Source organism: Malaya genurostris, chromosome 2 (genome assembly GCF_030247185.1).
Source record: "Malaya genurostris strain Urasoe2022 chromosome 2, Malgen_1.1, whole genome shotgun sequence".
NCBI classification, from domain to species: domain Eukaryota; kingdom Metazoa; phylum Arthropoda; class Insecta; order Diptera; family Culicidae; genus Malaya; species Malaya genurostris.
The window spans coordinates 351396486-351540664 of NC_080571.1; the positions used below are offsets into that span (position 1 = coordinate 351396486).

The window sequence follows — 144179 nt, forward strand, 5'->3', positions numbered from 1 at the left end:
GTTGTGTCGATTTAAAAAGCCTATTTTTTGTAAATTTTACACAGAATTGTTTCATTGTTTGTAGGTTTTGTCAGTTACTGACCAAACAAACCGACATCGACTGTACTGGTATCGGAATTTCCTGCGCCGGAAGTACCGAAATTGTAGTAAAAACTACAAAAGTCGCTCCAATTCAACAGATATGGATCTTCAAGTCTCATATCTTTATATTGAATATCCGATCCGATTTCCGGTTCCGGAATCACATAGTGCAATGTGCTAAAATTTTTAAACCATTAGTAAGAGAGACTGAAACGTAAAAGTTCTTTTAAATTTGGTTCAATCACGCAGTATTGTCAGAGAGATTACACCAATTGGAGGATTATTACAGGTTGATAAACTTTAATTTTATCCGAATGCGTAAAATTTAGCTGATTTAAAAATTCCGACAAAAATCGTGGTCCCAAGAATAGTGTTGTTTGCGGTCATCGCGTGTTTAATTAACAGGTTGATTTAATCATAATTATTGTTCGATATTTTCCCAGTAGAAAATCGGTCACTTACTTCAAGTTTGTGTCTATTTCGAGCGACGCTGTGATTACTTGGAAACAATGATTATAATGGGAACCTCACAGGCGGTGACACTTATCGCCTGATAACTCCGGAACATGATCTTCAATCATTCAATATGTAAACCATCAATTAACAATTAAGATCATTGTCCTCTGACCAAATACGTTTGAATGAAATTGCTCACGATGAAGAGTATACGGTCGCTTCCGCTATAAATAGAATTTCCAATAAAACCTTACATCAACAGTATAGAAAAAATTCCGCTGGATGTAAGAAAAAAAAAAGAAAAAAAAGCAACAGAATGTTGAATAGAGGTGAGCCTGAAGGACTGGTCCAGTTTTTATCCGATCATGAAGACCTCGAGCGAGCTTCATCTTTTGACGTCGATTTGAGCAATTACATCGCAACCGGAGTGTTTAATGGTAGCCAGGCAGGCCAGGGCACACTTGTTCTTACATCGGTAATTCCCTTCCTAAACGATTTTGGCATTGGAATCAATTGAAACCGTTGAACCGCGCACTCTGCTTTTGGGGAAGACCAGACGGGAAACTTTCCGACATTCACAGCCAGTGTAAAAAGCTGTAAGCAGTTTTGTTGATCTGAAATTTTCCCTCAATTAGAAAAAAAAAACAACAAAATGATTGGACCAAATGAAGAATCGCGTAACCGCGGAGTGGTAAAAACCACATTTCGAAATTGCACCATTTAGGACCGCACGGCATCGCATCGCTCCGCACTCCGTGTTCTGTTTCTGTCGATCACCGTGAACTGGACGACGCTAATCGACCCGAGCCGTTTTGGGCTGGGAATTTGAATCGGTGTTTTTTTTTGGCTTCGCCGCATGGGATCTTTCCTGAAATTCGGCTTGATTGACCACAATTTTGTTTGCCCCCGCTTCTTGCTGTGGATTCCTCCGATATTGGCACGTGTAACGTCCGAAGCAGAGCCAACAGGTTTTCCTCTATATGACGTATTTCTAACAGTCTGAGATTGTCTGATCTCACCGTGCTAATCGTCACTCAATATGAATTAGCTAGATTTTTTTTCTGTCTCAGCACAAAAAGTCTATTCAGCCTTTTTCTTCTCATTTTAACAGGTACAATAAACTCGGCGATTTGACCTTCATCATAAGCTGAACGGAATATGAGTTAATAGGAAAAGCATGAAATGTTCATGCGCTTCGAGGATCGTGCTTGAAGTTTGTTGTGGTAAGGATCTTTAAAATACATAATCGTATAAGATGAAAATAATTTTATCTCAAGCGATAAAAACGACTCATTATTATCAGATCTTTTCGATCAGATTTGGATGATTGGATGCCGGTGTGATTAATGAAAGTCTTGTGGAAACTTGTTGGCAGTGTAAACCTCATCAAATTTATACTGTTTCCAATAAGCAAACCCTGTTCTTTTTGCGGTAATGGCGGTTCAATTGTAATTGCTTATACACTGATGAGTCGAAGACAAAACGGAAAGAAAGTGAAAATTAAAATGGGCTTTTTGCATAAACCGTTCACTTTGTAATAAAAACCCCCTAAAATGATTTTAGGGTGGATCTAAAGGTTCTAAAGGTTTCTCAATTAACAAAAGTTCTGATGAAATTGACAAAAGTACTAATGGAAATAAGAGCGAATGACAGTAATAAACTCTGGAATTTACCAGGAGCTTTTTGATGTGGAACACATCTTTATTTTCTACTAGCTGACCCGTCGAACTTCGTCTCGCTTAAAATTATTTTTTGTAATTTATAATTTCGGACGGCAGAGTGGTCAAACGTCTAATGTCATTGACGTTTCTCTCCATTATGTGGCTGACTACTTGGTCTACAATGAACGGTTGTAACGAATTCAGAGACGACATATTATTTTCCACACAAATTGTCATTGATTTTTTTTTAATTTTTTTGTCCAAAAATGCTTTTTTGCTAATCTGATCATTCTACATAATCATGTTTGAAGAATGTTCATAGCATGCCATTACAGGATCAATCTTTGAATCCAAAATTTAGCAATAAATTCTTCATTCAATAGTAAAAACGATAATTTTATTCATGTAGTGTCCTTTAACTTGTACATGAACACTTAAGCCGTCAAATAATCATAGTCATTTAATTAGTTAAGTCACTACATCGTTTTGCTGAGTACTCCGTCTAAAATTAGGGAATAAGTTAACACCTGATAATCAATATCATACAAAATTGAAGGAAAAATGTGCAATACTTCTGTTGTAGCGAAGCGAATATGTGAAATAAATATACCAGTTGTCGTCCTTTTTTTAGCTAATATGTATTTGTTCAAGTAACCCAAAGTTCGGAAAGAGGGAATGATTTGTCTTAAGCTACTTTCAAAGTAAATGAATAGTATCTTAAGCCACCCGTTTTCAAGTCATAGCTCGGTGCAGCTGAAAAAAATAGCTCGCTGCAGCTGAAAAAAATAGCTCAAAACTTGTTCTGTACCTTCAAGTTGCCAGAAACTCCTCGTCTATTTTGAAGCAACAAAAAAGTGATTATTTTCATATATTGTGAAACTTTTGATTGCTTGGGTAAACTCCGCTATAATTTCAATTTGATCTTTATTTTACCAATTTGAAAAGACTTCACAAAAATAAGCAACTTAGAATCAAATATTTACGCTAATCATCATCTACCGATTGGCATTTAATTGCCATTTATTATGTGCCCCTATCTACATAATTTGTAAGATAAATGCCAGGAACCTCTCTTTGTTTGTCCTCATTGTTTCAACAGCGAAATCGTATCATTAATTTTTTTTAGTAATTTCATTTGTTTAGCTTACGCCCACGATGACCAATATTATTCATCTAACTGGTTACATGGCACACATTGCATCAAGAACTTTTGCTCCTGCTTACGGTATGGCTTGAATAGTATATCGACATAGCTAGAACAGTAATATGCATTCCACCAAGTCATTTTGCAAACAATTATTTTGATACCCAATTAAGCACGTGGCTCGAAATAATAAATCATATACATCAAGTAAGCCTGTGAATTCTCCACACGAAACATCTCGTTGCGCGCCAAACAATTTTTTCAACGATCTAGTATTCCTTTCTTCGACGGCCAAACACTCATGCAACCCGTTATGCGCCAAACACCTATCGATGATCTAGCAATCATTGACGACTTTTTCGGTGGAAAATTCCATTGTCCATACAAAACAACTTTATGGATTTTTCCCCTTTTTCCGGCAAGTTTTCCTAATATTTTTGATGTACGATCCCGGTGGGGAAAAGAATCATGTAAATCCGTCCATCCGTTCTTACGTGATGCGATTACAAAGAATGATCTCTGCATTTTTATATATATAGATATAGGGGTGCAAATCAGAAACTTAAGAAAAACTACAAGTAGAGATGTGGTCAGGTTTTAAACACTTACAGCTCAGACTATTTTGTATCAATTATTAATATTATTTCATCATTTGATAGGAAATATTTCTACGTTTCGATTTGAATGTATCAAGCCACGTATTTTCAATTATATATGATTGGAATTTTGATTAGTAGCGAGCAGTGTCCTATTTGGCTGCTAAAAATCTTTGGCATACCGGATTTCCCTGCCATAGACGACGGTTTTGAAGGAGTAAGCGATGTATCAAAGAGAGAGCATCGCTCTGATTGGTCAATCGATGCAAAAGCGAAGCTGTTGGAATCACGCGAATCTATAAATAGAAGCGAAATTAAAGCTAACGTTTCAGTCCTACTCGTAGCATGTTAGCGGTAGGTTGTTGCTAGACAGCAAGACAAAAACGTGCCATAAAACGAATTGAAGCTTTAAGGGCTGAGACCAGTAGGTCGTTGCCATTGGCTCGCTCTGCGTATTACATTTCTCTCCATGCTCTCTCGTAAATGTGTAAAAAGACTCTCGATGTAGTCGGGTGGCCATGAAAGTTTTGATATTTTCGGTTACAAGTTTGACTACATCACATAAAATCCAATAAAGATACCGCTTGTTTGGCAGCCTTGCTGGGCCGATTTCATTTCTCTCTCATGTTTCGTTACGTTACCAGGATACAAGAGCAGAAAAAAGGTGCCGCCATAGAAATGGACTTACCATTGCAAAAATAACATTCACTTAATTTTTATCGTGACAACATATATGTTTTTATGCACTAATCGCATCTAAACTAAATTATCTCGACATTGTCAGGATAGATTTTTGATCCATGCTTTTGAATGCGAGATATTCAATGAACAAGTTGGAAGCTGCCGTTTTCAGCTATGCAATTCTTCCTTCAGAAAAAAGACTTTCCCGACCGCTAAAGTCAAACAATCATTCTGAAATTTTCACAGAATAATCTAAACTAATTTTCTAAGAGATTGTCAGTTGGTTTTTTTTTATATTCGTCACGGTTTCTGAGAAAATCAGATTTGAAGCGTGAAAATAGCACTTTAAAACGCCCTAAAACACACTGGCCTCAGCCCTTAATTGGTATACTCTGATCTTGTGTCATGCAAGCTCGGAATTCCATGTTATGTCGTTTCCCCATGAGAAATTGACAACTACCCCTGGATAAATTTTGAATGCTTAAGATTAATTTCTAATTTATTCTAACTCGATTGGTAATGAGAAATAGTTTATCACTTTAACCGAAATTGCAGAATGGTAGAGAAACTTAACGCTAAAAAAACTGCTTGCATAAAAAACTTGAACACAAGCTTGGCGATGAAAAACTTAAATATCGAAACCGGTATCGCAAGTATGTACGAAGATATAATTGCATACATTTGAGATATTGGTGTAATTTCGTCGGTTATAAAACAAACAATTTTCGGTGTAGGTTCCTAATCAAGAAGGCTCTCGTGCAATTGCAAGTTCAAAAGTGTAACGATTGATTGAACCTTTTGATTGTAGATCATTAGAAATTTTGGTTGCCTTGTTTCACATCAATGGCTCGAACTTGTTTCACATCAATGGCTGATCCTTGTAGTTTTTTTACTGTTTGATAGTAACAGTCACTTGCTAATTTATCGGCAAACAAACAAAAACTTTGCTGAGTGGCATGGTAGTTTAACATAAACTGCTGTTTACTGATGAGTCAAAGACGAAATGTAGAAAATAACAGAATGAAATGAAAACAATCACCAGTTACAACCCTAGATGACTTTTATCTGAAATCGACCAGAATGTCGTAAATTTATTAACGTTTGGGATTTTATCAGTAAAGACACTGTACTTCGGTACAACATAAGGTTAGGTTCCTCCAAACAATTTTCATTCGATAAACTCTTTTTCCGTAAATTGCTAGAAAATATTCTTAGAAAATGATATAGATAGTCGACCGAGAAGGTGTCATAGTCACGTCATGTCTTGAATAATCACAAATAAAAACTTTGTTCACTCGTATTCCAAAACTATTGCATGTATCAACATAAACCAAACGGCATTTAACTCAAAGCGAAGCCTTGGTATTACATTCCTGTAGTGGAATTTGACCTTCTGTTTCAACAGACTTCGCAGCCGATTCAGAGTGTACAGAGCCAGTTCCGACCATAGACAAGGGGCATAACAGATCAACATACTGTTTAATACAATTTGTTCTTATTTACTGAGATGTTGAAAGGTTGGCCGCATCCTCTTAGATGACCTGCTGTCCGACCTCGCTGCCGCTCGTTCGGACTTTACCTAAACGCCCGCAACTAGATAGAGGTGATTTCCACGGAGACGCTGTCCCTCGAGATTCAGCCGTCTCGACCTGAGTCATCTCTGGCGAACATAAAAGCACTGAGTAAGTTGCTTACATAAAATGATAGTATGCTATTTACTATACAATTTCAAAAACCTATTTCACTTGGCTTCAGTATGGCAAACCATAAGTTTTGAACCGATGGAAAGATCAATCCGACTCACGTTTGTTTTTTAAAAAGGGCGTATGTATTTTTGCATATCACGAAAATTGCCTTTTTCAAATCGTTGTAACTCGGAAACGGTTAATTGTACAAAAATGGCGTTCAGGAAGAAGTTGTAGGGAATTGATTGGGCACTCTAAATTAAATTTTTAAAAGGCACGGTTGGGATAGTCATCAATCTGTAGGTTTTAATAAGAGCTTTAAAATACGCCCTTTTTAAAAATCAGTCGTTAGTCGGTTTGACCTCTTCATCGGTTCAAAACTTATGTTTTGCCATACTGAAGCCATGTGCAAAGTTTCATCCAAATCGGAGAAGGTCGTTTTTGATTTTGTCATTTTTCCGTCTACTAATTCCTGGAATTGCTCAGGTACAAGTTGTTCAAAGAGGGTCGAGAACGCGTTGACTATGAACCACTTCCAGGATGGCCATCAACATCAACTGATGATGAACACGTCAGTAAAATCAAAGAATTGGTGCCTACTGGGGTCGTTGGAATATCGGAAGGATTAGTAAAAACCATTTTGAAAGATCGTTTGGATCTAAGAAAAGTGAAAGCACGATTGGTTCCAAAATTACTTTGCATTGATTCTTCGTGAATTTTCGTTTCGCAACCACCGTATTCGCCTGATTTCACTCCGCGTGACTTCTGGATTTTCAGCAATTTCAAACGACCGCTCCGGGGAAACCGTTTTGAGTCAATTGAAGACATCAAACGTGAATCGTTACGCGCATATAAGGCTCTTCCGAAAATTGACTTTAACAACTGTTTCGAGGATTGAATAAAACGTAGGTACAAATGTACTGTGGCAGGAGAGGATTACATTGAGGAGGCGAAATAAAATGAATAAAGAATTTTGGAATTGAGCACGAAGTCTTACTATTTTTTTGCCCACATTAGTACACACTGCAGATTTAGATACAATCTGAAATGTCGCATATTTTTTAGGCTGGCCACCTTGGATCTTTCTTGTTGATGTATAATAATAATGTCAATTTTTTTTAAATAACTCCAACAATGAAATGAATGAATATATGATATGTGAGCCAAAGTCCCTCAATTCCTGCTGGATAGGAATTGAAACACCTCACTCCAGATAAAAGGTTTACAACAAGCACCAGCAGAAGATTGTTTTCCCTGATTTTCATTCAAATCAAGCAAATCAAGAGTCATATGAAATGAATGTACAAATTTTGAAAACGACAATTTTAAATTTGCTGTTCAAATTTTTATAAAGCTCACCGCTCACCGCTTTCGGCTCACCGAAAAGAGTAAACATACGTCGTATTTTATTCACCAAAAACCAAGGCGAATAGATACCGAAACTAAACTAATCACTAACCAAGTTACGTTCGCAGTCGCAGTGTTTGTTTCTATTATTACACTAGTCGATAAACTTAATTATCAGTTATTCGTAATGATAACGATCCTTGAAAACGTTGACCTCATTTTTATCAAAGCTTCTGCAGCACCACTTGTGACACTTAAAGGCAGTATTGCATCACCAAAAAACATTTACACGGATTCTCAGTAAACCGTGAGCCATGAATAGCACGCGCCTACTCAGTTTGTCAGATAAACAATGCGATGTTTTTTGCAACAAATGACAACGGACCTGGAAAATCCATCTTTTATCTGTACAGGATCGATGGCAAAGGTAAAACGCATTTTGACGCTGATGAAAAGAAAAATAAAAACCATGATAAATCGCATCCGCTGTGCTAGATGAAGTCATAACGGTATATCTATAAAAAGACCCGATTGTTGTCTGTCGTATCATTAGATTGTTATTATTTAATAACATCACAGACGGCAGCCTGTTGAAATTGATTACCATGAATCGGGTTCAACTAATGAAAAAGTAATGTTTCAGCCCTACAGGGAAATCCCCAGATAGGAGCAATTTACTGTTGGCTGTTGTACTTAGGTCCCCAGTTCTTGGAACTACTTAAGTGCCAACACAGTTTTAATAGGACCCAACCAGATTTGCAGTTTGTCATCGGGTAAATCCATGACAAAACGACAATCGAGCTGACGTTAATGAACTAACATGACGGGAAATTTGGGTGGGTCTTTTTAGTCTGACCCTCATTAGAATATCTAATGTCGCAATAGGAAAAAAAAGTTGACTAAACCACGGATGTTTAGATGGTGATCGAATATGTATTCGAATAGACATTCGAATGCAGATGGAGTTGTCTTGTCTATTAGTAAATATAGTACCAAAAATTCAAGCAATGCATTCCGATCAGAAAGTCTTGCATATTTGAAAAGATCTCACAGTTAACTTATTTTAATGTTATCTTGCCCAATTCCAACCCCAACTACTTTCAAATCCACACATTTGACAGCAGTTGGGGTCGAAAGTGGACTGAGTTTTGCTTACAGTAAAGACGTCATGACAATATTACGGGATTGAGTTCCATTCTATACATTCATCAACGGCAGCTTCAGACTTCCTCGTTGATTTGATTTATGAAGTTGACGAATAAACTTACAAAACTCGTTTTAATCAACCTAGTGGTGTAATGATGCCTTTTCTCGTATCGCTTTATTCTCACATATAATAATTATTCATTATTTTTACGTTTCGTCTTTGACTCATCAGTGCAGAGCAGTTCAAATTGAACTGCTTAGTGCTAAACTCGGCAGTTCAATTTGAACCGCTAAGCAGACGTAAAGTTTCTGCTATTTACAGAACACTTTTTGTTTTGCAACGAAGTGCAATGTCTTTTCTGACGTGCCGAATAATTATTATTTTGAGACTGGTTTAAACAATTTTTACGTTTTTTGCTTCTTTGTTTTGAGTGACGGTATAAAATTTTAATATTCTTCGCTAAGGGGTCTAATCGATCCAATAAACAGAATACAATGGCCAAATCCTACACTAGAAAACTGCACCACGAATGGTTGATGCAGCCGAAATGCATCCTGTTGGACGACGAGACGTACATTAAAGCGACCGCCAAGCAGATCGCCGGGCTGAAGTTTTTCGTCGGCAAGTCCCATCTGTCAGTTTCGGTAAGGTCGAATATTTGCCAAAAACACTTGGTTTGCCAGGCAATCTGTGGGTGCTGTAAATTTGACAAGCTGTACATAACGACTGGCACCATCTACGGCCACATATATAAAGAAGAATGCCTGTTATCTTTCTTCCGGTCTCCCGAAGATGACACTCCGTTTTGGCTGGATCTAGCATATTGCCGTTACGCGAAACCGCTGGTGAAGTGGTACGAAGCCGACGTTGTTGGCAAATCTATCAAACTCACCCGAAAAATTCTGGATGAGTTCTTCAAAAATGACCAGGATTTGGAAAAAAGTGAATGAAAGTATGTAAGAAAGATGGCGCAAATGTTGCACACCTTAGGAAAGGAGGTTGAATAAAACAACTTTGAAAAAAAAAACACAGAGTTACACAGAGAATAATTTTGGTCTGCTCCATTTTTTCCGAGTACAACGCTTACAAAGGGTGATTTTTAAGAGGTAAAGAATTTATTTTCAAAAAAAAACAAAAATGATTCAGAAAATTGATGAGATCTTTATTTTTTTTTTTTCATAAATACGTTTATTTCTTAAGGCAGTTTACATAAGTTTTTCTTCGCCGTAGCATCACTTTTACATAATATTCTTATCCTAATTTAATTCTAACATAGTCACAACGTTTCGAATTTATTAAAACATATTCTCTTATAGCTTAAATATCATCTTAGGTAACTCGTCATTAATTATGAAATCTACTCGGAAATATTATTTGAACCAAACGATTAACTTCTATAAATTATAAAATAAGCTGTTATTTTCAGACATTTTGTTGATAATTTCATAAACTGTTTCGAGTTTGTTTGTATCATTACATAACTTTTATTCTAATTTAGCTATTGGTTGAACTCATGGACGCAGCTGGGATCAGAACTAAGTCTTAAAAGGGGCCTTTATTAAATTGAAACTCTAATTTTCTTTATGAAATGGTAAATAAGTTTCATGTATGAAAGGTCACGACAAGCAAGAATGTCTCGAACTGGGATATTGGATAGTCTACCTTGGGTACGCAAAGAATTTATTAGTTGAGATCTGACATCACGATACTCCACGCATGTCCAAACGACATGATCAATATCTCGATAACCTTCGCCACAAGCACAATGATTAGTCTCGGAGAGCCCAATTCGAAGGAGATGTGCATCTAACGTGTAGTGATTGGACATGAGTCTGGACATCACACGAATGAAATCTCTACTCACATCCAGTCCCCTGAACCATGCCTTTGTCGATATTTTCGGAATAATTGAGTGCATCCACCGACCCAGATCATCTTTATCCCAAGAAGCTTGCCAGCTGGCAAGTGTTCTTTGGCGAGACGAGCTATAGAATTCGTTGAAAGCAATTGGTCTCTCATAAATTTCACCCTCAATAGCACCACGTTTGGCTAAAATATCGGCTCTTTCATTGCCAGGAATGGAGCAATGAGCCGGGACCCAGACTATAGTGATTAGATAATTATTGTTTAATATGTCGTTCAGGCACTGTTTTATTTTGCCCAGGAAAAACGGTTCAGTCTTGCCAGTCATGTTTGAGCGAATGGCTTCAATTGCACTCAGACTATCTGTGAAGAGGAAATAATGGTTTGGAGATAATGTGACGATTACACTCAAACTATAATGAACTGCTGCTAGCTCTGCTATATAAACAGATGCAGGTTCTTGAAGCCTAAATGAGGCCGAAACATTATTGTTGAACATACCAAACCCTGTCGCTTCTTCAATTCGCGATCCGTCCGTGTAAAACATTTTCTCAGAGTCAATATGCCTGAACTTACTTGAAAATATTTTTGGGATTTCCGTCGAGCGTAGATGATCCGGGATTCCACGCACTTCGCGCTGCATGGATGTGTCGAAAAATAAAGTTGAGTCAGGGACATTTAGGAGGCTGACACGGATAGGAATATATCTTGAAGGGTTGATTTCCTGTGACATATGGTTAAAATATACTGTCATGAATTTTGTTTGAGATCGAAGCTCGACTAGTCGTTCGAAATTATTAATTACCATGGGATTCAGCACCTCACATCTTATTAGCAGGCGTGATGAAAGCTCCCAAAATCGATCTTTTAATGGAAGAACTCCCGCCAGAACTTCAAGACTCATTGTATGTGTTGAATGCATGCAGCCTAAGGCAATTCGCAAACAACGGTACTGAATTCGCTCAAGTTTGATAATATGAGAGTTTGCAGCGGAACGAAAACAAACGCATCCATATTCCATCACTGAAAGTATCGTTGTTTGATACAATTTTATTAGATCTTGCGGATGAGCACCCCACCAAGATCCTGTTATTGTTCGAAGAAAATTTACTCTTTGTTGGCATTTCGTTATCAGATACCTAATGTGTCCTCCCCACGTGCATTTGGAATCGAACCACACCCCGAGGTATTTAAAAGTTAAGACCTGTTGGATCATTCTTCCCATCATATGGAGCTGAAGCTGCGCGGGATCATGCTTTCTTGAAAAGACGACTAACTCTGTTTTCTCCGCAGAGAATTCGATACCAAGATGAACAGCCCAAACGGACAAGTTATCTAAGGTATCTTGCAATGGTTTATGCAGATCAATAGCTTTGGGCCCAGTAACTGAAACCACGCCATCATCTGCCAATTGCCTTAGTGTACATGGGGTTACTAGACAGCTGTCAATGTCATTCACGTAAAAATTATAAAGGAGCGGACTGAGGCATGAGCCTTGCGGTAGACCCATGTAGCTAATTCTGAATGTTGTCAAATCGGCATGTGAAAAATACATGCACTTCTCTGACAAAAGGTTGTGCAAATAATTATTTATAACCGGTGGAAGTCCATGTTGGTGGAGCTTGTCTGAAAGAACATCAATGGAAACTGAATCAAATGCTCCTTTAATGTCTAAAAATACAGATGCCATTTGTTGCTTTTGAGCGAAGGCAATTTGGATGTCAGACGAAAGTAATGCAAGGCAATCATTCGTCCCTTTATTTCTACGGAAGCCAAACTGAGTACCTGACAACAAACCGTTCGTCTCGACCCAAGTGTCGAGACGTCGTAGAATAAATTTTTCGAACAATTTTCTGATGCAGGACAACATCGCAATGGGTCTATATGAGTTGTGATTGGAAGCTGGTTTCCCCGGCTTTTGAATGGCGATAACTTTCACTTGTCTCCAGTCAGGTGGAACAATATTTTGCTCAAGAAACTTGTTGAACAATTCCAACAAACGTCTTTTTGCGAGGTCGGGCAGATTCTTCACCAAGTTGAATTTAATTCTGTCCAACCCAGGAGCGTTATTATTACAAGACAAGAGTGCTATAGAAAATTCCATCATTGAAAATGGGTTATTAATAAAACCATTATTTGGAGGAGATTCCCTTATAATGCTCTGCGTAGGAACAGAATCTGGGCAAACTTTCCTAGCAAAGTCAAATATCCATCGGTTCGAGTATTCATCACTCTCATTGCCCACGTTACGATTCCTCATTCGTCTGGCCGTGTTCCAAAGAGTGCTCATTGAGGTTTCTCTTGACAAACCTTCGACAAAATGTCTCCAATAGCTACATTTTTTGGCTCGAAGTATGCTCTTGTACTTGGTTTCTAAAGCCATAAGTTTTTCAAAATTCTGAGGAGTTCCTCCTCCCCGTTTTAGAAACGTCTTGCAAGCATTTTGTTTTGCGAGTTTAGCCTCTGAGCACTCTTTGTCCCACCAGGGGTTGGGAGGCCTTCTGTTAGTCGTTGGCCCAGGAAAGCGTTTAGTTTGGGATTGTTCTGCTGCCTCCAGAATCGAACAAATGAGGAAGTCATATTCTTCAAGTGGAGGGAGCTCTTCCATTGAATTCAAAATACTAGAGATACTACTTTGGTATTTAATCCAGTCGATATTTTTTGTCAAATCATATGGAATACTAGCTGAATTAGCAATACATTTGTTACAGCTAATTGAGATGATGATTGGTAAATGATCGCTACCGTGTAAATCAGGCAATATTTTCCAGGTGCAATCTAGTCGAATTGATGTTGAGCAAAGAGATAGATCTAATGCACTTGGGCGTGCAGGAGGTCTTGGGATCCGTGTCATGCTACCCATATTTAATACCGTCAAGAGATCTTTATTGAAATCGATTTAATGATTTAATAAACGAAAATTAAATCATGCAAATGTTGGCCGCGGCTCCGCTTTACATGGCCCATGCGCAAGGTCCAATTTAGGCACACTCTCTCCAACATATCGACCGGTATTTTACGAATAATGCCACCGGTCCATAATCCACACAAAACAGTGACTTTTTTGGGATGCATTGGTATTATTGGAATGCTTTATATTATAGAATTGTAGATCAAACGACGGTTCATGACTAAATTATAAGTTAACTAATTGGTCAATAACTGAATGTTTTCGTGTTTTGGATTTGAGAATAAAAATTATTTTAGTGCTTTTCCATCTAACAGGGAAGTAATCTAATGCAAAAACACTTGTTGAAAATTTTACCAAAATTCTCAAGGCAACATGATTTTAAATTTCCTAATGATAGACTTAATTTCATCAGAATTCGTCTAAGTAATGTCATCTAGAGACAATACTTGTGTTAAAAATTTTTCAGAAAAACTTACCAGGTTCAAATTGAAATTGACATTCTCAAACTAGAGACCTCCTTTGCCTTTTATAAGAGGTACATGATTTACTTCTTTAAGAGGTGGAATTAATTTCTGAGGTTACTTGAGAATCTCAGAAAGTTTCCTGAATATTGTCCGTACCTTATCTTAACATTCTTGCCCTTCCTTGTGTACTATGTCTCTACAATTTTCATATTCTTATTTCTCTTATGATCTCTAGTTAGTTTGACATCACTAAACCCGAAAAACAGATTTTGTTTTAGTTCAAGCTGTTAGCTTCAATCCCACGCACTATTTCGGTTCAACACAATAAAACTCTATTTAGCATGATTTTTTTTTGTTTCCATTATAGAGGTTTTAACATTGTGGTCATTCACCTCTTCGGACCAGAAAAGTTTTCTGACCCTATGTGCGGGGTTGGGAATCGAACCCAGGTAGGCTGCGTGAAAAGGCATTGACTTATCCATCACGCTATACCCGTTCCCCGGCAGCATGAATTTCATTTATAGAAGTAACAGAAGCGCAGAGCACTCAGCAGGCGCAGTGTTTGAATGGCGCGTTCGAATTGACGCAGCGAAATCCTGTGCTTATGTTACTTCTAAGTATAACATTAAAATTTAATAGGGTAATATTTTCGAATCATTGGTTTGAAACAAGCTTTGTGATTAGATTTTCATTATTTCTATTGTTGTCATTAGAATCGCTGCATGTATGAACATATATATATGCTGATTTATAGACAATATTACTGCTCCACCGCTAATCTCACTGATTGACATCATGTTCAGTGAAAATCGCTGCATGGCTGACAATCGCAAGAATTATTTTCTAATGATTATTACTTCATTAGCATGTGATTTTTTTATATCGTTTGTTTATATCCGGCTTCAACTTAAGGAGTGTATCGAAAATAAGCTATCCACAAAATTTTCTTTCAAATTATGATAAAAAACGATATTTTATTCAAACTAAAAATTGATCCTTTATTGTACGAGGTTAAACTTGAGCATAATGAAAACCGGAGGAAATTTAAGTTATTCCTTCACGAATTTTCGAACTTTTGATCGAACGCTCTTCATCAAGTTTCGGACAAGTGTTGCATCGCATTTTTTGGACGCTTGAGCCCAAATTTTTTTGAACTCCTGCATGTTCCCAGCTGCCTTACCAGTCTTCTTGAAGACCCTCTTCACGATTGCCCAGTAACATTCGATGGGTCGAAGCTGAGGGCAATTTGGTGGATTGATATTTTTCTCAACGAAATTTATACCCTTTCCCGCAAGCCAATTGAGAGTGGTTTTTGGCATAGTGAGACAACGCTAAATCCGGCCAAAACAGTGGAGGTGTACTATACTTCTTATATAAAGGCATTAATCTTTTCTGGAGACACTCAGATCGGTATATTTCTGCATTTATTCTTCCGGTAGTGTAAAAAATGGTTGACTTCAAACCACAGGAATATATTGCTTGCCATACCAGTACCTTTTGACCGAATTTCTTCACTTGAATCGATCTGTCCCCATTGCTCTTATCCTCCCCAACGACGACAGTAAAGTATTGTGGACCTGGAAGGGTTTTTGAGTCCTCCTTTACATAAGTCTCATCGTTCATCAAAACGTATGCATCCGGACACTGCAAAAGACGCGAATACAATTTCCGGGCCCTTGTTGCTGCTCCCTTCTTTTGTTCTACACTTTGTTTCGAGATTCTCTGCTTCTTGTAGGTCTTCAGATGATTTCGCCTCTTGATACGCTGGATCATTCCGACACTCGTTCCTGCTTTTTTGGCCAAATCCCGTATTGACATTGATTATTCTTCATGATTAGAGATACCACTTTCTGGTCCATTTTCGGGTTGGAAGAACCGGGTTTGCTACCGCTTCCTGGTAGCTCAGCCAAAGAATAGTGTTCCCCAAACTTATTAATGATAGTTTTAACACTGGCATGATGAATTCCAAACCGCTTCGCCAATTTTCGCAAAATAATTCCCTTATCTCATAGCCATATTCCCAGATCCTTAATTTTCACTTCCTTTTCAATACGCGACATTTTGAAAACAATGAATTTCAACCGCACAAACAAATACACCAACGAAAACTGGCAGCCAAACGCACAGCATTCTGTGATCTAATCATAAAAAACCATCACAAATACAGGCGTGCAACACAAATGTATGTGGATAGTTTATTTTCAATACACTCCTTAGTTACGGTCGTTCGCCGAGATCCTGGGTGAGTTTATGATGAAAATCGGACGTGATTTTTTTCGGTCCTCGAATGGTGAGATAACTATGTCCTCATTATTCCATTATTATTATTATTATTATTATTATTATTATTATTATTATTATTATTATTATTATTATTATTATTATTATTATTATTATTATTATTGTTATTATTATTATTATTATTATTATTATTATTATTATTATTATTATTATTATTAGTAAAAAGTCATACATTTCCTGCAGTACTGCGACGAAAGAAGAGCATAACTTACACTGCGACATCAACTGTTTAGCAATTTTGATTTTAAAAAGGGCGTATGTATTTTTGCATTTCACAAAAATTGGCTTTTTCAAATCGTTGTAACTCGGAAGCCGTTAATTGTACAAAAATGGCGTTCAGTAAGAAGTTGTAGGGAATCGATTGGGCACTCTTAACAAAATATACACTGGAAAAATATTTGATTTTTTTCTCAATAATAACAAAATAATCCGAAAAAGTTGAATAAAAAAAATCAGGGTTTTAATTTTTTTTGATAATTTTTATTTTAAAGCTCTTATTAAAACCTACAGATTGATGGCTATCCCATCCGTGCCTTTTGAAAAATGAAGAAGTTACAGCTAAAACAGTTTACGGGTGCATGCAAATGATCAAGTTCTTCTCGTTGTAATTCGGAAACCGTTAATCGTACAAAAATGACGTCCAGGAAGAACTTGTAGGGAATCAATAGGGCACTCTAAAAAATATACACTGAAAAAAAAATTGATCCGTTTGAAATTTATTATAAAGAATCAGAAGTGCTTAAACACGATACCATCGCGGTTCAAGTGTTTATTTCACACTTAATGTCATTTTTGAAAGACAAAATTCAAATTAACAAAGCAATATTTATGTCTGACGGAGTTGCCTCGCAGTACAAAAACAGTCTCTGTAAATTTAAATCAATGTGTAACATTTTATTTTTTGTAACTTCTCATGGTAAAGGACCATGTGATGCACTCGGGGTTAATTTAAAGCGAATGGCACGACGAGAAAGCTTGGCTAAACTACATGAACACCCGATCACAACTGCAAAACAATTGTATGAATGGGCAGAGCAGGTTTTGTCGTGAATACGACTTACTTTACTATGGGGTGCCTTTTCAAAATTTACCCTCTGAGAGAGTGATAAGTTTTTGATCGTGAATATCTCTTGTTGTATCTAACGAATCAACATACTTTTTGCTACATGCCATCGGAAATATGATCATAATTTTATGATAAAATTTTCAGTTGTGTGTCACAATCTCAAATAATTCAAAATTAAACTTTTCTGAAATGTTTGGTATAAACGAGTATCAAAGAGGATAATTCATAAGGCGCGTTTGCCTTTCTCGTATTTTGAAAGCTCATAGCTCAATAGAATCGAAATTTTTCAACTTAAACGTGTATAGCAACAGCATTGAAGTATTTCAATAGTACACTATTGAAAAACCTGTCTCATTTAACCCATGTCAACACCAGCCAATCAAAACGTGTTCTGAGGAAGAGAACAAAATATCTGCTGCTGTACAACAAATCGTTTGAGAAAAATGTTCCGAAAAGTGTTGAATATCGTAGTGAGTTCCACAATTTGGTCCTTCTAAATTGGATTCTATCGCCAATGCGAGCAGATGTATTTTGTGTCGTTTGCAAAGCTAGTTTCGCTTCCGATAAGAGCGATTACGTCACAGCTTGGATGCATGGATGAAAAAGCAAATCGAAGGAAAATATCATCAGTTTAGTGCAAATCTAGAACTGTTTGATTAGATTTTTGCACTTTTCGCTGTGTGAAATTCACAATAATCTAGATCAAGTGAAGCCTTCTTTGTTTTTGCGAAAAATGTGGAAAAGGGGAATGCTTGCATAATTCATACAATTGATCAACTAATTGATATTCGGAAGTGTTAAGAAACATGTCAGTTGTTTTCGTATTCACGACATCCAGTTATGTCTCTGACATTACCCACCCGCCTTTTTTTTTTGTTCATTTTGAAATTATTGAGAAAAATATCAATTTTTTTCAGTGTATATATTTTTTAGAGTGCACTATTGATTCCCTACAACCTCTTCCTGAACGCCATTTTTGTACAATTAACAGTTTACGAGTTACAACTATTTGAAAAAAGCAATTTTTGTGAAATGCAAAAATACATACGCCCTTTTTTAAAAAACAATCGTGAGTCGGATGGACGTCTCCATCGGTTCAAAACTTATGGTTTGCCATACTGAAGCCATGTGCAAAGTTTCATCCAAATCGGAGAAGGTCGAGTCTGATGATCTGCTAATCATTTCTGGAATTGCTCTACGGCTCAACGTACCCGTTTCTTTGTGAGACCCTGTAATTCACGGAGCAATGAAAATTACGCCAAAATGTATGCTTCTCGATTAACCGTTGTTTACCGTTCGGTAGTGTAAATATGCTACACTGATAATTATTACCTAGCTTTGTCGATTAGTTACACAGTTTAATGTTAGGCAATGTAAATTGGAAAAAATGTTAGGCAATGTAAATTGGAAAAAATTGGGCTTTCGACCTTAATAAATTAAATACTTGTTTCAGGTTTTTTGTTTTATTTTTTTTTGTTTTCTTTTTCAAATCATACTATAAACAATAAGATGCTCCAAAATTGTAACAAAATTTGATTTAATTATTAATATTATGTATTTGTTTTACCACATGCTGCGAACGAGAGGGTCAAACAAAGGCTTTTGTAAAACTCTTAGCTTTGCATTCGAGCTCGCGCGCCCATAGCATGTTCCTGCCTGTTCGTTTACGCATTCGATACATTTAACAGTAAATGAAAGCTAGTTCATGGCACCCTTTTTTTAAGAAAAAAAATGTCGATCCTTGCTGTCGTAACATTTTCCTTTGATTTGCGTTTAAATTACATCTAACGATACACGATTATAACTGGTTTAACATGTGTATTAATTTTAAAATTTCATTTAACTAACTCGCATGCTGCTGATCTTGCGTATTAGACGATAACGGATGCAGTCGAAAGAGCAACTGCCGGGCATTCTAAAGCTTAGTAGGACGTCGAGATTTTAACCTTCTTCTATATCCGGGACTGCACATCGAATAGCGATAGTATTGAAAAAGTCGAAATATTTTATTCAACATATTAAAGGTTAACTAATAGCCTTCCCCTTCGTTTTGTTTGTTTGATGTTGATGTTTTTTTGTTTGTTTGAATGCTGTTCCTGTGTTTGAGTAGAGTAACATTGCGATCGGTGGCAGTGTCTATCTTGCTGCACGATTTCCCGAGATAAAATAGGTGGGAGGAGGTTTACTTGGGTGTGTCAGCCGGGTTGGGCAGCTTTTCCCACGATGGCTCAACACCCCAGATTTCACGTGCGTATTCTGCGATCGTACGATCACTGGAGAACTTTCCACTGGAGGCGATGTTATTGATAGCCATTTCGAGCCATTTCGGTTGGTTCTGATGAAAGAAAGAAAGGGGTTTTAGGATAGTGCGTTAAAGATTTGATTGGTTGCAACTTACCTGATAAGTAGCAGACACATTATCCTGTGTCTTGATGTAGGATTCGTAGTCAGCGAACAAGAAGTAACGATCGTACTTCATCAGCACGTTCGCAATATCTTGGAATTCGTGTGGGTTGCCGGGACTGAAGAATCCTCCCTGGATTTGATCGACACACTGCTTGATGTCCGGATTGGTGTTGTAGTAATCCATAGCGTTATATCCACGCCGTTTCAGATCTTCAACCTCATCGACGGTCATACCGAAAATGAAGATATTATCGTTGCCCATCTCTTCGGCCATCTCGACATTGGCACCGTCCAGTGTACCAACGGTTAAGGCACCATTCAACATAAACTTCATGTTACCAGTTCCGGAAGCCTCTGTGCCGGCAGTGGAAATTTGCTCTGATAGATCGGCGGCCGGCATGATCTTCTCTGCCAACGTAACACGATAGTTCTCCAAGAAGATGACCTTCAATTTATCTCCGACAATCGGATCGTTGTTGACCACGTTTCCAACAGCACAGATCAGTTTAATGATTTGCTTAGCAATGTAATATCCGGGAGCAGCCTTACCACCGATCATGATGGTACGTGCTGTGAAGTTAGCCGTTGGATCCCGTTTGATGCGATTGTACAATGTGATGATGTGCAAACAATTCAGCAGTTGACGTTTGTACTCATGGATTCGTTTGACTTGAATGTCGAACATTGAGGCCGGATTAATCTTGACTCCGTAGTCTTTTTCCAGCAACTGTGCGAGTTTCAGTTTGTTCTCCTGTTTAACTTTGGCCACCGCCCGTTGGAATGCCGGATCCTTGGAGAAGGCCTTGAGCTGAGCGAGCTGTTCCAAATGTACGGGCCATTCATCGCCAATTTTATCAGCAATCAGATCGGAGAGAGCAGGGTTGCACAGCAGAAGCCAACGTCGTGGAGTAATACCGTTGGTTTTGTTCTGGAATTTCTCCGGAGACAACGCGTAGAAATCGCTGAAAATATCCTTCTTGATAATTTCCGAATGAATGGCGGCCACACCGTTGACGGCGTGCGAACCAACGATCGACAGATTCGCCATGTTGATGCGCTTATCTCCGTCCTCCTCAACCAGTGAGAGAGCACGCATACGATCGAAATCTCCTGGGAAGCGCTTTTCAACTTCTTGTAAATGCAAAAAGTTTATATGATAGATAATCTCTAAATGACGTGGGAGGATCGACTGTAGCATTGATACCGGCCAGCGTTCCAATGCTTCCGGTAGCACAGTGTGATTGGTGTAGGCACACGAGCGCACAACAAGATCCCAGGCCTTATCCCACGGTAGTTTCTCGTCATCGACAAAGATTCTCATGAGCTCCGGGATAGCCAACGACGGATGTGTGTCGTTCAACTGAATGGCAACCTTGTTCGGGAAATCATCAAACGTCTTACGAATAGCATCACGGCTTCCGAATTTGGACGATTTGTACCGACGGACAATATCCTGGAGAGTGGCGGCACACATAAAGTACTCCTGCTTCAGACGTAGTTCTTTGCCCTCGAAGAAGTTGTCGTTGGGATACAGGACACGGGAAATGTTCTCTGCCAGATTACGATCCAGCACAGCTTGGATGTAGTCGCCGTCGTTGACTAAAATGGAAGTTATTATCATCAAAGAATTTCTAGTTTTTTTTCTTCAAACTTACAGAACTTAAGGTTGAAATCAATTGGTGACTTGGCAGACCACAAACGCAGACTGTTGACTACATTGTTTCCGTAACCGGGAATCGGATTGTCGTAGGGCATGGCATAAACGGTTTGGGTGTCCACCCACTTCTTGCCCTCGGGGGTATCGATCACGCGACCGTAGAAATGAATCGGAATCATGTATTCGGGACGGGCCTTCTCCCATGGGTTTCCATACCGCAGCCAATCATCGGGTTCTTCAACCTGCTCACCATTCTTGATCTTTTGTGCGAAAATACCGTACTCATAGCGAATGCCTATGAATTGAAAGAAAAAAAAGTACATTAGTTAAATTCCGTTCCAAGCGAGTTCCATCGGGACTAGCTACCATAACCGTAGGCCGGCATTCCGAGTGTGGCCATCGAGTCGAGGAAGCATGCGGCCAAACGTCCGAGACCACCGTTACCGAGACCAGCATCCTCCTCCAGTTCTTCCAGCTCTTCGATGTCCAAACCCATCTGATACATCGCCTCGTCGCAAGAGGTCTGAATGCCCAAATTGATCATGGTGTTTTGCAGCGAACGACCCATGTAGTACTCGAGCGAGAGGTAATACACGCGCTGAAAATTGGAAACAATATGTTGATTATTTTTAGGTGGCTTTTGGTATCAGTATAAGAAATCAAAATTTCTAAAGGACTCACATAAATTTTGTTCTTGGAATAAATTTCAAACTCTGAAAATGGAGGTACATCCAAAGATCAATCTTAGAGAATAACCCACAGATACGTATTTCGGTACTGAACATAAGAGCATCATCAATGTCAGAGATCATATTTTGAAAGAAACGGACGCTGCAATGTTTCACTTTTATGTAGTAATAGTAGGTAGGAATGTTTCTCCCTGGGCTTTGGATGATGAGCTACTCTTGAAATAGACAATTGGTCGTCGAGTAATTTCAAGCTCGAGCTGACTTGATACGTTTAAATCTGAAATCAACACATTTGTTCTAAATTGATGAAGTTGTTTCGAAAAGGAGACTCATAATTATCAGGCATAAGGGTAAATTAATATCCATCGTACATGTTCAAACTATTCCAATCCGGTTCAGTTCTGACGCGAGTGGTATTATTTTTTCACACATTGTGATGACTGTGTTCACACTTGTCCGTCATAGTTTCGTGTCGGTAGGAAGATTTGTTTTGCTGTTTAATTTTGTTTTATTCCGATTGAATTTACGTGTGATTCAAACGACATGAAAATAATAATGTCATCAGTGTTGGTGATTGCCGAAAATTTGACAGAAGCTGCTCAATATTTCTCTACATTGTATACAACTTCAATCCGGTAGAAGATTCTAAAGGGTGATTTTTTAAGAGCTTGAGAACTTTTTTAAACAATAAAACGCATAAAATTTGCAAAATCTCATCGGTTCTTTATTTTAAACGTTAGATTGGTACATGACATTTACTTTTTGAAGATAATTTCATTTAAATGTTGACCGCGGCTGCGTCTTAGGTGGTCCATTCGGAAAATCCGCTTTTTTATCGACAAATTTTGTTCAGCGATGAGGCTCATTTCTGGTTGAATGGCTACGTAAATAAGCAAAATTGCCGCATTTGGAGTGAAGAGCAACCAGAAGCCGTTCAAGAACTGCCCATGCATCCCGAAAAATGCACTGTTTGGTGTGGTTTGTACGCTGGTGGAATCATTGGACCGTATTTTTTCAAAGATGCTGTTGGACGCAACGTTACAGTGAATGGCGATCGCTATCGTTCGATGCTAACAAACTTTTTGTTGCCAAAAATGGAAGAACTGAACTTGGTAGACATGTGGTTTCAACAAGATGGCGCTACATGCCACACAGCTCGCGATTCTATGGCCATTTTGAGGGAAAACTTCGGAGAACAATTCATCTCAAGAAATGGACCGGTAAGTTGGCCACCAAGATCATGCGATTTGACGCCTTTAGACTATTTTTTGTGGGGCTACGTCAAGTCTAAAGTCTACAGAAATAAGCCAGTAACTATTCCAGCTTTGGAAGACAACATTTCCGAAGAAATTCGGGCTATTCCGGCCGAAATGCTCGAAAAAGTTGCCCAAAATTGGACTTTCCGAATGGACCACCTAAGACGCAGCCGCGGTCAACATTTAAATGAAATTATCTTCAAAAAGTAAATGTCATGTACCAATCTAACGTTTAAAATAAAGAACCGATGAGATTTTGCAAATTTTATGCGTTTTATTGTTTAAAAAAGTTCTCAAGCTCTTAAAAAATCACCCTTTACAAGAAATCGTGTCTTTCAATGCATGAACGGTGAGAGAATTTTTATACATTTCTTCGCTCCACTTCATACTCTGAGTCTCTCTGAATTACAGTCTGATAATGATCGTTTCTGTGTGGAATTTCCCAAGAGAGAATCGCAAGTTGACAATTATCGCAGAAAATCGAATCCATGATTCGACTTGATGATTCTCATACTAGATTGGAATATTTCAAAACCCCTTGCGTGCCGAATTCACATACATTTTCATAGACACAACTTATACAAAGGTTATATGTACATAGTTAGATTAAGCGGCAATAGTAAAATGATTCTATCACAATTATCAACTGCCTATAAAGAATGGCATCGCGAAACGAGAATAAGTGACCATTTGTTGATTCGGAGAGAAACCCCACAGCAGTGTGCTAACCCGTGATGCTCAGAAATATCATCGCTCTCGCACTGGTGTTCATTCTATGTTAATGAGCCATCCTGGCTTTTGTTGCTGCAATGATATCCGTCTCTCCTTGATGGCACTAATTGAATCGTCTGAAGAGTTACTAGTGAGCGTTTTTTGATACGATAAAAGCCATCCTTGGTTGTCATATTGTTTTGTTGTCAGTCTCCAACGTATAGCAAATTTGAAATTTACACAGGGTTTGGAAATGTTTTTCTGACACGTGTATCTGTTGCCTTTCTCTAACATTGTCAACATGTCATGTAAGATCTCCGGAAAGTTACATTTCATTTGAACCACATCATTCCGTTCAGTGTAGAGTGCTTTGTATTTTTTCGGCAATTATTTCACCAACCGCCTTTTTTATATCGACTTCAACGGGTGCTCTCAGAACTACAAATCAAGTCGACCACATCATCCAAAAACCGCACACCTAGTACTTTGAATACATGATATATGTGGCTCTGTCTTGTATTGCGTTTTAAAATGCTTAGTACTTTTTCGGACATTCGCTACACTCATGCATTAATTATCATTCATACTGTGAAGCACATTGCTTTTTTTTATTCATTCCAAACCGCGTTATACTCTGTGAACTTTGTTTTTGAGAAGATACTACATAGTTTTTAGTCACAAGAATATCGTATGCGAATCATAAGCCTTATGAAGTCGCGAAAATTGGAGTCCCAATAAAAAGCCTTATGAAATTCATATGAAATTCCGCACGGTAATAGCTATTCAACAAGCCATAGATTGGTAAAATCCGTTCATTTTTAACGGAGATATCAAAATTTTTGTGTAAGCGACTTTTTCCCCCATTCCAGCAGTAGAAGTTTTGAGCGCTGTCTGGCAAAGAAATGCTTGGGAGCAACATAAAACACGATTTTTCATACTGTTACATACAATTGTTTCTAAGTACCAAAAAGACTGTGTACAGCATGATATTTTGCCTCGGACCGATTTTAGCACGGTTCATTTTTGGCAACATAATCGCTCGAATATGCCATATGTAAACCAGATGATATTTACATTTTCGAGTTGAAGGTAATTCCATAATTATATTGTTTTAAACTACTTGTTGAAAGAACATAACACGAATATACCATTCGAAACAGTTCGTCGAGATCAGCAAATGCGTGTGTGACCAAAAATTTCACTCATTTTTTTTCGGAGATGACTCAACCGTTTTCTACAAACTCAGATTTATATGAAAAGTCGTATGCTCCCAAACAAGGTTCCTGAAATATGCTTGGTTCCGACCTCTGGTTCCGGAACTACAGGATGATATGTGAAACGAAATTAGAACTGTGTAACTCATATATCTCGTAGATGGCTGAACCGATCTAAGATTCAAATGAAATCTAAGAATCATCTAAAATTCAAATGAAAAGTTTTAAGATTCTATAAAACATCCTGTTTTTCAGTCAGATCCAACTTTCGGTTTCGGAGATACAGGGTGATTAGTATAAAAATGTCTATTTCACACAAATTAATTAGGTTTATCCGGTTAGCAGATTTGGATAGTCGATAACCAAATAAACTTATTTCATTTTTGGTTGTATTTAGTTTTCGTTTCGGAAGGCACCCAAAAATTCAATACGATTCCTCAAAGAGGACGTGAATTAGGAATCGGCAATAAGCAATCCCAGCTCATATTTTATTTCGATTACAAAAAAAAATATCTTACTTATTTCGACTAATTGGAACAATGAACATAAATATATTGTTCCAATTAGTCGTCCACGAACAGCATACTGACTAAGCAAGTTTTTAGTTCTTGTGTAGACTTAAAATTTAGGATCATTCGATTAAAATTTATTTTTTTTAACAAACATTAAGCAATTCATTTGCTTCAGATAGAATGGGTTAAACATAGATAATTCATGGAAATCTGATTGTTTGGAAAATAGGGTTTTCAAACTAGTTTTCTAAGTTTTTCAAAGATTAATGCACAATAGCTGTACTATAGGAGCTAGTGTGCTAAAAGATGATCTACCTCAGAACCAGAAATCTTCAAAGCTTTTTTCTGAGGAAAGTTGTTCGGGATGTCAAGGTCAACATTATGAAGAATGTGTTAGGAATTCATTCATCCAGCGCTTCTACAGCGCTCGAAAGTTTAGGATAGAAGACATATTACGATATTGTTCAGAAACATGATGATTTAGAACGTCGGTGATTGGAGGTAATAAAATTCTTTCATTAGGTGGCGCTGGAATGCAATTAAATATTCAAACTTTCTGTGACCCACAATCATACAGCTTAAGTAAAACGATTTCTTTGGAAAAGTTTTTGAAAGTTCTAATACCTATTATATCTATTATTCATATAACTTGTCGAAAATCGGTACGTTTTGAAGACCATAGAAACATTTTGCATACCTTAGATATGACTCTACGAGGGTAGAGTCATATCTAATGTATGGTGTTTCTAACGGTATAACTCCGAAGCTACTGAACGGATTGCTATCAAACTTGGCACAGATACTTCTTGCTCTTCAGAGATGGTCATAACTGTATTTTTATGGGGAAGGGGTCCTAGCAAGGGTCTTCAACAGGAGATCATGAAAAAGATTATCTGATTGAACGAGTATCGATACCTTTTGAAGACCATACTTAGTTTTGGTAAAACTCAAACATGCAAAGGATAAATTGTATATATGATCTAACATAACTCCAAAACAACTCAATAGATTATTAACTTTCTTGGCACAAGTAATTCTTGCTGTTCATAGGTTCTTATAAGAGATATTTTAAAGAGGAAGGGGGGGGGGGGGAGAGATGGATGTTGCAGTAAGTGTTTGCTAACAGGGGGAATTTGAGGCAAAATGTTTCGAGTTTTACGAAATCGAAAGGCACAGATATTTATTACAACTAAGAGATGATCGTAAGGATATTTCTTCGCGTGAAAAGATATTGGCAGAGGTACTTTTTGCAATTCAGAGGTGGTAATAAAGCTATTTTTTTCTTGTCTAGATCAGATATTCATTGCACAGGTGAACAAAAGGTTGGAGTTTGTAGCAAGTGCCTCTAAATAGAGGTTTATTGTTAAATTTATCTTATTTGTCGACAAACGAGGGAAGCCGGAGGATATAGACTAGGAGAAAAGAGTTTGGGAAATAAATTTCCACCCCCCCTCTCTTTTTTGACGAGCACAGATACTTTTTACACTATTCAGAGGGCAGAGAGCTGTTGAAAGTTCACTAACAAAAGGGGAGCTCAATGTAAAATTAATTTGACGAGAAACGATACTTCTTGATTAATACATAAATACAATACATTAATAATACATTAATACTACCTTCACATCAAAATAGATTAAAGGGTTATTTCAAGGAAGGAGTGTAGCAAGTGCCCCAAACATAAGTATAAAATATAAAGTGAATTGATCGGATTTCACGAAAAAATGGTACTTCTTGATTAGTACTGCATATTTCTAGCAACTAAGTGAGGGTCACAAAAATTCACAAGAGGCAGGAGGAATAAATATTCTTTACCAAGGGAGGTAAAATTGATATGAATTGACCAAGAAATCATAAAATGAATGTGCATTTTTTTAATAAAAATTTAGAAAACTGTCGAACCGAGCTGATGAAAATAAGTTTACGATAACAATTAAAGTAACTGACTCGTTGTTCTATAGAACGAAAGCATTATCAGCCTTTCGTTATCAAAAAATCATTATCACAATCTTGAGCGACTGTGTGGAAATAAGTTGTGTTTCACTATGCTCTGAGTATTCCAATGGTCAGGATAATTTCTAAAAAAAAATTTGCGGCCTTGTCTTCGTGAAACATTTCCGAGCAACGCCGGGTAATTCAGATAGTATGATATGAAGAGCCTATTAGTCAAAGGACTTGTTAGTTGATGCACGAAAAAACAATCACTTTGCAATACCGATCGTCGATTTCTGAACCACAGACAATAACGGTCAAAACTGTTATGTACAGTGTAGTTTAGTACAATCGAAAACTTGTTAAAGAACACTTTAAAATTAGCGTATAAACGATCGATGAATCAAATAAACAAACTGGCAACTGGGCTGAGCTCGATCGTGGAGTTCTTTTGAGTAACCTATAAACTTCAGTCATGTGTCTTTTTACTCTACCGAAATCAAGCTATAATCTGTACTTCACGCTTGATTAGGAGCACGAGACTTTTAATAAAGATTCTCTGGATAATTTCCTTCTGCCGTTTTACACTTTTACATATCAAGAATTTGATAAAAACAACAACCGAAAATGATAGTCGGAACATTTAACATCTTTTTTTAACTAAACGCGAAAACTGTTAGAGAATCTGATATTTAACGTACCCAACCAGAAGGAAATCGTTGACGTCAAATTTATTGTTCATATCAAGTTCCTGACGAAGGTCAGCGAGATGAGAATGCCCAAGCCGCTATTAGTCTTCGAAAGAGAATGAGGGATTTTGGCCGGATCTGGTGAAGGTTCAGTATCCCAGGAGATCGCTAAAGGAGATGAACTAGCTTTTTGTGTCGGCTAATGGAATTAGTCCTATTTAGATGCAGTTGCTTTTAAATAATCATTTTTGGAGTTTCCCAAAATTTTTGCATCGCAAGTTTTTTTTCCAAAAGTAACAGCAGAAGGATAACATAATGTGATATCAATTGAAAAATTGATGAGCTGAGATCAAATTAAGATTTCAATGGGATGTTGCTATCATAATAAGATTTCGATTTGCTCTTGTTTTGATGTTTGACTTTGCTCGGGAAGCAAATCAAGTCGGTCGGTCGCGCAAGCAGCTAATGAAGTTTGATTACAGGATAGGATGATCTATCCTACATGAAGACTTTTTATTTTTAAAGAACTTCCTGAATATAAATATTCAACTGAAGGAGAGATATTTTAAAAACCTCGAGCTAAAGAAATATTACGTGTGGCGAGCAAACTGTTTCAATCACTTGATGGGCGAAATTTAAATCACGACCGGAATTATCAACCAAAAAATTTTTGTTCCGGAGTGCCTCCTGAAACTTTTGTTTCCTTTCCTCAAGTAGTACAATTGCTTTGTTCTGGTTTGGGCGGATTTAGTATCTCGGCATCATGGAACGGTATACCACGGACAACTTCCTATTCAAGGAAATTATCCCTAATCGTAAGACGCCAGAGCTACGAAAAATATTAGAAAAATATTAGAACAAGTACAAACGGAGGCAGTACAAAACTCGCTGGATAGAGTCAAACTGCAAGCAAGCTGAATGTTGAAAAAACATTCGGAATGCAATAAATATTGTTTTATTTACTTTGTAATTAAAAAAAAATCGGAACACAAAAATAGAATTCAAACGAATATTAAAAATTCTATGGTGCGATTTTTACCAACCGTCGCACTCTCGCACTAACTGCTGGATCAAAGCAGTCCCATGTGTGTGCCGCTGCACCGAACAATGTCAACCACCTTTTTGGCTGACAGTCGCTAAAATGCACAGCAACACAGCGATGCCAGACAGCTGGGGTAGCGTTCACGGTGTTTCAGCGTGTGCTTCGTCAGCCTCCACTCAGTGCCTGCTACGATGCGTAACTTGACTAGACTAGACCGGACCCATTCCATATCCGCCAGTCTGTCGCAATTCGATATCGTTCAAGTGTGGTAGATGCGTCAACTTTACCACTATGGGGCATAGGTCACTTGACACGCGATTACCGTCATGTGTTCGACGCGTGTCACGTGATAATTGTTCCTAAGGTTTGTTATTGTTTGTGTCTTGGCAAAAAACCGGTTTTAAAATGTGTAGCACCTATCGTTTTTAGCCATCAGCATTACCTTCGCCACTTTTGAAAGCAATCGAAATGTAGCTGCTGTACGACATAGACTACTGACTCGTTCGTCCCACGCATACTCACGAACATTTGCAAACTTAAAAATAGGCCACCGACTTTTGTCCGGTTGCAAAAGTCTTTCAAAAGACCTCTAGTCCAACCAAATTTTTTCTGCAGTAACAACATTTAGATTCAGATAATCAAACGACCACCCAATCATCCAAGCGAACGTGGATACCGCGGTCACTCTTTACAGGCGTGAAGGTCAAACTACAGGCACAGTTGATAACCCTCCGGGTCTCTCCGATCGATGATGGGGTTCTAATGCGTGTGTTTGTGTAATATGTGCTTGGCGACAATAATGCCACTGTGATCGCACAAACAGGAAGAATCAATCGAAGATGACATACGAGTGATCTACGCGTGTTCGATTGCTGCCAACGACGATCGGCCCTCGGCGGGGTGAGAATTTTCCGTATTATGAAACGATCGATGAACGATGTTTGCAAATCGGAACAACGAAATGAGCTGATTGAATTGTGATCCCCGCGGCAATTAATATAAATAAAATGATTGTTTGCTGAGGATTGTACTGATCGCGGATGATAAGGCACAGCAACGACAATTTCTGTTCATTATCATCCGATTTTATGTTTTCGTAGCACATATAAAAGTATATTCTCATGTTCTAACCCTGAATCCGGCAATTTCAAGTATTTTCTAGTGCCTGTACAGTTCCAACTCCGGCACTAGCACGTGACATCAAACACATCTCACAGTTCAAAAGTTAGATTTGTAAAGAATTCGTATTATTCGTAAAATGATTATTTGTTTTTTTTTTCAACTGATTCAGCACAATGACGTCCCCGATGAACTAATCCAGTAGAAAGTGACTGTGACCTGAATTCGTTATCTATTGAAATGAGACAGCTTATGAAACCGTTGTTTGTTTGATTTAACTGGGAAGGCAAACGTGAGTCGTTTATTAAGAAAGAGTAAAATTAAAAAAAATATTTGTTTGTCATTTTTTTCATTAACGTTCTTGATTGATACCTACACACAAGTTTATTGAAAAATATATGAGCTTTTTGATTTACCCAATTTACTGGAGCATGAAAATCTTGCATTAGTGCATTTTAAATTTGATTTTTGAAGCATTGTCTAAACCCTCAAATTCGTAGAATAGGTATGAGTTTCGTCTTTCTACAAACAGAGTTCTAATTTCTATTTTCTTTTCAAACATTATTTTTAGTGTTTAGTGTTTAGTCATCAAACACTCTAACCTTCTGCATCCGTAGCTCATAATAACATTTAGCTCGTCGTTTTGTTTTTTTTCGGGCCACTGACCTATTTAAAACAGTAAATCAACCGAAAACCTATAGGTTTTTCGTTATCACTAAACTACTACAACAGTGAATTGATCCTTCGATATCACCGAAAATGGTTAGAGCGACAGTTCCGATAATCGTTTCGTACTCGACTCGGCAATTGTGCAAATTCGTTATCTTATCAGATTACAAGCACCATGCAAAATCGTGAATAATCAATGTTCACATTGTTCACTTTGAACAGAGAGAAACCGATTCATTTAGCTGGCGCTAGGACTTGAAAATATTCTGTACAAATATGAAACATTTTTTCGTAACTACTTGAAACTCCTCAGAATTCAAACACAAAATTTTATTAATCAAATATATAAACAAATACAATTGGCGACAAATCAAGTTTCGGTACAGTTCAAATAAAATTATATATTGACTGGAAAACTGTACATATTATTTGTTTGGCTTTTTTTTTGGTATAAACCTCAAAACGAGTCACAATTTTAATATAATTTCTGTTTTCTGATCGGGATCGGAGACATTTCGTCGAGGGCTTGTTTAAGAAATCCTCAATGAGCACTCTTTGGCACACGGTCAGACGTATGATGAGTCGTAACGTGGGAGATGAGAGTGAGGAATACTCGAACCGAATATTCAATAGCACTCTTGTCTTGTAGCAATGATACTCGTGGGTTGGACAGAGCTTAATTAATCCTAGTGAAGAATCTCACTGACCTCGCAAAAAGACGCTTGTTGAAACTTCATTATTTTTTTTTTGATTTGCACAATCTTCTGCCAAAAAAGCTCATGTAGTTTTCGCATTGCGATTTGGCTACATTTAGTTACATGGGTCTTGGGTAAGGCAGTGACAGTTATATTCTAACGTGGAGTGATTTCAGACCATTGCAAGATATCTTAGATTACTTGTCCGTTTGGTCTGTTCAGCTCTGCAGAGATATCCCTGGTTTTGACTTTCAAATATCTCGGGATGTGGTTCGATTCCAGATGTACGCGGGTAGCACCCATTGGTTTTCTGACATCGAAAGGCCAACAAAGAATAAATTTTCTTCGAACAATAACAGTATCTTGGTGGGGTGCTTACCCGGAATACTGTACTTGACAGCTGTCTGGTTATTAGTTTGTGAGATATTGCATTTTGAGTTATGAAAAAAATGGAAAAAAAAGTTATTATGAAAAAAATGGAAAAAAAGGAATTTCGTGTGTTGATGAAACACTACTTTTTGATGAAAAAAATTGCCGCCGATACCAAAAAATGGCTTGATGAGTGTTATCCAGACTCTGCACCGGGCGAAGCAACAATTCGTAAGTGGTTTGCAAAATTTCGTACTGGTCATATGAGCACCGAAGACGATGAACGCAGTGGACGTCCAAAAGAGGCTGTTACCGATGAAAACGTGAAAAAAATCCACAAAAAGATTTTCAATGACCGTAAAGTGAAGTTGATCGAGATAGCTGACACCCTAAAGATATCAAAGGAACGTGTTGGACATATTATTCACGAATATTTGGATATGAGAAAGCTTTGTGCAAAATGGGTGCCGCGTGAGCTCACAATCGATCAAAAACAACAACGAATTGATGATTCTGAGCAGTGTTTGGAGCTGTTATATCGAAATAAAACCGATTTGTTTCGCCGATATATAACAATGAACGAAACATGGCTCCATCACTTCACTCCGGAGTCCAATCGACAGTCAGCTGAGTGGACTGCACGCGATGAACCGAACCCAAAACGTGAAAAGATCAACAATCGGCCGGTAAGGTTATGGCGTCTGTATTTTGGGATTCGCATGGTATAATTTTCATCGACTACCTTGAAAAGGGAAAAACCATCAACAGTGACTATTATATAGCGTTATTATAGCGTTTGAAGGACAAAATTTCAAAAAAACGGCCTCATTTGAAGAAGAAAAAAGTTTTGTTTCATCAAGACAATGCACCGTGTCACAAGTCGATGAAAGCCATGCTGAAATTGAACGAATTGGGCTTCGAATTGCTCCCTCATCCACCGCATTCTCCAGATTTGGCCCCCAGTGACTTTTTCCTGTTCTCAGACCTCAAGAGAATGCTCGCTGGTAAAAAATTTAGAAGCAATGAAGAGGTAATCGCTGAAACTGAGGCCTATTTTGAGGCAAAGGACAAATCGTGCTACAAAAATGGTATCGAAAAGTTGGAAGATCGCTATAATCGCTGTATCGCCTCTGATGGCAATTATGTTGAATAATAAAAACGAATTTTGGCAAAAAAATGTGTGTTTCTATTAAACGATACGAACTTTTCAGCCGAACTGTTAGATTGCACGTCAACATACAATAAGTGTTGAAGTTCTAGAGTGAGTTCTTCCATTAAAAGATCGCTTTTTGGAGTTAGATTACGCTGGTGCTAACTTTATTGTTTCTATGCAATGAACAGTAGTTTTTTCGAAGTATACAGTAATATTTATGGTAGTATGAGTAATATGAGAATGGCAAAATTACACCACAAGGTGGATTAACACAGGGTTTTTTGAGTATATTTGAGTGCGATCAGGGTCATTTCGCCGAAAGGATCATTTCGCCAAATTTTTCAATAGTCTTCATATCGCGATTGAAATTGATTTGAAATAAAAACAAATAAAAAATGATAATGTTTACTTCCATTCTGTTGAACTACAATCGTACTTCTGAAATAATCCAGAAAGATTTGAATGATTTTTTAATTTTTTTTAATCATCTTTAGAACGAAATATCCAAGTAAACTTATTGACCGGAAAAAAATATCGAATGCAGCTCCACGACATCGTTTTGCTCGTGTGCTTTCCGACCTCGTTACGGCTCGTTCGGACCTAACTGAAGTAAAGAAACCTAGCTTTTGAATAGACCGGGCTAACGAGGCGGGTACAGGTTTGTATGCAAGAGGCCGCCGCTTCCGACGATCTTGGCTTCGGTTATGTGGCTGCGCCACATTCAATTATCCAGGAGACATAAAAACAAATAGCTTATTTTGATGAATAACCAGAATTTGAAGTTTTCCAATTCATTATGTGAAACGAAATAACCCTTTCGGCGAAATGACCCATTCGGTTAAATGACATTCAGCGAAATAACCCTTTCGGCGAAACGACCCTGATCCCATTTGAGTGATATGAAAATTTGGCTTTGTTGGTGGTTGTAGTTGAACACAGTTACAGTCTTTCTAATTACACAAATGTGTCGGCCATCACTTGAATTCGAAGATAATGCTGAATTTCCAATATAAGGATTCACGTCACGTCACAGTCGAACAAGTATATTGCCAAAAAGGAACCGTGCTAAAATCCCTAGGTTTTAGATGATAAGCTACAGGGCGCGTACCCCTGCTTGGCGGATGCGGTGGTAGTCAATTTAAACTTCTTACAAGGTAAAGAAGTTCGATACAGTCAGACCGTAGCGAGATCTATCGTGCTTGAAATAGACAATAGGTCATTATGTGGTTTCTAGCATTCTTATGCCTGGAATTGGTCACCAATTTGGATTAACTTGATATCACATTGGTCCTGAGCTGGTGAATTTAATTCGAACTATTATTTCACGAATACGAGTAAATTTATATCTTATGAACCGTGAAGGAACTGTCAAACCTTTCCGATCCGGTTCGGTGCCGGCACTGATGGTCTGATACATTGCAATGACAACGGAACTGATTCGGACAGGTGTAAATCCACTCTCAGATCCAGGAAGGTTTGAATTTCTTCAACTTTGACACAGATGTCACCTTCTAACTGAAAGTGTGAGATTGTTTCGGGAATAGTACGGTTCTAACTTCATCAAAATAATAAAATACTCAATTTATTTCTCGAAGAACTAGAAAAGTGCTCATAGTTCTCAGTAGATTGCAATGATTATGACAGAACCGATACTGATCTATGGAAGACATTAAATATGCTTAATGACCTCTGGGAGCCGCAAACAATGTGGACAACATCGTCCAAAGTCTGCACACCTAGTAGTTTGATTGCATGTTAAATGTAGCTCTCCCTTAGATTGCGTTGTACTTTCTATAACATTCGTTATTTTCACTCAGTTCCTTACTAATGCTACAATCACTCATCAATCATTATTTATATCCCACTATTGGGATGCAAAAAAATACAAAAAAAAAATCGACAAAGATACAAACAATCAGAGCAGATTAGGAAAGTTAGTGTTAGTATACCGTATTTCGATATCATTTCTAGATAATGAAAGTAATAATCGTATTACCGCTTCTACGACGTTGACAAAATACAGATACAACTCAATGATTGACTGGTTATCGGATGAAGCAAATTTCCTGCCCAAAGGACACATTATTTGGTGAACTTGCAATAGAAAATACTCGTATCTTTCTTTGCAATTTGGTAATCGTAAAGGAATCTGTCGCTTGGATTGCGAAAATTTCCTCCTTCGTTACTGGTGTTCATTTGGGCACCATAGCCTAGTTAGTCTGGTATGGAAAGCGTGGAGCCTTGTAACCCCCACTCTCGGCCAGAGTAGCCCATAAAAGGATAAATAAATAAAAGGCACTGTGCTTAGTGATAAATTTTTTTTACTCGATTAATCAAAATATTCGATTAAAAGGCTAAAGTAATCGAGTATTTGTAATCGATTAACGACAGTGCCACTAATCGAACTAATCGATTAATAACAATCAATTAATCGAGATTTATATCAGTTAGGCTGTGAACCATTTCGCGGGTAATTTTAACTTTTGGTTGAAATCTGACACTTGAGTGGTTATTTTGATGTTGTCAAAAATAACTCTGTTCGAGAGCATGGTTATTTTTGACGGATCGATGGTTATTTTCCGACACTGAAAAATATCAACCAAAAGTTAAAGTTAAAAGCGAAATGGTTCACAGCCTTAGTAGATAACGTTTAGCCTTAGGCTGCAGACATAGTAGGCGCGAGAAGCGAAGCCAAGCTAGTGACTAACATTGGCAAATCGAAAGCGAGAATGATACTAGTAGTTAATCAAAAGGACTCTTTTAGAGTACAAGTGAGAAATCGGCTCAACTTTCACTCTGACAGGGTCCCTCTGTTTTGCTGTAAGTACGTTTCTAGCTTTGGTCAGCACCATGCTCGGCTCAGCTTCTCGTGCTCACTCTGTCTGCAGCCTAAGTCTAAACGATGCTATGATGAGAGTTGCAGTTTCATCTGTCATAATTCAAGGAAATACAAATTTCAATTTAAATAATGATTTTTGATCCATTCTGCCTGCGGTTACAATGTTCATACATTTTTCCATCCGTTTGATCATACATATCAAAGAATTTTCTAGACATTTCAACCACAATTTCTCATATTTTTCTTACTGTATGATACACTAATGGTAAAGATTTGATATTCAACCAGAGTTGCCAGATAATACCAAGTATTACTCTCTATAAAAAATCTGTATTCACTAACAAAATAAAATTTCAACTATAAAATGATGTTAAAAGATGTTATTCCAACACATTATGGCTGTAGAATGGTAGATTCAATGAGACCAAGACTTTGCTTCTCGTCACGAAAAAGTTTTTATTTTGCTTCTTGGGAAATTCGTATTAAATTTAGGGAAATCTGTATCAAATTTGTATTCTGTATGCGTATGTGAAAATCTGTATAATACAGATAAGTCTGTATAAATGGCATCTCTGTATTCAACTCAGATTTTCATTTGGCAGCTCTGATTCTGTTTAAAATAATTTGATCGAATAATTGCACTAATCGATTAATGATTAATAGTAATTTATTACACTAATCGACTCCTCTATTATTAATCGAATACCCAATAATCGAATAATACGAAAAATCAGACATCACTAACTGTTCTATAAACAAATCGAGCCAAAATACAGAGCTGAAGAGTACTGCATTCAATCTATCAATCTCTCAAAAAATTTATTGAAAATTGTGTCTGATTTTGAATAGTGAATAGTTGATGGATTCTTACAATCTACAACTAGTTTGGTTGGTATTCCGATAAGGTATCCAAATTTAAAACATTTTTTAATTTTCAACGTTAATTGTGACAGATATTGTCAGAAAACTTCAAATTTTAAAATAAAAGTTTTTAATATAAAAACAATAGCGGAAGACCTTTTCTTGGCAACAAGTTTGGTCAAAATCGGTCCAGCCATCTCTGACAAACCCGCCTCTTAATTTTGCGCACTCATACATACACCAATAGACATTTACTCAGTTCGTCGAGCTGAATCGATAGGTATATAATACTCGGCCCTCGGAGAAGTTTTCCAAAGTTTGAGTGAATATTTATCGTATTTATAAAAAAAATGGTAAAAATGAAAACATCCAGCGCCATCTACCACAAAACGTGAAAACTGTTGAAAACTTATACAATTTGCGTTTTCAAACACCAAACTCCAATTCTATCTATCTACGCATTTTTCCTAAAAATCATTGACATTTCTAGACAAGATATCCAAAAATTGAAAAAATTGCTTTAGTAGTTACGAAGTTATGAATTTGTAAGAAAGGCCAGTTTTCCAAAATATCAGAAAAAGTCGATTTTTTATCCACCCTTACATGGTTACCCTAATGCGAAAATGAGAAAATACGGGTATAATATTTTTCGATGGAGAACGATTGTACCAAATATTACGAATTTCTGAGAGGTCTTTTTCTCATAGAATTGTTGTTATCCGCTCAAACCATCGGCTGCCGATGGAGATGGCGAACGATCAGAACGATTTTAATAGAGAGATATTATTTTCATTTTTCCAAGACACTTTTATCATGTAATTAACGTAATATCTATCAAAAACTCGCGTCAAAAAACAACACACGTACGAATTGCTGTGAAAGTTATTCATCGAATCCTCTAACAATCGAACTGCAATATGAAATCAACATAAATTGCGACAATTTCAATTATCCAATTGACTTCAGCCGCGCTCATTCGTTACATTTAACTTTGAAAAACAAAGTTGAAGGTCATGATGGAATACATCGAAAATATTAACCGAAAAAATGCTCTCGAAGCCAGATGGTAGATCTGTGTTTTTTAATGACAAGTACGAAAGTTGCCGGTTTCGCAGAGCGATGAAATGCGAAAAAAAAAACATCTCAAGAAAAAGGGTACTGTGTCCATTTTACAATTTGATCATATCGATTTGATTTGTATAGTGGCTGCTAAGGTCATTTGAGGTTGCTAAACTAAAAACACTTTGTTTTTTTAACCTGACTTTTGCTATTATACGTAAAATCATCAAAAAAAACAAATTGTACATGATTCATCCGAATAGACAATGAGACCATAATCCACTCAAACAGTTCTATCGTTTTGGGTGTTTTTAGTGTCACCATTTTCACTCGCCGATCAACGAATTTCAAGATCGACCGGCGGCGCGGTCTCACAGAAGATGGCTATCCCTCTCGGAAATATTCTATTGAATCAAATAATAGCGCTCCAAACACAGTAGGCGTCGGTCGTTGCTGAGAGCTCTCTTGCGCTCGCAGCGCAACGACCACGTTTCGAATTGAGCGTGTATTGCACGTATAAAAAGGGAAAAAGAGTGCTGGCCGAAAATTAGGTAATGTCACAAGAATTTCACTTTTACTTTCTATTTGGATTCTGTTCAGAACATTTTTTTTAATCGAGCCGGTTATTCTTATCAACGCAGTCGTGTACTCTTTTGAAGTCATCCCATCTGAGAGATAACTTTATACTGGATGGTTGTGAGAAACTAGGTCATAGCATTATCAGCATGTGTTGAAATATTACCACTCACCCGGAGCGGCAAGACGTCTTTAATGGACCACTTGGCGTTCCCAAATCGAAGAAAAATCTTAAACTTCTAGCATCATTACCTTAGGGTCCTTCTCGTAGTAGTGCTGCTGCGTTCGGATCCATCGGGATACCAGATGATCCTTGACGGTATGGGCCAGGGCGAAGTAGTAATCGCGCACCGTTGCCACATTACGATCCTTCACCAGGGTGTAGTGAAGATGCCGATTGAAGCCTTTCTTGATTTCGGTGACATCCTCCAGGACCGAGATGCCACGGACACTGATTTGCTTGCGCTTCTGCTCATCCGTTTGGGGTCTCGACATTTTGTCCACACTCACAAAAAATCACTTAACACAATTAGACAATCAAAATGGACAGTTCAATGTACGAATACTTCCTATAGCAGATTTAGCGCAGAACACTTTAGTGCGATCCGTTCGGAACCACAGTTGCACTACAAGTGAAGCAACGAATCTTCTACTCGGATGCGGTCACCTTGTGGAAGGTCAAACATGCGCGGTTTGTGTTGTTATTAGTATAGCGATCGCTCTCTCTTGCCTTCCCTTAGCGGTGTCACATAAGGGTCTTTGTAGCAAGTGCCCACCAACCGCAGCTTGGAGCTGTCATTATTTTCGACCAGCTTGACTTTGTTGTTGCTTTTCGCCGTCGCTATCAATCGCACAAATGTCAGAGAAGTGAGTGCGTTGTATGTGTTTGTATCGGGCGCTCCTCGCAGTAGGCCGGCGAGCGAAACCAATGAACATCGAATCGCGCACGGCCGTTGAAATGTTGCTGCTATGGGTTGGGCGAAAATAATGTTAAATATTAGGGTCGGACTGAGGGGAAGTTTTAGCATATGGAAATTCATGTACTTATTATTCTAATTATTCAAATTTTATACCATCAGTCATATAAATATATGAAAAGTTCACTCAACAAGATTGTTGAATGTTTTGTTGCACACAACACAAGATTGAAAGTTTGTAAATTTTACCAAATTTTAATCAATCAAATTCAAAAGACCAACTAACATCTTAGTTAAATTGTGAATGAGAGATTTTCCGTGTGAATCACCGCTGTGCAGTAAATTTGAAAATTGTGTGCAGGAAATATGTTTCCAGTTTGTCTCAAAATTACATACAAGCTAAAATAATGTGCCCTATTGATTTTTCAAATTTCAACTTCATCAACGGAATAGAAAATTTGGAAATAATCACAAAAACCGGTAAACAGTTACATGTTTTTTTATTCATTCCTTTTTTTTTAATTGCTCAAGAACCTAGAAGTCAATGAGTGACGTTTTCATTATCATTCAGCGAAAGGGTCGAGCGTCACATACCGTTCGGCTCAGTTCGTCGAGTTAAGCAATGTCTGTGTGTGTGCGTGTCAAATAATCTCTCAAGCTTTTTTATACAATGGCTTGACCGATTTTCACAAACTTTGGTTCATATGAAACGGTCACATATGGAACTCCTGAATTTCGTCCTGATCCGAATTCCGGCTTCAGAATTGCAGGGTGACGCGTGTTTAAAATTTCAATCTATTGTTAAGAGCGAGGACGCAAAATAGAGAAAAATTCTTCTTAACCAATTTGTATACCATTCTAGTTGCTTGTCATACGAACCGACTTTAGCTATATCGGTGCTCATTTCTTGTTTCCGCAAGTACAGGAAATAGTGACCAAAATTACGAAAAAAAAGATCTCACTTCGTTTTCTCAGAGATAGCAGAACCGATTTTCACAAACTTAGGCCCAAATGAAACATATCTTTGTCACATAGCCAAAAGAAGAATCAGTAAATTCATCTAGTTTCCACGATTCGTTAGTTGATGACCAATCAATTTCGGCTATTTCTGTCCTGTTTTGATTCTTGATTCCGGTTCTTGAACTATCAAAAGTAGTGATCAAACGAACAAACTGGGTCGCTAAATAACCATATACCTAAAATTTAGCAAAACCATTCGGTTGCCACGCGTGCCAATTTTTTCTAATGTATCTGTTATAGTCAATAAACAATAGGTACATCCGTCCCATTCTTGAAATGCAGTATGTTTACGATTTCAATGCATTGATGAGCAAATAAATCAAATGGTAGCTGTAGAAACGCTGATCTATTTTCTTAATAGGATTCTAAATGCTCGTTCGTGGAGTAATCATGATGCACTCTCCACTGGTTTTAAGCCAGTTTTATTTCCAATAGCCAAACTAATTTTTCTTCTAAGAGAAACCCTTCTACAATTGATCTAAATCTACCAGATCAATGTAACCTTTATAGTGAACTGACTTTGATTGACAACAGGATTTCAAATTGAGAAATGATTAATTCATTTAGTTATATACTCCACCACCTTAGAACTAATTAGCTAGGATACAGATCTCATATCGAAAGCAATGTGAACCATGAAATAGTTTTAGGAAATATCGATATAGCCATACATAAATTAACTCATTACATTATTGAAGTTAAGAGACTATCAGTTCCAAAATTTCAAACTAAATTCAATTCTTCTTCATCTACATCAATATCAACGTTCTTGTGATCCTACTATGGGACATTTGAGGACCTTTAAAAGGAAATTAAACATAGATTCACTGCACAAACCAAACCATATACTAAATCTTTCTAAGATTCTATACTGGTCCTCAGAAACCTGTTTCAGATCTCAAAGAAGGAACTCAAAAACTCCCTATAAATGGTGGTAATCATTAGCAAACTTAAAAATATGAAGACGTAAGAATTTTCAACAATTTATATAAAAATTTTCCTATGTTACCTTGACACTTTGCCGTCAATTTTGCAAGTGTGTTGAACACTTATTCTAAAACTTACTAAAATCCAACAGAAGCATCCAAATTATCCTTATTTTTCAAGATGAGCTTTCATTGTGCTGCTCTTGATGACAACTAAGAAAGTTCTGATACTTCCTGATTGATTTAAAACTGCTGTTAAACCCTTAAACATCGTTGGACGAGACGGTATTGACCCAATTTCTAATAGATTGTTCAACATAGAACCTGTATGGGATAGGGCTACGAAATGGTGACTACATCTGGGAAGGGGCGTCCAGCATAGCTCTGGTCCTCACAAGTTCCAATTCTCACACGACCTACGAGGCCTGCCAAGGATGTGGTGGGGTTTGGCGGTGGGCTCTGTTAAACCGCTATTAAAAGCTGCATGTGTCCGCAAGCAGGCCTCAAGAATGCGAGCGTGTGCCGCTCGAAGCGCATTAGCCCAGTCCTGATGTGGTGTGGGATTCTAAATAAATCTGACGCCACTGACCGATCGTCTGTTCATCAAGGAGGTGCGGCTCAAACAGCGTCTGTCCTGGCATCCAGCGGCTGAATAAGAAATGCTTTTCCCCGGAAGCTATACCTAAGATGGCAGCCCCGTCTCGGAGGATAGGAAACCTTGGGCCAACAACCTACTGTTCCCGACACTTAAACTTTGTTCGAGAAACCGATAATGAAAGATTACGGACTGATTTAACGGCAACGACATTTAGCATGGAACAACGGACACGAATAGGAACATAGAACGTTTTAACCCTAGCCCAGCAGGGTAAACTGGCACAACTTGCCAACGAGGCGCGTCGAATGAAACTTGAGATCCTAGGACTCAGTGAAGTCCGTTGGCCGAACTTTGGAGAACACAGAATACCATCGGGACAAATTCTGCTATACTCTGGCCTACGAGGTGAACACGTTCCCCGGCACCGTGGAGTTGGCTTCCTACTGCGCTTATGAAGTGGGAGCCTATGAGTGAAAGGATAATCGTTGCCAGGTTCAGAACAAGGGTTCGAAACCTCACTATAATCCAAACTTACGCGCCAACCGATGCTGCCGACCTGCAAGACAAAGAGAACTTCTACAGTCAACTCAATGCCACCGTAGATATTCTACCGTAGAATTCCAAAGGGCGACATCATGATCTGTATGGGCGACTTCAACGCGAAGATCGGATCCGATAACTCGAACTATGAGCGCATTATGGGGCGCCATGGTCTCGGAAAAATGAGCGAAAACGGAGAGCTGTTTGCAGATTTCTGTGGCAATAACGACATGGTGATCGGGAGATCGCTCTTCCCCCATCGACCAGTTCACAAGGTCATGTGGGTTTCCCGTGACGGCTTTACCGAAAATCAAATTGACCACATCTGCATCAGCCGAAAGTGGAAACGGAGCCTTCTTGATGTGCGGAATAAACGTAGTGCCCAGAGAAAGCTGGATCACTAATCACTGATAAGACCTGGACGAAAATAGAGGAGCGAAGAGGAGCCAAAGCCGCAATACAGCGATTCAAAACCCGAGGAGCCATATATTCGGCCCGTCAACGATACTCGGCTCTGGAGAAGGAAGTAAAACGCCCATGTAAACGGGACAAGCGAGCGTGGACGGACTCCCTCGCCGACGAAGGAGAGAAGGCCGCTGCAACCGGGGACATTCGTCTCCTCTACGATATCTCACGACGCCTAAGTGGGGCGAAGATGAATGCGACAATGTCTGTGAAAGACGGGATTGGTCAACTGCTAACCGACCCAACTGATCAACTTAAACACTGGTTCGACCACTTCCAACAACTTTTCCAAGCGCCGCAGCTGGCGTGAGGCAAGGATGTATTCTGTGACAGCGGAGTTCAGGCACCCCTCGCGGATGATTGCGAGAACGCAGATGTCGAGTCCCTCGGGGTGTTACATCGAGAGCAGACAACGTATCCCTCGGTGGGTGAAAAAGAATAATGTCATTATTATTACACGTGTTCGTTGAGATAGAATATAGATTGGAATCCGGAAATAAATCTAATAAATATCCTGAGGTACTACAAAATTGGCGACGAGTGGGATAGTCCAGCGTTAGGTATTTTAAACTTTTAGTGCGCATAGTATATGGATTCTCATTGTTTTTTTTTTAACACAGCTCTGCTGCTGTGGTGGTCCAAGAGACCGGAAAACTGAACATAGTTTCTCTACGGTGCTGGTCCCGGAGACCGAAGTATATTCGAACATAGTGAGCTGCAAGAGTCTAAGAGACAAGAAACGATATCATAATCCACGAAATTTCTCGCTACTCTTGAAGAGGTAGGTAACAAACATTTTGCGTAATATGCATTATGTTTGAGGTTATGTTCCAGGTTTCAAGAATGGACAAGAGGAACATTGGGCGCAAATACGAGAGGAATGGTTGAAATACAAGAGAAATTTTCAGTATATCGCACTAGCGAACGAAGAGGAAGACCAAACAAACGGTTCTGATGTCATACCATATAAGCAGTGCACAACCCGTAAATTTTGTCACCAGACGCCACTGGTTATTAGAAGGAATCGGGTTTGCGGGAGGAGTGTTGTTCTTTAGTTCATTCATTTTTAATTTTTAACTTTATACTTTTCCCAGACTTAAAAAGTATTGGAATACACTAGAGATGGTCAGTCCGCGAACGGTCCAAAAGAACTAGTTCTTCTCGAAGATTGAGTGAACTGGAGTTCTTTATTGAAGAAGCTCTTTATTCTTCTCAATGGAAATAAAAGTTATCGAGTTCTTTGAGTATGTATACAAATAAGTTGCGTTTTTCGAAACGTTTGCTGGTTTGAAGAATGATTGTTGAACACATGCAAAAAGCACTCACTATTATTGAATCTGTTTACTACAAAATATAATTTGTTGCTCTCATATTATTTTCGTAGAAACATACAAAGTTTCAGACTGATCACTTTCATCGCCGTTGGCCAGATATGTTTATTGTTTTAATCCTATTGTTACATCGAAGTTACTGGCGAAATCAAAGACAAAATAAAGATTAAGAGGAATACATTGGGCTGGATGGTACTGTTAGTTCAGAAAATTTGGACAAACTGTGGATGAGATGTTTAATCGTAGTTCCAAGGAGATACCCGAAAAATACTTATTTCTCAACTCTCGACGTTTTCGCCTTTCTCATATAGAAAGGTTTTGCAATCACTGTGAAAACCGACTTTTGAACCGGGGCCCGGAGGGCCGAGTGTCATATACCATTTGACTCAGTTCGTCGAGTACGCAAAATGTCTGTGTGTGTGTGCGTATGTGTGTCTGTAACGTTTTTCGCACTAACTTTTCTCGGAGATGGCTGAACAAATTTTCACAAACTTAGATTCAAATGAAAGGTCCTGCGGTCCCATACGGAATTCCTGAATATCATCCGGGGGGGGTAAAATATGGGGCAAAATGTGTTAAAAATTTTATACCATCACTGAAAAGGGCGAAAAACTGTAAAAAATTCTACGATTGATAGTTTTTATTAGTAGACGGTCAAACAAACCGATTTCAGTTATTCTTTCAAGAATCGAAGAAAATTATTTTGAAGAATGCCACAGTACTATATATGATAGATTGATATGAGAAAGGCATCATTACACCACTAGGTGGATTAAAACAGGTTTTTGGACATTGGATTTCAACTTAAAGCTTGAACGAGAGAAAAATTTTTAAAAACCTGAACATAGGCTATTTAACCGGGAATTTTTAGTCCCGCGCACCGGTAAAACCGGGAAATTGAAATCGCTAATTCACTAGCCACCCTGACATAATACCCCAGCAAAATCACTATAGATGTCACCACAGAGTATAATAGCCTGATCATAACAGTCACTAGACCTGCTCACCCCTTCGACCAACCAGCCCCAGTCTCCTCTACATAATTTTGAATACTCTTCATCTTGGAATTCCGAAATCAAATCCATTCAAAATGCTGGATCCAGTCGGATCCCATTCTTCGAGAATAACTTTGTGAATTAGTCTATCCGTCTCATTTTTACTCGTTTACTCGAAACACCTATTTTGTTGAGGTTGATGGACTTTATTTCGCACGATACGATAAGTCGCACAAAGCAGCAACGTTCGAAACATTAGAAAAGATAGCACCATTATGTTGTTGCTCAAGTATTGTTGAGTGATTCAACTTTTACTCTTAAGTTGCTCAAACAGTTCAATTCGAACTGTTAGACTTTGCATAAGAAAAAAAGCTACGAGGGAAGTTGTTTCAAATTCTTCACACATGAAAATAAGTAAACGATGTGGAGCTACGTCGTTTTATAGTGGTTCTTCATTTTATTATTTATTTTTCAGTTTTTCTTGCATTGATGACAATTTTTCACTTACTTTCTTACTATCGCATCTTTTAATAAGTCATAATAATAATAATAAAGATTTTTTTTTGTTTATTTGTAAGCAATCCTTGTTTTGTTTCGTGTATGTGCTTGCTTATTATGAAGTAGTCATGAACAATGCTACACGTCCTTTTTTTGTGTTTATTTCATTTATTTGATTTTCTTCCTCCAATTTACTTCTAGAAAAAGGTGAATCGAAAAAATGGTCGCTTGCTTAAAAGGTAGGCTAAAAACAAACTCTTACGCAATAACGAGTAACGAAAAAGATTCGATATTTTCCTCTCTTTTGGTTAAATAATGCTCAACTTCAACATAATTAAAGGCTAAAAACGATTTGACGAGAAGTGGTAGGTTTTTTTTTTTGTATATTTTTAATTCATGTCTTAGCGTCACTTCAAACAAGCCTTACCTATAGACGAATATAATATGAATATAGCATTTTTTTTGTTTGTTTGTTTGTTTTCACGTGCTTTACACATATTTAAAGCGATTTTTGCTTTCCTCATTTTGCATTAAGGTTTTCTCGGACGACGACGACGACGAAACCGGAAATTATAAGTTAAATTCGAACGTCACTTCGTCGCAAAGTTTCGGATTACCTCCGCTCACTCCTCCCGGGATCTACTTTCCCTTTCTGCTACGGAAGATAGGCTAGACAATCACAAGAAAAAAAAACAAAAGTCGCAAACACAGGGCGTGGCGAAAAAACAGCAGAGACAATTAAAAAAAAACGACACAGCAGCTAGAGGAAAAAATAAACTGCGGGACACTTTCCGTTTTTCTCTCATTAATACTTTTTCGATGTAACCAAACATACAAAATAGAAAATTTTATGGTGTTACTTTTTGCTTGTCGATTCGAGTGAATGATTTCAAATGAGTTCGAATGAAACTCCAAACAATCTGTGTGTGTGATCTTTTTTTCGTATTATTGCAGTTACAACGTTGATTTCGGTTCGATCACTGCTTCTCATTACTGACTCCGCCGAGTGTCCATTTCATTAATTTGTTACTAACTGCTAATCTCAGGTTTTCCATCCGTTTTACTGTTTGAAATAGTTCTATTGTTATGACTATATGCTTTTATTTCCTCTGAAAATGTATGTGTGTGTGTAGGTGTGAGTGAAAGAGAGACAGTATGCGTGTATGTTCGTGGATCTCATCCAACAATCACAGCAATCAAATCTATTCGAACGGAAAGAGAAATCGATTTGTTCTTCATTTATTTATTATTTTTAGAGTCGGTCAACATGGTTCTCCTAGCAAACAGTAGGTAGTAGTTCCTTTATCTAGAATCCATGGGTCAATAGTACTGGATTTTAAAACGGATATATTTCCATCGAATCAGTATGAAAAAAAAACAAATATTCGATATATCATTCGTCATTGTTGCACATCTTATTTTGTGGTTGGTTGCATTAGCTTTTTTCCCTTGTTTTAAGAGTAATCAAGTTAAATAAATAAAAAAATAAAAAGGTTCTTTTACAATTACATGCTATCAACTTATTTTTCCTTGTCGGATTCGACTTTCTTGCCCAGAGGAACGGCCGCTTTTACTCTGAAAAGTAAAAAATGATAAATCAATAAATAGTAGGAATCTAGACTATTTGGAGTTTTTATTGTTACTCACTTCTCGGTAATTTCCAGAATTTTGCTTCTGACCAGTTCCAAATACGCATCAATCGACTGTTTGTTATTTTCGTAGACCTTTGGTAAGGTGAATAGTGCAACGAATGCTGTGAGCGGGAAAACAGAGATGGATTATGGTTTCCGGGGTTTTAAGATTTTAGATTCCAATTCTTACCAATTATGACGCACGTCATTCCGTTGAAGATGGCACCGACATAAGTTAAGCAGTAAAGGACAACGCCGAACTTAATGGAGTCGACCAAATCTTCCACCAGGAATAGACGACGTAACTCCGACAGCAGTGCATTGGCATGTGCTACAGCGACCGTGGTCAACTGTTGAACCTTTTCCTGCGATAGGGTCAAGTCAATGTCGAGGTATTCCCTAAAAAAATAAAAGCGATGAGAAACGATAAATTAACGGTTCGGGGAGGAAAAAACAAACAGTCTTACTTGAACGGATGTCCTTCGGAAGTCTTCTGTACTGCTTGCAGTACGTTCTTATAGATCCGGAACGAAACGGTTCCGAACAAGACCAGCAGCGAGACGTACGAGAACACACTGATCAGCGAGAACAGTGACATGGCGAGCAGGATGGTTAGGCCACTGCCGGCCACGATTGCAGATTTCTTCACATCGCGCCAATAGATCAGGGATTCCACTGAAATGAGAGGAAGGAAGTTTGATGTAAGTCTTAAATTTTAAATCTAAATCCATATCCAGAAGAATCTTTCAGTCGGTTGTCTTCACTAAACATAAGGGAAAACCTAACTTTTTCAACTAGCAACGGAACGAGGCGCCTCTCGGGAGGCTGGTCTTCAACTTTTGGCTGACAACGTGCGACTGATATACTCATTTGAAAACCCTGCGCTGTACGATGAATGGCTCTGCATAATAGTTTCTTGTGCCAAGGAACTTTTGGGAGGAGAAAGTTTGTTTTTTTGCTTCAGTCGAAGGAAGTGGGTGTATTGCACAACAGCAAATGAGGCTTTTGATAGAAGAGAAAAAATTGATTTCATTAAAACTGATTCCTTAGTGTGAAAAAAAAAATCAGGAAAATCAATTTGAGAAAATTTTTTTTGTTGTCCACCTACAGACCTATTACTTTTTAGCCAGCATCAGACACTGAAGAAGCGAAAACTCATCGACTAAATCATCACAACATCAAAATAATAGCAAAAGTGACATCGTAACCTAGAAAAACAGCAATGACAAAAAATGGAGAAAGATACGACCAGTTAATCAATCGACCCGTGACCATCACTGGATGATCTTCTGAACACTTAAACCAACAAATCAAATATCAACACACATTCCAAGAACGAGCTGAAATAGTGTCGCTTTAATCCCAGCAAATACTTCAACAACGCGTGAAATACTTCGCAGACTGATGAACGTATGTCTGTTCATTTTGTTAAATCAAGTTTTAGTGATACTAATAGCTTTCAGATCGAAGATGATGTCGAAAAAAGAGCAAGCGCGAAAAGCAATTGCATGCGGTCGCAATGAAAATCCGTCTGAATCTGTCAGTAGGAAAACTAGCAAAACAGTCTAATTTTCCTGCAAGCACTCTCAATAACGTTCCTAAATCTTTCGATACACGTTTTACAACAGCCATAATGGGTTGGGAATGGAATCAAAATGAATGAACGGAAGGCGCAAAGGTGATGCAAATATTGCAAATAAACGCACATCTTTACGTAACGGCGTAGATATTTGGTTTGACAGGCAATATGCAGCTGTGGTCGAGCAAGTCAAAAGCTGAGTCACTGCCGAAATGGTAATGAAGACCGTAAAAATGCCTAAACATCGACTTTTACTTTTCCTACGCAGCCATGACGCTCCTTCGCTATTCAGGCATGAATTGGCATCTTGTCACTACGCCGAAGATATTTTGGAATTGTATAAAGCGAATGGAGCCCATGTTGTATCGAAAGAAAAAGCGAATTTGCAACCTATCAAGCGATATTAGTCTCTCGAGAGAGAATTCTCTCAATATAAACAAGCTACAACTAAATTTTTTGTATTTCCAATTCAATCTGCCCAGGTTTTGTCACGAACCTGCCTTACATGCAATATATTCAATTCACGCTTAATTAGTTCAAATTTATGGTAAATAGATGAATTAGTGGATGAAACCAAGTGGATGATTTCGACAAATACCGGAACCGCCATCTTGAATTTTGAAAGGACTAACAGATCGGCTGAAAAGTTCGTATCGTTTCTATGAGAGGGCGCCACTAGAATTAAATCCATACCATTTTCAGTTAGTACCAACCTTCAAAAGATACGTGTATAAATTTGACAGCAGTCTGATTATTAGTTTGTGAGATATTGCATTTTGAGTGAAGCTACTTTTGTTATTGTGAAAAAAATGGAAAAAAAGGAATTTCGTGAGTTGATGAAACACTACTTTTTGATGAAAAAAAGTGCCGCCGATACCAAAAAATGGCTTGATGAGTGTTATCCAGACTCTGCACCGGGCGAAGCAACAATTCGTGAGTGGTTTGCAAAATTTTGTACTGGTCATATGAGCACCGAAGACGATGAACGCAGTGGGCGTCCAAAAGAGGCTGTTACCGATGAAAACGTGAAAAAAATCCACAAAATGATTTTCAATGACCGTAAAGTGAAGTTGATCGAGATAGCTGACACCCTAAAGATATCAAAGGAACGTGTTGGACATATTATTCACGAATATTTGGATATGAGAAAGCTTTGTGCAAAATGGGTGCCGCGTGAGCTCACAATCGACCAAAAACAACAACGAATTGATGATTCTGAGCAGTGTTTGGAGTGTTTGTTATATCGAAATAAAACCGATTTTTTTCGTCGATATATAACAATGGACGAAATATGGCTCCATCACTTCACTTCGGAGTCCAATCGACAGTCAGCTGAGTGGACTGCACGCGATGAACCAAACCCAAAGCGTGGAAAGACTCAACAATCAGCCGGTAAAGTTATGGCGTCTGTATTTTGGGATTCGCATGGTATAATTTTCATCGACTACCTTGAAACTACCTTCGGCCTCATTTGAAGAAGAAAAAAGTTTTGTTTCATCAAGACAATGCACCGTGTCACAAGTCGATGAAAACCATGCTGAAATTGAACGAATTGGGCTTCGAATTGCTCCCTCATCCACCGTATTCTCCAGATTTGGCCCTTCAGTGACTTTTTCCTGTTCTCAGACCTCAAGAGAATGCTCGCTGGTAAAAAATTTAGAAGCAATGAACAGGTAATCGCGCAAACTGAGGCTTATTTTGAGGCAAAAGACAAATCGTACTACAAAAATGGTATCGAAGATCGCTATAATCGCTGTATCGCCTCTGATGGCAATTATGTTGAATAATAAAAACGAATTTTGGCAAAAAAATGTGTGTTTCTATTAAACGATACGAACTTTTCAGCCGAACTTTTAACTATTCAGTACTAACATGTACGATAGGCCTTTGCGAATGTTGGAGAATATAATGCTCATTGCTCGGCTCTACAACTTTTATTTACACAATAATCGCTATAATCTTGTAGATGGAAGCACAATTCAACGAAATTGTGCACAATATGTTTTTCCACTTTTAAAATGCGAGTAATGAGCATTATTTTTTGTAACTTTCAAAAGAACCTATCGCACGATATACCCTAATCCTATGTTAGTATCGTGTTGTGCGAAAATCAGGAATCGTAATCATGGATGGTAAAGTATGCGTGAAATTTGATTAAGAACGCGGATGGATGACGGAAAAAATTAGATAGAAAAAAATCGGTGAAAAAGTCTATGGATTGGCAAGCAATTTGTGAGTATGGAATACTTTCGAATTCATTTGTGACAGCAGTGGCATCAGTGCATTATGCGACTGCGATGGACGACTGGCCATATCATCAGGATGCCTGATGATATTTCAGCGAAAATGATCATTGAATCTGATCCGGCAGGCTCAAAATAAAAGAGGAGCACAGCGAGCAAGGTAGATCGATTAAATGAAGGGTAATTTACGAAGAATCCGTGCCTTGAGTGGCTGGCGTAAGGCGACTATGAATCGATGCTAATAGGTAAAACAAGTAAGCACGCGAAAGAACCGGTAGCCTGATACAATGCAAACTGAATCAAATTCATATTCAAGGAGATAAACACTCGAAACGTTGTTCATTCAAAAAAGAGAAACAAATGCGAAAAGCAATTGTTTGCGATTGCAATGAAAATCTGGATCAGTCAGAAACAAAGCTTGAAAAAAAAGCTTGATTTTCCTGCAAGCACTGTCCATAATCTTCTTAAAAACACGTTTGATCCTACACACTTAGAAAAATTTACACCTTGATAGATGCACATAAAAGGAACGTTCAAAGCATGTAAAGATAAGTCATATCACCAACTTCACAGTTAATTTAGCTGAAGTTTACATGGATACAGACACAAATTTTATTTTAACATTTTGGAGTGTAACGAAAATGTATTTGTGATGGTTTTTTAAGCTCAGATCACAGCATGCTGTGCGTTTGGCTGTCAGCTTTCGTTTGTTTACTTGTTTGTGCGGTTGAAATTCTGCGTTTTCAAAATGTCGCGTATTGAAAAGGAAGTGAAAATTAAGGTTCTGGACACATGGCTAAGTGAAAAGGGTATTACTATGCAAAAATTGGCGAAACGGTTTGGAATTCTTCATACCAGTGTTAAAACCATCACTAATAAGTTTGGGGAACACTATTCTTTGGATGAGCTACCAGGAAGAGGCAGAAAATCCGGTTCTTCCAGCTCGAAACTGGACCAGAAAGTGGTATCTCTAATCATGAAGAACAAATCAATGTCATTACGTGATTTGGCCAAAAAAGCAGTAACGAGTGTCGGAATGATCCAGCGTATCAAGAGGCGAAATCATCTGGAGACCTACAAGAAGCAGTAAATCTCGAAACAAAGTGTAGAACAGAAGAAGCGAGCAGCAACAAGGGCCATTTTTTACACTACCGGAACTATAAATGCAGAAATCTATCGATCTGAGTGTCTCCAAAAGAGATTGCTGTCTTCATATACGAAGCATAGTACACCTTCATTGTTTTGGTCGGATTTAGCGTCGGATCACTATGCCAAAGCCACTCTCAATTGGCTTACGGAAAAGGGTATACGTTTCGTTGAGAAAAATACCACTCCACCAAATTGGCCTCAGCTTCGACCCATCGAACGTTACTAAGCAAACGTGAAGAGGGTCTTCAAGAAGGAAGGTAAAGCAGCTGGGAACATGCAGGAGTTCAGAAAAAATTGGGCTCGTGCGTCCAAAAAATGCGATGCAACATTTGTCCGGAACTTGATGATGAGCGTTCGATCAAAAGTTCGAAAATTCTTGAAGGAATAACCTAAATTTCATGCGGTTTTCATTATGCTCAAGTTTAACCTCGTACTTAAAGGATCAATTTTTAGTTTGAATAAAATATCGTTTTTTATCATAATATAAAAGAAAAGAATGGGTCGTCAAATGGTGAGATAACTAAGTCCTCACAAGTCCCTTTCTCATGCCTCCCCGAGCGTCTATGATGACATTTGGTCAATAGAACGGCGTCGACTGGGTGCTATCGCCTTCTGCGTTAGTAGCAGAATGACAGGGTGCGAAATGGATTGTAATTTTAAGCCCATTCCAAAGTGCTATATCATAGTATATTGCAACATGTTGTTTGTAGTATTATTTGTTATATATTGAATTGAATTATATTACATTGTATTATATATTGTTGTTTTTGTTGTTGTTATTATTATTATTATTATTATTATTATTATTATTAATATTAAAAAAGAAATATTATATTTCCTGCAAAACTGCGACGAAAGAAGAGCATAACTTACACTGCGAAAGCAACTGTTATAGATTGTATCATAGCATATTATTTCATATATTATCTTATTATATTATATTTTGTTATGTTGTATGGTATTATACTGCATTGCATTATATTGTATTATGTTATGTTATATTGTGCTAAATTATATTATATTATGCTGTGTTATAACATCTTATATTATATTATATTATTTTTTATTATGTTATATCACAGAGAACAGATATCCAACAGACATTCATACGTGCAAAGTCGTGTGCAACGGTGATTTTTAATGGATTTCCACTTGTATGCTTTACACATCTTTTTAAAAAAAGTTTATACTAGCTTGGATGTGATATATTATATTGTATTTTATTATATTACATTTTTTATATTATATTATATTATATTATATTATATTATATTATATTATATTGTATTATGCTCAAGTCTATCGACAACGGGGAGGGGCAGGGAGTGCATCAGGGTATCTTAAAAGTGAATGACTGGATGATGGAGTGGGTTTCCAACCTCAGTCACGTGGGGGAAGCTTTGTGTTCCTCCCTGAAGGTTTGAAATGAGTAAGACGCTCCCTTCTAACAAACAAACCATCGGGCGGTTTGAACTGGTATAACGATTCATAATTTTTTTTTATGAATTCATCATTCATAACGGGTCCACAAAACCCATTTTGGCCTTCTTAACAGCAATTATATGGAAGCTAACTAATAATCAAATTCGGATCTACCGCATACATTGGTAATGCCTTGAACTGATGGTGGCTTCACACATACATATATACATACATACATACATACATACATACATACATACATACATACATACATACATACATACATACATACATACATACATACATACATACATACATACATACATACATACATACATACATACATACATACATACATACATACATACATGATATGAAAGAAAAATTTGCGGATAGCTTATTTTCGCTACACTCCTTAATTTAGGTCTTGGAAGACTTTGAGCAGCTTCCCGAAATGTCTTTTTATACTGCCATGCATCGGATCGGCGTAGAGGAGCATTTCAGGACGAAGGAAGAGTCCAAGTTTCCTAAGAAAAATATTTGGTTTAGCAGGCAAGATGCAGCTGTAGCCAAGCAAGGTAGAACTTTATCACTACTGGAACGGTAAACAAAGAAACACGCCGAAAGAAAGTCTAAAGAAGCATTATTATTACTATATCGTTTATTTTACCCTGGTTTTAACTACTTAGTCGTTCACCGGGGAAAGCTAAAGAAGCAATTGTTACCATTCCTAAGAAGTCATGACATTTCCTCGCTATTCTGGGTTGACTAGGCATCTTGTCACTACGTGACTGAAGAGAGTTTTTATTTAACGTTTTGCTCTCTTGATGCAGTCTTCTTCTCAACTAACTCACAGCAATTTTGTTTAATTAGCTGGTAATCATAAATTCAACAGATATATTTATCTAATCAATAACATTTTAGTTGAACCAACCGAAGAATGAAACACATATTTCAATATTGCAATTTTGTGATCTGGGGGCTCTCCGTGTGAAGATTGATCAAGACACTAATCTCAAAATGCATTGGTCTCTGACTATATGTAGACATCCATTTGTGAAGCTGTGATCATTCGAATCTCACGAATAGTGAAAAATTTCATTACTGACACAATTAGAAATTAAAAAAACGTTTACAGAAAAAAATTTACAGAAATTAAAAAACGTTTACAGAAAATGATGCGTAAACAAACGCTAGAAAGTCTATATCTTTTTATTTTCTGTTGTTGATTTTACCAGTCAACCGTCAACAAATACTCCATTCCCCATTTCAGGAATAAAAGCAATACTTTCGGATGGATAACTGTATTAACAGCCATCGTAAAAACTGGTCTTAAAAACCAGCAAAATTTTCGATTGACCTTGGGAAAAAATACCGGTTCCCCTACGTTGCTCTTTCTTGCAACAACCAACGTGCTTCCAGCTCTTTCAAGTACGCACGAATAATAGACTGGCTAAACACCCAGCGAACCTGTTCGTAAAGAAATCCGACTACGATTGGACGTGGTTCTGATTTCGGAAAGCATTTCCATCACCGATGCATTCGGCTTCGCCACGTTGCACAACGCGTTCCGGTTATCAGTCAGTTGATATCAGTAGAAACAAACATACCTTCTTCTTCTTTGAGTTGAGACACAAAGCACACACAAAAAAAAAACAAAAAGTGAATGCACTTCTCACTTTCATCAATGACTGGATGCCATGTGCTTCATTGAACACCCGCAGGATGCTGAAATCCATGCCCCTAAAAAAAGAGATCGTTTCGTTTGTTTCCCCAGCCACGTATTTTAGGTGTATGTTAATGATGATAACAATTTTCATTGCCTCGCGATCATGTGTTTTTTCGTGTGTTAGGAATTAGTGAAAGTTTTCCAATTAATATGCGAGAGCAGCAATTTATTAAAAACTATAAACAAATTGTGGCTTATCTAAATTGATTCATCGTGGCTGTGAATCGAGTGATCTTCTCCCACCGTTCGATTGCTAGTGCCAACGTGAAAACAGTACACCTCAAGGACCTTGACAACTTTCAGGAGAACTCGATCACTGATCAGTCTACCGGTCAAGCACCAGTTTAGCATCGTACACAGAAATTGTGCGCTTGTTTCACATGTGGGTTTCGCCGAACTCGGGAACATCCAGATACGAAGCAACGTTTTGGATCGCCATCGAGAGATAAGGACAGCGGTACTGCACTCAGGTGTTTGCTTCCCAAAGCAACAGTAGCGCGCATCATCGTGGTGCCAAGTTACCGCTTCTTCACGCTTCACGAGTCTAACACATCCATTCTCCCCGCATGAAATCGGAGAGTTTTACAGTTTACCGTAGTCAAAAAGTTGGATTATTTTGTTCAAACAAATTCGACTGTCTAACAGGAATGAATTGACGATTATGATGATTAAGTTGGCAAAATAACCATTTCGATTCATCACGATCGGTGGTAAGCAACAAAAATTGTTTTCGATCTCCAAACCAAAATTTTGACACGTTGCCAATTAGAGCAGTCGCCCCGGAGTCAGCGAGTGGAATCGATTCGAATTATGAAAGCCGTAACGTTTCTTTGTTGATGTCCCAGTGGATTCCGATTGAAAGAAAAAAGTACCTGGTCCTCGTGGCGGCAGTTCCACCGGACGATTATACGCGGATCCATTCCCATTGGAGTAGCGGGAGTTCTGTCGTTTCACCATACTGTTTTCTTGTTTTTATTACTTCCCTTCTTCCTTCACTACAATGCAAAGTAACGACTATCGAACACGAAACCAGTAGCGACCAACGAAGACGAACTTAACCTGGGCACTGTAGGCTCACTTATGAATCGAAATCAGTAGCATGGTGATTAATACCTTATGCTATTGGATTCAGCTAGAGAGCAAGAGCCAGTACGAGGTACGGGCGGAGGAGAACCAGAAGGGACGGAGGGGATCAAAAGACGTAAATAAAGTGCGAGACGTGTAAGCTGAACAAACCTTGCACCAACACCGACGCGTAAAGACAACGCGGTTATCGAAGAACCACCGAATAGTGTCTGTCGCTCTGCACACCGGGACTGGAGCAGTGCTGGCAAACATCACGAAAAAAAACCTGTACAGCTGATATTATTTTCTTACAGGTGACACAGGTGTCAATCACATGTTGTTTGTTTTTTTCTTTTTATTGACAACTAATGCAATCATGCTACGAAATTATTACGAAAGCATCGGATGTCTTTCGGAAATGATTCGACTAAACGTTTGAATTGCATTCTATTCAAATGTTTAAACACTAAATAGGTCAGGAAAACAATTATTATTTTATGTTGATTGCATTGTACTTTCTAGTAATCATGAGACTAAGGGCGCATTTTCACGGGTGACAGAGATGTAAATAATTTTAACCTAATTAAACCATACCGAGATCACAACTTTGAACAGTACGTTTGGGTGCGTTTTGGTAGTGACTTATATTTTTTCCTAAGCGTGCTTTGCCACGGAATTTACCGTTATGCGGCATCTCGTCTCGCACAAAAGAGAATCATTGTTAACGAAATTTAGCTGATTCACCGCTTTCGATTTGCTGTTGGATTGTCGCCAGTTCTTTTCAAGGCATTTAAAAGTTTCAAAGAATTTTTCGTTCAGATACAATTACACCAAAAACTGCCATCAAAACATTCAAAACAAAAATCAAAATCAACAGTGGTTTTGACAATAGTTGTACGTAGTCCTACGTCAACAGCTCGAGCAACTTATTTGGTGAATTGGATGCTTCGACCCCTTCTGGTGTTTTTGTAACCTATTCCGCGACTACTTTAGCAGTGTTTCCTTTGAAGAATCTTCATCTACGCACGATATTCTCTTGGCTACCAGCAATGTTCCAAGCTAATCGAATAACTAAAAAAATCCCATAGTAATAATCGAATGAATAATCGAGTAATCGATTAATAACCTAGATAATCGAATAAATTCTAATCGATTAGTTTCAAAATTATACTCGATTATGTAATAATCGAGTAATTTGAAATTTCCGATATCCCTAGGTGGAGTCTGTGTATGCGGAGCTAAAATTAAAGGATATTCTCTCGTTTCTCACCCAATGTGGTAAGGAGCTATAGTCAGAAGGGTTCATCGTTCTTCCTGGAGTGTATGAATCCTTTCTGTATTCACCTTAAATAGGGTTTAGCAGATTGTTCGGCATCCTTTATAGGGTGCCGAAATTACTTCTGCTCGTACATACTGCGAATCGTTCTGCATTCTTCCGGGAGTGCAGAATGGTGTCGCTAGGACCGTTCATATTTCTACTATATCTAAATGATCTGAATTCCTTGTTGCAATGTATGAAGCTATCATTTGCCGGCGATTTCAACCTGTTTCATCGAATTAAAGATTCAAAAGACTCAAATTCCTTGCAGGCACAGTTGGGTGTATTTTCTAACTGGTGCAACGTTAACATGATGGTAGAGGTGATGTTGGAGAGATCCATTGAAAAATGATACTCGATTAATCGATCGATATTACGACATCCCTAACTCCACCATGTATGGAGAACCAAAAACCCGGATACGTAGCTGCGTCAATGCGGGACAGTTACATATCAAATGATATGAAGTACCATAATCGCATTCACACAAATCACACGAATAATACTCAGCACGTTGAATAGTAGCCATGTGATAATTGAGTTTGCAATGTCCAGTCAGAGCTCTGACCAGAATACTGCAATGATGCTTGGAGAAATGCAGTAGACACTTTGACATTTTCAGATTTAAATCTGGTATAAATGCTTTTGTCTGAGCGCAAGTTTGCAAGCTGCGCCAGTATCTGGCATGTTTGGATACAGCCCAAGAACGAATCTTGTGCTTTATCCAACTAGTTGAAAGTTGTAAAGCTGGCTCAGGACCAACGAAATCATTCGTTGCACCAGCTCTAGCCAACTCATCAGCCCATTCATTTCCAGTAATACCAGAATGGCCGGGTACCCATAAGAAGTAAACAGCATTTGAAATGCTGAGGTCTTCAATTTGAGTTCGACATACGATCACTAGATTCGACCGTGAGTCATTCGAACTGAGTGCTTTTAAGGCTGCCTGACTGTCGGAACAAAAATAAATACGTTTACCACAGATCCTCTGCTGAAGTGCCGATTGTACTCCACACAGAATTGCGTAGATTTCTGCTTGGAACTCAGTACAGTATTCACCAAGTGAATGAGACTGCTCCAGCTCCATTTCACGACAGTAGACACCAGCACCAGCACGACCATTCAACAGAGAACCGTCCGTATAACAACCTATGTGTTCATCAAATTGTCATTCCAGACAACCAGACAACCATTCCTCACGAAGAGGATAGCTCACATTGAATGTTTTGAAAGGAAAACTGCATGTGAGAGTTAGGTCACTAGGAGCGAGTAAATGCTCATCCCACGCAACCATTTGAGACCACAAGCGAGTGTGGCTGGTAGCATAATCTAATGGGTTACTGTTCCAAAGCCCTGTAACCTTAAGACGATATGCACAAGATAATGCTTCTTGTTTTAGGAACACATGTAGTGGTTTAATGCACAGTAGCGCCTCTAGAGCAGCAGTAGGAGTTGTCGTGAATGCTCCTGTCATCGCCATTAGGACCATCCTCTGGAGATGATTTAGCTTTGACTGAACTGTCGCGACTTCTCCTTTCTGCCACCATACAAGACATCCATATGCTAAAATTGGTCTAACAATAGTTGTGTAGATCCAATGAATGCAGCTGAGTTTGAGTCCCCATGATTTTCCAAAAGCTCGTCTGCATTGGCCGAAAGCTCTTTTAATCCTGAAATCAATGTGAGCAGACCAATTCAGTTTTGAGTCAAGAATAACCCCGACGTATTTAACTATTTGGACCACAGTGACCCCTGAACCAAAGAACTGCAACGGACGAGCTCCTGTAATTATCCTACGATGAGTGAAAAGCACCATTGATGTTTTGCCCGGATTTACAGATAATCCAACCTGACAACACTATTGTTCAACAGATCGCAGGACTTGCTGCATTTAATCAAAGAGAGTGTTAATGCTTATACCGGTCATCAATATATGATAATCGTCGGCAAAACCATAAGTCGGAAATCCAAGGTTATTAAGTTTCGTTAACAAACCACCAGCGACTAGGTTCCATAAAAGTGGGGATAGTACACCACCTTGAGGACACCCACAGACACTTAGCTTTCTAATCTCTGCTTGCCGAAGCGATGAACAAAGAAGTCGATTGCTAAGCATTGCGTGTATCCAATTTGTGATACTTGAAGGTATGCCATGACCACGGGCTGCTTCCAGAATTGAATTGAAAGACACGTTATCAAAGGCACCTTCAATATCTAGGAAAACTCCCAAGCAAGATTGCTTTAGTGAGAAAGCTTTTTCAATGTTGTACACAACATCATGTAACAGGGTTGTAGTGGACTTTCCACGCTGGTAAGCATGTTGCATTCTATGTAGCGGTTGCACGCCCAGACTAACATTCCTGATATAGTGATCGACTATGCGTTCCACTGTTTTAAGAAGAAATGAGCTAAGACTGATAGGCCTGAAACTCTTCGCTTCCTCATAAGTGTCGCGACCGCCTTTGGGAATAAATTTGACAATTATTTCCTGCCAAGCTCTTGGAATGTATCCTGTCGCAAGACTATAGGTAAGTATTTTCTTCAAAACATGTTTGAAATGTTCATACCCTTTCTGCAGTAACACTGGGAAAACTCCATCACTTTCATCAGACAATTGTTCACCATCTGAAGTTCTTAAGAAACTGACATTAAAGTCCTTAGACTTCGAAAGTAACTTATTTAATCTGCTAGCCTCGTTGAGACTAGAGACATTTGTGCAGAGGCTTTTCCAACCACTTCGCTCAGACGATCGAAGAGCATTTTTGTAAGCCCTTCGAGCCGACACGAATGCCTCCGACCCATTTCTGCGTCGGTGGTTCCAAGCTCTTCTGCATAGTTTCCTTAGTCTAGCAAGTTCAGCATTCCACCAAGGAGTTCCTCTAGTAGCTCGCACAATCCGAAGTGGACAAGCCTCTTCATATGCTGCAACTATGAGTGAGTTTGTCTCGTCGACAACATTTTCCAAATCAATTGGGGTTTCAATTGTTGGTTGGTACCCGTAAAATCTAGTCGCCAAGCCCTCTTCATAGAGGTCCCAGTTTGTAGATTTGGGATTACGATATGTGATAATATCAAATTTAACGTTTGAATGATCAAAGAAGATGTACTTATGATCAGACAACGAAGGTTCGAGCTCATCGGAGACGAGCCAATTCACCAACTCATGCCCAATTCTATCAGAGCAGAGAGTTACGTCCAAAACCTCCTCTCTTCCAGATCTCGCAAAAGTTGGACGGTTTCCTGCATTTCTATATGAGAAAGGCAAAACTGAAAAACATGCCTACACGCATGTTTTCGTCCGCCATGGCGAATGTTCCAGTTATCTGCCGAAAGACCGCTCGCAAGGGCGTAGAATTTTGTTTACAAGTAATCTTAAATAATTACCTTCTATGGAAAATTTATCGAAAGCAATTATCTGTCTTATTATGCTTTTTTTATCACCATCCGAAAAAGTCGATTTTTTAAAGTGCAGTAAATAAGCCTGTTTTAATCTATCTAGTGATATAATGATACTGGAACTGGGAACGAAGATCCGCAGCAGTGGTGCTAGATATATTAAGGAATGAATCATTGTTCGGACCTTGTGCCGGTTTTGCTTTAATAACTTTTTCTACAAACGTCGGATTGTTTTGCGGCCTTCTAAAGTATTCTTCCTCGTTAAAATTTCTACGAAAATAGTACATGCACTGATTTTTAGAGTTCATAGGTTGATTCTCCAGCCGATTTTTAAGGGACCCAAAAGGAACAAGAAAAGTTTGGTGGAGCGAGAAAATAAACCTTTTCATCTTTTTCCCATACAACCTTGTCCCACCTTAGTGCACACAGACATTTTGCGTACCCGACGAACTAAGTCGAATGGTATATGAGACTAGGCTAACTTTGAGTATGAACAATCCGCAACGAGTTCTAGAAAGACTAAGTCCGAACCCGGGTTGGCGGTTCAGTGCATAGGACACTGGTCTTACAAGTCAGTTGTCGTATGACCGAACCCCGTCCTAGAAGGATTCTCAGTGTCTGTACGATCGTAGCACCAGCCATGAAATGGTTCTGTACGCTAAGAAGTACGAAGTCTGTTGATACAATAGGTCGAATTCTACAAATGGAATATAATTCCAAGGCTTTGCTAGAAGTAAAATTTCACGTTTCAGGAGTTGCCGTTGAGAATTAAAAAATTCGAATTTATTTCAAAGTTATGAAAACTATAAAAATATTCGGTTTTGTTGTTTTGATGAATCGCAAGAAAATCACGATGCCGATTGAGACCATTTGAACATTCATGAAAAACGTTCATTTAAAACCTCGTAATTTAAGAATTTTATCAAATACTAGCGGACCCCTGCCTATTTCGTAGCGCAATAATATTAGATTAAATGTGAATAAATCGAAACTACTTTCAATGACTTTTGATGATTATTGAAAAAACAATGGTTCCCGACCTTTTTATATCGCGGACAACATTTTCTTGTTTCTTCTTTTTCGGTAAAAACTGTATAAAAACGAATTCACAATTCAAGACATAAGCTCCTAACGATTGTCTTAGGGATTTATTGCCTGTAACAGGACTTCGAGCTGACAAGCTGGGTATCATTGGAATGCGTGGAATAATAACTTTCCGCCTTTGAATTTGCCAGTCAAAACTGTTCCCTGAATATCATTTGTCATTAACCTTTTTACTTGGAACTTTTTTTCTGCATTTGCTTCTGTACTTTCTGTACTTATTGCTGTACTTTTTGCACCTGTTCCTGCAGTATGCACTTGTTCATGTACTTTCTGCTGTTGCTCCCTTTTATTGTACCTGCAGTTGCAGCGAACCATTCATCGCTCAAAAATCTCCTTTTAATGGAAATTATTTCTAGCGCTCATAAATCAACAACTGTTTTTAGTTCGATTTCAGCAATCTTTCGAAATAAGTACCATGTACACTTTGCACTTTGAAGCAGCGTTCAGAGAACAAAATATGCACAAAAACATCTCGCATGGGTTGATATAATTTGGATCATGCCAGGGCCAATTAAAAACAGTTGGGCTCGAAAAAACCGTACTTGAAACTTGAAACATTTCACAAAATGTGCTGGCGATAATTTAACAAACAAAACACACCAGGAAACCTTAAAATCACCACCTAATTATTGCATTTTAAAAAATTCATCGTTATTTCGCATGCAAAACCATTTAGGAGTATAAAAATTCGTAATGGTTCTACATTTCCCACAAAATATGTTCTACTAAATAAACATGAGTCAGATAACCAAATCTCATGTAAACGATATTTTTACAGCGTAAGTAATATTCACACAATGGCTTTGAGCATGTTTACCTCCTTGGTTTTGCGCAAAAGTACTGGAAAACCAATGCAGTTTCCAAAACAAAGAAACACTTTTGAAATCTCAAAAATTGCTTTACTGTACCAGAAAGCACAGCATGTGTCTGACCGGCTTGACTGTTAATGAAAAAATCAGGCGAACTAAAAAAAAACGATGATAAGAGTTCCGTAAAAATCGATATCGGATAATTACAGAAAATATGATTGATTCGAGATTCCCCATGGTACGAAATTCTCAAGTTTCTCGTATATTTGCATCGAAGATATAGATTTAGGTTACCTATCGATGGTTTGGACCGGGTACTGTTGATTTCATTTAAACCGATATGAATTAGTTTTTCTGATAAGATCACTATAAAATTTCAGATTTGGCAAGCGATTTTCAGTTCGAGCTGACAAAATACTCAAGTTGGACTGAACTCGAAGCTTTACACGGAAAGACCGAAATCAGCATTTTGGCGAAAAAATTAGTTGATGTTCTGATTTTAGTTAGTTATTTTTTGAGACAACTAAAAAAATCTTACTTTTGCTAATTTAGATTTTTTAATTCTAATTCCCTTGATAATAATAAATTATTTGTTGAAATAGCTATTTTTTTAGTTGAATTCACCAATTGTCATTTCTTAGCTAGGCACACTTCATATCCATTCAACTAATTTTTTAGTTGAATTAGAGAAATAAAATGTTGTTTTCAACCAGCATAAATGGTTGAATTGGTTTCTGCCATTTGCAGCTATATGGTGCTCTGTCACCGAAATAACGCTAACACCGTAATGACTACTAGCCACTAGATGGCACACTATTACCGAAAAAAAATTCAGTCGCGGTTGTCTTTTCTATATTGGCAGGTATAAATACGATGTTGTATTGGAGAAAAAGACATAAGCGAAACATAAACTTCTTTTTGAACATTTTTCTTCTAAATCGCTGTTTTCTTCATTCGACTTCGCGAAATCGACTCTCTCACTGAAATCTTTGAGCACTCGGAAAATAAAAACCGAATACAAGTAGTACATCGGACGGCGTGACCCGGAAGATTGGACGATACAAAAAACATCATTTGACATGTACAATTAGAGTACAACACTCGAAACTCAATTCACTGTTCCGCGTAAAAACATTATTACCCACAATCGCTTCAAATGCGCATAAATTCTGAATAAATACACTTTCCACTAACAGTTTACGTCATTTTTACATACCGGTTTAGATATTTATATATGGATATATCGTAACACATGCGTAAAACATCTAAACAATTTGCAAGTAGTTTCAACAAGACTGTCCCTTTTAGCTTTTTAATGGATGGTTTTGTTTTGACACTTCTCATGAATTTTGTGGCTAATAAACTTGTTAATAAAACCAATTTCATTTTTGTTTTCTTTGTGCTGTCCTTCAGTAATGATGGTGATAGATAAATAGAAACAAATTTTCTGATTTTAATAACAAAATTAGTTGTCAATGAGAATTTCGTGTTGGATTGAAATATTGCTGGTTTGTGTCCAGAATATTCGCCAACTAAACACATTCTCTAAAAATAAGAGTTTTTTTCAGCAAAGTAAATTCTCAATTTTAACTAATTTTATAGTTATTTTGGAAATTTGGTTGTTAAAATTAACTAATTCAAAAACAGTAATACGAATTAGGCGCAGACCTAATTTCGGTCGTTCCATGTATACAAAGAAGAGTACCTGGCTCTAGTCTAGCATTCATCAATTCATGCAAAAGTTCTAATGTGGGTTGATTTTGCTAACTGCCACTACTATTGAGAGATATTCCAAAGAATAGTGTGTGGAATTTTACCAAAAGTTCATCATTTCATCGATACTAAAGCAAAGTGAGATTCCTTCTCAAATCAATCCCGCGATAGAGTCAAATTTGAAAATGCATCAAAAACTATGTTCAATCAAATGCTAGAAGAAGAACAGCAGTGAGTAAAACAACTAGCGAACAATCTTTGAAGGCTCAAGTTTATAATAAGCACTGATCCATATTGAATGGAATCTTTTTAACACATGGTGATCTTCAAGAGAGCCATATTTTTTCTATCCATTTTCCCTGTTCTGGGCATGAACTTTTTTCCTCGTAGATTCTGTTTCCATTTTCATTTGATAACGTGACCTCATTAATTCATTCTATAATCATAGTTAATCAATTAGACAAAGACAAAGGCTCAGATTCAACATTCCTATTGAGCACCAATGAACTTCAAGAGTTGTACGATCAGAATGAATATAATTCAAAACAAAAATATCTCATCAGGCAAATTCACACACCCGTTTCGTTATAGGTCAAATGTTCGCTGAATTCGGTGCAACAAAACCGACACTTTTCAAAACAAATACTTCATCGATGTCCTTGTTGTGCTGTTTTTTTTCTTCTTTTTCCCAAATGCGAACAGTGTAAAACGTGAAAATATTTTTCCCCCCATTGGGCAGATATTATTTTCTGGTTCCGCAGAGGTACTCTCTCAAGATGATCATCATCATCAGCGACAACAACAGCATGGCAATACCTCCCAAATCGCACACCTATAAAAATGGGGAATGTGTATTTTTATAATTCCACCACTGGCTGGCTACTGGCGACTGGTTGGCCAACTAACTAACCAGTAGCAACAGAATCCGATTGATTCTACGCCTGGCCGCGCCAGGCCGGTCACCGCTTCATGCTCTTTTGTCACACTTCAAGCGAATGACTTTATTTTTTTTTACGTAACCGAAATGACAGAATAAATGTGAAAATGAGAGTACATATACCTGTACTTACAACCATCACCTTTTCGTGTTCTCAGTGAACATCTCACATCCTACCTCATTCCGCCTTCCCCCCTCACGGAGTATACATATTACATCGACGACACAAAAAAAAAGGTCTACAGAAATGTCTATTCATCAAACTGGACACAGCAAAGGGAACGACGTAATTGAGGCGAAGATCGATCACACATCGCCCTTGCTATCGGATTACAGTTTCAATCCGAATCGTGAGGTGGTGGTTTGAAGCACTTACATCCTTCCTTGTTGAACTGGATCTCCCGCAGCAGCTTCAAGTCTTCAAGGGACACCATTTTTAGCGAGACGATTTGTCCTTCAGTCTTGATTAGGAGAAGCAACGATTTCCAGATCAAAACTTTTCTTCGCACAACCTACACTCGAACTGCACACTTCTCACGTAGAAGTTTTCACAACTTCGATGGCGCGAATTTCAACCGTTTCGCCGTTTCTTTCCGCCAGAATACTTATTTCTTCGTCAAACGGCTCGGAATTGTCCGAAACCAGCAGCAGCCAGCCGTCACTAGAACCTTAATATAGAATTCGATTTATCCCTGTAAAAGGGGATAACAAGTCTGGCCGAAGAAAATCGGGTTTTATTAATAACTTTTTTCCTTACTACGTCTATTTTCGACTAAGACTAAAATTATGTTCGTCTCTCGGTGAGAAATGCAATGCGGTTCTTCTCGCTTCTGTTCGCTTTCTCACTACACCACACAACACAGAGCAACTCGTACTGCGCGACGGTGACATGCGCCTAATCCAATGGCTTCTGCGACTCCCACCCGATCGGTGGTATTGGTGCAAGAATAGACCATCTGGGATCGACTCAAACACACACACACACCCATACATATCATTACCGGTACTATGGCAAACAAACAGGTAAAAGGTTACTCTGCCTGCATGCTACAGCTAAAGGGCCGTACATGCAAAGAAAACACAAACACATTGGAAACTATTCTAACCAATGGTAGTCGTATGGTTTAGACAGGTTCAGTCCAATGACGACTTGCAGTTGTTGGTGGTAAACTAGTGACGTCATAGTTGCTGCAGGTAGCATGCGCTGCTACTGAATCAGTTCATGAGTTTTGCCTGATAAGTCAATGGCAACAATGAAACTTGTTAGTGTGAAGTCTATTCAACTGATATACAAACAAAGAATGAGTCATGGTTAGTGAATGATTTTACGTTGACAGCATAGTGACTTGTACAATACTAGCAAGGCATCGTGATTCAATTCAGGATGCAGGAAAAAATGTTAAAAACGTGACGTGTGTTTTGAAAAATGTTACGTGCAAGAAAATAGGTGATTTCAGGTGAAAGATGTCATATTTTTGACGAATTTCGTGCCAACTCGAACAAATGTTGGAAGTAGCCTCTCTGATTTCAATGAAACTTTCTGTACATGTATACTTTTTTGTCCAATTTTTTTTTAAATAATTATCGTCGAAAAATGGCAATTCCTACACAATTTTCTAGTATTAGTGATTTTCTTAAAATGAGTCAAATTCTCGAATAAAAATACTATATTCTTTTAATTTAGGAGTTTTATTTTTTTGTGAAGCATTTGTTGTTTTTATTGGAGTAAAAATCTTTTTTTTTTGTATTTAATATTTTAATGAATTATTTTTAGTATAAAAATTATAGAAGATTTTACTTCTTTCTTATGGTTTTAGGACATATACTTTTGAAAGCTTATTATTAAAATTTAATTTAATAATTTATCTCAATATTTCAATATTGAAATAATACCAAAAAACGAAAAAAATAAAATAGTTAAAATTTGACCTGTTAATAGAAAAGGGATTTCTACTGGTCGAGCTCCAATTCAAGTTGATAAAAGAAATTGTTCAAGTCAATAAAAAATAAAATTTGGGTAATTGTATAAAATTGTAACCCTTGAAATTTCTTTTCATGAATAAAAGGTAAAATAAATATCCCAAGTAGCAAATATAACTTTTCGAAATTTAAAAATGTTCTACCATTGTTTTAGAATTATTATTTATGTTATCTATGTTTAGAAAGATTTTTAAACATATTAAAATTGTTTGTGCAATTTATCATTTAAAGTTTCACAATACTGCCGAAAAAAATCACTGTAGAACTACTTTCAGTAAGTATAAATCAACTATGCAGCAGATTACCAACTTATCCATATTGCACTAACAGTTGTAGAAATTCTGCAAAAATTTTCGCATCGTCATGTAAAATGGAAGTAACTACACCAATTGTGAAACTTATTGAAAAAAATTCCAAATGGCTGTCATAATTGTATTGGACACAAAATATGTCGAAATGATGATCAAGCTCTTGTGAAAGAAAAATTAACAAAATGATGCTCTCCTCAAGATAAAAATTGATAAGCCGAATTAGAACCTTACTGTGAAAAAACAGTTTCTGTTAAGTCTGCATAGTTTTGGCTGCCTCATAAAATTGTAGGTCAGTGTGAGTAGTTTTCTTCATGTTTAGAAAAACAATGATATGAAATCCAAAACTTACAAAAACGTTATGCAAGATTTATCTTATTTCAAACAAAACTTATATAAATGTTGCGGAAATAGAACATTACATACGCAATGAAAATAAAACTCTATCAGAACAATTGTGTTTGGTTTTCATCTTGCTGAAAAAATGAGCAGATCTGACATCACTTATGAACGAAAAGAAAAATTCATAAAAGTTACTCTCATGATACTGTTTGTGCAACTTGTTTGTACAACTCCAACACATGGGCTTGCCAGAATAATACCTACAGTGCGTATCACAAATGTCGGGCCCGTTAAGATGAATCTTTATACTGTATTGTAATTCAACTAGTTTGTTTAAAATAAACACAAAACGTATAATATTTCTCTCTAAAATATTCACATGTTAAAATATTTCGTTATTTAGATAATATAAATCATTACGTTGCGTGAATCATTTTCTATTCAACTCACTGTTACCATCGATGCCATATTGGAAAAGATTGAAGAAAAATTCAGAGAATTTTCAGGTTCAATAAAACATTAGTTTGATCAAAACCGTCTGGAAATTTTAAAGTATGTTTGAATATACGTATTTTAAACACCATTCCGATGATTCTCTTTAAAAATAATAGATTGTCATTTTCACAGAAGTTGGTGTACAATCATCAAAACACGTTAATTCAAAGGCGCTTGAAAATTTCATGCGTACGAATACATGTTTCACCATAAAAAAAGCAGTTCGTTGTCGATTTTTCATTTACAAAAACACGAAAGATCAATTCTACTATATGTAGCATTATCATTTTTCATGTGCAGGTTATTTTACAAGATCCATGTTTGTGCTAAGAGCAGTTGTATTGAAAATCAAATGTGAAACTTATTTATTAGAACTTAGGTTTGTTATGTTTTTGTAAACGTCATTCCATTTCTTGTTTACATTAGGTAGTAGTTTTCACGAGTTTCACGATTGTTTTTTCGCTGATTTTATTACTGCCTCTGTGATGGGATCGACGCATGAGTTTTGCATCAGTTGCACAATCATTGTGAATAAATGTTCGTAATAACGGAAAAACCTAAAGATATGTTGCACAAAACAGAAAATTGCGCTTTTCCATAACGCAACAGTTACTAGAATAGTAATATAAACTTACTTGATAAATTGCACAATCAGTAGAAAAATACAGGACAGCAGCTTAACATTGCTACTTTTATAAAATAGAAATTGAAGCTACTAAACCAATTACTCCTCCTAATTTATCAGGAATGGATCGAAGAATAGCATATGCAAATAAAAAATATCACTAAGATTGAATATGAACAGGAGTTACTAAAGGATTAGCAGGGATAAAATTTTCTGAATCTATTAATAGATAATGAAATTTTCAAATGAAAGTTATTACAATTCAAATAAAAATAACAAATCCAAAGAAATCTTTATAAATTAAATAAGGATGGAATGGAATTTTATCAATATTTCTATTTAATTCTATTTAATTAAAAATTAATAAAAGGTAAAGTGAAACGGAAAATCGAGTTAATGTAGCATTGGCCACAGCAAATCCTCCTCAAATTCATTTAACCAAACCATTTCCAAGTTAAGGTACTGCGGATAATAAATTAGTAATTACAGTTGCTCCTCAAAAAGATATTTGTCCTCAAGGTAAAACATAACCTACACTCCAAAAAAATTTGAATTTTATAGGTGACCCAAACCCTCATACGATGTAATTCATAAAGACCTTATTTGTCAAATGACGGAAAATTTTATTTGTAATGACTTAATGTTAGATGAGCTTGAATTTTACTGGTTTCGACTGTAACTTGCGTTCTGCTAGCAGGTGCGACTGTATGAATTTAAATGCACCTTTTACCAACCAAGCAGATGCATGCTTCTGTGGCTCAGTCGATTAACAGACGTACTTGCGTTCCAATGATTCTCGGTTCAAGTCGCGTCGGTTGCTATCAGTATTCTTTGTTTTTTATTTCAATGAATTTCATGTCATGGAGTTTTAGACACAATATTAAATGTTCTACGACGTAAGTTTGCGTGAACTGCGACGCTCCATTTATGTGCATCTAATAAAATGTAAAATCACAGGGTTTTTTTAAGTATGTAAAAATCCTGCTGCTATAACTATAAATAAAATAATAGTTCCTACTATTCATGTAGGAATGTAGTGAAATGAATTATAATAAATTCCTTGTCCTACATGTATAAATAAGCATGCAAAAAAAAGATGCCCCATTTGCATCACAAATACGTAAAAATCAACTATTATTTACATCTCGATAGATATGATTTACTCTATTAAAGTCAGTTTCAATGTCTGCAATATATGTATTGCTAAAAATCATCCATTTAAAATTTGGATAATTAAACATAATCCTAATAAAGATCCAAAATTTCATCAAGCAGAAATATTAATAGGAGTAGGTAAGTCAATTAATGAATTATTCATAATTTTAATTCAAGGGTGTGTTTTACGAAAACGTTCAAACATAAATTAAATTAATTTATTGATTGTAAATGACGAAATTTTTTTTGTAGTTTTTACTGTAAGTAACAGCTCAAAGTTAAAAATAAATAATTAAATATATTTATTTTATTAAAAATATATATTTCATTATTTATATAATTTTTTTCTATAAATAGATTATCTAAAATTAACAAAGTTAATAAGCTCAATATAAAAAAAATAAAATTATTTTAAAAACATCGGAAATAATTCATTTGATGATAAAGAAGTTACAGTTTTCCTATAAAAATAAAAATAAAATATATGAAAATCAAATAGTTTTTAATAATAAACCAATATTTAAATATTTAATAAAATTAAAAAACGTTTGAATTATTAATATTAATCCTATGGCTAATGGATGTTTTCTAATATGTAAATAAATGATATTATTAAACATAAAAATATTAAAAGTATTGAAATTTCAAGAAATAGTTTAATTAAAATATTAATTTTGGGAGTTAGTGATGAGAAATATTTTCTTTTTCTTGAAGACTAATGTTTTTTTAAACTATTAAAAGTAATATTTAATTTAATTTATTTATTAATGACTATAATAGTTATATTGGAAGACTGTCCCAGAAAGTATGGACGCAACCAAACCCATGTATACTGAAGGCGTTCGAGCAAAAGAAGGAGGTTTAAGTTCGGGACGTGGCCAAAAAAGTGGGCACTTCGAAGTCAAATGTTCTTCGTGCTAAAGAACGTTTGAATCTTCGAACCTATAAGAAGCAGAAACAACCAAAACGTAGTCCGAAACAAGAAGCATCGATCAGGCCGAAGGTTCGAAAGCTGTACAATACGATTCTTGCTAGAAATTTGAACTGCATAATCATGCACGATGAAACCTACGTGAAACTCGATTACAAATCCTTGCCGGGACCACAATATTATACGGTGCGAGAAGGGCAAGTGTTAAACCAGTCCGAGACATCGATTGATGTCGAAAAATTTGGTAAGAAAGCTATGGTCTGGCAAGCAATTTGTAGCTGCGGTAAGATTTCGAAACCCTTCATCACCACTGCTTCAATGAATAGCGAAATATACATCAAAGAATGTTTACAAAAACGACTTCTGCCCATGATTCGAAGCCACAAGGATCCTGTTGTCTTCTGGCCAGATTTTGCTTCTTGCCACTACTCGAAATCAACGGTAGAATGGTATACTACCAAAAATGTCACTTTCGTCCCAAAAGACATGAATCCACCAAAATGCCCACAACTTCGACCAATTGAGGAATTTTGGGCATTAACGAAGACACATCTTTGGAAACATGTCTCGGCAGCCGAAACCATTCAACAGTTCGAAAAAGATTGGAAAAAAGTGTCAAAACTTGTCGCCGAGAAGTCTGTACGGATTTTAATGAGGAACGTTCGCAAGAAGGTGCGCCAGCTAGTCTACAATGGCTAAGTAGCAAATGTTGAGAATAATATTCTGTTGTTGTAGTCTAATGTTATTAGTATATCGAATAAAATTTGAACATCTAGCACATGTGAATTATTTACAGCGAAATCAATGTGCGTCCGTACTTTCTGGGACAGTCATTAGATGTATTAATTTAACTTCCAGACGAAAACATTTATTATGTACGTTATTGAGTTTAGAATTTAAGTATCAGTATTACTATTTTATTTAAATTAAATAAATTTTGAAAGATAGTTTTTTTAAGTTTTGGTGTACGTGAAGGAGTTTCAGGATTATCTATTTTAGTTTCAATAATTCGATCCCATGAAAATGATTATATTCAAAGTTTTTCAATTTTACAATGTTAAAGTTTATTTTGATATTAATATTTACAATATTTTAATTTTTTTATTAAAATATTTATTGATTAATTCAAAATGTTATTTTTTAAATTTATAGTGAATTTAATAATATTTTTTGTAATATTTCCTATTATTTTGGAGAAGATATAATTTTTTTTGTTTGGATTATAGAGGTTTTAACCTTAAGATCATTCGCCTCCTCGGACCAGAAAAACTTTCTGACCCTATGTGCGGGGTTGGGAATCGAACCCAGACGAGCTGCGTGAAAGGCATCGACTTACCGGCTGCTCAGCCATCCATGGAAGTTGACCATCAATGTCAATTTCCCTCTCTGAGCAGCCTAGATAGCCGTGTAGTGTCGGTAGCGGTTTCCCAACTGGCTAAGAATAACGCTACGGTCCACCTGTACCGGTGGTATAAGTCCACCAAACAGGTAAGCCGTGTGGCATCCGGCGGAATTATTTTTTACCAAGAATTGATCCACTGGTTTCCTGTTCCATGTCGTAAAAGGCCACAAAAATAGGAACTCCTAAGTCAAGGTGTATTTCCGTGCCGATGGCTGAATGGCTGCAGGAGGTTAAACAATGCAGTCGTGAACGGAATATCTTGGGATTTTCCCTTACTGTGTTAAGCGAAGCTCTGGCACAGTGGACGACTTCTTTCTTCGCAACTCGTGGGATTTAAATGATTAAAACATTTAAAAAAATCCTTACATGGTTCGCTATAGGCGATTATAAGCCAATATATTTGGTTTCTTGTAGTTGTTGTACGGTAAGTGCTGGAGGTGGAGTGTTCGTTACTTTAATTGATGATGGTTAGAGTAGCACAAATCAATCTCCAGCATAAACGTACAGCAACTATGAATCTATCCAGACTTCTGCAAGAAGGTAACGCTTCTTTAGCTTTGGTTCAAGAACCATATTTCCAAAAGGAAAACTTCTACGTTGGAAAATTGTTAAACCCAGTCTTTGTTGCCTTTAACAAGACCGGAATGACTAATCCACGTGAAATGCCTCGAGCATGCATACTTGCAAATAGTGCTCTCGATGTCTCTCTCATATCGGAGCTCACAACTCGGGATATTTGTGCTGTCACAGTTGGTATGACTACTGATGGCATAGACAGGAAATATGTCTATTGTTCGGCATATTTGCCGCATAACCAACCTTCGCCAAGCGATGACTTCAAAAAGGTTGTATCATACTGCTGCAAAAGTGATTTACCGCTTGTAATCGGCAGTGACATAAATGCTCACCATATCATTTGGGGCAGCACAGATATAAATTCGAGAGGCTCTGATATGATGGAATTTGTGAGCAGTACAAACCTGCACATAGTCAATGCAGGAAACCGTCCAACTTTTGCGAGATCTGGCAGAGAGGAGGTTTTGGACGTAACTCTCTGCTCTGATAGAATTGCGCATGAGTTGGTGAATTGGCTCGTCTCCGATGAGCTCGAACCTTCGTTGTCTGATCATAAGTACATATTCTTTGATCATTCAAACGTTAAATTTGATATTATCACATATCGTAATCCCAAATCTACAAACTGGGACCTCTATGAAGAGGGCTTGGCGACTAGATTTTACGGGTACCAACCAACAATTGAAACCCCAATTGATTTGGAAAATGTTGTCGACGAGACAAACTCACTCATAGTTGCAGCATATGAAGAGGCTTGTCCACTTCGGATTGTGCGAGCTACTAGAGGAACTCCTTGGTGGAATGCTGAACTTGCTAGACTAAGGAAACTATGCAGAAGAGCTTGGAACCACCGTCGCAGAAATGGGTCGGAGGCATTCGTGTTGGCTCGAAGGGCTTACAAAAATGCTCTTCGATCGTCTGAGCGAAGTGGTTGGAAAAGCCTCTGCACAAATGTCTCTAGTCTCAACGAGGCTAGCAGATTAAATAAGTTACTTTCGAAGTCTAAGGACTTTAATGTCAGTTTCTTAAGAACTTCAGATGGTGAACACTTGTCTGATGAAGGTGATGTACTTCACTATCTTTTTAACACTCACTTTCCAGGATGTATGGATCCATCACCGACAGCTCTTCCCGAGACTTTTTCAGGTAGTTACGATTCTTGGGCCCTTGCTCGAAGCGTTGTGACGATTGAATCGGTCAAATGGGCAGTTGAGAGTTTTGCTCCGTACAAGTCTCCTGGAAAGGATGGAGTTTTCCCAGTGTTACTGCAGAAAGGGTATGAACATTTCAAACATGTTTTGAAGAAAATACTTACTTTTAGTCTTGCGACAGGATATATTCCAAGAGCCTGGCAGGAAATAATTGTCAAATTTATTCCCAAAGGCGGTCGCGACACTTATGAGGAAGCGAAGAGTTTCAGGCCTATCAGTCTAAGCTCATTTCTTCTTAAAACAGTGGAACGCATAGTCGATCACTATATCAGAAATGTTAGTTTGGGCCTGCATCCGCTACATGGAATGCAACATGCTTACCAGCGTGGAAAGTCCACTACAACCCTGTTACATGATGTTGTGTACAACATTGAAAAAGCTTTCTCACAAAAGCAATCTTGCTTGGGAGTTTTCCTAGATATTGAAGGTGCCTTTGATAACGTGTCTTTCAATTCAATTCTGGAAGCAGCCCGTGGTCATGGCATACCTTCAAGTATCACAAATTGGATACACGCAATGCTTAGCAATCGACTTCTTTGTTCATCGCTTCGGCAAGCAGAGATTAGAAAGCTAAGTGTCTGTGGGTGTCCTCAAGGTGGTGTACTATCCCCACTTTTATGGAACCTAGTCGCTGGTGGTTTGTTAACGAAACTTATGTCGTTTTCGTTTTTAAACTGCACTACACCGGTGGAGTGCTACACCATGGCATGAATAAACGAACAAAAATGATGAAAACATAAACAGTAACCATTGACTACAATAAACGATTCCATTGCACAGAGCTACACCAAACTTTTGATGAGTGCTACACTAGTGGTATCGGTGCAGATAAAGTGTAGCACTGGTGTAGTGCAATTGGTAAAAACGAACGGTTTCAGTGCAGCTTTCGCTACACCTGTGTAGTGCAATTTAAAAACGAAAACGACATTAATAACCTTGGATTTCCGACTTATGGTTTTGCCGACGATTATCATATATTGATGACCGGTATAAGCATTAACACTCTCTTTGATTTAATGCAGCAAGCCCTGCGATCTGTTCAACAATGGTGTTGTCAGGTTGGATTGTCTGTAAATCCGAACAAAACATCAATGGTGCTTTTCATTCATCGTAGGATAATCACAGGAGCTCGTCCGTTGCAGTTCTTTGGTTCAGAGGTCACTGTGGTCGAACAAGTTAAATACGTCGGGGTTATTCTTGACTCAAAACTGAATTGGTCTGCTCACATTGACTTCAGGATTAAGAGAGCTTGTATGGCTTTCGGCCAATGTAGACGAGCTTTTGGAAAATCATGGGGACTCAAACCCAGATATATTCATTGGATCTACACAACTATTGTTAGACCAATTTTAGCATAAGGATGTCTTGTATGGTGGCAGAAAGGAGAAGTCGCGACAGTTCAGTCAAAGCTAAATCATCTCCAAAGGATGGTCCTAATGGCGATGACAGGAGCATTCACGACAACTCCTACTGCTGCTCTAGAGGCGCTACTGTGCATTAAACCACTACATGTGTTCCTAAAACAAGAAGCATTATCTTGTGCATATCGTCTTAAGGTTACAGGGCTTTGGAACAGTAACCCATTAGATTATGCTACCAGCCACACTCGCTTGTGGTCTCAAATGGTTACGTGGGATGAGTATTTACTCGCTCCTAGTGACCTAACTCTCACATGCAGTTTTCCTTTCAAAACATTCAATGTGAGCTATCCTCTTCGTGAGGAATGGTTGTCTGGTTGTCTGGAACGACAACTTGATGAACACATAGTTTGTTATACGGACGGTTCTCTGTTGAATGGTCGTGCTGGTGCTGGTGTCTACTGTCGTGAAATGAGGCTGGAGCAGTCTCATTCACTTGGTAGATACTGTACTGTGTTTCAAGCAGAAATCTACGCGATTCTGTGTGGAGTACAATCGGCACTTCAGCAGAGGATCTGTGGTAAGCGAATTTATTTTTGTTCCGACAGTCAGGCAGCCTTAAAAGCACTCAGTTCGAATGACTCACGGTCGAATCTAGTGATCGCATGTCGAACTCAAATTGAAGACCTCAGCATTTCAAATGCTGTTTACTTCTTATGGGTACCCGGCCATTCTGGTATTACTGGAAATGAATGGGCTGATGAGTTGGCTAGAGCTGGTGCAACGAATGATTTCGTTGGTCCTGAGCCAGCTTTACCACTTTCAACTAGTTGGATAAAGCACAAGATTCGTTCTTGGGCTGTATCCAAACATGCCAGCTACTGGCGCAGCTTGCAAACTTGCGCACAGACAAAAGCATTTCTACCAGATTTAAATCTGAAAATGTCAAAGTGTCTACTGCATTTCTCCAAGCATCATTGCAGTATTCTGGTCAGAGCTCTGACTGGACATTGCAAACTCAATTATCACATGGCTACTATTCAACGTGCTGAGTATTATTCGTGTGATTTGTGTGAATGCGATTATGGTACTTCATATCATCTGATATGTAACTGTCCCGCATTGACGCAGCTACGTATCCTGGTTTTTGGTTCTCCATACATGGTTGAGTCTGTGTATGCGGAGCTAAAATTGAAGGATATTCTCTCGTTTCTTACCCAATGTGGTAAGGAGCTATAGTCAGAAGGGTTCATCGTTCTTCCTGGAGTGAATGAATCCCTTCTGTATTTACCTTAAATAGGGTTTAGCAGATTGTTTGGCATCTTTTAGGGGGTGCCGAATTTATTTCTGCTCGTACATACTGCGAATCGTTCTGCATTCTTCCGGGAGTGCAGAATGGTGTCGCTTTTGTAAGATCTTCAAATCCTCTCGGGGGTTGGAGGTTTTATTAACAGCGGACTGTTCGGGACCTCGTAGAGGTTCAGAATTTACTTCTGCTTCCACTAAATGTGATCCTCAGCAGATTGTTCGGCATCCCTTAGGGGTGCAGAATTTACTTCTGCTTTTATGTGTTTTTGTGTCGTCAATTTTTCCCATCCTCCTAGTCCAACCCTTACCATTTCCTTTCAATCCTTCCCTCTTATATATCGGGAAAATGATGCTAAAAACAAATTGATGGCAAGGCACAAATCTCCAAATATCAAGGGGAACGTGCCATTTGAGCCAATTTGTTCTGATTCCTGATACCCATCACGCTATACCCGCTCCCCGGTATATATAATTTCTTATGGATTAATTTTATTGAGAATTTGGATTTGTGGTTTAATATCAATGGCTAGAGAAAAATTAATTCAAATTAAAAATTATATTATTTTTTTTTATGTTTATAATTTTATTACTATTATTATTGTTATTATTAACTTTTAGTTTTATAAGATTTTTTATGTTTCATTTGTTTTTTGAAAGGGGTCTACTTTATTTTTAATTTTAGATTGGGGATATCAGCCAGAACGTTTACAAGCAGGAATTTATTTATTATTTTAAACAAAATTGAACAAACCACGCTAGGTGGGATGCGCATCGATTTGGCAACATTTTGTATGACAGTTTGAAAGTTTTGATACTCATTGCCATATAATTTCTGAACCGGAAGTCGGATCTGGATGAAATTGCAAAGTATATTTTAAGACACTGAGAGGTTTAATTTGAATCATGATATGTGAAAATCGGTTTAACCGTTGCTGAGAAATCGAAGTGAGTTCCGTTTTTGGTAGTTTTCTTCACTATTACCGGTGCGTTTGGAAGCGGAAACCAGGCACTAGTAGTCCCAAAGTAGATTTACAAATCCACCAACTAGCAAGATCTGCCAACTAGATGAAATTACCAGTAAATTTTGTGAAAATTTGCACCTCGTATCGCCATCGCTTGTGAAACAATACTCACGAAATTGAAAAATTTGACTAATCACTAATCACTAATACCGCAACCGGAAGTCGGTTCTGGATCAACTTTTCGGAGACTTTTCAAAGAATCTCAAGACCTTTAATTTGCATCTTAGTTTGTGAAAATCGGTTAAGAAATTTCTGAGAAAATTGAATGCGCATTTTCTCATAGATTTGCACTTATTGCCTTGTAATTCCGGAACCTGAAGTTGGATCGGGGTAAAAATCAAAAGCGACCTATGGGACCGGTTCAGCAGTCTCTGAGAAAATCGAGTGACTCAGTTCGTCGAATGGTATATGACATTCGGCCCTCCGGTCCTTGGTTCAAAAGTCGTTTTTTTACAGTGATTGTATAGCCTTTCTATATGAGAAAGGCAAAAAGGTTGTTTTACAAAAACTTTTTCTTGCCCAAACTTATTGTTTTTCAATACCTTTTCATAGAAAAACTAAACTTAAAATCGTGATCGTCCACGGGACCATTGAAAATATATTGGTGAGGAGATTTGAAAGAATACTCTATCACTATTTGCACGATATTTCTAAATTTTATAAGACAATTTTTGGTTAGAAAAACTTCTTTTCCTTATAAGCTCCCATCTTGCTATGTATCTACATATGTGTGGCAGGGAACATGATTTTGGGACAAATTTCACTTTTTTTTGTAAATTCGATTAAACAATCAAATTTTGTCGGTATTTTCATTCGAAAATTTAACTGATTTTGGGAAAATCACTAGTGCAACACATTTTTGTAGGATTTGTCAGTCGAATGATTATGAAAAAAGTCTGGATCGTTTCCAAAAGTCAACATAGATTAATTTAGGAAAAACAAAGTGTTCAAAGTTGCTTTTTGTGACAATGTCTATGTCTAGAAAATTTCATTGAAACCTGAAAGGATGTTGCTAGCTCCGAATATGATTTGGAAAAAATCATGGAAATCGGCATATGAAAAACTTATGAATTGATCCATTTTGAAACTTTTGACCATTTTTTCTGGTGCTTTCGGAATAGATTTAGTCAAAACTGGACAAAATTTAATAGCATTCGATTGGATTATTTGGTATGGGAAAGATAAAAAAAATTTTTGTCCTTTATAACTTGAAGAGTTTTGCTTCAATTCCTCGTAGTTCCATTCAACATACTATACGACTGTATACTTAAATTGTTAATTATTTGCAATGCTCGGAAGTTATTATTATTCGATATGTACATTAGAACTTATTTTTCGATTTCTTGGGGTTTGAAATTGGTTATTGAAAAGACGTATTGGTGGATAGTGATTATTTTCAAAAGTTGTGTGTCATTTTGCCCTTGATGTTGCACAAAATTTCATTGAAAGCGTATGAAACAAAAATTTACAATGTGGTTTTAGATTTACACAATTATTTTTGCATATGTTTATTCATGATGGTTTCAAAGGAGTCTGCGGTAGAAAAAGGCTGAGATACATTAAGGGGATCTTTTCATGTAAATGAGATTTTTCTTCAATATAGTTGATATTCTCAATTAGAGACTACAACAGAGTAAATTTTATGTAAAAACATCGAGTTGTTCCTGAGATATGGTTGCTCAAAGTAGGACATTCTATTTTGGCAGCGATAAACGGTGTACATTGTAGAGCCTCAGGAGTTGATTCTGGAACAAACAAGAATTATGTTTTTGTTCGTTTTTGAATTCTCCATGGAAAGCATTTGTGGTTTATAAACATGATTTTTACAAAAAAAAACCACCAAATCACAGCACGCTTCCAAAAAACCACAGGTATTGAAAGCGCACCGAGATTAACATGGATAAGCAATCAGTAAGATTGTTTTTTTATCTGAGGCCCCTCCGGACACGAAATCCTAGATACTGTGTTAAAAGTCTCTAATAAAGAATATTAACTATATAAAAATTTTTGTCACTTAGCCCTTTTTATGCATACTTTTGCACTCAGAATTCCAAATACGAATCGATTTACAACAAATAAGCTTTTGAATTGCTGATTTAGAGTTAGAATAATTTCGGTTCACACGAAAGTTTTTTTTGCTTCCTATATTAATGCTTGTTGGTGTTTAATCGTACTCATTGACAATGCCATCAATACTAACAAAACAAACGAATTCATTGTGAAGTCGCAATAAATACACGTTTGATCTTAATAGTAGTTAAAATTTAAAAAAAATTCTTACAAGCATCAAGAAGAACAAATTCAGATAAAATTCGATTATGATGTGTAGATTGGGTTGAAATGCTATTGATTTTTATACGGATCCGAGTTCCGGTACCGAAATTACACTGTGAGGCGAGTGTTAGTCAGTGCAATGTTATGCCATAATTGAATGCAGCGATGAAAAAACCGCTTCTTAATCCTCCTAGTGTTGTGATAACGCAATATTATTTTAACATTTAACATTTAACATGTATTTGATTGAGCTAATTTTTGACGCAAATTTACGTAGATCCAATAATTTTCAAATTGGTCCGGGTAATCCAATAATACACTTGAAATCAAACGAGTCTAAGATTGTCGAAATCGGCTAAGAAATCTTCGAGAAAATTGAGTTTGTCGGTATCTGTATTGCTAATTTATTGCATTCAGTTCTTTGAGATCGATTTATTGGTCCTGAAAAGAACTAATTTGAAAACTTGACCCACCTGCTGATTATTGACGATAATATAAGCGCAAATATATTATAATAACGCACATGAATAAATGATTAAACGGCAATCATATTTTAACTTCAACTGCTTTTTAATTCACCTAGTGGTTGATTGAGCTAATTTTTTGAATAAATTTAGATACACTAAATAGTTTCTAAATTGATCCGCGTGATCCACCAAAATGTGCTTCAACACATACGTCAATTATTCGGTAATATTCCCGGAAGCGAACGTAATAATACTTTTGAGCTTAATTATTGATCTCTTTGCTGATTTCGTATGAGCCCTAGTATGTCGAGTTCAGTTCAAATATCTTGAAAAATGTGGTTTGACGGTTTCGTCACTTCTGCGATTATACCTCCGGAACCGGAGCTATTCGACATGAGCTTGATTAACTTGATTAGTGATTACCGAAAGAGTCATCCATTCCAGCTTCGAGCTTTCAAACTAGCCAATTTCCAATCGAGGTTTTCAAACTAGCCTAATATTACCGAAATCGTTATCAGAACGGATTAGCTCAAGTGGCACGTTCTCGTTAGAAGCAAAAACGTAAATAAAGTCTTATCAATACGAAAGTTGACACATATATAAGCAAAGTTGTCTATCTTGGTAACGCACGGACGGATTCAGACAATCTATGATTCCAAAAAAAATCAATTGTATAAAATAATATTGAAAATATATATTCTGACAATTCGGCATTGATAAAGATACTGTGTAATCAAAATAATTTTACTAGATAGTTGAAATAAGTATAATATCTACCACCCGATAAAAATAGCTTTTAGGCCTCTGAAATAAACATGATTAGCATTTTTTTGTGCTTTAAGTTTTACCAGTAAAATTAGTTGACTGCTTCGAGGTTAGCAGTTTTCATGTTCATGAGTAGTCAAGAGTAAATATGTGAGGAGATTTGAAAGAGTACTCTATCGCTATTTGTACGATATTTCCTGTTTTATAAGAAAATTTTTGGTTAAACTTTTTTAACCTTATAACTTTTTTTCCTTTAAGCTCCCATCTTGCAGTGTATGGCCGCGTGGCAGGGAACATGATTTTGAGACAAATTTCACTTTTTTTGGTAAATCGTTTAAATGATCAAATTTTTTCAGTATTTTCATTTCAAAATTTGACTGATTGTGGAAAATTACTAGTGCAACAAATTTTTGTAGTATTTGTCATTCGAATGGTTATTAAAAAAAGTTTGCCCCGTTTCCAAAAGTCAATCTAGATCAATTTAGGAAAGTATTCGAAGTTGCTTTTTGTAACAAATTTTGCATGTCCATAAAAGTTTCCTTGAAATCTGATATAGGCTTGCATGCGCTGAAAATTATCGGTAATGCACAGAAATTTGGTTGCAATCTGGGACGCTCTCAAGTCCATTTGAAAAACTGCCCGAGTAGTACGATTTTCCAAAAGTCTGTTCAGTTTTTTGGCGAGGTAAATAATATGGCACGTTACTTTGTTAATATGATGGAAACATACATAAGACTGAAGGTAGAAATTAATGGCAACAACTGAATCGAATACAAAACTTACGGGAGAACAAGCCTGTAAGGCCCACCTCGTATATTCGTGTATTCATTTAGCAGGAAACGCGGGCTTGGTTGTCAAAAGGTGGGATAACTATGCGCTCACAAGTTCCTATCTCATGGATTAGGGTCATTTGGCCGAATCAGTAATTTCATCGAATCCTGAAATCGTCCTAAAATCGTAATTGGAATTGATTTAAAATGAAGACAGATTAAAGATGATAGCGTTAATGCCCGTTTTGTTGACCTACACTTATACTTCTTGAATAAAGATTGATTCATGAACCTCAGAACGGAGTTCCCAAGAAAACTTGGTGACTATTACTAGTTACTAAGCATCAAAGCAATTGCATAGGTGTATCTACCAGGCAAATGTGGTATGAGGTATTTTCCGTTTATTAAGTGAAAAATTAAAAACTATCTAATGCGGCTACGCCACATCGTTTTGGTTCATGTGCTGTTCGACCACGCTACCGCTCGTTCGGACCTAACTAAAGCAAAGAAACCTAGCATTAAAATTAAATGCAAACTCGAGTATTGGTAAGATTGTAAAATGTTAATTATTCATACAAAACTGAAGAACATAATTTCAATACGCATCGATTGCATGCCATTAGCAAGGGATCGAGAAGCTTCCTGTAATATTTGAATCCAATTGATGCAAACATTGCATTGAGGCGGGGCTGGTCGATGGAACGGTGAGCTCGGAATGCGATTTGCTCTGTATACGAAATGGGTCATCGGAATTCGATTGAGTCCGGGACTAAAGTTATTTGCATGTATGAACAAAACGGAAACGCGGGTTTACTTTGGTCGTCGGAACATTTCTAGGAAAGGAAAAATATCTCCATGGCTACGAGATCTAAACTATAGTTGTTGAGGATCAACCTGTTTAGAGGAGAGTGCTGCAATCCATGTATGATGGTACACGCAGCATGAAGACCGCGTCATAAATGCCAAAAGCAGCTTGAAGAACAATTTTTGAAACGCGTTAGGCTGGACATGTTTTTAGAATGCCAAATAACTCAGTGCAATTGGTTCATCAATTTAATCCAGTAGACACAAAAAGAAGAGATACCTCAGCAAATAAAATAGAACAATCAAGTGGAGTGAGACTTGAAAATTATTCGTACCTTAAGTGTCTGACGATGAACGGTCATCGACCGAGTTTTTTTTTACTCTATAGAGTAAGAAACAGAAAATGAAAATCGCAATATTTGTTAAGGAGAAAATCAGTAAACATCAATCTTACAACATTTCTTTTGTGAATCCCTGGAAAACAGCGTAATAACGTGAAAATTTCAATGCTTTATTGAAATGGCCGCACAGTAAAAATGTGAAGTGAAGCGAGGGCCAGCTTAATTAGAAAGCAATTGAAAGAGCTGTCGATCCGCAACGTAAGTGTGTCTGTGCGGAAAAATGTTGCAACTAGCACACAACGAAAAAAATCAATGCCCTCGTCATTAAGAGATGATATAGGGTATACGAGCCAGTAGCGGCCAAGCACGCAAAAATCGGAATGAAGTTTTCGACACAAAAATTTGAACACATCATGGGTTCTTTATTGGACACGGATAAACCACTCTCATTGAACAATTGTTCAAATATTTTCCCACTAACTTGCACCATTTTAAAATTCCTAATAGTGTATGTCAGTTGTCACTATTCACCCGGATTATATTTAGGCAGCGACTACTAGATCAAACGTGTATAGGCTCAAAATTCGACAATTCAATCGTCTGGCACGCGAGACGATAATAGATCTAGGAACCATTGAAAAATTCTACATGTAAATTATTTCTGTCAGTTTTGATCAACTAAATATTATTATCATCATTATTAGTTTGTTGTACTTGGACGAAAAGTGTTTGTTGGTTCACTCACCCTATGCTTTAACTGTGAACTCAGTATCTATCACTCACTCGCCATATGTATTTTTCGTAGACAGAAACCGGCTCACGTGAAAATTGTCAACTAATCCAAAACTGTTGATTCATTTTTTTACGAAATTTCATACTGTAACGACTTTAACACTAGCACCTTCATATTACAAAGGTTAGATGCAGATGGATTTTTTTCGAATGTTAAGTAAAAACTCCCAAGCCTACTTACCTTTTGGGTGCAATTTTTCCGGTTTGAACCAAGCATCTGAAATCGACAAGAGGAAAAGAAAAGAAAAAACAAAACGAGAAGCAATTAATAAAAGTGTGGCTTTGCGAAAAAATTAGGTCTAACATTCAAGTGCTGGTAGAATACATTAAAAAAAATACACAAAGCATGTTGGAAAGTAGCCCGATCGCAGCTGACTCAGTTATCACTAATATTAGAGGCTATTCATAGCACAGACTGATAATAGAAACTTCAATTACTGGTTTCGAAGTCGAAATGAAATAATGAATACACACAGAAGGATGCAGAATTGTGTTGGTATGAGCGACAAGTATTTCCCTTTGCATCAATAATTTAGTAAAAGGGGGAAAAGAAGATTTTCCATGCATCGACGAATTGAAAGGATCTTCTCCACCCCTCCTGGTATCGACCGGAGCATAGTAGGCTGGTTTCATAATAGTTGCATTGCAGTATGCGATTTTTATCAGAATTCACACCTCAATCTGGATTGGAAAATCCCTTTCTTTTCCCAGTATGTGAAAAGCACGCAAAAGAACTTACAAGGATTCATCACACTGCATATGATAAGCGGACTGGATGATTTCCCGTTTCCTTCCAATCCGTTCATTGTGGTTTGCGTAGAAGTAGGAAAAAATCGTGTACTTCCGTATCCGATTTCTAGTGCTTAGATAGGCTTTTTTCCAGTTACACTACAACGTTCGTTTCTCACTTGTCACACTCTGATTCAGTTGAATTGCAATTCGTCAAGCACTTTGACTTCCAAGTTACAATTATTTTCTACGCCTTTACTTCCTGATGAGCGAAAATCAGCGCGTGCAATTATTCTGGCCGTTTGTGGACACTTCGTTGGAGAGTTCTGTGCGAATATCGATTTTTCCCTCGAAACGTCGCCACTTATCTCGCATTGGATTTTCTCACTCTCTTTCTCTTTGTTTTTCCTGCTCTCCGCAGCAACTCCTTTCTTCTACCCTACCGAACAAAAAAAATTAACTAAAGCAACTTCGTTTTCCAGCAATCCTTTGTGATTTGCTGATGCACCGTACCGCAAATCGAGACTGAGAATGAATATGACAATTAACTGAAAAGGTTAACGAGGATTTTTCCTATCTATACTCTAACCGAGTTTTCGTTTCTCTTGCTGTCTCTCTGCGAGTGTGAAGGATTATTTCGCTCTCCGCTGATTCATCAAACTGCCTGTCTGTCTGTAGGTGTTTGCGTGTAAAGGACACACATTTTGCGCTGTCCCCAAAGGTGCATCCTGTCTGCGCATGATCGTAACTGCTTGCTCAAAGAGAATGACGAAGGATGAAATCAGGAGAATTTTAATGTTTTCAGGAAAGTTATGTTCTTGTTAAAAATTAGTTTTGGTTTGTAACATGATTTGATAATAACGAGAGGAAAATGATTTACTAATTGTATTACAAATCATCAAAAGTAAAAAAAGTTATCTATAAGATTTTTTAATAACAAACTCATAAATCTGTAACAAACGTCAAATGGAAAAGTATCGTATCCTTTGTATTATGTTTTTATTTGTTATTAGACATGAATTTAGGAGTGTGGCTATGAGTCATCAGCTTGCAACAGCTTGATGGCACTGTTTAACGGTGGGGGAGGTGATTGCGACTTGTTGAGCCAACAGAAATATCAAATTCAGGAATTGCAAAAATTGTTTTTGTCTATATTATATAAAGGGTGATTTTTTAAGAGCTTGAGAACTTTTTTAAACAATAAAACGCATAAAATTTGCAAAATCTCATCGGTTCTTTATTTTAAACGTTAGATTGGTACATGACATTTACTTTTTGAAGATAATTTCATTTAAATGTTGACCGCGGCTGCGTCTTAGGTGGTCCATTCGGAAAGTCCAATTTTGGGCAACTTTTTCGAGCATTTCGGCCGGAATAGCCCGAATTTCTTCGGAAATGTTGTCTTCCAAAGCTGGAATAGTTACTGGCTTATTTCTGTAGACTTTAGACTTGACGTAGCCCCACAAAAAATAGTCTAAAGGCGTCAAATCGCATGATCTTGGTGGCCAACTTACCGGTCCATTTCTTGAGATGAATTGTTCTCCGAAGTTTTCCCTCAAAATGGCCATAGAATCGCGAGCTGTGTGGCATGTAGCGCCATCTTGTTGAAACCACATGTCTACCAAGTTCAGTTCTTCCATTTTTGGCAACAAAAAGTTTGTTAGCATCGAACGATAGCGATCGCCATTCACTGTAACGTTGCGTCCAACAGCATCTTTGAAAAAATACGGTCCAATGATTCCACCAGCGTACAAACCACACCAAACAGTGTATTTTTCGGGATGCATGGGCAGTTCTTGAACGGATTCTGGTTGCTCTTCACTCCAAATGCGGCAATTTTGCTTATTTACGTAGCCATTCAACCAGAAATGAGCCTCATCGCTGAACAAAATTTGTCGATAAAAAAGCGGATTTTCCGAATGGACCACCTAAGACGCAGCCGCGGTCAACATTTAAATGAAATTATCTTCAAAAAGTAAATGTCATGTACCAATCTAACGTTTAAAATAAAGAACCGATGAGATTTTGCAAATTTTATGCGTTTTATTGTTTAAAAAAGTTCTCAAGCTCTTAAAAAATCACCCTTTAGAAAGGCTTGGCGATCATGACAAAAAATAACTTTTCAACGGAGGCTGACAAAAAATACACTCAGTCTGCTCTTTTAAATGGGGAATTAGAATATCAAACATAATTTTTTTAAACGAATCAAATTCTTTTCGGCCATACTGGACCTCCCAGTTTCCGGTTTCAGAGGCACCGGAAATAGTGTTAAAAAATTTGAAAATGAAGCTCAAATTGTAATTATAATTTTTCGACATTTGACATGTCGAAGCCACACCACTACCCCTCCATCTGACAAAAATGTGCAAAAAGAAAGAATAGTTCCTCAGAGACCACTTAACCGATTTTCTTTAACTTAGATTAAAAAAAGGCCCTATAGGGACCGTGCACGATAACAAGCGCCATTAGTGGCGAATAGGCGAAAAAACTCTACCATAGCTTTACACTGTTACCATATGTTCACGCTGAATCAAATAGTCAAAAACCTGTTTTAATACAACATAGTGGTGTAATGATCCTTTTCTCACATCAATCATATTCTCATATATAATACTGTGGTATACTATTAAAAATATTTCTCTCCGATTCTTAAAATAAACCAAAAAGATTGTTTGTGCATTAACTAGTATAACCTACAGAATAAAACAGTTCTCTGACATCGATGAGAAAACGAAGTGAGTTCCACTATTGTAGATATTTCGGGCACTGGAACCCGAGAACGTATAATCGAAGTTGGTTCGATGATATTATTTGCATCCGAAAAATATGGTTAATTTTCGGTAGGAGCATAAGATCATTCATTTGAATCTAAGATTAGGAATACCGGACTAAGTGTAAAAGTAAGTGAGATCCTTTTTTGAGTGTATGACTATTATCTGCCGCCGTTATCCGAAAGCCGGGAATACTTTCGAGACCAATTTAGAAAACTTTTTACTTTTTTCGTTTCGACTCTTCAAGTAACGGTACACAATTTTTAACACACTTTGCCCTATCATTCCGGAACCGAAAGTCGGATCCGGATGAAATTCAAGAATTCCGTGTAGAACCATGAGACCTTTCATTTGAATCTAAGCTGGTCAACATCGATTAAGTTGTTTTCGAGAAACACACACACACACACACATATAGATTGCTCAGCTCGACGAACTGAGTGGAATGGCATATGACATTTGGCCAATTTTTTCTAGTCGATTTCAAGTGATTGTATAACCTTTCTATACGAGAAAGGCAAAACAGTTCAGAGTTTCAATAAAATGATTATTTGTTGTTAGCTTCGTGACTCGTATACGTCATACTGGCTACTCGTGAGATTGCTAGCATTTTTACGACTACAATTTATTTTCTTCCTCCATTCTAAGAGTATTTGAACTTTTAGTTAAAATTTGACAGTCGGGTAGTTATTTTTTATCGAGCACGTAAATTTTTTTTGACCGCCACACTCCCCCACACCAAAGAGGATCAATATGTGAAGCACCCTGGTAGTGGACGCAAACTAATCTCAGCTCAAAGAAAAAAAAAAATCTGGCAAAATACTACTGAAAGAAAGTCTTTCGTTACAATATGCTGAGATGTTTGGATTTTCATGATGTGCAAATAAACTTTATTAATAAATATTGCGGAATCCCAGTGGAATTGATTTCCTTTTAAGGGATCCACAATGATAGGCTAATCATACAAGAATGAATTACTGTTGACAGTTTGTAAAACAAGGAATAAAATGAATTAATTAAATATCTCGTTAGTCTATGCTTAAAATTATACTTCAGTCTAGCCCCGAATAAGGCACGGCTGGATGTTCTTTGAATGTCAAGTGGAAGTGCGTTATATTTTGTTGGACCAACAAAAAGAATCCTTCTTTGACCAATGTTTGTGACTGCTCGAACGCGAAGCAGGTTGTTACTACGACGTGTAGTTCGAGAGTGAGTTAAAGTTGGAAACTGTAAATTATGGTGAGTTGAGGTGTTGTGTAGGATATCATGAACGAACAGTAATATTTGAACATCACATAAGTATGGCAGAGGTAAGATGTTATGGGTATTATCGGAGTATAACAATAAGCTTGAAAACAGTAGGGGTTTATTGAAGATGATTTTGAGACACCTGTTTTGAAGAGTTTGAATTTGTTATAGATGAGAGCTAGCGGCGCGACCCCACACCGATACCAAATAAATGAGCTGTGAATGGATGTAAGCAAAATAAAAGTTTAAAAGTGCACGCTTAGGAACATATGACTTGACCCTCCACAAAATACCGCAGTAGGATGCCACATGTTTTTCAATAGATTTAATATGGTGAATCCAGGTTAACGTGGGGTCAAAATATACACCCAAATATTTAAAACAGTCAACTTTTTCAATAATATAATGTCCCAATTTAGGATGACGATGGATTGGTATTATTTTTCTTATGGACCAGAAAATCATATATTTAGTTTTTATAAGATTTAAGGACAATAAATTTTCACTAAAATATTGATCTAAAATACTTAAATCGCTCTCCATTGAGTTTATAACTGCATTGATGTCATTGATAGGATAAAATAGAACTGCGTCGTCGGCAAATAACCGCGGAGTCCCTGTGAGTTGCAGGTTACCTATATCAAGTATATACAAAAGAAATAATAGTGGTCCTATATTGATACCCTGTGGCACTCCAATGTTTATGGCAGCAAGATTGCTACAGACGCTCTCGATGGACACGAATTGTTTTCTGTTTGTCAAGTAGCTACTGATAATAGAGTTCGCGATGCCCCTGATGCCGTAGCACTGAAGTTTGTCCAAGAGAATACTGTGATCCAAAGTGTCAAAGGCTTTTTTGAGATATAAAAATAAGGCACCAATCATGTTTTCTTTTGTCAATCTCGCTCATTATATTGTCTACTAATTCTATGATAGCGGTATGTGTGCTAGAACCTTGTCTGAAGCCATACTGAAATTTATAAAAGACACTGTGTTTGTTTAAAAATTCGAGGAATCTATTTACCAATAGTTTTTCAAAGATTTTGTTGAAGACAGAAAGAGTCGATATAGGACGATAATTGTTACAATCATAACTTTAGCCACTTTGAGGCAGTCAGGGTAATAGCCAGTCTGAACAATTACATTGAAACATTGAGATAGAATTCTAGAAAATATAACAGGGTTACTTTTTAGCACACTTGCAGAGATGTTGTCGGGGCAACTGCTCTTTCTATTGTCCAAATTTTTTTATTAGTAGAATGACTTCGCTAGAAGATGACGGACGTAGAAATATAGAGTCACTAACACGACGAACATTATCAGTGGGACAAATAATTCGGTTGATACGAATATTATCAGCTAATTCTTTGCCGACATTAGAGAAAAAATTGTTGAACTCACAAACTTCAGAGTTTACATTAATTTTGTTACCATTGTGTCACTTTTTTTTGTTATTCCAAATGTATTTTGAAGATTTCTCCAGAATTTTGAATGAGGTGTCTTTGTAAGAAGGTTTTCATGATATGCTTTCTTGCTATTTCTGTTCATGATATCGACCTTTTTAGATATGTGTAATAGCATTTGTTTAAGGTGTTGGTCCTGTGGGTTTGCTTTAACACGATGGAGATAATTACGTTTTATTTTTATCAGTGTCCATAGACCCAAATTCATCCATGGACAATGAGAGCCTTTCATTTTAACTGTTTTTGAAATTATTCTCGTATGTTTTTCAAGTAGGGTTATACACATGCACTATATTTTGTAGAACAGTTTCAATGTCGTCTATAGCATCAATGCTATTCATGAAATTGAAGAACTCTTGATTCAATTGACGATTGTTAACAATTTTTTTCGTTAAAGTCATTGGTTCCCTCTCAACAAATAATTTGAAGGTCATTTGAATATGATATTATCTAAAACTGTGGCCCATTTGACAAGTTTGACGGATGGAAAGTTATTTGGGTCTGTTTTGCTCTGAAAATAAAGTAATAGCAAGTGGTGTAATAACTGCAATTCAGCGAAAGTAAGAATAACTTCGAGATAATCTTACTTCATTTAAAAAATATTTAAACTCTTTATTGGGGTATTTTCTTTGAGTGAAAGTATAAAAATATATTACACAGAAGCAATTTTTACTAAAGGTCTGAAATTACAATGTTTTAGCAAGATATTTTTAAGTGTTTCCGGTCAAGTCAATTAAAAAATCATTTAATGTGCTGAGAATATCGTTTGAGTGTTTGAGTTTGAGTGAATATGACAAATATTATACACAAATCCTACTGCAATGACAGAAAATGACGTGACCGTATTTAGATACAGAATGAATAATTCGATTCAAAATTTAATAGTCAGTCGATGTTGAACAATCGTTCGCACCACACGCGAATAGTTCCATAGGGTTCGGAAAAAAATCCGTTGAGAAAATACGCTAGAAAGTATTCTCAAACTCAGTTTACAAGTTTTGCTATGGTAGCATTATTTTTCCCACTCACCGCCTCGTGCGCTGTCGTCGCCGGTCCACTAAACCACGCCCTCGTGCACGGTCCCTATAGTCCCATGGCCTGCTATTGTATTTCATCCGGATCCAACTTCTGGTACCGGAGTCACGGGGTAAAATGTGCACTCGGTTGTTCTTAGAGACCGCGGTTTGATCAATGTTTACAAGCTCAAACTCAAATAAAAGTTGAATTCCATAGAATTCTACCAAATGTTATCATACGAATACTATCAACTAGCCGTTTAATGCTTGAATTGAACAGATCTGGTGAGTTGGTGATCAAATACATCGATTTTCGGTATATCGGTTCTTCGTCCCCGGTTTCGGAAATACCGAGACCGATTTCCATAAAATTTGATTCAAATTAAATGTGTTATATTCCCTTATGTTATAAGTGTAGAGTTTTATCCAAATCGGGCTACCGGTTCCGAAAATGCAGAGTTAGGTGTGTGTAAAATTGCTACTAACAATCGGAACTTTCGTCAATTTCGCAGAGACGGCTGAGTCGATTTTGCGAATCACTTTGAATTGAGTAATATACTAATGGCTATTGATAGGAATTTTGAAAATCAATAGCACTTTGAATTGAATAGTACAGGGCCTGAGGTCCACTAGGAGATTGATAGTACCTATTAGCTCTCTCCGGACAGTACCAGCCTAGATGCCGTGTGGAATCCGGCGGAAAAAATGAACCAAGAATAGATCCACTGGGTTCCTGCTTCCATGTCGTAAAAGGCGACAATTGCAGGAGTTTCTTTTTCCTTTCAGTGATCAGATTTTCAATGTTTCACTTCTGATTACTCTATTTTACTAAATTATCTCTTCATTCAACCTATCAATTTCCGTCTAGCTTCGGAGAAAAGTTTTATTTGGAATGTTTTCTTTTTCCTTGTTATTGATTGTCTTTCAGGATTATAAATTGAATGATAAAAATCAACTATTTCGTAAATCCGTTGATATTGCAAAGTTAATAACAGAGATAACATATGTCGGTATATTGAATACATAGTAAAAAACATTTGATATTTATATTTCAAACAATAAATTAATATTTTTCTCGGTAGCCGGCTGCCCAGATCAACCAATATAACCAATTAATGATTTTATTAAATAATTAAAATAATAAAGTGGAAATAATAAAGGATCAGGACGCGCGCGGGGTCTGTTGACCTTTGTTTGATAATTGAAAATGATTTTATAACAACTGCTTAGAATATGTCAATGCAAAGAATCAACTATTTTGTCTAAATTCTATTCATTCGATTATTTTGTATCACGTAATTTCATTTATAAAAAAATTGGGAAGTTTTTGCCTTTCTCATATAGAAAGGTTATGCAATCACTTGAAAACCGACTAGTGAAAATTGGCCCGGAGGGCCCAAGTGTCATATACCATTAGACTCAGTTCATCGAGCTGAGCAATGTCTGTGTGTGTGTGTGTGTGTGTGTGTGTGTGTGTGTGTGTGTGTGTGTGTGTGTGTGTGTGTGTGTGTGTGTGTGTGTGTGTGTGTGTGTGTGTGTGTGTGTGTGTGTGTGTGTGTGTGTGTGTGTGTGTGTGTGTGTGTGTGTGTGTGTGTGTGTGTGTGTGTATGTGTCAAATAATCTCACTAGGTTTTCTCGGAGATGACTGAAACGATTTTGACAAACTTAGATTCAAATGAAAGATTTCGTGGTCCCATACGGAATTCCTGAATTTCATCCGGACCCGACTTCCGGTTCCGGAATTATAGGGTAAAGTGTGTTCAATATTGTACACCGTCACTTAAACCGGCGAAACAAAAAACGTAAAAAAAAATTCTAAACTAAACTGGTCTCGAAACTACACAAAACGATAGTGATTATCAGTAGGCAACTAAACAAACCAATTCCGATTATCCTGGTTTTCGGTATCCGGTTCCGGAAGTACCGGAAACAGTAGTCATATAAACCAAAATTGATCTCACTCACTTTTCTCAGTGACGGTTTGACCGATTTCCACAAACTTAGATTCAAATGAAAGGTCTTCTGGTCCTATACGGAATTCTTGAATTTCATCCGGATCCGACTTCCGGTTCCGGAATTATAGGGTAAAGTGGTATAATAGTGAACCCATTTCGTTTTCTTAAGGATGACTTACGCGATCAAAGCACTGTTTTATTCTGTATGTTATGCATAAACAATCACTTGGTTTCATTCAAAAATCGAAGAGAAAAATTTTGAATACAATACCACAATATTATATGTACATGAGAAAGGCATCATTGCACCACTAGGTGGATTAAAACCGGTTTTGTTCTTTACGCGATAGTATTGCAAATTTTTCTTCAGTTTCCTCGAATAAGAGCTGTGACTCAAGACTTTCAGGGACTTCAATATAGGATATTGTTGAAACGTTCACTCGGGAAGTCAGTGAGTTTAGTGGTGCATTCGAGCATCTTGAAATCGGAACATACTGAGTCCCGCGCGAATAATACCAATACTGAAATACGGCCTCTAGTAACAACAAGTGTTGGACTAACATCCCTTCCCATTCCTTAGACGATCTACGTTCGGGCCTGGCCGGCGCCGGTACTGATCAATGAATTCTGGGATTACCAGAAGATGTACATTGAAGGATGATTGTTTTTGATCGATTTATTTTTGATGCCAAATATCTGCATGAAAATGTAAAAACTATTTTTCAAATCGAAAATTTTTTAAGTGTCAGGGTTGACTTATAAAAAAAAATCGGGACAACACCAGATCTCGACGTTTCATGCATTTCTAAGACAAAACAAGAAAACCGCGTAACTTCGGAAATCCCCGTAAAAAATCGCGTAAGCTCGGAAATCGGAGTAAAAAAGCGGCGTGAAAAAACCGCATTGGAAAACTACGTAAAAAAGACCTCAGTGTATTGGACGTTTTCAGCTGGTGTAGGGTGGCTCTATATGTTAATTTAGAAAATTATTCATTTAATTTAGAAAATTTGATGCTATATTGAAAAGTAAGGGAGACCGGGGCTGGTTATCCGAAGGAACAGGGTGGCAGAGTGCCTTTCATAAACAGGCTATTGTGCGCAGTGGCGACATCTATACTGATTTTGGTGGGATACGTAATTTCAGGTGTTTTTGTGTTGACGTTTGGGCAGGAGCACGTTTATTCTGTTTTTGGCGCTGTTGAGTAAATTTTTGTAAAGTAATTTATATAACGCAAATATATTTAAATTCCATTCCTAAAAAAGTGGTACTGCTGAAAAGGGTATTCCAAACTCTACAAAATAGTTAACAAATAGAATCATTAGAAGTTTGAAATTTTTTTATTTACTTTTCGGCTTACGCTAGCTCTTGGAATATTATTCTAACAACAACAGTCACATCAAATATGTAAGAATACATTCAGATATATTCATACAAAATGTAACATTGATGTTTGGCCAAATGAAAACCGTAGCTGTGCTCAGTCTCTTATGATCTCAATTTTCGGTTCATGTTATCAATTCTCTGGTAGCCGGTGTAATCGTCCTATTTGTGTAATAACTTTTTTGGCAAAAGTGGAAAGAGCCTTTCTTAAGTTTTTTATCGCTATTTTTGGTGTTTCCGGAAACCGGGATGGATATAACCGAGGTCAGTTTGTATGACCGTCAACTAGCTAGACCTATAAATTGAAACAGTTTAGTAGATTTATTGTTTGCATTGCCACTATGAAAGGTGGTTTGAAATTTTTGGACATCATCCAACTTCATCGACAACTCTTTCCGTTTTAAGTTTTCTTTATGATCCGTCTTTGACTCATCAGTGCATAACAGTTTATGTTGAACTGTTCTGCCACCCAGCAGTTAAACATAAACCGCTAAGCAGACGTAAAGTTTCTGCGAGGTGCAGAACACTGTTCAAAAACAAAACGTAAAGATGATTTAAAACGTGCCCTTGTGCTACGGCTTTTGGGCCCAATTTCGAGGATCTTCTACGTGTTTTGCATTGCCGTTCTATGACGATTTAAAAGTTTGGCAATTATCTTCCAGTATTTCCGGTATCGGAAGTGGGATCTGAACAAAATTGCATAACACCCTGTGAGACCATAAGACCTTTAATTTATATCTAAGTTTGTGAAATTTGATTTAGCCATCGCTGAGATGGCTTTGTGAAATTTGATTTAGCCATAGTTCTAGCCATGCAATGATTCTGTACGCTATATGAATCGGCTGCGAAGTCTGTTGAAACAGTAAGGCCAAATTCCACAAAAGGAATGTAATGCCAAGACTTTACTTTGACTTTGAGAAGCTTTTTGCCACTACTTCCGTCGCTTCCAGGGCCGATAGTACCGAAGTAAGCTCATTTGACCACAAACTAACAAAATCAACTAGAGGAACTTTACAAACATTTGCGTTGTGACGATGGTCTTGTAGAATTGCACACTGATTGACAAATAAGAGCTGCTTAGGAAATAGTATTGGGAATTCATATTATTTCAACTTAAACTGAACATCTCAACAGCATGATAACCACCATTTATCTCTATCGCCTCTATCTTCATCGTTCACAGGGATGGATAAGGAGAAGAGACGACTTATAATTCTCTTCCATAGGTGTCGGGGAGTTGGAAATTTGGGAAGGTAGCAAGTCTAGGACACACTTAAACCAGCGATACGATCATGGTATCAGATGGAATCAAGAATGAAAAGTTAGGTTTCATCTCAAAATGTAGAAAAATAAATTAAGAATTAATAATTTCAGTACAGACTACAGAGTACAGAGTCGCAATAATAAAAATTAATTTATGATATTTTCCACTCAAATGAAAAATTATCGAACTATTTAGAGGGAGAGAAAATTTTTCAAGTCCGACGCGCACGCCTTGATTTTTTCATTAAGCTTAGGATAACTCATAAATTAAACAAAACAGTGAAACAGCTCAGTTCCGGAAATCTATATTTTGATTTTTAAAATGACAACGTCAATTTTTTAAATCCTACTTGACAACCGAAAAAGCCTTCATACTTTTTGGCATCTATCCATCGTACCTGTTCCTAAAATTCTAATATTATAAGAATTTACAATAATCTCGATAGAGAGAAACCGCTCGAAAACTCAAAAATCCAATATAAATTTTGAAACTAATCGATTATTCGATCAATTATTCGATTATTTATATTGGCAGCGACGTCTCGTGACAAAATTACGGGCTGTGCACTGATTATGGGATCAGATACAAAAGTTCGTGGTAAGTGAAAAATAAAATTTGAGGAATGGATATTCGCTTGTGTTTTTCAATACAATGAAATAACGATATACTTTTGGATGCGATTTTTCTATTAAACTTATTTCGTATAATCGATAGAATAGAAGAATTAGACGCTCTGCACTTCGAGAAAATCTGTTAATATCTTCATCTATAAAACCACTTCGACGTTGCAACTGAGCCAGCAATTCGCTTTCAACTGCCATAAGCATAAGCCACTGAAGCCTTTCCTGAAGATGTGCATACAAGTTCTTACAGAATCAAACGTAGTAGCGAGAACAACAAATTTCAGAGCAGTGCTGTGTGGTTCCTATTCTTCTTGAATCTGTGCAGTAACTCATGTGAACACTCACATTCACTTCATTTTTGCATCGACTACACCTGTTTTATGCACTAACCGCATCTATGTTAAACTAAATTATATAGACATTGTCAGGGTAGATTTTTGGCGCATGCTTTTGAAGCTGAGATATTCAATAAACAACTTGAACGATTTTTTACAGTATAATCTTAACTAATTTTCTAAGACATTGTCAGTTGTCTTTTTTATATTCGTCACAGTTTCTAATAAGAATTGAAACGTGAAAATAGCCTTCTTAAACACACTAAAGAAAACTGACCTCAGACCTTAAGGGCTGAAGCCAGTGTGTTTTAGGGTGATTTAGAGGGCTATTTTCACGCTTCAAGTCTGATTTTCTCAGAAACGGTGACAAATATCAAAACACCCAACTGACAATCTTTTAAAAAATTAGTTTAGATTCTTCTGTGAAAATTTCAGAATGATCCATTGACTTTGGCGGTCGGGAAAGTTTTTTTTCTGTAGGAAGAATTGCGTAGCTGAAAACGCCGTCTTTCAACTTGTTCATTGAATATCTCGCCTTCAAAAGCATGGACCAAAAATCTATCCTGACAATGTCCAGATAGTTGATCCCTGATCCCCACGGTAGCAATCATCTTCCTATCGTAATTTCAATCACCTGCGGATTACGACCATCGGAGACAATCAATGTTTCGTATGACCTCACACGAAATATTGATTGGAAAGAATACGCTAATTCGATGTCTGAGAAACTCAAAACAACACAAGAACTTCCTCCGGAGGAAGAGTACATGTTTTTGGCTGGCTTGATTCTCGACTCCGCGATTCAAGCTCAGACGAAACGTGTACCAGGCGCGAAAACTAACATCCGTTATCCCAATCCGTGGTGGGACAAAGAGTGCTCATCATTGAACGCGGAAAGATCTTTAGCATTCAAAAAGTTCAGAAAATATGGAACACCTGATAATTATCGCAATTACGCGGCGCTAGAAAAGCAAATGAAGAACTTAGTTAAAGCAAAAAAACTAGGTTACTGGCGACGGTTTGTTGACGGATTAACAAAAGAAACATCGATGAGCACTCTTTGGAACACAGCCCGACGAATGCGCAACAAAAACACCATGAACGAAAGCGAGGAATATTCTAATCGCTGGATATTCGATTTCGCTAAAAAAGTATGTCCTGACTCTGTTCCGGAACAGACGATCATGCGCGTCGCCTCATCAAACAGAAACGAAACACCTTTTTCGATGGTAGAGTTCTCACTTGCGCTCTTGTCGTGTAACAATAAAGCTCCGGGGTTAGACAAAATCAAATTCAACTTGTTGAAAAATTTGCCTGACTCTGCCAAAAGACGCTTATTGAATTTATTCAACAGGCTTCTTGAGGATAATATTGTCCCACATGACTGGAGACAAGTAAGAGTTATCGCCATTCAAAAACCAGGAAAACCAGCCTCCGATCACAATTCGTATCGGCCGATTGCTATGCTTTCTTGTATCCGGAAATTGTTCGAAAAAATGATTCTGTTTCGTCTAGACAATTGGGTCGAAACTAATGGCTTACTTTCAGATACACAATTTGGTTTCCGCAGGGGCAAAGGAACGTAAACAACATTGATGAATGTATCAATACATCTTGCACGCTAAGACAACTTGCCGACGACAGCGTTGTGTCTATTATAGGACCCAAAGCTGCCGATCTCCAAGGACCATTACAAGATACCCTCGATAACTTGTCAACATGGGCTCTTCAAATGGGTATCGAGTTCTTTACGGAGAAAACTGAGCTGGTTGTATTTTCAAGGAAGCGAGAATCAGCACAACTACAGCTTCAACTAGGGGGTGAAAACATAGGTCAGGTCTTCACATTTAAATATCTCGGGGTCTGGTTCGACTCCAAAGGCACCTGGGGATGTCATGTTAGGTATCTGAAACAGAAATGCCAGCAGAGAATCAACTTTCTTCGCACAATAACCGGAACTTGGTGGGGTGCCCACCCAGGAGACCTGATTAGGCTGTACCAAACAACGATATTGTCCGTAATGGAATATGGGTGTTTCTGCTTTCGCTCCGCCGCGAATACGCATTTCATTAAGCTGGAAAGAATACAGTATCGTTGTTTGCGTATTGCCTTAGGTTGCATCCAGTCGACTCACACGATGAGTCTCGAAGTGCTCGCGGGCGTCTTACCGTTGAAAAATCGGTTCTGGGATCGATTGCTAATCCGATGCGATATCTTGAATCCGATGGTGATTGAAAACTTCGAAAGGCTTGTCGAACTTAATTCTCAGACCCGTTTTATGTCCTTGTATTTTGATTACATGGCTCAGAATATTAATCCTTCTTCGTTTGTTTCCAACCGTGCTCATTTCTTGGATACTTCTTATTCTACTGTGTTTTTCGACACAGCCATGAGAGAAGAAATTCGTGGAATTCCGGATCACGTGCGCCCTCAAGTGGCCCCAAATATTTTTTATAATAAATTTAGAACAGTCAACTGTGAAAAGGTGTTTTACACTGACGGATCAAACATCAACAGGTCCACAGGCTTCGGCATCTTCAATCAAAACATCACCGCTTCTTACAAACTCAGTGATCCGGCTTCAGTTTATGTCGCAGAATTAGCTGCTATTCAGTACACCCTCGAGATCATTGAAACCTTGCCCAAAGACCATTACTTCATTGTCACGGACAGTCTAAGCTCAATAGAAGCTCTCCGGGCAATGAAGCCAGGAAAGTACTCCCCTTATTTTCTGGGGAAAAGACGGGAACACTTGAGAACTTTATCTGGTCGGTCTTATTTAATATCCTTAGTCTGGGTCCCATCACATTGTTCCATTCCAGGCAATGAAGAGGCAGACGCGTTGGCTAAGGTGGGCGCATTAGAAGGTGAAATTTATGAAAGACCAATTTGCTTCAACGAATTTTTCAGTGTATCTCGTCAAAGGACGCTCGAAAGTTGGCAAACTTCATGGAGTAATGGGGAACTGGGACGATGGTTACACTCCATTATCCCAAAGGTATCGACGAAACCTTGGTTCAGAGGGATGAATGTGGGTCGGGATTTCATTCGTGTGATGTCCCGGCTCATGTCTAATCATAACACCTTGGATTCGCACCTCCGGCGTATCGGCCTCGTGGAGAGCGGTCTCTGCACTTGCGGTAAGGGTTATCACGACATTGAACATGTTGTCTGGGTATGTACCGGGTATTGTGGCGCCAGATCACAGCTAATTGACTCCCTTCGGGCCCGAGGTATATCACCCATGGTCCCAGTACGAGACGTGTTGGCCCATCGAGACCTTCCCTATATGCTGCTTTTATATCAGTTCATAAAGAACATTAACTTACAAGTCTGATCTGCTGAAGGGTTCCACAACCTCGACCCTAACATCCGCTCGAACCTCCCCAACTGTCGTCTGTTCACCATCTTCATCGAAAAACTAACAAGATCTTTCTGCTGTCACTTATTTTTGCTCCCCCGTCCCCGTCTCTTCACCATCTCGATGTCAACTAATTAGATCTTATCGCTGACCTAAGTAGTTTCGCTCCCTTACCACCTTTTTCAACAACATAAATTCTCTCTGTTTCTTTCCTTCTCTTCCACAAAATTCACCACCACGGAGAGCCGCTCAAGTCGATGATTATGCGGGCCATCAGCCGGCTCCCCGTAGTCGGGGGTGTTTTCCGCGGACCCACACAAACGAAAAGATGCGACCAACAGTGATGCGTACCAACGTCGTGCCAGTTTACTCCAGCGTACAAGATCCAGCCAGCCACTGCCGACCACTCGTTGAAGACTAGATCTCCCAAAGCTCATATGGTGTGAAAATAAAAAAAAAATCTAGTTTAAGTAGTTTAAACATATGCCCTCGGCATCTTATAGCTTAACGCAATGTGCCTTAAAATATGTTATTAAATAAAAAAAAATGTCCAGATAATTTAATTTAGATGCGATTAGTGCATAAAAACATATATATTGTCGAGATAAAAATGAAGTGAATGTTATTTTTGTGAAGATAAGTCGATTTCTATGGCGGCACCATTTCTGCTCTTGTTTCCTAGTAACGTAACGAAACACGAGAGAGAAATAAAATCGGCTCAGCACGGCTGCCAAACAAGCGGTAGCTTTATTGGATTTTATGTGATGTAGTCAAACTTGTAATCGAAAATATCACAACTTTCTTGGCCATCCGGCCACATCGAGAGTAATTTAGCACATTTACGAGAGAGCATGGCGGGAAATGTAATACGCAGAGCGATCCAAGTGGTTATACGCGACCTACTGGCCTCAGCGAACTCCAATCGATTTTAGATTCAAAAATAAAAATACGTTTGAATTTATTTATGAATTGTATTGTTTGCTTTGTGACAAGAGTGATTGTTGATGGATTGAAAACTTATTTCAAGCATTATCGTTGAATTGAATTTTAATGTCTTGCCATCCCTGCCTGCAACCTCATCGTTCATCGGTGAACCAGCAAAGTTAATTGTGGACTGCGGTGCAGAGAACACCAACACTTAGAACTACGATGTACAACAAACAAGCACAAATTGTCGGGTATGTGCTACAGCTTTTTGATGTAGGACTATGTTTTTCTTTGCTCGACTCACTTGAGTTCAAAACTTTACAACACGAATCATCCAACGGGTTTTTTAAGTGTGTACACACTTAAAAAAATCCCTGTGATTTTACATCTTATTAGATGCACATAAATGGAGCGTCGCAGTTCACACAAATTCACGTGGAAGAACATTTAAAATTGTGTCTAAAACTCCATGACATGCAATTCGTTGAGATAAAAAAAAGCATACTGATAACAGCAACCGCTGTGACTTGAACCGACAATCATTGGATCGCAAGTACGTCTGTTAATCGACTGAGCCACAGAAGCATGCATCTGCTTGGCTGGTAAAAGGTGCATTTAAATTCATACAGTCGCACCTGCTAGTAGAACGCAAGTTACAGTCGAAACCAGTAAAATTCAAGCTCATCTAGCATCAAGTCAGTACAAATAAAATTTTCCGTCATTTGACAAATTAGATCTTTATGAATTACATCGTATGCGGAATTAAGTCACCTGTAAAATTCAAATTGTTTTGGAGTGTATATCTATATTTCCCAAAACAATTTTAGGGTTTACATTCGATAGTGTTCTAGTCGATTAGTTCTAAGCTGGTAGAATATATAACTAATTGAACTAATCATTGCTTAATTTGAAACCCTGAATGTTATTGATTGATCTGCTAGAATCAGATCAATTGTAGATAGATTTCTCATAGAAGATAAATTAGTTAAGCTATTGGAAATAAAACTGGGTTAAAACCAGCGGATAGTTCATCATGAAGAAATCGTACTTCATGATTATTTTTCTGATTCCTCTACGAGCATTTAGAATCCTATTAGGAAAAAAAACAAATCGATATATTGTGCTATTTAACAGTTATCATTTGATTTATTTGCCCATCAACGCATTGAAATCGCAAAAATTGTTTATTGACTGACAGATACATTAGAAAAAAAAGGTGTTTTAAAAGAGCAAGTCGTGGCAGCCGAACGGTTTTTTCGAATGCTTAGGTATACGTACATCTAATGATTTTAAATTTAATTCTATTATTTAAAAATTTCAAATTTTTGGTCTGACAGGACTTTGTTAATAATTGGGTTTATGGTTTTCATGACAATCACAGCATGATAATTCATCTGAGGGTATCGTTCATTGAACAGATGTGCTTATAAGTACATAATTTAAACAGTATATGTCCATATTACAATTTATTGTACCATGGCCGAAGCCCTGGCAATGACGATAGTATGTTAGATTCGCTGTGCCATCATCAGTGTTGGTGATTGCCGATAATTTGGCAGAAAGCGGCTCGATATTTCTCTACATTGTATACAACAGTTTCAATCTGGTAGAAGCCGCTACAAGAACTCGCTGTCTCTCAATGCATGAACCGTGAGAGAATTTTTCTACATTTCTTGGCTCCACTTCATACTCTAAGTATTTCACAGCCCTTAACAAAATATATACAGTCCGGCAATGATCGGCGCTGTGAGGAATTTACCAAGAGAGAATCGCAAGTTGATAATTATCGTTGATAATTCGACTTGATGATTCTCATACTAGGTTAAAATATACAATATTTCAAAACCGTGGTCTGGAGCATTCACAGCTATTTTCATAGATACAACTTATACTAAGGTTATATGCACATAGTTAGAATAAACGGCAATAGTAAAATTATTCTACCGCAATTTTCAACTGCCCGTATAGGATCGGATCGCAAAACGAGAATAAGCGACCGTTTGTTGCTTCAGAGAGAATTCCCACAGCAGCGTGCTAACCCGTGATGCTCAGACAGCTCATCGAGAGAAATTCGTTCTCGCACTGGTGTCCATTCTATGTAGAATGAACCATGACGATGTTTTGTTGCTGAGATGATATCCGTCTCTCTTTGATGGCAATGATTGAATATTGTGAAGAGTTGGTAGAGAGCTTTCTGCCATCCTTGACCATCATGCCGTTTATAATTTTCCTGCCGAAATGATTTGAAGTTGCGAGCATAGATTGTTGTTGTTTTTTCCGAGTGGCAAGCGTCCGTTTTTGGGATTGTTGTTCCTTGTTGATTTATTTTCAATCATATGTACCTTATGATCAAAAAAGAACCGGAATTTTATTCAAAAACGCAAAATTTCAATTTTTAATCAATTTCTTTATTATCGCCTTCAAAGTACTCTCCTCCTGCGGCAATACATGAATGCCAACGCTTGATCCAATTTTCCATACAAGTTTTATAGGCCACCGAAGGTATGGCCTTTAGTTCAGGCAGCGAATTCTCTTTTATGGTCTCTATGGTCTCAAAACGCGTTCCCCGCAATGGCAATTTGAGTCTGGGGAAGAGGAAATAGTCACACGGGGCCATATCTGGAGAGTACAGTGCTTGGTTGAGTTTTTAGCCAAAAACTGCGACACAACCAACGCTGTTTTTGAATGAAATTCAGCTTTTTTGGCACAAGCCGAGAAGCGACGCGTTTCAAACCCAAAACATCAGTTTAAATGTGTTCGGCTGATCCATAAGAGATGCCCAACAACACAGCAATCTTTCTAATCTGTACAGAACGATTTTGCAACACGATTTGCTTCGCCGATTCAATGTTTTCTTCAGTAACAGATGTTGTTGGGCGGCCAGGGATCTCATCATGATCCAAGCTTGTATGACCACCTTTGAAGCGTTTATACCACTCGTATGCCTGTGTTTTTCCTAGACACGATTTGCCAAAGGCCTTTTCTAACATTTTCAACGTTTCGGAACACTTAAATGCATTTGCAACACAAAATTTGATGCACGCACGTTGTTCTAAATTTTCATCCATTATAAAAATCGCCACACGAAAATTTTTCAACTTCTTTGTATAGACGCCAAACAAAAACTAATCGTACGATATGCGTCAAAATTTGACAGAATGTGTATAAAAGTGTTGCCAACGTTGAGAGAATAAAAGTTTACCGATTGGACAAGCGCGGGAATTTTAAAATGAAAATTCCGGTGCTTTTCTTATATGTACATGTTATAATGAATATTTTTTATTTATACATCGAAATGCTTGAAAAGTTATTGAATCCTCAATTAGCGGGCCTATTACAATGATCCTTTTTGAACATGGGATATCTGTTTAAAGTTTAAATTAGAAAATATTTACAAAAAAAAAAAACAAAACAGGGGCGATTCGAGTCTATTCCAAAAACCGGGAATTTTTTCTCAAAAAAACTGGGAAATTGAAATCGGCAATTCACTTGCCACCCTGAGATTTGCTATATAAAATGCATAGCACCGACTCAGAAGCCATTCATTTCGAATTTGGCTGTCGTTGTCGTCGTATTGATTATGGTGCGATCGAGGAATCTTCAGGCGAAATACAAAACTTGTTACCGCAAGTGGAAGAAGCAGGAGAATCCAACAGATCACATATCAGTTTCGCAATCGTAATCCTGGAAATAGAAGACGAAAGTCAGCGGTATCCATCGGAATTTGAACTAAACTCGTCACTCTCCATCACGAACGTCTTCATAAAAGGTTCTTTTCAGAACCACCATTATTTGATCATAAGGAATTATACTGGTTATTTCGTAATATTTGTGTGTCAGAATGTTTAATGTAACTAATCTGAATGACATCCAGTTATGTCTCTGACATTACACACCTGTACTTTTTTTTTGGTTTAACTGCGATGTCCCATTTATATGCATCTTAAAAGTTGTCGAATCACAAGATTTTCTTCGAACGGTGTAAGCAGCAATATCAAAACAAATTCTATAGCTCACCTTCGCCAGTTTCTGCTTCTATTCGAATTGATTTTTCTGTGTTCTGGGATTTACGATTACGAATGACAATTGGAAGCATTCTATCTGGTTTTCAACGATTATATCACCCCAACTTTGTTTGAATGCCGCCCGCATTGGCATGCATGTGAGCGATGCATGTCACCCTTGCTTAAAGTCATACGCAATTTATTGTATGATTCAGCCACAGACAAGCGTACGTCACAGCAATGCCTGTTCTTCTTGTTCATGAGATCTATTTAATCAGTGATCGGAACGGAAAAGATCCAACAAAAATTCCGATCGTTCTGCGTTCTCCAAGATAGAATTAAATCTAATAGACTGCAAACAGATTTTCTACGTATGTTATTCATCATCCTCATGAAATGCTAGTCTGTTTCATGACTCATGATTATTTCATTAGCAGCTAACACCGTAAATGGCGTACCTTCCCTTTTCGAATAGAAACAAACGCTACCATGACGTAATTTTCCATCGTCACTTTCTCCGAAACTTATTCTGTCAGTGCGATCGGACGTAAAATGTTATCTACTTACCCAAACCAAATTGTTTGAAGAGCTTCTCCGCCTGTATACATTGTTCGCTGGATTCTGCCGGTTTTGGTTTTTCCTGTGAGGGTTGCTTCACTGGAGCCACCGGTTTTGGAGGAGTCACATTTTCGGTGACAGCCGGAGTAGGAGGGGGAACTGCAACTGGTGCAGGTGGTTCGGGAGGAGCAACAACAGCAGCGGCGGCAGCCACATTGGAACCAGCTGATGATGAGTCTTCAAAATGAGGCTCCACGAAATGATCTTTTTTGTTGTGACTGGCAAATGCACTGAAAATATCTTCTTTTTCAACACTATCGGAAGAAGGATTAGAACCAGCAGAGGGCTCTTCATGCTTTTGGCTCTGTGCGGTTGTGTTCGAACGAACCTCGGCATACGGATTCATGTAGTCACTTTCGATATCATTCTTCGCCGCTTGGATCGGTTCGTCTGGACCGGCGCCGAATGGAGCGGAATCGGTGAAGATTTGCTTCTCTTGCTTTGCGTCGTTGTTTGGTTTCTTCTGCGGCTCCAAGAAATCAGGTGCACCGATATCCAGGAGTGTGTTGATGTCAGCCGTTGCAGGCTCCGTGGTTTTCTTGGTCTCTGCCTCAAGAAAGAAATCATCGAAGGTATCTTTTTCATGCGTTAACATTTTATAGTCCGGCACAGGCTTCGGTGGCATGGAAAATGAATGCCCCAGCAAATCGTCCTCGGCTGAGAACTTTTGCGAAATGTCAGTTTTTTCCTCGTTTGATGATGGAAAACGGGAGTGGTCCGAAAAGAGATCTGCATTGGCAAACTGTTCCTTCGGCATTTCGCCTAGGTCCTTCGGAATTACTGTGGCACTATCGGAGTCTACCAAAAAACTATCCATGTTTTTTTTTTCACTAGTTTAAATATTAACTGGACACTGACACTGAACGGATGAGATAGATTGTTAAATATTTCGCTCTTTCACTCGAAGGACGATTCAAACTGATGGAACGCAAACTGTTGTGCAGCCGTTGGGAGCTAATGCAAAACTTTGGCCACTTATGACAGGTCAGACAACACACAAAGGCTCTCTCGCTTTGAAGGGAAATAATTTTCATCTGTTTCCAGAACCCAACCGACTAATGTTTCTGTGCTTGGTGTGTGAGTGATTTCCAGCCTACTGCGTGTTGTACATGCGCATTAGCCGGTCGCTGGAGATCCGCTACGCACACCACGTTGCCAAGGAAGAAACAGGACTCTGCTCTCTTTACTTGCTCTGTGAGTGTGTGTGTGTATGTTAAATGTCATGTGCGGTTTGTGTGCACCCGTAACAAATCTATGTATCCAGATAATGTCAAGTCTCTTCTGCGCAGTTACTCACTGGCTGAACATTTGCCTGCTGTACGATCAGTCGTCGTTACCCTTTATTTATGTATTGTACTATCAACTGCTGCGCGACCATGTGACTCATTAGCGCATTATGGAAGACTGATCGCAGCGACAATAAAAGTGTGAGATATAACGAACACTCGACAAAAGCGTACTTGTGGAGTAGTCACACACAGAGAAATCAGTGGAACAAAACACAAAACAACGATCGTCGGTAGATAGCGTGCTTGAAACTGAGTAATCATTCCAGTCCGACGATCACTGCCTGCCTGTTGGAGCTGTGATAAATACAGTCAACCTGGGTTTATGAATCACTAAATTTCCGTCACAGCGAAATGGTCTTAAGTTTGAAACCGGACCAAATAAGTAAAAGAGACCGGGGCTAGTTGGCCGAACGGCCGATTGCCAGAATAGCTTTTCTGAAAAGGCTATCCGAATAAAAAATATTGTGGGAAAACAATACGATTTGCTGTTACAAAACCTGCCACAATTTTGCTTTGACCATTGAAAAATATTTTAATGTATTGTTATAAACTATTCAATTAATTGTGAAAATGCTTTTTACAATAGAATGTATAGGTTGTTAAGTATTGTAACAATTTGAAATCAAAAGTTTTCTCATACATGTTTTCTTGGAAAACAATAAAATGTACAGTTTGCATATTGTTTGAAACACCACGTGTACAATAAAATCAACTGTAGAATCGTAGGAACAATATGAAATGAAACAAAAATCTTGTCAAGATACAATAAAATGTATTGTAACCCATATATCAAATTGTGAATCAATTGCTTATGCTGTAAAATAAATTAATGGTTTATTTTTTACGGGGTATTATGTGCAGTGGCGACATCTATACTGATTTTGGTGGAGCATAAGGGAGCACCCTGTGTTGTCGTTTGTGTAGGAGCACGTTTTTTACTTTTTTTGGCACTGGTGAGTAAATTTTTGTTTTTGTAAAGTAATACGTAATAACACATGGATCAATGAGTCCCGAGACTAACAATGGAAACAACATTTTTTTGCAAATTTTTTTTTATTCATCAACATAATCACCTTTTAGGGTGATACAATGGTTCCAACGTTTTTCCAATTTTTCAATACCATGTTTATAAAAAAAAATATCTTTCGCTTCAAAATAAGCTTCAGTTCCAGCGATGACCTCCTCATTTGAGCCAAATCTTTTTCCCTGGAGCATTTTTTTAAGATCAGCAAAGAGCCAGTAGTCACTGGGGGCTAAATATGGCGAGTATGGGGGGTGGGGAAGCAGATCAAAGCCCAATTCGTTCAATTTCGCCATTGTTTTCATCGACTTGTGGCAGGGTGCATTGTCTTGATGAAAAAGCAATCGCGACACCCACTTGGAAAAAAACCTTTTTCATGCTCAATTTTTCATGAAGGATAGTAAATACACTTCCATATGATAGCTGTGTCATCTCAGCAATCTCACGGAGCTTCACTTTACGATCTTTCATTATAATTTTTGTCATTTCACTCACATTTTCCGGTGTAACGGCTTCCACAGGTCTACCCGAGCGTTCCGCGTCATTTGTGTCGGTACGACCACGTTTAAACTCGGCGAACCACCGACAAATCGTTGCTTTTCATGGACAAGAGTCCGGATAACATTTTTCAATCCATTGTTTTGCTTGCACGGTGTTTTTACCCATTAAAAAACAATGTTTTATCAAAACACGAAACTCGGTTTTTTACATTTTTTAAACAAACTACAAAACGACTTTACTCCAACCTCGATAACTCAGCTGTTTCTGGTCGGATCGACTTAAAATTTTGACCCGTTTCAAGCAAAGGTTAGTACTCTAGAAACAGGTGGTTACTGGTTTACTACGAGCGCCATCTCTGCTTTAGTCTCGGGACTTATTGATCCATGTGTTACGTATAAAGTGAATCAATTTATATTTGATTTCCATAAACGGGTACCACGTTTGGAAAGGGTATTCAAAACGGGAGTGGATCATTTCGCCGAAAGCCATTTCACCGAAAGCCATTTCGCCGAAAGTCGTTTCGCCGAATGCCATTTTTCCGAAAGGTCATTTCGCCGAAAGGGTCATTTCGCCGAAATGGCCATATCACCGAAAGGGTAATTTCGAATACATAATTTTTTTGTGTGTTATGCCTCCTGTGGTACAGCCACATAACCGAAGCCAAGATGGCTCGGCGGCATAACGCGGCCCTAGGCGACGCCGGCTGAGTTGCCCGCCGACCCGCCGTCGGAAACGGCGACCTCTTGCATACGAACCTGTAACCGCCTCGTTTGCCCGGTCTACTCAAAACTAGATTATTTTGTTTTAGTTAGGTCTGAACGAGCGGAAGCGAGGTCGGACAGCACACGAATCAAATCGATATGGCGAAGCCGCATTAGATTTTTTTTCACTTAGTAAACGGAAAATACCACATACATTTGCTTGGTAGATAAACGTATGCAATTGCTTTGATGATTAGTGGGTAATAGTCAACAAGTTTCCTTGGGAACTCCGTTCTGAGGTTCAAGAATCAATCTTTATTCAAGAAGTACAATAACCTTTCTTTTATTTTTTAATCGTGATTGTTCTCGAAAGCATTCATTATAAGGAAAAATATACATGAGAAATAAGTAATGGAAATAAATTAAAATCATTGATAAATAGAAGTAAGGGATTAGCATCATTAAAAGTTGGAAACTGTCGATAAAAATGATGATTCCAATATTTTATGAATCGAATGCCATCAAAACTTTCTGCATTTTGACAGGATTTATCTTCGATTGACCCAACCCCGAACAAAACTCGTCCATCAGTATAGAATCTGCTGCAGATGTAAGCCATCCTGAAAATAACAGACCTCTCCCCAAGGCTGATTCGAAAGAGCGTCAAGGTCGTGAATCCCGAATTATTCAAAATTTTAACAATTCTCTAATGAAAGCAGCATTGAAGGAGTAAAAAATGAAACCAATTGTAAGCGCGAACGCTAATGGATGAATAGGTAGAAGGGAAACTGAAAAAGTTCACTAATGCTGCCGAAACTAATTCCACAATAGTTAAAAAGACTCAAAAGCCGAGAAGGAGAATTCTTTCACGTACTTACATAATAAAAATGATACATACAGACTTTTTTAACTAATGAAAACGTTTATTGATACAAGTTGTTTATTTGTTTATTTGGGGAGCATGGAAAAGCCCGATGAAGATGACATATAGCAATCTCTCTCTCCAGCAGGCATAAAACCTCCTCATCTTTTGTATCAACAGATTACAATGATCCAACAGATACATTTACGTTTAAAACTAACAGTTAAAGCTAAACCACTAACCCTATAACTAGTTGATGTGTTTCACATATTTTTTTAAAACGGCCAACTTACCCCGGCTCTGGGGTTAGTTTGCCGATTTTTTTCTCCGCATTTAATTGTTAATAACTATTTTCCTAATTTTCATATAGGAATGAAAAAAATCACACATGTGCTCAAAAGGTGTATCTTCGTGACAGAGCGAAGCGTTTATCAAAATGTCTAACCAGAAAGAGTACAGAAATTCCGAAAGCGAAACTCGGCCAACTAGCCCCGGTCTCCCCTACATGATAATATTTAGTAATTAACATTTCAAAAATTTCTTTCCCATAAATATGTTTATTTGAAAAGGCAATTATGTTTCAATGTGTTTTTTTATTATTTAATCCATTATTAAATATTAGTCAAAAAGTAGTGTATGCTTCAGTTTGCTTTTCTTGATTAACAAACAGTGCTGTTCGAAGTAATTGCTGCGCTAATGCGTTTTTCAGTAATGTGTCATGTACTTGTATACGACTTGCATTCCATTTACCTTTCTGTTTATGGCTACTCGTAGAAAAAAAGGCGGTAGGGTAATGTCAGAGACATGACTGGATGACGTGAACACGAATAAAACTTCGTTCCACACTTCCGAATATCAATTAGTTTATCGATTGTGTGAGTTGTGCAAGCTTTCCCCTTCTTCACTACTAGAATTTGAAACGATGCACCTACACTAAAGTACGGATTAGTAACATCAAACATTCTGACATACAATTAAATATTACGAAATAATTTGCACAAATCCTTATATTGAAATAGGAAGACATACACGATAAAGAACTTCTTTATTCAACATCATACGAAAAATTTCCTCTAATTCAATGCAACGAAACGCATTTAAAACCCAATGAAAAATGAGCCCGAAAAAAATGGAGCATTTTCAAATTATAATCTATCAGACTGTAAACCTTCACTAAACTGATTATATTCACTTCCGATTTGCATATTTCAACAGATAAGTAACATTTGGAACCATTAAAAGGGCTGATTTTGCATTATGTTCCCCATCGGTGTCCACTTTTCGTTGTATTTTGCTTCCAATGCAACGACGCAGTCTCTTTTGTTCGAAGCGAAACTGGCTCTGCGTAAGTCCCGCAGCAGAACTGCTTCCTGTAAGAATTGATTCAACGCTAAAGCAATTTTGGTTGAGGGTTTTCTGTTTTATGTGATTTCGTTTGTATCTTTTTCTCAAACAGGTGATCCCAACGGTCACAAAAGTAGGTTACAGAATTTGGATGTCATTTATTTCATCTCGGATTTGCCTATTTCAGTGAAAGAAACTATCAAAATGCGTACGGGATTCATTTCGGGCATGCTGGCACTCGTTTGGTGTGAATTTTGCACTTCGAAAAGTGCACAAAGCTAATCAAACTATTCTAGATTTGCACTAAACTGATGATTTTTATTTTCGATTAGCAAAGAAGCAATCTTTATACAGGGTGATTTTTTAAGAGCTTGAGAACTTTTTTAAACAATAAAACGCATAAAATTTGCAAAATCTCATCGGTTCTTTATTTTAAACGTTAGATTGGTACATGACATTTACTTTTTGAAGATAATTTCATTTAAATGTTGACCGCGGCTGCGTCTTAGGTGGTCCATTCGGAAAGTCCAATTTTGGGCAACTTTTTCGAGCATTTCGGCCGGAATAGCCCGAATTTCTTCGGAAATGTTGTCTTCCAAAGCTGGAATAGTTACTGGCTTATTTCTGTAGACTTTAGACTTGACGTAGCCCCACAAAAAATAGTCTAAAGGCGTCAAATCGCATGATCTTGGTGGCCAACTTACCGGTCCATTTCTTGAGATGAATTGTTCTCCGAAGTTTTCCCTCAAAATGGCCATAGAATCGCGAGCTGTGTGGCATGTAGCGCCATCTTGTTGAAACCACATGTCAACCAAGTTCAGTTCTTCCATTTTTGGCAACAAAAAGTTTGTTAGCATTCGTAACGTTGCGTCCAACAGCATCTTTGAAAAAATACGGTCCAATGATTCCACCAACGTACAAACCACACCAAACAGTGCATTTTTCGGGATGCATGGGCAGTTCTTGAACGGCTTCTGGTTGCTCTTCACTCCAAATGCGGCAATTTTGCTTATTTACGTAGCCATTCAACCAGAAATGAGCCTCATCGCTGAACAAAATTTGTCGATAAAAAAGCGGATTTTCCGAATGGACCACCTAAGACGCAGCCGCGGTCAACATTTAAATGAAATTATCTTCAAAAAGTAAATGTCATGTACCAATCTAACGTTTAAAATAAAGAACCGATGAGATTTTGCAAATTTTATGCGTTTTATTGTTTAAAAAAGTTCTCAAGCTCTTAAAAAATCACCCTGTAGTTCTTTAGAGAACGTTATTCTGAATTCTTGATACTGGAACTGAGCTCTGAACCTGAACCAACCGGATCGATGCACTTGCTTTACTTCCTGCTCAGCCTGTCCTCTCCTTTTATACCTACACAGGTACGAGAAAGGCGTCATGAGTTTTTTTTTCTATGATACCAAACATTTCAGGAAACTTTGATCTTGAATTATTTGTGATTATTTCATTCATACAACTGAAAATGGTATCATAAAATGATGATCATATTTCCGACGACATGTAGCAAAAATTATGTTAATATATTAGATACAACAAAAGATATTAACTATCATATAGTTTTTGTTCAAAGTTTCTTTTGGGTTTAAAAAAAAATTTCCATGATGAATTTGCGTTTTTCGCTTTTTTAAAATAAAGAATGGTTATGCAATAACTTGAAAACTCTACTAATAAAAAGTTGCCCGTTTGTTCTGGTTCGGTAAATTTCACCTTTAATTTATCAATGATTTCGTCGAATGCTGCAGCCTTAGTTTTCACTGTCTGAAATTGTTCAGATTCATTTTGTTGTGGAAAGTCGGATGGTTTTTTTCCTGATGTCTTCAACGATTTTGAAATACTTTTTTTGACGATAGTTGTCAAATCTGAGGTTTCTAATTGCTATAGGAGATACATTTATTCCAGAAATACCTCAACATTTTGATTCCTCAAATCATCCGCTAGATCACTGTGTTGGGAGGATACTGAGAGGAGTGAAGCTGCTGATGGTATTTCTTCTAAATCACATCTCGATGTAGCTAGCGGTATTCCTTTTGAATTATTTGCCGATGTTGCTGGAAAAGCTGTCGTATAATCTGATATCTCATTGTCGCTGGAAGCTAGTTGCTGTGCGCTTTCAACAGACACAGGTCGATATGAATATAATCGACATGAGTCGCTCGCAAATATGCACTGTAGTATTCACAGTAATTGCCCACTGCTTAAAAGCAAAGTGCTCAATCATACTATCTGTTACTTTATGACGCTTAGATGAATAGGGTTTTCCATTATCACGAAAAGGTCTACAACAATGATGTTTTCCCATCATTAAATCACACTCACTGAATACTAGAGTTTATTAATGCTAGTTTTCACACTGACGCTATGTAGTTCAAAATGTGCTTTCATAGTTGAGTGGAGGTAATCTTTTGTATCATAGGTAAACTTTTATACCTAAGAGTAGGTATTTTTTTCTATATTGGTGAACTTGTGATCTTTATAAACCAGCGATTTTTCTTCGATTTTGTTTTCAAAATATCTCGAAAATAACTGCTCGTCTTGATGTCAAAGAATAATTTTATGAGGATTACAAAGAATAATAAATTTGACGATGGAGAACCCAGACTAATTTGAAAAGGGCGTGTTCTCATGAAATATCAATTTTCTCGATTTAGTTCTCCATATATCTAAAAAATGACTGCATTTAGTAAGTAGCTTCCTATGAGCTTTTTCATTGAACGTAGCTTAGAAAATAATGTTAAATTGCTCAGATACATTTATTCCTAAAAGAACATCGTTTTTCGAGAATTGGTAAAAAGTTTTTCCTCGGAAAACTTTTTTATTTATCATCTCTCCAACTTTCTGACATATCTATTAGTTTCCTTGTAACTTGATATTTTTGTGATATACAATTTAAAAAACCCTTCTTAATCCACCTAGTGGTGTGATAATGCCTTTCTCTTCTTTCATAACAGCCTCATGAAAATATATTTCATACTTTTATTAAATAATTTCGGATACTAATTTTGACACCAATTGATTCAGATTGATTAGAATAGTTCACAAAAGCATGCTTCAGTGTTTATGTCACACAGTCAGCATCATTTTTCCAAACTAGTGCTTGACATTTGCGTTGCCCATTCACATGAGAACAGTGATGCTAATCTAAAAAAAAAAGCCTTCTCAGTCCACTTAGTGGAATTTTCATATATCTTTAAAAATCACCATAGGGGGGAGTACATGAAATTTTCGAAATCGAAAAAAAAATTTTGATGCCAAAAGGCTTAGTGTTGATGCTGGCAGCACTCTTAGCTCTACAGTAGTCAGCTGTCAGAAGATCAGCGATGCCATGATGACAGCAGGAAATGATGTAACAGATATGCCGTGAAAAACACGAGGTCATCTCTCACTTTGCAAGCAGTTCACGTGTGGAAAAGACTTGTGCTTTTGGAGGAATATAAACCGAAGCTATGCAAATATCTTTGCCTTTAATGTTTATTTGGCAAGCAACAACTTCTATACTAGAAGTTGAAGGGATGTTTAATCTATAAAAGGAATAGCATTTCTTAATTCCCAAAAGCACTCCACCATACGGAGAGTCTCTATCGAGACGTATAATGTTAAAATCATTAAAATTTAAAGCTATGTTTGAAGTAAGCCATGTTTCGCATAAAGCAAATACATCACATTTTTGACTATGCAATAATATTTTAAATGAATCAAGTTTTGGCATGATGCTTCGACAATTCCACTGCAGGACAGTGATTGTATCATTTGCGGCGGGTGATAAATTATCCATCAAAAGATACAAAACCTGAGACAATTGGCCATTGAGCTGATAACTGCTTCAAAAAGGTTCTAGCTATTGGAAGGAATGCCATTATGAGGGTCTTTAAGGGTTCAGATATATTGAATGCTGAGAAAATCCATTCAACAATTTCCGAAAACTTCAGTAATCCTGTTGGTGGCTGTGAAATGGAGCCCACTGGATTATTATCTTTTTCTGTACTAGATCCTGGATTGGTTTGTGAATTTGACAAACCAGGAGGCACAGTCTTTGGTTTTGACTTTTTTTGTTTAACACGGGGATCTTTTTTTGAAGATGAAATTGTAGGTGTCTTTTTTGGTAATTTGGAGGAAGACTTCTTTCTCTTAACTGACCCTTGGGTAGTGATAAACGAATTACCTTCACTATTTTCGTCAGAGTCAGAGTCCTCTGGTTCCTCTAGATTTGAAAACCCGTTTTCGGTTTCCAAAGGGGGGACATCAATGACCATTTTAAGCATTTCTGCATATGTGCGCTTAGACCGTGCTTTTAAAGAAAGCTTAATTTTGTCTTTGTGCACTTTAAATGCAGTGCATACTGAAATATCATCATGAGGACTATTCCCACAATAAATACATTTTTCAATTTCCTTGTTGCAATCATTATCTTTATGAGGCCCTTCACACTTAATACATTTTGGTTTATTACTACAGTAAGTAGCTGTGTGGCCGAATTTTTTGCAGTTCGTACAATTCATTACATTTGGAACAAAAAGCCGAACAGGGAGGCGAATTTTATCGACATAGACATGGGACGGCAACGCAGACCCGGCAAATGTCACTCGAAACGAGTCTTATGGGCGATAAACTTTTTTTTCCTCTTCATGAACTACTGAGTACAGTTGTTTGCACTCCAGTATTTTCACACCCTCAAGCATAGAGTTCTTGAAACGACCAACACCATGCTTGAGTAAATCATCTACCGAAAGACTCGCTTCGGTAACAACACCGTCAATTTCGACATCTTTGGAGGGTATGTAAACTTTATACTCTTTATTGAAATGTTCCGAAGAGACAATATCATTCGCGTGTTTCAAATTATTTACCACAACACGAATTTTATCGTTATTTACTTTTATGATCTCTTTGATTGAAGAGTATCGTGATGTCAAACCTTTATTAATTTGAAAAATGTTTAATGGCTTTGATATACGTCTAAAAAAGACTATCCAAGGCCCAGAAGAGCTCTCCTGATATTTTTTCGTTCGTGGGGGTATCGGATTCATGCTAGGATTTACGTCCATGAATTCATCCATTACATTAAAATTTTTAACTAAACTTTAAAATAAAATTTGAAACCAACACTACACAGTACTCAATCAAAAAGGAAAAGAAAAAACTTTTACCTTGAAATTGTTGTCTATCTCCGTTGCACTGCCGTGTAGATCCTCGTTGCTCTAGATGTTCTTGTTGGATGTATCTGGACGTTGATACAATGCTGAAGCTCACTGTAGCGATAGAATATGATGTGATGCTACTGCTACCTGACATCCAGCACCACTCGAATTCCGATTTGCTTTCGTCTTCGCCAGCTGTAACCAGCGCAGGTCACCGGTGTATACCTGCGTGTTGTATGGCAGTGGAAAGACCGAGTTGTCTTGTCTCCTTCTTCCTAGTGCTCCGCACCGATATGCTTCTGCACCGAAGTGCCTTCGCACCGGTGTGCCTTTGCACTCTCCTGCTTCTATGTGCCTTTGCACTCTTCCTCTTCGATGTGCCTTTGCACTCTCCTGCTCAGCACTTGTGGCTGTATATTGCGGCCTGGGTAGAGTTTGGGAAACGCCCTTTGTTGTTTCCTTCACCAGCTTGGCCCAGCACTACACTCAAATAAAAATTCACGTTCAATTCACTAGAAAAATCGCGTAGAATGGTTTCAAATGTCAAATTAAATATTTTACGTGACGAAAATGAATGTTATACAAACATCCCCTAAAATGAATATAGTCATCACATAAGGTTTACGTGAATTGACCAAACGTCAAACAATCTACGTGAATTTCCAGTGTGAAAAACTCGATTTTGAAAATGGCGAGCAGTGGCCCTCGAAGTGTAAGTAGTGTAAATATTTGAGAGAAAAGTTATTTAATTACAATTTTTTACTCCATCGACCGGACCATTCCAGTATGAAAGTTTCCATGTGTTCAACTGGACCGAGTGCCTGCGTGAGTCCGGAAGTTTACCCGCTCCTGCCGAATGCTTCAAACAGACCATCGGTATGAAGCTAGAGACACTGGAACCAGGTAATGCGACTTCAACCTGAATCGGTAGTGTTGTGGGAGTTCTTGGATCTCGACTTCGGCTTCGGTTGGATGGCAGTGACAACATAAACGATTTCTGGAGGCTTGTCGATTTGAGATACCACGACATTATTAGTTGCTTTTTAAGCTATTGAAATTATATGACAATTTTCTGAAATAAATGTTTTATATTTCATGGCATTTTTCATTTCATAGATTTATATCAAAATCTGGAATCTCCCTTTCGACTTCAACCAATATATAAAATAGTAATTTTCTGGTATCTAAATTTGATATGAATTGATAGATAAATGTGATATGAACAGTACATTACATTTTACCTATGAAACACGTAACTTTCACTGGATTATGCATTAAACAGCTTTTAAATGCCAGTCCATTAAAACCTACGTGAAAAGTAGGGTGGAAAATATTCACATAACTTTTCACGTAACTATAATATGATTATTATTTTGAGTGTAGGGCTCTCTTATGCAGCACGACTATACGTTTTAACGGCTGCTGCCCACAGGTCTCTACCTGTAGTTCAACCGTTGTCGTATTTAACGCGTGTAAACCAACCAGCGTTATTAAACTGTACGCTTCTATACACAACCTTCTCGGTTGAACGGCTATTACTGAATGACGTTGAAATTATATATCGAATAGGAGATTTATACTGAAATAAATTACAGTAATAGCTACAGTACAGCAAAACACCTGTTGTATCTTTGCTCAACGAAATCGGTAATTCCGACCTACCGCCTGGGAACAAATCTATTAAAATCGTGTGTCGATATGCAATCAACACCGGAGAAGCCAGATGACCAAAGTTTACAACAGTCGCATACACCCGATGATGATCAAACTGACTGCACTGCATGCCAACGTCCTAACGGTGTGGAGAGTATGGTGCAGTGCGACAACTGTCAATCGTGGTGGCACTTCTCGTGTGCCGGTGTCTCCGATTCGGTCGCAAACCGTTCATGGTCGTGTACGAAATGTAACGATGATGATTCGGTCAGTGTAGCCTCCGTTTCTCGCGCATCTGATGGATCAAAGAAATCCGCCAGGCTGAAAATGCAGCTTGAGAAGCTGGAAGAGCTGAAAGCAATACAACAAAAGTTCGTCGAAGAAAAATATAAACTGCTTGAATCTGAGTTGGAGTTGGAGGAGGACAACGCTAGTCTTCGCAGTAAACGCAGTCGAGTGAGTAAGCGGACAAATTTCGCCAAAGTGACAAATTGGGTAAACAACAGTGCAGAGCAACCAGGAGACATCCAAGATTATAGTTCAATGGTCGGAGAGCCTTCATCATCGCCGCCAGTACCTTGTCATGACGATCAAAACGCTACCGTCGCTGGAAATCAACTCAGTTTTATAAAATGCCAAACATTATTACGACAGTGGTCAAAAACACAACAATCAGCAACCCATGCAGTGCCTGGACAAGTTCGAGCAACAAATTCAGAGCATAAGGAAGTATCTCATCCGACCATTCTCAATAGGATCGCAGGTACAGTACTGTTAGCTCGATCAACTCCATCGAACGAGGTTATTCCCGCACCGCTACCGTCATTCCCACTCGTAATACCACCTGGATCGTTACCACCACCAGTACCATCGTTTCAATCCAATATAAAATCCGCACCACCAGTACTACCAGGTAACATTTGTCAGTCCAAAGGACGACCAAACCTTCTCGTACCACCAGGTGAGCAAGATAATATTCCGCTAGTTAGAAATATAACACAGAATAATGATGAAAATCTACAACCATTACTGAAACAATTTGGTAATCTATCATTAAAACCACCACAGGCGACGATGCCTTACGCACATGTAGCCAATTATACCCCTACCCCCTCGCAGTTAGCCGCCCGGCAAGTAATGCCTCGGGATTTACCTTTCTTTTCTGGAAATCCTGCCGAATGGCCTGTATTTATAAGCAGTTTCATGAATTCTACAGTTACTTGTGGATATTCTAGTGCTGAAAATTTATGTCGTCTCCAACTATGTTTAAAGGGAGTTGCATACGACGCTGTACAGAGTCGATTACTTCTTCCTGAGTCAGTACCGCATATTTTGGAAACACTACATATGCTTTATGGGAGGCCAGATTTGATTATATCAGCCCTCTTAGAAAAGGTACGAGCAACCCCAGCTCCGAAAATTGATAAATTTCAATCAATTATCGATTTCGGAATGTCAATACAATGCCTTTGCGATCATTTGGTAGCAGCGGAACAAACCGCGCACCTGTCCAACCCCTCACTTCTCGCGGAATTGGTCGCAAAACTTCCTCCTCATCTTCAAATGGAATGGGGAACGTATCTCCAAGCATTTTCGGAGGTGAACCTTCAGACATTCGGAAACTTTATGTCAAGTGTAGTGAAAGCAGTGAGCCAAGTGACAGTGTATACTAGAACGAGATCCAGTGATGTGGAAAGGAAGAGCGTAAAATCAAAAGGCAACATAAATACTCATTTAAGTACATCAACACCCAGTACTGTAAGTGATTCGCCAATCAATACAGAAGGAGGAAGACTATGTCCCGCTTGTAAGAATACTGGTCACCGTATTCAGGAGTGTCGTACGTTTAAAAACCTTTCAGTAAATGGTCGATGGAAATGTGTTCAATCCTGTAGACTTTGCCGAAACTGCTTAAGTTCCCACGGAAAGAGAAGCTGTAGGAAGATTAGCTGCTGTGGAACGAATGGCTGCCAGTTTCGTCATCATCCTCTTTTGCATTCATCGCGCAGTAACACTGAGGTGAATTCACAGGCGGTAGTGAATACTTCGGCGAGTTACACGCACCGTTTAGATGAACGATCATTACTGTTCAAAATACTACCTGTGACATTACATGGACCAAAAGGAAAAGTAGAAACCTTCGCTTTTCTTGATGATGGATCATCTTTAACTTTAGTTGAGAACAGTTTAGCCAAAAAACTCGGTGCAGACGGAATAACAAAACCATTGTGTCTGCTGTGGACAGCTAATGTAACCAGAGTGGAACGAGAATCAAAACAACTTTCTTTGATTATTTCTGCTGTAGGAGGTAAGAAGTATTCTCTGGAGAATGTGCAAACTGTGAAGGAGCTATCATTACCTACACAGTCGTTGTCTTTCAGCCATCTTGTTGAGCGATACAAGTATCTCAAAGGGCTTCCGGTAACAAGCTATACTGATGCGGTTCCAAAGATACTAATTGGAATTAACAACTTGAATGTGATGGTTCCGTTGAAAATGAAAGAACGATTCCAACGTGAGCCAGTAGCGGTAAAAACAAGATTGGGTTGGTGTATCTACGGTGGAGAGAGCTCAAGTGATCGACGTTCTTCGATCAATTGTCATGCCTGCAGATGCACTTCCGATCAAGAGCTGCATGAACTTGTTAAAGATTTTTTCGTTACCGAGGATAGCTGTGTACAACCCATAACACCTCTTATTTCGGAGCAAGAAAAACGCGCCCTTCAGATACTAGAGCAAACAACAGTTCGTGTCGGTAAACACTATGAAACTGGTCTTTTATGGAAATATGATTATATAGAATTTCCTGATAGCTATAACATGGCTCTCAGACGACTGGAATGTTTAGAAAGAAAGATGAACCGTGACCCACAGTTGAAGCAAGCTATGTATAAGCTAATCGATGAATACCAATCTAAAGGTTATGCGCACCGCGCGACCGCGGAAGATTTAGCTTATTCAAATTTAAGACGTATCTGGTACTTGCCACTTGGAGCAGTAACTAATCCACGAAAGCCTGGTAAGGTACGATTAATTTGGGATGCAAGAGCGGCTGTAAATGGAATTTCACTCAACTCTGTTCTGTTACCAGGCCCGGATCAACTTACATCGCTTCCTGGAGTTCTAGTTCGGTTTCGTCAGTTTAAGGTGGCAGTCTCAGCAGATCTTAAAGAAATGTTTCATCAAATCTTCATGCGCCAGGAAGATCGTCAATCTTTACGGTTTCTATTTCGTATTGACCCTGGCAGTAAACCGGATATTTATCTTATGGATGTCGCAATATTTGGTTCAACATGTTCGCCGGCATCAGCACAGTATGTCAAAAACAAAAACGCAAACGAATTCAAGGAATTGTATCCTCGAGCAGCATACGGCATAGTACATAATCACTATGTTGATGACTCTATGGAGAGCTACGGAAGCATAGAGGAGGCGATAAAGGTATCCAGCGAAATGCGTTCGATACACGAGCATGGCGGTTTTGAATTAAGAAACTGGCTCTCCAACAGTAGTGAAGTTTTAAGTGGTTTAGGAGAACCGGTACCGCAAAAGAGTAAACAGTTAACGTCTGATAAGTCATACGGGTATGATCGCGTTCTTGGTATGCTGTGGTCGACACAGGATGATGTTCTCAGTTTTTCGATAGATATGAAACCCGAAATTGAAGCGCTGATCCAAAGCAACGAACACCCCACCAAAAGACAAATGCTGAAATGTTTAATGTCGCTTTTTGATCCATTAGGTTTGTTGGGACTTTTCGTGGTTCACGGGAAGATACTACTACAAGAAGTATGGATAGCAGGAATTCAGTGGGACGAAACAATGAGCGATGACTTGCATAGAAGATGGAAAAACTGGACAAACTTGTTAGAAAGCGTACGCAGACTAAAAATACCTCGCTGTTATTTTCCTGACGCAACTAGTGATCGATATAAGGATCTACAGCTACATATTTTTGTCGACGCAAGTGAGTCTGCGTACTGTGCAACAGCGTACTTTCGGACAATAAATTCGGAAGGTGTTCCTGAGACCGTGTTAGTAACAGCAAAGACGAAGGTAGCCCCCTTGAAGACACAATCAATACCACGCTTGGAGTTGCAAGCCGCAGTTCTGGGCGCTCGTCTGATGCAGTTTATCAAAGAAAATCATACTGTGTCTATAACGAAAACGTTTTTCTGGACCGATTCGTCAACAGTTCTGTCTTGGTTGCAAGCTGATCATCGTAGATATAAACAATACGTTGCTTGCAGGATAGGAGAATTGCTAACATTGACTGATGTCGAAAACTGGCGTTGGGTACCATCAAAGCAAAATCCGGCAGATATTGCGACCAAATGGGGGAAAGGACCACAATTGTCTGCTGACAGTGTTTGGTTTAAAGGTGCAGCATTTCTAAAGCTTTCGGAAATGGAGTGGCCGAAACAAAAAGCTCTTTCGCCACCTACAGAAGATGAGTTACGACCATGCTACGTTCATAAATTAATAGAAATTCCAACTTGTATCGTCGAAATTGGACGTTTTTCGCAGCTAAACAGAGCCATTCGAGCAGTAGCATACGCGTACCGGTTTATTTGAATTCTAAAACGATGTATCACAAAACAAAACCGATTAATAGGTCCTTTGACATCTGAGGAATTACAGAAGGCTGAGCGTCATCTTATCCGTGAAACGCAATGGCAGAGCTTCCCAGATGAAATGGCAGTATTATCCTGTAACCAATCAAAACCAATCGAAGAGCAGATAGCGATTGGAAAGAACAGTTCTGTCTACCAGCTCTGTCCTATCTTGGATGAAGATGGTATTCTCCGTGTGGACGGCAGAATCGGAGCTGCCCCGAATGTGAAGGAGGTGAAGTTCCCAGTAATTCTTCCGAATAAACATATATTTACCGCATTGATAATCGATAGCTATCACCGAAGATATCGACATTGTAATACTGAAACAGTCGTGAACGAAATACGTCAACTGTATCACATTCCAAAGCTGAGGGTAGCAGTAAAACGAATAGCAAGATCCTGTCAATGGTGTCGAATTTACAAGGTTTTACCCAAGGTTCCTCGTATGGCACCGCTTCCGCTAGCTAGATTGGCATCGTTTGTGCGTCCATTCACATATGTTGGGATAGACTTCTTTGGACCGCTAACTGTGAGAATAGGAAGAAGTAACTTTAAAAGATGGGTAGCAATCTTTACCTGTTTGACTGTGCGTGCAGTACATATCGAAATCACTCACAGTTTGACTACGGAATCATGTGTAAAGAGTATTCGCAGGTTCATCTGTCGTCGAGGCTCTCCAGCTGAGATTTATTCGGACAATGGTACCAATTTCCAAGGGGCTGAAAGGTTGTTGAAGGAACAGATTGAACAGTTAGCAGTTACATTCACGGGTACTACTACGAAGTGGATTTTCAATCCTCCGGGAACTCCACATATGGGCGGTGCGTGGGAGCGTATGGTACGCTCAATTAAGACTGCTGTAGAAACAACTTACAATAATAACCGCAAGCTGGATGATGAAGCACTGGAAACATTTATGGTGGAAGCTGAAGCTATCGTTAATAGTCGTCCACTAACATATCTACCGTTAGAATCAGAAGAATACGAAGCGCTAACACCAAATCACTTCATTCTGGGTAACTCGAGCGGGATACGTCAGCCAGCAGTAGAGATTACTTGTTCAGAAAGTGTTCTACGTTCATCCTGGGATCAACTACAGTATCAACTTAATAGGTTCTGGATAAGGTGGACAAAGGAATATCTCCCTACTTTGACAAAACGACCGAAATGGTGCGGAGACGTGAAACCAATAACTGAAGGGGAGTTGGTGATGATAGTCGGTGAAGGTAAGAGGAATGAGTGGATAAGAGGTCGTATAGCTCAAGTGATCAAAGGGGTTGACGGAAAAATTCGGCAGGCTATAGTAAAAACTGCGAGGGGACTTGTACGTAGGTCTGTGGCTAAATTGGTGGTTCTAGAGGTTAATGATGGTAGTAAAACTGGACCTGGTGGCCAGTGTTACGGGGGAGAGAATGTTGATGCTGGCAGCACTCTTAGCTCTACAGTAGTCAGCTGTCAGAAGATCAGCGATGCCATGATGACAGCAGGAAATGATGTAACAGATATGCCGTGAAAAACACGAGGTCATCTTTCACTTTGCAAGCAGTTCACGTGTGGAAAAGAAGCAGTCTCAAACTTATCCATTATATCTGAACAGTTCAGTTTAAAATTACAGTAATTTGTTGTTCCTAGTAAACTGGGAATTTGATAGATTTATGCAATCAAACAGTTCAGTTGGTAGGAGTACGGATAGATTTCTCTGAATTGAATTTTCAAACCGATTTGTAAGTACCATGAAATTATATATCGAATAGGAGATTTATACTGAAATGAATTACAGTAATAGCTACAGTACAGCAAAACACCTGTTGTATCTTTGCTCAACGAAATCGGTAATTCCGACCTACCGCCTGGGAACACTTAGAATTGCATGAAACGTCGAGATTTAGTGTCATCTCGAAAATTTTTTTTTTTGAAAAAACCGACTTTTTGGGACTTAGAAAAAATACGAAAATTCCCAGAAAGTTGATTTTTTCAAAAAATTTTTTTTTTGAGATGACACTAAATTTCGATGTTTCATGCAGTTTTGAGAGTTTCGGCATCAAAAAAAATTTTCGATTTTGGAAATTTCGTGTACTCCCCCCTATGGTGCTTTTTCAAGATCGATAATTGTCAAACCTTTACCACCGGGCAGCACTCCTTAAGCATGTCCGATTTAGGTCAAATTTTGCATGAAGGCTTTTTTCGAGGTGCTTAAACTTTTGAGCACTAGAACTTTACGAAAATAGAGTTGATCCCAAAATTTTGGCACCCTTATATATATAAAAGCGGTAAAAATCAACGTGTTTTGTCGGTTACGTCACTTATACCATCATATATCTGGAATCAAAAATCACAACCATTTGATCTTCGAAATTGATCAACGGCCCGACAGTAGCTTTCAAACGAGCCCAAGTTTGTTAAAATCGGATCAGCAATCTCTGAGAAAATTGAGCGCGTTCAAATATCTTCGAAAAGTGCACACACACACACATACACACACATACACACACACACACACACACACATACACACACACACACCGACATTTCCCGATCTCGTCGAACTGAGTCGAATGGTATATAACACTATGGGTCTCCGATGCTCCGTTCGAAAGTCGGTTTTTCCAGCAATTCTAATACCTTTCTATAGAGAAGGGCAAAAAATCGACAAAATTCAAATATCATAGAATTCGGAAAATAATTTTTTTTTCGATTCCACGAAAAATCGGAAATTTTTTTAGAAAGTTCAATTGAATACCTACAACTTCTTCTTAGACATAGTTTTTGCAAACGCTTTAGATTTCTAGTTATAATTGTTTGAAAATATTGAGGCTAAAACACGTACGCCTTTTTCATGTATTGGCGTGAATACGACTTCCTTTACTATGGAGTGTCTTTTCAAAATTCACCCCGTACAAGAATGGGTAGAACTTAATCGCGAATATCTCTCGTTGTACTTAACGCAACATCATAATTCTTTCACTATGGTATCAGAAATATGATTAGCAATTTGTGATTAAATTTTGAATTGTGTGAGATAAATAAATCCGATGTTCAACTGGGCGAGTGTAAATGGTAAACCATAGACGAAAATCGATTAATTTTTCTAGTACGGTAGCCAGGACTGGAAGTCGTGGTAAGAACCCTCAACCAATATCAGCAGAAAATAGACCTTTTGGGAGATGTGAAACCTCATTTGGATTGTATTCAAGAATTGAACTCAGAACCTGAGTTCTGCTCCACCTGAATTCTGAACTTAATTTAAGGTTTAGAATTTAATCTCAGATTTGAAATTTAGTTGCAGAATACAGACTGAAAAGTTAAAGCTATGACTTTGGAACCGAAACCTAATTCTAAATTCTGAAACTAGAATTTTGGAACTGAATTTATTGTCTTCATTTAAATTCTGAAATCGTATACAAAATCCCTTAACGGGAACAATATTCGAGAAATGAGTTCTAGATCTGGATTCCGAAACAAAATTTTAAATTTAAATTCCGAGCTTCTAAACCATAATTTATTTCCTGAGTTCAGTTTCAAAATATAATTCCTCAATTAAGTTTCAGAATTTATTTCCAGAATTCAGGTTTAGAATTCAGAACCTGCATGCCGAAATTGAATTAGGAACTTGGATTCTGGAACTTGATTTTGGACTCGAATTCAGGTCTCAATTCTAACATTGAATTCGTAAGCCTAATTCTGAAAATGAGATCAGTTCCGGAATTATGGAACTAAATTCACGAACTGAGCTCTTGAGAACTGGATTCCGATCCTGAATTTTGCAACTGAATTCGCAGTTAGTCCCAGGCTTCGAATTTAGTACTATAATCTAGTTCCAGTTCTTGAATGCTCAGAATCCAGGTTCTGTAGGTAAATTTCTCAAATCCTCAAAGAACTGTTCGAAGTTTTCCTCCACTAAGTATCGAATCTACTAAAAAACAACTAATCCATTGTTTGTTGTATTGTTTGATTCTCATTTTTTCAGCGTTATTTTCTATGGTAGAATTTATTTGTCGCCAATAAGTCATGCTTATGTATAGACTAAAGATTCGCGAACGATTCTGCAGAACTAGTTCTTCTGAAGGAGTTCTTTAAAAAAACGATAGTTCACTAACCTTCTAAAAAATATAGAATTTTTTGAATTCTACATGAAAGTGTATTATTAAATAATAAATATTTCGAAACGATCGTAGTGGCTTCACTTTTGACGAATTTGTTACAAACGAAATATAATCTGTTGCTCTTATATGTTGTTTGTGAAAACATATAAATACGAAAGAACGGTTCAGATCAACTAGTTCTCCGGAATAATTATCAAGTTTTGAATGGTTCTTTGAAATGAACTGTTTTTCCCATTTCTAATATTGATGCACCGTTACGATTCTGGAAGCGAAACAATAAAAAATGAAAAAATCACACAATCACTCAAGCTATACGATCGTTTATTGTTTAAATTGTAAATGAAGCATGTTAGTTTTATTCGTTTTCACGTCCTCTAGTTATGTCTCCGACATCACCCGTCCGCATTTTATCTCTAGACAATACTTACGAACACACATGCAAAGTTGAATGCAAATCAAAGGGAGTCGTGCCAACAGTCAGTCGTTTCCGCAAGGAATTGCTCATATCGATTTATCTTTAATCCTTGTTGTACGTTCAACTATTTTGTTCTGATAATTTTTTACGTAGATTGTTAAAAAAATATTGATTATTATTTTTATTATTATTATTATAACATAAGCTTACTTTAAATCATTTTTAAAAAATTTCAAATTTGATCAAATCAAAATTTGGTTTCGAACATTCCAATATGGCGATGGCATTGTGTGGACGGATCAGGGTCATTTCGCCGAAAGCCATTCCGTCAAAAACTGTTTCGCCGAAAGGGTTATTTTGCAGAATGACATTTCGCCGAATGGGCCACTGTGCCGAATGCCATTTCGTCGAAAGGGTCATTTCGCCGAATTCTGAAATCGTCTTAAAATCGTAATTAGAATTGATTTAAAATAGAGACAAATGAAAGATGATAGCGTTAACGCCCATTTTGTTGACCTACAATTGTACTTCTTGAACAAAGATTGATCCTTGTATGCTTGAATAAGGATTGATTCATGAACCTCAGAACGGAGTTCCCAAGAAAACTTGTTGACTATTAGCTACTAAGCATCAAAGCAATTGCATAGGTGTATCTACCAGGCAAATGTATGTGGTATTTTCCGTTTATTAAGTGAAAATGAAAAAAATATCTAATGCGGCTACGCTTTGTGCCACCGAGCCATCCTGGCTGCGGTTATGTGGCTGCGGTTATGTGGCTGCGCCACATCAGTTATACAGAAGACATGACCATTTCGGCGAAATGACTCTTTCGGCGAAATGGCATTCGGCGAAACGATTTTCGGCGAAATGACCCGCTCCCGTGTGGACAATAAAAATACTGTCGAACAATATAATGATTTATGTAATCTCAATAATTGTAACCACGTTTAAGTAAACATTTCAAGAAATAGAAAATGATCTCGGGGGCCAGTCAAAATCACTGTTTTTCTATATGACTCGTCCGGGGAACGATGGTCGTAACAAATCGATTGTTAGTCGAGCTGTATGGAATTTTGCACCGTCCTGTTGAAACCAGTAGCCATTCAATCAATTTTCACGAACAATGGGTATCACTCAATCTGGTAGAAAATGCTACAAGTACTCGTTGCATCTCAATGCTTGAACCGTGAGAGAGTTTTTCTACATTTCTTCGCTCCATTCATACGTTGAGTATTTCACGGCCCTTAACAAAATATATACAGTCTGGGAATGATCGGCGCTGTTTGGAGTTTACCAAGAGAGTTCGCATGTTGACAATTATCGTAGAAAATCGAATCTATGGTTCGACTTGATGATTCTTGAAGGTTACAATATTTCAAAACCCTTGTGTGGAGCATTCGCAGACATTTTCATAGACACAACTTTGAATTTAAATGGCCCACTCTGGACAAAAATGCATTATTATTGTTTTACTGTTAAAAAATACAAAGAAAAAATAGCTGATTTTTCAAAATAGTTAGACCCAAAAAAACCTGCAGAACTATCGTTAGATTGCCAAGAAGGGATTTACGGACTAGTGACTACAAGGACACTCTTTCTTTAATTTCCTTGGGTTTTGATACAAATTTTGCTTACGTATCTAATAATATATTCTTATTTGATCAACCGTACCATGATAGTTAAAATCAGTGACTGTACAGCCGCACCCTTTCTTACTAACTCGAGGGTACCTCAAGGTAGTCACCTCGGACCCTTTTTATTTTTGCTGTATCTCAATGATTTGAACCTTGCGCTGCAATGTAAAAAAAATATCATTCGCCGACGATTTTAAATTGTATCATCCTATTAAAGACCTGGAAGATGTCAGATTCCTGCAGCAACAGTTAGATATCTTCTCCAGTTGGTGCGACCTCAATAGAATGGTCCTGAATGCTTCAAAATGTTCCGTGATTTCTTTCTCACGTAAACGCACAGTAGTTGTATTCGACTATACTATTTCCCAGACTATTCTCAATCGAGAATCGACTGTCAAGGATTTAGGAGTTCTGTTTGATTCATAACTTAATTTTAAGAATCACGTAGAAAAGACGATCTCTAAGGCTGCCAAGATGCTAGGCTTCATATTCATATTTCGCATTACAAAGAACTTTAATAACATATATTGTCTTAAAGCACTTTATTGTGCACTGGTTCGCTCTATACTCGAATATGCTGCAGTCGTTTGGGCTCCCTATTATCAACTCGACATCCAACGCATAGAAGCTATTCAGCATAAATTTATTCGGTTTGCCCTTCGCAGTCTTCCTTGGAGGGATCCCAACAACCTGCCCAGCTATAGTGAGCGCTGTAAACTTATTGATTTAGATTTGTTATCCGTACGCCGAAACATCTGTAAAGTTTTAATTATCAGTACTACAATCCGTCTCTCTACAATCTCCATTGGAAACTAACTAGATTCGCTCGTCGTCCCTTCTACTTTTTCTTTGTCATGCACCATCCGTTTTTCGATCACTCTGTCTTCCACCATCTTTTTGGTCACTAATTAGATCTACATGCTGATTCTAACACCGTCGTTAGCCCACTTTCGTTTACCACCCCACCCCCTCACCAACCCTTATAAAACATTTACCTATTCACTTTTTTCTTCTCTCTCTCACCTTTTAAGCAAAAGCGCTATTACTGCCCTGCAATGCTTAGTGTCATCAACTAGTTATAGATAGGGCTATAGATTTAGTTTTAATTGTTAGTGTTAAGCCCAAATGTATCTGTTGGATCATTGTAATCTGTTTATACAAAAGATGAGGAGGTTTTATGCCTGCTGGAGAGAGAGATTGTCAAATTTCATCTCCATCGGGCTTTTCCCTGCTCCAAAATAAATAAATAAATATCCCTAACATGTACAATACAACGAGAAAGAACGAAAAAAAACTTATCTAGTTCAGCAACTTTTTTAGAAATCAACACGGAAAGACCGAAATCAGCATTTTGGCGAAAAAATTAGTTGATTTTCTGATTTTAGTTAGTTATTTTTTGAGACAACTGAAAAAATCTTACTTTTACTAATTTAGATTTTTTTCCCTTAATAATAATAAAATATTTGTTGAAGCGGGTATTTTTTTAGTTGAATCCACCAATTAAACGTGCTGTCATTTCTTAGCTAAGGCACACTTCATATCTATTCAACTAATTTTTTAGTTGAATTAGAGAAATAAAACGTTGTTTTCAACCAACATAAATGGTTGAATTGGTTTCTGCAATTTGCAGCTATATGGCGCTCTGTCACCGACAAAACGCTAACACCGTAATGACTACTAACCACTAGATGGCACACTACTACCGAAAAAAAATTCAGTCGCGGTTATCTTTTCTATATTGGCAGGTATAAATACGATGTTGTATTGGAGAAAAAGACATAAGCGAAACATAAACTTCGTTTTGAATTTTTTTCTTCTAAATCGCTGTTGTCTTCATTCGACTTCGCGAAATCGACTCTCTCACTGAAAACTTTGAGCACTCGGAAAACAAAAACCGAATACAAGTATACACCGGACGGCGTAGCCCGGAATGAGAAGATACAAAAAACATCATTTGACGTGTACAATTAGAGTGCAACATTCGAAACTCACTTCACTGTTTCGCGTAAAAACATTATTACCCACAATCGCTTCAACTGCGCACAAATTCTGAATAAATACACTTTCCACTAACAGTTTACGTAATTTTTACATATCGGTTTAGAAATTTATATAGGGATATATCGTAACACATACGAAAAACATCTAAACAATTTGCAAGCAGTTTCAACAAGACTGCCTCTTTTAGCTTTTTAATGGATAGTTTTGTTTTGACACTTCTCATGAGTTTTTGGATAATAAACTTGTTAATAAAACCAATTTCATTTTTGTTTTCTTTGTCCTGTCCTTCAGTAATGATGGTGATAGATAAATAGAAACAAATTTTCTGATTTAAATAACAAAAGTAGTTGTCAATATGAATTTCGTGTTGGATTGAAATATTGCTGGTTTGTGTCCAGAATATTTGCCAACTAAACACATTCTCTAAAAATAAGAGTTTTTTTCAGCAAAGTAAATTCTCAATTTTAACTAATTTTATAGTTATTTTGAAAATTTTGTTGTTAAAATCAACTAATTCAAAAACAGTAATACGAATTAGGCGCAGAGCTAATTTCGGTCGTTCCGTGAAAGCTCGAAGAAACATACAATCAAATTAGCTGTCGCGTTAAATTGAGATTAATATCAAAAAGTGGGTATATTTTAGATATGTAATTTTTCGTAATTTCCTTTATTAAGTAGAACCTTCCAGTCGAAACGATCATTTTTTGTATTTGAGATTGGAGCACAAGGAGGCTTTATAAACTTCCATTTGTACCTTTCGGAAAGTACGTTAGTTGACTCAATTGCAACTACACTACAGTACGGAATTTTAAGTAATAACTGAAGAGAATCGATGGTTGGTAAGATTTCATTTCCCACGGCATGCCGAGTACAAGTGTCTAAAGTTGACGCATGACCGACTATCAGAATGTTACCACCTATAATCAAAGAATAGAAACAATAGAAAATATCATCTAATAACCAATGACTTACTGGTTGTTTTGTACAGTTGATCGGCCAATTCCGAGTTTCTTTTGTAGTGATCAGACAAGCTCTCTTCTAATATCCGATTCAAATCTTCAGCTGTAGAAAGTGGCTTGTAGTCCATAGCAATGTTGTAGCCTGAGCTGACAAGTTCCTCGTTTGAGAGCCACTCGGGCAGTCCCTCTTTATACCACATCAACCATTCAAACAGACCAGGTTCCACTCGAATTGGAATGGTTTCCTGAATACCTAAGCCTTCTAGAATAGAAGAAGCAGTCTGAATGCATCGGAATGATGGAGAACTATACACTAGATCAATCTGAACGCCAGCATCCTTCATAGCCTCTCCCGTTAGACGAGCCTGATATTGACCAAGATTAGTCAGCGGAGTGTCCCGCTTCCACTGACAAATTTTTCTACAAATGAAAATTATAACCAATCGAAATGAGAAACAAATCTGTGGTCACCTTTGCGGCAAAGTCCTCGGCATGTTCAGATCCCTTCGGATGTAATTCCCTGCCACATCGAAACTGTTGGGAGTCCAATTTCCGAAAGTAAAATCTACTCTCTCGGCGTGTCGAACAACAAAAACTCGTCTACCTTTTGTTGTGTCATCTTTGGTATTGAAGTGATCATCATGATCAACCTCATCACTGTCTGGGGTCAGCACTGTCGCAGCAAGATGTTTCTTCATCGTCTCGAATAATTTCCACATATCTGCAACGCCATTCTCTGGTCCAGACGGTTTCTTCAGCCACTGTTCCATCTCTGATCTGACGCTACGAACTGAATTCGAATTTGTCACAAACATTTGTTGTTATTTATAGTCACCACTTGACTTTCTGTTTCAGCCCTAATCACGAAATGCGATATCATCGGTATACTCAGGTCGTACGCATGAGGCTATCGTGACACCGCACGTGAAACCAGTCACCAATTGTATTTTCAATTGTCACCCCGTGTTTTTAATGCGAAACCGTAAATTATGACACTGCAGTAGCGGTTATCAGTCACGTAAAGCGCAATTCACACTAGGCACGTTTGAATCACGGTCAAAGCATGCGTTTGCTTAAATATTTTAGTGCGTTGACAGTTTGTTTGTAACCAAGTTTTTTTGGAGCTTCTTTTAATATTTGCAATTAATTCTTGTTAACAAATCACAGAGAATCAAAATAAGCTTCAAACATTCGAAAATATTCCCAGAACTTAACCTCGTCATTCACAAGCTACTTATCTAAAAGGGTGAATTCACCCTCAACTCCTCTCTTTCGCGGAAGCTGGTTTTAAGCTGCTGAATATATTCGTCACCCAAAACAATCGCAATAATGGCCAATTATTCGTAGTAAAAATGCAACCTTCGTGAGGAATAGGAAAACATCAAACGCAATTATGGTGATGTGTGTTACTAATAGCAACGGCTACGGCAGCAGCACGGAAGAAGCACAGTAAAATGAGAATGTTCGACCAATAAATGCCGGCACTTTGCGGACACGATTTCGGACACGGTATGGCCTAGTGTGAATTGCGCTTAACTCTGGCAAATCTTCACGTGCTAACACTATAGAGTACTATAAAATGATATCATTATTTCTACACGGAACGACCGAAATTAGCTCTGCGCCTAATTCGTGTTACTGTTTTTGAATTAGTTGATTTTAACAATACAATTTCCAAAATAACTATTAAATTAGTTAAAATTTAGAATTCACTGTGCTGAAAAAAACTCTTATTTTTAGAGAATGTGTTTAGTTGGCGAATATTCTGGACACAAACCAGCAATATTACAATCCAACACGAAATTCTCATTGACAACTAATTTCGTTATTAAAATCAGAAACTTTGATTCTTTTTATCTATCACCGTCATTACTGAAGGACAGCAGTGTCAAAGCAAAACAATCCATTAAAAAGCTAAAAGGGACAGTCTTGTTGAAACTGCTCGGAAATTGTTTAGATGTTTTTCGCATGTGTTACGATATATCCCTATATAAATTTCTAAACCGATATGTAAAAATGACGTAAACTGTTAGTGGAAAGTGTATTTATTCAGAATTTGTGCGCAGTTGAAGCGATTGTGGGTGATAATGTTTTTACGCGAAACAGTGAAGTGAGTTTCGAATGTTGCACTCTAATTGTATACGTCAAATGATGTTTTTTTGTATCTTCTCATTCCGGGCTACGCCGTCCGGTGTACTACTTGTATTCGGTTTTTGTTTTCCGAGTGCTCAAAGTTTTCAGTGAGAGAGTCGATTTCGCGAAGTCGAATGAAGAAAACAGCGATTTAGAAGTAAAATTTTTCAAAAAGAAGTTTATGTTTCGCTTATGTCTTTTTCTCCAATACAACATCGTATTTATACCTGCAAATATAGAAAAGATAACCGCGACTGAAATTTTTTTCGGTAGTAGTGTGCCATCTAGTGGCTAGTAGTGATTACGGTGTTAACGAGCGCCATATAGCTGCTAATTGCAAAAACCAATTCAACCATTTATGTTGGTTGAAAACAACGTTTTATTTCTCTAATTCAACTAAAAAATTAGTTGAATGGATATGAAGCGTGCCTTAGCTAAGAAATGACAGCACGTTTAATTGGTGGATTCAACTAAAAAAATAGCCATTTCAACAAATATTTTATTATTATTAAGAGAATCAGAATTAAAAAATCTAAATCAGCAAAAGTAAGATTTTTTTAGTTGTCTCAAAAAATAACTAACTAAAATCAGAAAATCAACTAATTTTTTCGCCAAAATGCTAATTTCGGTCTTTCCGTGTAGCTATTTTATTGTGTGATTATGTTCATGTTCAATTCATGAGCTATGGGGAGCTAGAATGGTGGCCACAATCCTTCATCCCGTAAGATGTGCGCAGATCTGGATTTCATTCGTGAGATGACTACACATTTTCGAACAGTTTATGCCAATGTAATTTTTTTGAAAGACAGTTTATTCCGTTACACGGAAAAGTCAGCGATCTCAGAAAATTTAAAATGTTAGTTGTTGCCTTTCTCTATAGAAAGGTATTAGAATTGCTGGAAAAACCGACTTTCGAACGGAGCCTCGGAGACCCATAGTGTTATATACCATTCGACTCAGTTCGACGAGATCGGGAAATGTCGGTGTGTGTGTGTGTATGTGTGTGTGTGTGTGTGTGTGTATGTGTGTGTATGTGTGTGTGTGTGCACTTTTCGAAGATATTTGAACGCGCTCAATTTTCTCAGAGATTGCTGAACCGATTTGAACAAACTTGGGCTCGTTTGAAAGCTACTGTCGGGCCATTGATCAAGTTCGAAGATCAAATGGCTGTGACTTTTGGTTCCAGATATATGATTGTATAAGTGATGTAACCGACAAAAAGCGTTGATTTTTACCGCTCTTATATATATAAGGGTGCCAAAATTTTGGGATCACCTCTATTTTCGTTAATTTCTAGTGCTCAAAAGTTGAAGCACCTCGAAAAAAGCCTTCATGCAAAATTTGACCTAAATCGGACATGCAAAAGGGGTGCTGCCCGGTGGTAAAGGTTTGACAATTTTCGATCTTGAAAAAGCACCATAGGGGGGAGTACATGAAATTTCCAAAATCGAGAATTTTTTTTTGATGCCAAAACTCGTAAAACTGCATAAAACATCGAAATTTGGTGTCATCTCAAAAAAAATTTTTTTGAAAATATCAACTTTCTGGGACTTAGAAAAAGTCCCAAAAAGTCGATTTTTTCAAAAATTTTTTTTTTCGAGATGACACTAAATCTCGACGTTTCATGCAATTCTAAGCCTTTTGCCCTCAAAAATTTTTTTTCGATTTCGAAAATTTCATGTACTCCCCCCTATGGTGATTTTTCAAGATATATGAAAATTTCACTAAGTGGACTAAGAAGGCTTTTTGCCTTTCTCTATAGAAAGGTATTTTTAGATTAGCATCACTGATTACAAATAGGCAACGCAAATGTCAAGCACTAATTTGGAAAAATGATGCTGACTGTGTGACATAAACACTGAAGCATGCTTTTGTGAACTACTCGAATCAATCTGAATCTATTGGTGTCAAAATTAGTATCCAAATTTATTTAATAAAAGTATGAAACATATTTTCATGAGACTGTTATGAAAAAAGAGAAAGGCATTATCACACCACTAGGTGGATTAGGAAGGGTTTTTTTTCTAAATTTGATTGGGTAAAATTCGGTACAGCTAATCGAATGTTGTTTTAACTAAACTGTCATTTTTTATTTATAGTGCAGGCAGTATAGCAATGACACCCAGCAGAGACACACACACCGCAAACGATTAATGAAACGTTACAGTTGAGCAATGGCATACACCCTAAACGGAAAATGCAACGTTTCAATGAGGTGTCACTCGTGCAACTGAGCAATGACACAATCCCAGAAAAGTTACCTGTATGCATGAAAGCAAAAAATGTCTCAATTGTTTCAATCACATATTCAGTTAATTGAACTTAAGACGAATATTGTAATAATTTTTACGGGAAGTCTTTTTCGGAGAGGCGGCTAATCCTTCACTGCTTGAACAACTCACATATTATATAGAAATGCAACAAAAGATTATAATTCCTATTAAGAGGGAATTCACCAGCAAAATGTTTATAGGGCATTAAGAAATTTTTCCTCCACTTGCAGAATGGCTCGCTGGAAGAGATTTTTTGATTCCGTTTTCAAGAATTTTGCTGACAAGCCAATACTACAGATGCACTTTCAAGAAAATACAAATTCTATCACTTTACTTTAACAGTACATTTTAGGCGTTAAGCGTTTTTAATTACATTGACATGAACTGTTCGAAAAAACATTACTCGCAGATGAAATTGAAACATTAATACTGTAGAAATACTAATTCAGTACATGGAAAACTTGTTTTACGATTAACTCTTATGTTATTTTGCTTACTTTACTTACATGAAACGGCCACTACGTAACTGACATAAATGACGTTCATTTGCTATTGAACATTTTCAGTATGAATATTGTAATTTTTCCCTTTTATTTGTTGTAAAGAAAACGTGTTATGAAATGGTTTGCAGTCTAATATTATTAATTATTAATACTTACGCTTGGATCGTTGAAAAGCCCCAAGAAAAAGAATTATGCAAAAAAAAATTCTCGGTTGAAACGCGTACAATCTTTTTCATTCACTGTTGAAAAACAGCTCGGGTTTACAACAAACAAAACTGATAAAGTGCATTTGAACAATAAACTTTGTTCTATCATTACACAAATATGACCACAGATAAAATGAATCAAATTTTTCCTTAACATAAAGGTAAAGCAGAATTGAATCAACAATCAATCACTGATACATCATTTTCTTGAATGATTTGTAATTTTTCGACAATAACTATAACTCACAACATTGTTTTTTTTTTGTGTGACAAAGTTTGCATTCCCAGTAAGTTTCATTCAAATCTGAGATAGTGTTGCCAACTACGAATACGATTTGTTGCGAAATTTGACTAAAGCAACGTTCAAACGAGTCTAAATTTTCCGAAATTGATTCTTTCATCTTCGAGAAATCTAACAGATCGGCTGAAAAGTTCGTATCGATTCTATGAGAGGGCGCCACTAGAATTAAATCCATACCATTTTCAATTAGTACCAACCTTCAAAAGATACGTGTATAAATTTGACAGCTGTCAGATTATTAGTTTGTGAGATATTGCATTTTGAGTGAAGCTACTTTTGTTATTTTGAAAAAAAAATGGAAAAAAAGGAATTTCGTGTGTTGATGAAACACTACTTTTTGATGAAAAAAAGTGCCGCCGATACCAAAAATGGCTTGATGAGTGTTATCCAGACTCTGCACCGGGCGAAGCAACAATTCGTAAGTGGTTTGCAAAATTTCGTACTGGTCATATGAGCACCGAAGACGATGAACGCAGTGGACGTCCAAAAGAGGCTGTTACCGATGAAAACGTGAAAAAAATCCACAAAATGATTTTCAATGACCGTAAAGTGAAGTTGATCGAGATAGCTGACACCCTAAAGATATCAAAGGAACGTGTTGGACATATTATTCACGAATATTTGGATATGAGAAAGCTTTGCGCAAAATGGGTGCCGCGTGAGCTCACAATCGATCAAATGCACCGTGTCACAAGTCGATGAAAACCATGCTGAAATTGAACGAATTGGGTTTCGAATTGCTTCCTCATCCACCGTATTCTCCAGATTTGACCCCCAGTGACTTTTTCCTGTTCTCAGACCTCAAGAGAATGCTCGCTGGTAAAAAATTTAGATGCAATGAAGAGGTAATCGCTGAAACTGAGGCCTATTTTGAGGCACAGGACAAATCGTACTACAAAAATGGTATCGAAAAGTTGGACGATCGCTATAATCGCTGTATCGCCTCTGATGGCAATTATTTTGAATAATAAAAACGAATTTTGGCAAAAAAATGTGTGTTTCTATTAAACGATACGAACTTTTCAGCCGAACTGTTAGTTGCATTGAAAAACACTTGGAACTGTCGTTTATGTTACTTCTACCATCATATCTTTGGATCCAGAAGTGACAGCCATTTGATCTTCAAGTTCGAACCACAATTCAATAGTAGCTTTAAAAAGAGTCTAAATTTGTTGAAATCGGTTCAGCCATCTCCGAAAAATTGAACGGTAAACAAATATTTGAAAATAGCCCCCACATTTTCTGTTCTCAGATTTAGAAAAAATGAAAAAAATAAAAATAATAAATTCTTATGAACAAAATAAGGATGAAATAGAATTTTATCACTTTTTCTGTTTAATTTCAAAGGATCTGATAAACCAGTCTGATGTAAAAATAATAAATGAATTATTGTTAAAGATAAACAATAAAAGGTAAAATAAAATGAAAAGTAAAAAAATTAGTTAATTTAGCGTTATCTACGACAAATCTCCTTCAAATTAATTACACTAAGTCATTTCCAAGATAAGGGATTGCAGATAATAGATTGGTAATTACAGCTGCCCTTCAAAAAGATATGTCTGTATGAAATGTTCAAAACGATGAATGTAACAATGAGAGATTCTCTTTGTTTACTTTATCTTTCGATTATTAAGGTACTCTTAGCAATCCTTTACTCCAATTATTTACCGATAATAATAACTAAAGCTACCATCTTTGAATCTGCACTGAAGAAATTACCGAAAAAACCAGGAATGTTTCGCAATAATCGAAAGAGAAAGTAAACAAAGAGAATCTCTCATTGTTACATTCGTCGTTTTGAACATTTTATACAGATTTGTCCTCAAGGTAAAACAGCAGTACCGTAATGAGGGTGAGGCGAGTGAGGCGATTGCCTCGGGCACCAACAGCCGGGGGGCGCCAAAACATGATGGAATTGAAAAAAATGTACAATTATGTCATGAAAAATTAATTTTATAAGGTTTTCTTTGGGAAACTATTTAAATTAGATCAAGTTTCAGATTAGTACTATATTGCTTCGATTTTTTTGTGGGAAACGTGTTATTTTACTCTGGTTCGCCGTTCCAGAACGAGCCAAAATTACATAACATAATCATTTTAACTCTATACCATCGTAAATATGTTTAGCTATTTTCGATCATATTTTCTGAACTCAGGTTAAGATTCTAGATGCAGAATTCAGGTTCATAATCCACGTCGAAAATTCATATGCAGAATCCTAGTACTGGTCGAAAACCTAGAATTCATGTCCAAAATCTAGTTCTATTATTTAGGTCAAGAATCCAGGTTAAAAATCCAAGTCCAGAAATCAGATGCAGAATCCAGGTCCTGAAATAAAGTTCAGAAGTCCAGTCCAGAACTTCGGTTTCTAGAACCAAAATCCAAGTTCAAAATCCAGTACCTAATTCAAAATCCAAAATTTATTTGCAAAATCCAATTCCAGAACAGATTTAGAATTCATGTCCAGAGTTCAGATACAGAATCCAGTTATAGAAGGTACCGAAACCAGATAAATATTTATTTTTAAGATCTAGAATTCAAGTACAGAATCCACTACAGGGTCCGGCACTCGAAGTGTAACCAACTTCAGACCGCTCGCGCAGCTGACGCACGGGCATCAGCTCTCTAGAAATTTGCTAAATGACAGTTCGGAGTTGTATTGTTTACAAGCGCAAGAAAGCATTTTGCCAAAAGTGAACGCGAAAAAAAAATCTTGACTTGAGAGAGCGAAGGAGTTGCTTCGTTTGGCCGAAAGCGGTCAATTTCCGAACATTGTATTTTCTGACGAGAAAATTTTTCCAATTGAGCAATTCGTAAACTCTCAAAACGATAGGGTTTACTTGACCGACCGTTCATACGAGAATTTGAGTCATCGATTGGCCACCAGGAAGCAGCACACGCAACAACTCAAGAGCAGAGTCCAATTTCATAATTCATGTCCGAAATCCAATTCCAGAATTCAAGTTCAAAATACATTTCCAGAATCCAAGTACTGGTGCAGAATCTAAAATTCGTGTCCAAAATTCAGCTCCTGATTTCATGTCCAGAATCCAGTTCTAAAATACCTTTCCAAAACCCATGTTTCCATTACAGGTCCAGAAATCAGATGCAGAAGCCAGGTCCTGAATTCATGCCCAGTCGCTAGAACCAGAATCCAAGTCTAAAGTTCAGTTCCTAACCCAGAGTTCATTTGCAGAATCCTACTCTAGAGTGCAGAACTAAAATTCATGTCCAGAATTCAGATACAGAATACAGTCCTAGAATTCTGGACCAGAACCCAGACTCCCAATTCCGGTCCATATTTCAAGTCCAGAAATCGGATGCAGAATCCAGGTCCTGAATAAAAGCTCAGATCTACGGTCCAGAATTCATTCCCAGAACCAGAATACAGCTCCAGCATACAAATTTATAATTCAGATATAGAATCAAATTCTATAATTCTACACTGAAATAATAATCTTTTTTATATTCATTAGATTCGTCATTTGAATCGTATGCATCGTATAACTCATTGAAGCCATATGGAAATTTATATTTTTTATTAAGAATGTATATGAAGTCTAAATTAGTGTAACAATAATGAATTGATAAGAATATCACATACAGTTTATATGAAAACTCGATAGAATCCCATTTCGTAATGTATGTGGTGAGTCCTCGATATTCATCAGCTGCTTCAGGCAGTTCACCTGGGATTTCTGCATCATAAAGCAATTTACAATCGCAGACACGTTTGCTCTTTCAACTCCCAATAAGGATATATTTACGAATCATGAAATAATGAGGTATGCTTCATTTTTTTCATTACTGACTAGTGAAATGATTTATTTTTTATTTAATAGCTTTGGGGTCACACTTCTTTACCATTAATATCAGAAAGTGCTTCCAAGAACAGCGCGATAACAGAAAATCACCGATAGACGTAAGTGTAACGAAATTATTATGAAATGATAAAAATAAATAACAAAGTTTTTATAATAATGCAACTATCTTTTATTGCAGCTTTTGATTCCTCTCAATATAATAAGCCATAATAACAATATTGCATATTTGCATCACTTGTTTAATTCAATAGTAATCATTTGATCTATATATTACTGGTATGGAACTATAATAGCCTGCTTTTAAGGCTATTTATAAATGTTATACAACAATCCATATGTTTTACATGAATCTATCTATATAAATTCTGATTGGATAGAATATGCATTTTATAAATTGTCCCAATAAATGTTGTGTGATTATCTAATAGTTGTTATAGGGGGTGCTAATAAATTTTATTGAGTCTGGAAATTCCATCCGCTATATGAAATTCTTATGAAAATAACTTTAAGAAAAGTTTTATGTTTTATATGATTTTCGGATTTATATATCTCGACTGGAAAGTAACTTCAAATCTGATCCAAAACAATTTTGGTTTTATCTTCGGAATAAAACGTCTTCTCGTGGAATTCCCGAAAATGTTTTCTACGGGAATCACTCGTCTTCAGCAGCTTTGGATTCAGCTAACCTATTCGCGTCTTTCTTTCAAAGTGTGCTAAGTAATAACTCGCCACCTTTGTCAGAATCGTACCTGAATAGCCTACCGATGTATAATCTGAACTTACCAGCGATTGTGTTCACGGCAAGTGAAGTGCATACTAATCTGCAACGTGTCAATGGATCAAAAGGACCAGGATCGGATGGATTGCCACCTTCATTTATAAAAGAATGCTTTCTGCTTTAGCTTTGCCGGCTTCACTACTTTTCAATCGTTCCTTAGCTGAGAGGTATTTTCCGGCGAAGTGGAAAGAAGCTTTAATCGTTCCGATTCATAAAGCTGGTAACGTTCATGACGTCGATAACTACAGAGGCATTTCCATTCTGAGTTGCTTACCAAAAGTTTTCGAACGTATGCTGTTGGAGTATCTCTATCCCGCAGTAAAGCACATTATCAACACTGATCAGCATGGCTTTGTCAGAAAACAATCAACAACGACTAATATGATGAGCTACGTTTCTATACTGATTGACAAACTCGAAAAACGACAACAAGTTGATGCGTTGTACGTTGATTTCTCTAAAGCTTTCGATTGTGTACCCCATTTGCTCGCAATAGAAAAATTGAGGCGTGGTGGTTTCCCCGACTGGCTGACAGATTGGATTTTTTCGTATCTCACAAATCGCATAGCCTCAGTTCGTGTAGGATCTATTCTTTCTGATCCTTTCAACATTATATCAGGTGTTCCTCAAGGAAGCCATCTATGTCCACTGCTCTTCGTACTGTTCGTGAATGACCTATGTAGAGAATTATCGTCGCCTAAAGTAATGTATGCAGACGATCTCAAATTATATCGCATCATTACTAGCCTTGTGGATTGCTGTGCCTTACAAATGGACGTTGACAAAGTTATTGACTGGTGTGACAGAAACGGTATGAGTATAAACATTAAAAAATGCACTGCAATTACTTTCTCACGATCGCAATCTCCGATCGTATTTGAATACTCTATGATGGCTGTTCCAGTTCAACGCGTTTCTGCTGTCAAAGATTTGGGCATCGTCCTTGATCGTAAGCTTCGTTTCACCGAACAATTATCACTAGTTACGGCAAAGGCTTACGCAGTTTTGGGACTTATCAAACGCAACACCAGAGACTTTGATAATGTGTATTGCCTAA

General features: G+C 37.6%; 3 protein-coding genes across 6 annotated transcripts; all 3 read right to left on the reverse strand.

Moving 5' to 3' along the window:
- Nucleotides 1-19390: 19390 nt before the first annotated feature.
- LOC131432137 (glycogen phosphorylase) lies at nucleotides 19391-39498 on the reverse strand. Its single transcript, XM_058598240.1, has 5 exons — nucleotides 39101-39498; nucleotides 21833-22064; nucleotides 21465-21761; nucleotides 19802-21408; nucleotides 19391-19738 (listed from the first exon to the last, which is right to left on the reverse strand). The coding sequence occupies exons 1-5, from the start codon at nucleotides 39341-39343 to the stop codon at nucleotides 19586-19588; spliced, it is 2532 nt and encodes an 843-aa protein (XP_058454223.1). The 5' UTR covers nucleotides 39344-39498; the 3' UTR covers nucleotides 19391-19585.
- A 6566-nt stretch (nucleotides 39499-46064) lies between these two features.
- Nucleotides 46065-108001, reverse strand: LOC131432138 (reticulon-1-A). 4 transcript variants are annotated; one of them, XM_058598241.1, is made up of 6 exons: nucleotides 106803-108001; nucleotides 85341-85376; nucleotides 48237-48444; nucleotides 47960-48168; nucleotides 47786-47891; nucleotides 46065-47713 (listed from the first exon to the last, which is right to left on the reverse strand). In XM_058598241.1, the coding sequence occupies exons 1-6, from the start codon at nucleotides 107668-107670 to the stop codon at nucleotides 47659-47661; spliced, it is 1482 nt and encodes a 493-aa protein (XP_058454224.1). In that variant the 5' UTR covers nucleotides 107671-108001; the 3' UTR covers nucleotides 46065-47658. The 4 variants fall into 4 exon arrangements, with proteins under 4 accessions (XP_058454224.1, XP_058454225.1, XP_058454227.1 ...); XM_058598242.1 differs by lacking the exon at nucleotides 106803-108001 and adding an exon at nucleotides 85899-86471; XM_058598244.1 differs by lacking the exons at nucleotides 85341-85376; nucleotides 106803-108001 and adding an exon at nucleotides 66610-67103.
- A 24783-nt stretch (nucleotides 108002-132784) lies between these two features.
- On the reverse strand, nucleotides 132785-133874 carry LOC131429400 (ecdysteroid-phosphate phosphatase-like). Its single transcript, XM_058593478.1, has 3 exons — nucleotides 133576-133874; nucleotides 133118-133524; nucleotides 132785-133062 (listed from the first exon to the last, which is right to left on the reverse strand). The coding sequence occupies exons 1-3, from the start codon at nucleotides 133872-133874 to the stop codon at nucleotides 132785-132787; spliced, it is 984 nt and encodes a 327-aa protein (XP_058449461.1).
- Nucleotides 133875-144179: the final 10305 nt, after the last annotated feature.

What these genes read in the sequence shown, in the direction of transcription:
- LOC131429400 (XM_058593478.1), bottom strand. Translation starts at nt 133,874, where the DNA reads ATGGAACAGTGGCTGAAGAAACCGTCTGGACCAGAGAATGGCGTTGCA. An exon ending in CCGAGGACTTTGCCGCAAAG is followed by an intron (nt 133,525 to 133,575) that starts GTGACCACAGAT and finishes TTTCATTTGTAG; the next exon opens with AAAAATTTGTCAGTGGAAGC. An exon ending in TCAACTGTACAAAACAACCA is followed by an intron (nt 133,063 to 133,117) that starts GTAAGTCATTGG and finishes CTTTGATTATAG; the next exon opens with GTGGTAACATTCTGATAGTC.
- LOC131432137 (XM_058598240.1), bottom strand. Translation starts at nt 39,343, where the DNA reads ATGTCGAGACCCCAAACGGATGAGCAGAAGCGCAAGCAAATCAGTGTC. An exon ending in ACTACGAGAAGGACCCTAAG is followed by an intron (nt 22,065 to 39,100) that starts GTAATGATGCTA and finishes TCCAATTTTCAG; the next exon opens with CGCGTGTATTACCTCTCGCT. An exon ending in ATGTGTCTGCTACTTATCAG is followed by an intron (nt 19,739 to 19,801) that starts GTAAGTTGCAAC and finishes TTCTTTCATCAG; the next exon opens with AACCAACCGAAATGGCTCGA.
- LOC131432138 (XM_058598241.1), bottom strand. Translation starts at nt 107,670, where the DNA reads ATGGATAGTTTTTTGGTAGACTCCGATAGTGCCACAGTAATTCCGAAG. An exon ending in CTTCAAACAATTTGGTTTGG is followed by an intron (nt 85,377 to 106,802) that starts GTAAGTAGATAA and finishes TGTCGATTTCAG; the next exon opens with ATGCTTGGTTCAAACCGGAA. An exon ending in ATTCTGGAAATTACCGAGAA is followed by an intron (nt 47,714 to 47,785) that starts GTGAGTAACAAT and finishes TTTACTTTTCAG; the next exon opens with AGTAAAAGCGGCCGTTCCTC.